The 121,896-nt window shown below is 42.8% G+C and overlaps 1 protein-coding gene and 1 non-coding gene across 3 annotated transcripts; both read left to right on the top strand.

Annotated features, from left to right (window-relative positions):
* The first annotated feature begins 17,692 nt into the window (after positions 1-17,692).
* Positions 17,693-82,029, top strand: ETV5 (ETS variant transcription factor 5). 2 transcript variants are annotated; one of them, XM_054713810.1, is made up of 13 exons: positions 17,693-17,813; positions 26,838-26,956; positions 27,095-27,182; positions 27,306-27,353; positions 27,447-27,497; positions 52,198-52,327; positions 53,252-53,539; positions 66,264-66,523; positions 69,099-69,158; positions 73,446-73,514; positions 73,676-73,845; positions 78,093-78,194; positions 79,483-82,029. In XM_054713810.1, exons 2-13 carry the CDS (start codon positions 26,912-26,914, stop codon positions 79,702-79,704), a joined length of 1,533 nt encoding a protein of 510 aa, XP_054569785.1. In that variant the 5' UTR covers positions 17,693-17,813; positions 26,838-26,911; the 3' UTR covers positions 79,705-82,029. The 2 variants fall into 2 exon arrangements, with proteins under 2 accessions (XP_054569785.1, XP_008155786.1); XM_008157564.3 differs by lacking the exon at positions 17,693-17,813 and adding an exon at positions 23,581-23,711.
* A 31,791-nt stretch (positions 82,030-113,820) lies between these two features.
* Positions 113,821-113,984, top strand: LOC114228369 (U1 spliceosomal RNA). Its single transcript, XR_003614515.2, has one exon. It is a non-coding gene; the product is annotated as a U1 spliceosomal RNA (small nuclear RNA).
* Positions 113,985-121,896: the final 7,912 nt, after the last annotated feature.

The raw sequence follows: 121,896 nt of genomic DNA, 5'->3' as shown, positions 1-121,896 counted from the left end.
CTGACCCAGGAAGGCTACTGCCAACCCTCAGCCAAGATCTACCTTCCCTCTTGAGGATTGGTCATGCTCAGAAATCAACTGATTTGGGGGACCAACATGAAACAAAACACACTACAAGGAAACTCTTTGATAAGCCCTCCACCTAGGTTTATACACACACACACACACACACACACACACACACACACACATCTACAAACACACTCAATCCCTAAAGTGTAAGTATTTTCCCTTCTGTGTATCTAACTTATTTTACCCTTTCTAACTGCCAGTGTGTTAGGAGAGAATTCAATCCCACTAATGGAAAACACTGCTTCCTTTTAGGGAGCTTAGCTAAACCTCAGTGTTTGGGGGTGATCCTGGTTGAAGCTACAGGTCCCAACACACCTTAACTGCAGCCCAGAAATGTAGGCTCTACCAACCGAGACTGAGGCAGTAAATAGTTAGCACAGTGCCAGGGTCCAGATCCTTCCCTCCTTGCTTGTCCACCTCCACTGCCGCCCCCACCCACAGATATGTTGTTCTGTGATGGTGGTTGCCTGTTCCAGCCTGCCCGTCTGCCTGCATAGAGTGCCGTGGACTTGTTCTGTAATGTACTGTGTATATGTATGTCCTGACTGTGGTTTACTACAAATAAAAATGACAGAAGATTGCTGACCTCTGACTTCTTAGTGGTTCCATGCTATTGCTTAAGAAATCCAGATTGTCTGATCAGCCACAGGCACTGGAGACACACATGCTCCTCTAGACTACCCTGAAACCTTTCCACACTTGCCCACTGCCAGGGAGGTTCCACTGATATGCCAGGACTGGTAAGAATTGAAGGTCTCTGTTGCCACTTTCCAGGTGTTGAAGGAGGGGGAAAGGAAGCCAAAAATCCTATAAAATAAACGCTTGCTAAACATTATGTATCTATCATCTCACTGACATCTGAAAACTCTCCTATGAAGTGGTTAGCATTTTATAGGTGAGAAAACAAAGTCTCAGACATGGTAATTAACTTGCTCAACAAGTAACACAATAAGTAACTCAGTTCTGTCTCTCTCATACCCTAATATGCTCTCTTCTCTAAATTAGTGTTTCTCCAAGTGTGGCCCATGGACTGCTTACATCAGAAACCCCTGAGGTCCAGATGCCTAGGCCCCACTCAGAAGTCCTGAATCATGATATCTGAGAGTGGGACCCTGAATTCTGATTGTTTATGGTCCATGCTATAGATAAATCTGTGTGCTCATGAAAGTTTGGGAGCCACTGCACCATCCTACAATAAAGGGAACTCTGGAGGACAGAGTCAAGCCAGGGCTTTAGAACAACTCAGAATCTGGAGCCCGTAGATGAGCACCCTGAGACAGAAGAGACCTGGAGAGGAAGCAGGTTAGGAATGAAAGGGCAAATGGAAAGTGAAGGTGTGAACTTCACATCAGAGTTGCCCGGCTCCTCTCCCCTGAATTTAGACCCCCAGGAACAAGTCCATCATCTGGCCTGAGGCTGATGCTGTCCTGAGCCAAGGGTTCAAGGTCACACCTAGGTGGGGCTAGGCAAGGAGGTGGAGGAGATGTGGGTTCAACATCACTGCAGCAGGGACTGGGGCCTGCAATGGGGTAGCAGCCCCAGAGGATGAGGCCACGGATGCTTTGCAACTGCTTGCAGGCTCCTGTTGTCGGTTCAGCTCCTGCCTTTCTGCCCGGCTTGGCCTCACTGGCCAGTCCCTGGGATTTGAAGAGCCATTGCTGCTGTCTCTACAGCTCTTCCCACCTCAATTGACCCACTAGATTCCAAGAGCCCCAGAACTCACGCCCTGAACCCTTAGTCTTCTCCACATCCCCACTGTTATCCTCAGGGCTGGGCAAGGACTCCAGCCTCAGGGAACCTAACCAAAACGTTACTCACTCCTACCCAATCCCTCCTCCTTCCACCTGGACCTGCCGAGTTCTATTTTGTGCCTCTGCCTAGATGGAGGTTTCTGAAATAAGGGATGTTGGAATGTTGAGGTGGGGCACTGTGAGACAGATGCATAATTGCTACTCGGGCAGAACAAAATACTGGAAATAGCTCAGCTGCCCACTCCACTGGAGAGATTCAACTATTCTCTCACCTCCCAGCTGCAACACTAACTATGCGTGAACAATATTTTCCTGAAGAAAATGGCTTTTCTGGAGTCAAGAAATAAATAAAACATCTACACCAAATTTCATATAGCCAAGTCAGCAAAACACTTAAATTATGAATCCAGAAAGTAGTTTATGATATAGAATTCTTATAGGGAGAATTTTCTTGAAATCTGTAGCTAACAAAAGAATTGCATAAATAAGGAAGGTGCTGGTCCATTGGAGAACAAAGGCCTTTAGCAGTTGTGTTTGCATGTTAAACAATAGCAAAGAATAAGGCATTTGCTGTAGCATTTACAAGACTTTCTAACATACCAGACCAAGTTCCTGCTTATTCCCCAACTTAACAGGTTACTGTGTGTCCCTAAGAGTAATAAAACTGTCTTTGTTCTTAAATGTTCTCTCCTCCTACTTTTCATTAAACCAGACTATCAATCATTACAGAAATATTTCCAAATCTAAAACCCTAGTGCTGCTCACAGAGGAAATAGAAAGTCAAAGGCAGCCAAAATGGTGAGGGAAGTAGATCAGAAAGATCAGAGAGACCAGGAGATAATCATGATCTCTTGAGTTGGAGGGATCACAGAGAACAATTGGCCTAACCTCTCAGCCAAAGCAAGACTGCCCAGCACAGCATCTGTCCCATGCCCAGTCACCTTGCTTGAAGACTTCTGCTGATGGACAGCCCACTACCTTCCCAGGAGCCCAAATGGGATCAGTTCTCTGAGCCTTAGATAGGGTCCTATTGCACCGAAATCTGCCTGCCATTAACTCCTGTTATGGAGCCCTGGATTGGCCACTAGCAACACAAAATCTCTTCTGCGGGACAGCTTTTAGATATGTGGAAACAGCTACCCCATCCTAAGTCTTCATTTTTCCGCCAGACTAAACATCCTCTAAATCATTAAATCATTCTTTATATGTCATGACTCTTGGACCCTAACTTACTCTTGCAACTTTCTCTGGAAAAACATGTTTGCTAAGGTCCCTCTCAAAATGTGATTCCCAGAACTGAACACAGCACGGGTGCCCCAGAAACAGGTGGACAAGGCAGAGCTGCATCCTTTCCTCTGGATGTCACACTGGCTTTCTTTGGCAACTGTGTCACCCTGTTCCTTCATCCTGCTAACACAGCCAACATCTCCTAGCACCTACTGAATGCCAATAGCTACCATGGCTATGGTGCTTCATAGATCACAAAGTCCTTTCAGAAATGTGGTCTCATTTACTCATCACAACAATCCAGGGAGGTTAATAAAAATGAAGAAACTAAGGTTTTTCCAAGGCCAGATGCCCAGGCCTCAAGCCCTGAGCCTGTGAGTCCAAATCCATGTTCCTCCAAACACACACATATCGTCTTCTCACTTGAACCTCTGTTGAGGCCAAGAAAGTCTCCTGGCTCCATTTGTTAGTGGCTATTCAAACTCTTTTTTTTTTTAATGTTCCATTTTATCTTGTTAATTTCTACCCATCCTTTAGCCTGTCTAGATCTTTTTGACTCCCATTTCTACCACCCCTTATGTTAAAGGAAGGACACTGGGTCAGAGAGACAGGCAGAAGAGAATGAACTATCAAACTGTGGGTGGGAGGGGATTGCTTTGGGAGGGAAGAGCTGGGAAGAAAGCATCTCAGAGAAAAATGGGCAATGTGGTGTGACAGATGCATGTTGAAGAGGGGGATCAGGAGACCGGATTCCAGGCCCCATCCACCTTGGCTGGTCTGTTACCCTAGGCAAGACCGTTAGCCTCTCAGAGCCTCACTTTCTGAGGACAGGGCATCTGAATGGGACCATTCAATTCCCAAGACCTTTCCCAGTTTTATGAATCTAATTAGAAAAAACCTTATCATTAATCCAATGGTTTCTCTTCTCTTTCAATCCAATGAAGATATTATACATTATACTTCACTCAAAACATTTCACGTGGCTTTTTTTTTTTTTTTTCTGCAAAAGGAAAGAAAAACAAAGATGGCTGAGGGGCAATAAGCAACATTTATTTCATCTGATTGCCAGCCCTGAGTTGTTTTTTTGGATTTGGTTTTGTTTGTTTGTTTTTGTTTGTTTGTTTGTTTAGGGGGGAGGGTCAGGGGGACAATTACAACTATCTCTCAAGAAGCAGGACACAAAAACTAAGGAATCTTCAAGAGAGCTGAACAAGAGGCTCTGCAGCTGTCACCTGACACCCTCTCCATATTATCATAGGACCAAGGTTTCCACAGTGAACCCCCCTACAGTGGCCACTTAAATGATGCAGAAAGGGAGAGAAAGTACCTGTTAAGCAGCTCTTGTGTGACTTCCTGGGGAGGTCACATGATAAATATTCTCAGATCAAATTGCACGGAAATAGGAAATACCATCCTATGTTTTCATTCTTCTAGAGTGGAGCTACTCAATAGAAATATAATGTGTGCCACATTGGAAAGTTTAAATTTTCCTATTAGCCACTTGCTAATAGGCCTGCCCTCTCTCAGTCCTACCATTTTTTTTAAATGTAAAAAAGGAACACGTGAAAGTAAGCAAATGTTTTATTTAACCAACATATCTCAAATACTATCATTGCAAATGTAATCAATATAAAATTATTAATGAGATACTTAAAATTTTTTATACTAAGTCTTCAAAATCCAGATGAACATTTGCCAAGGAAGCAAGGAAGGGAAGAGCTTGGCTTTGAACTTCTGATAAAATGCATCATCATTTCACTATATCATCCTGCCTACCAAACTTCAGGAAGTATTATAAAAAAGAGCATGGTCTTTAGTGCCAAACAGACTTGGGTTCAAATTTCAGCTAAGTGACCAGTGATGGGGAGCTCACTACAGAGGTGAGCAGAGTGATCTTGTGCTGGTTACTTCACTTCTCTTAGACCCCATTTCCTCATCTGCTAAATGGAGATGATAATATTTACCTCTCAGGGGACTATGATGATGATATGTGACTTGCAAACATTACACTTTTTATAAATGTCAGTTTCCTTTCCTTGTCTAATAAAATGGGGAAAACAATCATGCTTATCTAGCCAAGGTTTAATCATGCAGCAGCTTTGACCCTATCTAGAGAGGGGAAAGTAATGAAAAGCAAACCAAAATTGAGACAGAGAGCCAGCTCCTACCATCGGCCTCTTTGTATGTTCTTTAAAAAGCTCCACAAAATCCAAATCTAGCCAGGGCAGCCCAAGAATGTTAGGGAGCTAGTGATCCCCTTGCTTTACTGGAAGGTAGATGCATGCACACTGCACTTTCTTCTGACCTTTGCCTCAGGGATTCTAGCATTTATACTTCCTTTGCCCCAAGCCCAGTAGAATCCACCTTGGCTCTTCTGAGAGCTTGGGAGGCTGCAAACTCTAAGAACCATTCTTAGTGTAGCAGCCCAGGTGGAAAAGGGGCCCAGAATACACTCAGTGGTTCTGTCATAAGGCCTAAGTCCTATCTGGGGTTTGATCCTTGGGAAAGAAAATGGCTCCTTTAACCCAAGATCCTCACATGAGCTTAGGAAAAGGGACAGCTGGGGGATGCAAAACTGCCATTGTCTTAATCAGAAAGGACTTAGCAAAATTAAACACTCCATCCTAGCTTATTTCCTATGCCTTGCCTTCCCCTCGTACATTCCCCTGGACTTCCTCATCTCCATGCCTTTACTGGTCCAGTTCCTCTGCCTGCTGGGCCCTCTTCCTGCCCTGTCCCCACTAGTCCTACTCCTCCCCATCGTCACTTGCCAATAGGCCTGCCCTCTCTCAGTCCTACCCCCACCATGACCAACATACTCTCTCTCTCACACACACACACACACACACACACCACCACCACCACCACCACCACCACCACCATCACCACCATGAATCAGCATACATATATTCCTTACCAATCTTCCTTTGCCTACCTCATTTCTACTACCACCATGATACACAATCACAGCATACATATACATACACACCACCATAACGTACATCCTACATACCACCACACACTCACACCCATATTCACCAATAGCATCACTTACTATATACATACACATACACACCACACTCCCCCCATACACATACACACCACATACATGTAACCCCCGCACACAGAAACACATACACACCACAGCCAACTGCACCACATACCTCCCACTAGTCCCCCCCCCCCCACCCATACACACACCCAGCACACAGAATAATTACCCACCTCAAAACATTTGATCTTCTGAACTCTGAAGACTTATCTTTTCTTACCTGGATTAGAGTCATTCATACACAAACATCTTTTATCTCCCCTAACTTGACTATGAGCCCCTTGAGGACAGAACCTGTTTCTCTTTTTATTTCTGTACCCTGCACAATGATCGGGGTACGGTTGGGGCTCAGGAGTTATTTCTGACTGAATAAATGACTCAATAAACTCAGATGGGTCTATAGGGCCTACAGAGGCAATCAGGGCATTAATCATGTAGGCCCTGAGCTGGCCTGGCCTGGGGGCTGGGGGCTGCCGCCTTTGGTGGCTGGTCCTGCCTGATCCTGCTCCACTGCCTCGGTTTCATTCCAAGGGAAATATTTGTTCTGTGAGCAAATAAAATGAGAATATGTTCTAATCTGCTGCAAAGATACACAGAGCTGCCTTCAGCCTGATGCTTAGCTCTCCGAGGGCACTTCAAAGAACTGGGAGAATAAAATGTTCACATGGGGGCAGGAAGAGTGTAACCCTTTCCTTCCCGGAGAGAAGCAAATGAAGACTGGATGACAAGTTCCCCCTTGAACATTTCTAAATAAAAACCCCTGTAGGCCTGTCAGAATCCCAGATGTGACAGGTGATCACAAGATTCTCTTCCCTACCGTTCCACAGATTCAGAAGTGCCATACCTGTGATTTGAAAGCACACTGACACACACTGGCACCAGAACCCTTTACTTAGTGTCCAGGGTTAACTAACTAATGGAGAAGTCTATCGCTCAGAAATGTGTGTGTGTGTTGAACCAAACCTTCTTATCTCCAGTCCCACAGAAGCTGGCCTCCTGCCACCCAAGCATCCCAGGCCATGGATCTGTGTGCCAACATCTTAACAAAAGGGCTAAGTGATTGGAGAAGTCAGCAGGACAAAAGTTCCCAGTGGCAGAAAATTAGGAAGGGATCTTTGTATTTTGTTTGCTTCCTCCTGAGGAATTCTTAGAAGTTCAGAACCTTCCATAATAAGCTGACATCGGATACAGTTGTTTCCGAATACAGTCTCAAGTCTGATTGCAGGTTTCAAAACGTCTGACCGAGAAATGCAATGTTTCAGCATTCCCTTAGCCCAGCCCTGTCCCTACTTACAGTCTGGGACAAAAAAACAACACAACAGCCCTAGCTGGTTTGGCTCAGTGGACAACGTCAGCCTGTGGACTGAAGGGTCCCAGGTTCAATTCCAGTCAAAAGTACATATCTCAGTTGCAGGTTCAATCCCTGGTCAGGGCATGTGAGAGAGGCAACCAATGATGTGTCTTACATGGATGTTTCTCTCTCTCTCTCTCTGTCTCTCCCCCTCCCTTCCACTCTCTCTAAATTCAATGGGAAAATATCCTTGTTTGAGGATTAACAAAAACAGCAACACACACACAAGATTGAACTACCAGATATGGGAACCCAGTGCAAATTAAACCACTTATTAAATGCCCGAAGAGAGATCACTTAGGATCCCCACAGTGGATTCTGAAAATATAACCCCGGACTTCCCCTTCATTTCCATGCTCTGTTAAGCTTGGGTCTTCTGGGTTGAGCTGTCCTGAGCACAGGCATACTTGTCTAGAATTCTGGGCCAAGAGTAAGTCTTTATTACTTCCTAGGGCAATCTTAGCTGCCATTTGCCCTCTTTCTTGGTGCTTGAATCCTCTCAACAAACCGCAGGTAAAAAATATTAGTGTCATCATCTACCTCATTTTGTAAGTCAGGATTCTGAGGCTCAGAGAGGCCAAGCAACTTGCCCAAGATAGCCCAGCTAGAGTCAGAAGTCTGATTTATTGACTTTAAGGCTTTTTTCTGGTGACTGCTTCACCAGTTGAGCCAGCCTCACTGTCTGAATAAGAAGCCACTGTCTGCTTATTCCTACTCATTTGTTATTCAAAGCAACTGCTATTCTCTACCTCATTAGATCCTACTTTTTAACACATGCAATGTAATTTTAAAGCCACACAAAATTAACCCAATCAATCCAAAAGACATTTTGAAAACCTGTTTCCTTTGAAAATGAATTGTCTTTTAGATTCCCCCATTACAAAGTAGAATCACAAGCCCTCTGTGATGTGTTTACAACACCCCTGTGCTCAGTGTTATTGCCTCTCCCAGGAGCTAGATGGATGCCATGGTATAATCCTCCCTTTGTCTGACAGCTGTCATTCACAATGGGAAGGGGGCAGTTGACTCGACCCTCATCTGAAATAGACAACAAAGTCTGGCCAGATCTCCAACAATCATACCTATATTAAAACACACAAAGGTATACACGTGCACACAAAAAGATGTTGATGATGGCGTTGCTTTTAACCTCAAAAGAAAATGGAAACAACCTAATACCCAACAGAAGGAAAACAATGAAACAAATAAATGATGTTATAGCCATAAGAAGGCATATCAGTCAAACCTTAAAAATTTAGTTTATTAAAAAATGTAGTTTATGAAGACAGTTTAATGCCCTGGGAACAAGCCTGTAATATACAGGTAGGCACAATGTGAACTCACACATTAAAAAATATATCTCCATTACATATCTCCATTACTAGAGGCCCAGTGCACAAAATTTGTGCACTCGGGGGGGGGGTCCCTCAGCCTGGCCTGCACCCTCTCACAGTCTGGCAGTCAGACATCCTTAGTGCTGCTGTGGAGGCAGGAGAGGCTCCCACCACCACCACTGCGCTTGCCAGCCATGAGCCCAGCTCAGGGCTTCTGGCTGAGCGGTGCTCCCCCGTGGGAGTGCACTGACCACCAAGGAGCAGCTCCTGCATTGAGTATCTGCCCCTTGGTGGTCAGTGCGTGTCATAGCGACTGGTTGTTCCACCATTCAGTTGATTTGCATATTAGCCTTTTATTATATAGGATAGATAGATAGATAGATATAGATATAGATATAGATATATAGATATATAGATATATAGATATATAGATATATACATATATACATATATACATATATACATATATACATATATACATATATACATATATAGATATATAGATATGGATAGATAGATATAGATATATAGATATATAGATATATAGATATATAGATATCTCCGTTATGTAAAAAAGCAAAGAATAAAGACAGAGAAGAAATATGTCTAAATGTTAACAGTAATTATTTCTAGAATTATAGGTGCTTGTTAGTTTATTTTCAATGGTTTTTTGTTTCGTATTTTCCTAATTGCACACGATGTGTATATAATGATTTTATGATTTGAAATATTTTTAAAACTTTGCAAAAACAAAATTCCCAGTTTGGGTGAATTAAGAATAATTTTTAAAATTAACAAAACAATTTTGGGAAAATTATTAAAAAGTGATACTATTACATATCTGGAAACTCTCTGGAATTAGGCAAAAATTAAAATTTATTTTTTGAAGTATCATAATAGATATGCACGCCTGCCAGTGGAAAGAACAATTCCTACTTCTGATCCTGCTCCCTTACAAGTAATAATGTACCAAGTCTTTTAAAATAATAAATGTAACAGCCTGCAGGATTCTGTTACTTGTCAACCCTTGGACTCAAATGCCTTGAACTAACCTCTACCATTCATGGTCAAGTCTGAGGAAGGGCTCTTGGAAGAAATCCCAGGTGTGAAGGTGGGAAAGGAGGCAGGGGGAGGAGCAAGCATGAGCCTCCTCCCCAGCCTGGAGTGAACTTAGCCACTGACTCACTGAAGGCACTTAGAACTCTGTTCTCCCTCCTCTCTGCAAGTTCTCAGAGGCAAAAACCAGAATTTGCCGGGTTGATTCCAATCATTCTGAGGCCCTCAGAGTCCCAGTAGCCCATAGGCAGCCTTCCACATTTTTTTCTGTAGACCCAACCCTGTTCATTTACACTTCGCAGTGCTGAAGCCAGGACAAGGAGGAGGCTAACAAATGCTTTCTTTGATACCCCCATCTCTTCATCCACAATCTACACTATTTTTCTCTCACCTCTCTACTCCAATGTACTTCAGGCCACCCTTCACACCCATGCGATTTGTCTTCCCCAAATTTCCCCTTTCCACTTGTCACTTCCCTACTCCAGAACTTACCTTGGCTCCCTCTTACCCAAGGAATCAGATCCAGATTCCTCAGATCCCCATGCACAGTTTACTCCCTCCAAACGCACCGTCCTCTGCCCTACACCACCCCTACGCCCCCGTCCTCCTTACCCTCCACTCCACCCCAGCATTCAGCCCAGCCTTCCCTTTCCTGCGAGCTACACTTTAGTGACACTCAGAAGCCCCATCAGTTGGAAAGAAGTGTTCCTTCACTAAAATAGAATAATGGAGCCTTGTCCAAATGGTGCTCAAAGGTACAATTTTTTCAGTGTTTAGTTTTCTCCCCTCAACTTTTGTCAAACCTTTGGTATCAGCAGCTCTGCCTATCTCTAGTGAGAGCCCACAGATGGCAAAGGGGGCAAACAAGCCCCTGGTGGAAAATGGTGGAAAAGCCTCAGCAACAGCCCATCACGTGTCTTCAACAGCTTGTTTATTTCACAGACACAGGCTCATGGTTGTAGCTTTATATGTACACATAAAATAAATTCCCATTTCCTACTAATAAAAGTGTCCTTGGTTCATGGATAGAATTATGTACCACATGCTTTTGTGATAGTCTTTTTAAAAACATCTTGGTGGTCTATTAAGAAAATTATTATTGCTGTGAGCCAGGACACCTGGGTGACTTTGGAAACCATTTTTTCAGACACATTACACCCCTCTTCCCCCAGTATACAATACTTGTGCCTTTATCTACATATGATCTCCACATCCCGTTTCCTGACAACGAATACCCCGGCACGCTCCCACTCACACCGCACATGAAGGCTTTCTGCCCTTCTGTCCTGAGATCCAACAGAATTCCTTTAGTCCCTTCAGAAATCAGTGAAGAAGAGAGAAACACTGGACATCAGAGAAAATTGGTTAAGAAGAAAACACTAAGTGAAATCTACAAGGGGGAAATATCACACCGAGAAGCAATATGTTGGGAATTCTTTAATTTATCCCAGGGAATACTGAAAAGGTCAGTAGTAGTCATGAAATGTTAGCACCTAGTGCCTCAATTCATACCGAGAAGAGGGGAGAGAGCAAAATGTATTCTGTTTCGACTCTATGCCAGACACTCTGCTCAATGCTTTTGGAATGTTCTATTTCTTCCTCTTCAGAAACCTTAAAGTTTGCATTATTATTCCTCTTTTACAAATGATAAAACTGAGGCCCAGGGAGATCAAATTTGCTCAAATTCACCCACTTAGAAATGGCAGAGCCATGATGGAAACCTAGTTCCACTGGGCACTGGAACAAACACACACACACACACACACACACACACACACACACACACACACACACTAGCCAACTCTGTGAGGCAGGAGTTATTATACCCATTTTTCGAATAGGAGACCGATGAGCAGAGAAGTGAAATGAGCAGGACCAGTGGTGAAATTGAGACATGAGATGGGCTTTCACACCCTTTTCTTGTTCTGTTCACAACACAACGGAGCACAGGTGTAATTTAGTAGCTGTGAGAGAAGGCGGTAAATCTGGAACGCAGGGGGGGGTGTAGGTCTGAAGATCTTTGAATAAATAAAGAGCTTCTTCCAGACATGAGTCTGTAAAGCTATTACCATATTACCATATGGGTTACCTCGTTACCATTTACATTTGTAAGGTGTACACATAGTTGTAAATGAATGCTACCTGCATTCCAGCCCGGAATGTGTGGGTTGGAAAGGGTAAAACATGGATCCTGTAATGAAAAATTACGTCTTGTCACTGAAGTCAGTTTTAACACATAAGGCGGAAGAGGAAGACCATATTTAGCTCTTACATTCTACTGTGGCTCAGACGGCCCTGTCAGAACAGGCCCTGAGGTCAGTTTCCAGGTTCAAGATGAACATTCCTAAGGTCCAAATGAAAGCCAGATAAATATACAAAGTAATTAGGTTTTGGAGAAAGGAGCAATGAAAGTGAGGAAAGATTTCAAAGTTGGTTCAAGTCAAAGGGCATGTGAAATTCTCCCAACCAGGAGACTACTTAATGAAGAAAACTTCTCAATGATCAAGCCAAAATGTTGATCTTTCTGAGCTGCCTAAAAAAAAAAAAAAAAAAAAAATCCTCCAGGGGCACTGGGGCCTATCCCAGGTTGCTGGCCACACTTAGGAGGACCAGGCAGGCTAGAGGAGAAATAGGAAGTGGTCCTTTCAACCTATTCAAGATCGCCAGCCCAGAGGATAAGGCAGCACCTATGGGGGAGGATATAAGATGAATGAGTTAGTGAGGAGGCTGATCCCTTCCTCCTGCACAGGCCTGGATTTCAGAAGTGGAGATGGGAGGTGTGGGCATTTTGGTGCAGGATGAATTCCTCTGAGATGAGGCTGTAAGATCCCACCAAGCTCCACGCCATCCCAAATCTGGCTGAAATGAAATTCAGTGTCCCCGGGCCCAGGTATGGCTGCTAAGGAAATGAAGCATTTCCTTTGGTGTGAACCCTGAGCAACTGCAAAGGCCAGGCAACCAACTCCTTATTCCTCTCCCACCCTGTGGGCAGGCAGGAGCTGGGCCTACATAAATACAATCCACAAAGAGAAGGTAACCCAGCCACCACCTCCCCCCCCCCTTTCTCAAGTACAATGCTTTGCTTGCTCATTCACATATTCATTCATCCTTTGGTGACCACCTGCTAAGTGCCAGGAGCTATGTTTGGGGCTGGGTAATAGAGATAAGCATCCAAGAGGGTCCCTATTAGAGGAAGTTGTCCTGTGGGCAACACAGACATGTGAACAATGTGATATATGCTGCAATTGAGGCCATCACAGGGCATATTATGTTGGAAGTCTTTCTATGTCCTTTGGTTGATGATTTTTAAGCACCTATGAGATGTATCCCATGATTCCAAAATATGAATGATCACTCCCCTAATGACTGTTTAAGACCCCAGACCTGTCACCCAAACTCCCTCTCAGTCATGTCTCCTCCTGGCCCTAATATTCTATAGTTTAGCCACACGTGAGTAATTTCCAGTCCCTGGACATGCCAATTACTGCCAAGCCTCCACATGTTTATGAGTGATGTTCCCTCTGCCTAGAAGGCCCTTCCCTCCTTTGCTCTACCCATCAACGTCTTAGTAATTAGCCATTCAAGAGCTGGTTCAAATGTCAACGCTTTCAGGTGCCTTGCTTGACCTAACAGAAAGTACTCATTGCTCCTTCATTTGTACTCCCAGAACCCATTTACAGGCCTCTATTCCGACACCTGTAAACACTGTACAAAGCTATTTGTTCCTGTGCCTTCACCTACCTCCCACCAGAGTGGGAGCTCTTCTGGGACAAGCCTCACCCTAAGGACACCAGCCAATCAACAAATGTTTATGAAGTGGAAATGAAATGTACTGCAGTGTAAACTCCCATGAGTCTCACCTTAATAAGGGCCAATTAAAAGTGATAGCCCTGCCTCATCTAACTGGAGGGAAGAGACATGGCCAAACCATGGCCAAACCTCTCATCCACCTGTTGCTAGGATTCTACAGTGCTAGTGGGCCAGGGATGAGGGGAGATAGGAGGGCAGAAATATAGTCTAAGACCGTGGTCGGCAAACTGCGGCTCGCGAGCCACATGCGGCTCTTTGGACCCTTGAGTGTGGCTCTTCCACAAAATACCACAGCCTGGGCGAGTCTATTTTGAAGAAGTGGCGTTAGAAGAAGTTTAAGTTTAAAAAAATTGGCTCTCAAAAAAAATTTCAATTGTTGTACTGTTGATATTTGGCTCTGTTGACTAATGAGTTTGCCGACCACTGGTCTAGGAAAACCCACTTTCTGGTTTTTTAAAGGCTATAATGCATATATACTTAGGTCTGGTTTTCTAGGCAATAGGAAATCTCTAGAATGATACACAAGAAACGGTTAATAGTGCATGATTCTGGAGACTGGGCATAGTCTAGACAGTGATGGGCAACCTTTTGAGCTTGGTGTTTCAAACTTTGCCAAAAAACTGAGCATAACTCGGGTAGTGTGTTCCTCTGAGGAAAAAACATTATTTCGTGATATTTATAGTTTAAATAACATAAATGTTTCATCCTCGACATGCGGCCGCCTCAGCGGCCGCGTGTCACCAGAAATGGCACTGACACGCGTGTCAGAGGTTCGCCATCACTGGTCTAGGAGGTGATATTGGGGCTTTTATTTTCCATTCTATGCCTTTCTGTGATATTGAGATTTTTGTCATGAGTCTATGTCACTTTTCAAAGAAATAAGACACACCTGTGGACACAGACAATGGGGTGGTGAGGGCCTTTTTTTTTTAGGGGGGGGGGGAGTGGGCTAGAACAGGTTAATGGGGGGAAAAGAAGGATCTATGTAATACTTTCAACAATAAAGATTAAAAGAAAAAAACACACCTGTAAAATAAAAAATAATTATTATAATTATTTTTTTAAAAATAAGTGAGATATGAAAATGAATCCTATAGCTATATCTTAAATGAACCAATCAAATTAGGTTGATGTTTTCCAAAAGATATATACTAGAGTCTCACTAGACTGTTCATAGCAATCCTATATAATAAAAGCCTAATATGTTAAGTGTCCAGTCATCTGGTCGGCCATTCAACCAATCAAAGCGTAATATGCTAATGAATGCTAAGGCCGCTCAACTGCTCACTATGACGTGCACTGACCACCAGGGGGCAGACACTCCGACCGGTAGGTTACCTTGCTTCTGGGTTCCGGCTGATCAGGACTGAACAAGATGGGCCAGACACGCCCTGGAGCCCTCCCGCAGTTCCTCCCCAGTTGGCCAACCTCCCACATCCCTCCCTGGCCCTGATCATTCACTGGTGGGGTCCCTCAGACTGGCCTATGCCCTCTCACAATCCAGGACCCCTTGGAGGATATCAGAGAGCTGGTTTCGGCCAGACAGCGGAACAACGGGTTGCTATGATGTGCACTGACTACCAGGGGGCAGACGCTCAACACAGGAGCTGCCCCCTGGTGGTTAGTGCGCTCCCACAGGGAGGCTCATGGCAGGAACCTCTCCTGTTCCAGCGGCAACACTAAGGATGTCCAACTGCCAGCTTAGGCTGGCTCCCTGTCATCATTTGGACATCCCCCGAGGGCTCCCGGACTGCTGAGCGCCCCCCCCCCCAGTGCATGAATTTCGTGCACCAGGCCTCTATTCTAGTATCATTAATAATAGCAAAAACTGGAAACTGCCCTAATGTCCATTAACAATAAAATGGATAAGTCAGTTGTAATATATTCATACAATTGGATACTACTAGTATACAGAAAAGAGAATGAATGGAAATACAACTACACAGTACAAATAGACGACTCTTCCAAACATAATGTTGAAAAGAAGCCAGACACCAAAGAGTTTTACTGTATGATTCCATGTATATAATGTACAAAAACAAGCAACATTTATCTGTGATGTTAGAAACCAAGATGGTGGCTACCCTTGTGGGGAATGGGGAAAGGAAATGAGTGACTAGAAGGGGGCATGAGAGGGTCTTTTGGAGGGGAGAGCTGGTAACGCTGTTTTGTAATTTGGATACTAGAAGTACAGAGGTGCTTGCTTTGTGAAAATTCATCAGATTCCACACTTACGATCTGTTGCTTTCCATTAGGTATGTTACATTTCAATAAAAAATAAACAACCCAGCCGGTGTGGCTCAGTGGTTGAGCATCGACCCATGAACCAAGAGATCCCCAGTTCAATTCCCAGTCAGGGCACATGCCCAGGTTTTGAGCTCAATCCCCATTGGAGAGTGCCCAGAGGCAGCTGATCGATAATGTTTCTCTCTCATCGATGTTTTTATCTCTCTCTCTCTCTAAAATCAATAAAAACTTATTATAAAAAATAAACAGCTGCAAAATAGACCACAATTGAGATGCCCAAGCATTTCCTTACATCAAACAGATAATTCCTCTTAAGAGTTAGATGCTAACCTAGCCTAGCCTCCTAAATCTCCAGCCCTGGGACAGTGGTGGGAGATGGGAGTAAACTGTAGTCCCTAATAGTTTGGAGCACCTGTTTCCTGCCCCGAGGCAGAAGCTAAGTGCAGAGAGAAACAGACAGAGGACCTGAGAACACCTCTGCTGTGCAGAGAAGTCAGAGCTTTCCCGGGATGGGATGCTATTCTCACAGTTTGCATTTTTAGCCCTGTAGTTTGACTTAATGGGAGAGAATTCAGAGAAGGGAGAGGAGCAGGGATGAGGAGAGGTTTTCAGGCGGACTCTGGTTTAAATGGAAGCTGAGCTATGCCCCAGAGATAAGGGCCCAGAGACAGGTGGTCAGTAAGAATCGTGGTGGGGGAGGGGCAGGAGAGGCCATCCTCTGCTTATAAACACCATTTGGCTTCACGGGGCAATAGGAGGAAAAACTGCCTCAGGTTGGAAGGACAGGCTAGATGCCCATGTGAAGCCTGAAGCCATGCGATGGAATCCACTGATGGGAGCATTTCACCTGGGAGCTCTATTACCAGTTGGCCAAGGTTTCGCTTTCCTTTGTCCAACTCAAGGCCCAACCCGTGTGGCTCAGTGGATGAGCATCAACCTATGAACCAGGAGGTCACGTTTCGATTCCTGGTCAGGGCACATACCCTGGTTAAAGGCTCGATCCTCAGTAGGGGGCATGCAGGAGGCAGCCTATCAATGATTTTCTCTCATCATTGATGTTTCTATATCTCCCTCTCCCTTCCTCTCTGAAATCAATTAAAAAATATATTTTTTTAAAAGATAAATACAGAGCCGGAGGAGGGTGGGTATTTACAAACCAAGCCAAGAGCTGAAAGAACCGCCCTCTTTACCTCAGGCTCTCCAGCTGCCATGTTGAAGCAGGCCCATGGGAGAATCCACCTTCCAGTCTCCCCTATCCCCAGCCCCTTAGTCTGCTCCTCCAGTGGGGCTGTCTGGCAATGCCAAAGTGACGCCTTTCACAGCCCCAAACAGGCAAGTTCTGAGGTAGCCTGATACTCTGACTTTGGGGGCCAAAGTCTGGGCACATTGCAGCAAGGGTTAACCATATGAGACTCTCCACTAAGGGCATAAAAGGAAGCAAAAGAAGGACTCTGAGTGGTCAAAATAGATTTTGCCAAGTCTACACATTCGAGTCCATTTACTTCCTCATTAGAGGGGGCCCTTTAGCTCTACACCCATTTCAAGCTCACTTGGTTTGCTGGTTTCCAAGCTTATGGCAGAGCAGAGGCAGAGAATTGCAGCAGACCTGAGGGGCTGCTGGAGAAGCATGTTCTTAATATATTGAGTTCTGATTGACAACTTCATGTGGAAAAGAAGCAAGAAAACTCTAAAAACCAGACATGGGGTCTCCCAAATCCCAGTAGCCTAAGGCTCCTTCATGTGGGGACAGGCAGTCTTTCATGGCCTTAGAGGTAGAGCAGGATGCTGGCATCTGACTGGCTTGAGGAACAGGCGACTCTGTCCTGCATGGCCAGACCCAAGGGCCACGGAGAGACTGCAGGGTTATCGGCTGCGGTGAAGATCCTGCTGCAGAGCTGGACTATCTTCTGAAGGTAATGGGAAACCAGGGGAAGTTCCCAAAGATTTCCACCCTACTGTTTTTGTAAGGTTTGGGGCTTAAGGAAGAAATCTCTCAAAACATCAGCAATCTAAATGTATTATGTGTCACTAGCTTTTCTTGATAGTGGATGTTTTATGAAATCTAAGAGTTGAAAATTAGGAGAAAGGATGTCCTCAAGCTCAGGAAAGGAGCCAGGAGAGGAATAAGGCCCCACTAGGCCAGAGGGTCAGAGGGTCAAGAAATGGCTTGCTCCTTCTTAATGGAGAGAACTCAGACATGATTTTTAACCTCACTTTGACCCTCAAATTATACATAATCAAAGTGGGTATTATTACTGTCTCCAAGAATAATTGGGAGTATTAAATAAGACAGTGTGTGTAGCCCTAGCTGGTGTGGCTCAGTGAATAGAACGTCAGCCTGTGGACTGAGGGTCCCAGGTTCGATTCGGGTCATGGGCACATGCTCGGGTTGCAGGCTCGATCCCCAGTGGGGCGTGCAGAAGGCAGCCAATCAGGGATTCTCTCTCATCGCTGATGTTTCTATCTTTCTCTCCCTCACCCTTCCTCTCTGAAATTAATAAAATACATTAATTTTTTAAAAAGACAGTGTATGTAAAGTGTCTAGCACAGAGCCTGGCATATAAAGGCATAGGGGATGCTCAGTAAAGGTAATTTCTCTTTCTAAAGTGGTTTTAATGAAGACAAATTGTAGCTGCCCTGGATAATAATTCAGAAATCTGGCTGGAGCTGCTGAAGCACATTCCCAAGGAAACACTGTGACTCTCATGGGAGTGGAAGATAAGCAACCAGGGCCCCAAAGGCAAGATGAGGGAAATGGATAGAGTGGGAGATCGCAGGAACTAAGACCACAGGGTACAGTGTTTCAGAGCAAGGTCTCTGTTCAAGGTCTGCACTGGACTCCAGCTCTGACTAGCTATGTGATCTTGGGCAGGTTACCTAATCTCTGTGCCTCCGTTCCCTCCGCGATAAAACAGAGATAATGATGGTATCTACATCACAGGGTTGTTAGGAGGATCAAGTAGGTTAATATTAGCAAGGCCCCTAATGGGCCTGACATGGTAAAGTGCTTTTTCAGTGTTGGCTGTTGTCACTACGCACACAGGGCTTCCCTGAGGCTGAGGCAGCCCAGCAGAGTGGTTACTGTCCAGACTTCGGAGGGGCCCCCTTGTGCACACGCGCTCTCTTACAGTGTGCTAGCGCTGTGACCCGGAGCGATTTATGTAGCCTTCCTGTACCTACATTTTTTTCACCTGGGAAAGGTGAAGGTGATCATAATCGTAGCTCCCTCAGAGGGCTGTTGTTGGGACGAAATGTGTTCATACTTCTGAAGTGTTTAGAAAAGAGTCTGGCTCGTATTAAGCACTGAGCAAATGTCAGTTATTATTATTCCTTGGTTCTAAGGAACCCTGAAGATGATATGGCCCTTCTTTGCTTAAAGAGATATTGAATCTAAAAGATTTTATTTTTCTCTCCTCAATTTGTAGGGTATTTATTTCTGACTTTTGGAAAGAAAGCTGTGCCGGCCAGATAGAATCCTTTTTCCCTTGAAGACAAGAAAAACATTTGGGTACTTTTTTGACACTGTCCTCAAGTCCTTTTCTCCTTATGATACAAGAGTGGGAGAGGACTCCTGGGATCATGTAGCCCACACCCAGCCTCCAGACAGGGCTGCACTAACCACAGACAGCATTGCTAAAGCAGGGACTCGAGGCATTTTCCTAATGTGTGGAACCAAGATCATGAGGCTGCCATTTTGATGATCATCAGCTCAAGGCAGGGTTGCTTGCTTTACATTTTAACTTGCTTTGGGGATTTTAAGGGAAAACTTTAGAAGTGGTCCCCTAAAGGGAGATAGAAGCTTTCGGGCTTGGGGCAAGAGACTTGTTTTTCTTTCCTTCTATGTTGTTTCTCTGTAGACACACTGCAAATTGAAGGACAAGGGGCTAGTTATCCTACTGTGATTAAGTGAGTTTTGCTACTGCCGGAGGACAAAGGCTAGATTGACTCTAGATGAACGTTCCAGAGGGCAGGTCTGTCTTTTTATCTTTTCCAGTCCTGTTCTCTCCTGGAGGAGGGGGTACATTAGAACACATGCTGGACAAAAACTCCAATGTAAGCAATGTTCTTAGGAGGAAAGACTCAATGTACTGGACAAAGAGCTTCTAACTACTGACACCTCTTACAAAGGTAACAAGAGAAGATGGGGAGGGGGGGGGGCGGCTGATAGGAGTAAGGAAGGTAAGTCCCTAAGAAGGGAAAACAGAAAGAAGAAGAAGGAGGAGGAGGAGGAGGAGGAGGAGGAGGAGGAGGAGGAGGAGGAGGAGGAGGAGGGGGAGGGGGAGGGGGAAGAGGAGAGAAAAGAGGCAGAAAAGAAGCAGCTTTGGTCCCAGAAGTCAGTCTGGCAAGGTTAGTCGTCACGAGATATACCCACACATTTCAACTCAGAGCCAAGGTGCCTGAGCCCAGGGCCTGAACTTCCTGTCCAATACAAGCTCCAAATTTTCAGAATCACAGATTGTTAGAGCTGGAGCAATCCTCTGAGTTCATCTCTCTTACCTAGTGCACTAGCCCCTGTGCAGTCTCCCTAAATCTTTCTGTGTAAATGCTTCCTGTGACAGGAGACTCATTATATTCATTCATTGGGGCACCCCAAACATTCTGAAATCCCTGCTAACCCTATACTGAGATAAAAACCTGCTTCCCTGTAACGCCAACCAGTTTTGTCCTCTACTGGGTAAATGGAGTTCAAACGACATTTTCTGAGTAACAGAGGCATATGCTAGATCTCCTGCCTTAGGGCTTTTCCAGGTTCAGCAACCTGCAAGCTGTGTGTCCATTAGCAAGTTACTTAATCTCTCTGTGCCTCCGTTTCTTGTCTAAAAAAATGCAGATAAATTGTAGAGACCACTTCAGTGCTGTTATTATGAGGATTAAATAAGGTAATCTGTAGAGAATTATATATGAATATGAACAGATCATATATTAGAAATAAGTGCTCAGTAAACTTCAGCTGCTGCTATTGTGCCATAGATTGTGGGCTCCTCCAAGACACAGACTGGATCATATTTATCTCTGTAACTTTATTGCCTAGCACAGGAGCTGGCTGAGTATTTGGTACAAAAAAAATTTTTTTACTGGATGACTAAATAATTAATTGGTAAGAGCTCTATTCTATGTAAATCCCTATATATGATCTTATGTCTGTAACAGTCTTCTCATAAGAACCCATCTCCCAACTCCTCCTGTGCCCTCAACTTAGCCACTATTTATTACTACTTAATCCAGAAATACCAAATTCTCTTCCCAAGATGGGATGGAGAACCTTGGCTTGAGGCAAAAGTCACAAGAGCCACACTCCAGGCATCAAGTCCCAACCTGTGGAGAAAGTCCTGCACTGTGTCCTTGCAGGTAGAGTTATAAAGTATGATTGAGCCTGGCCTGCATCAACCTATGAACCAGGAGGTCACAGTTCGGTTCCTGGTCAGGGCATATGCCCAGGTTGCAGGCTCGATCCCCAGTGTGGGGCGTGCAGAAGGCAGCCAATTGATGATTCTCTCTCATCACTGATGTTTCTATCTCTCTCTCTCCCTCTTCTTTTCTCCCTGGAATCAATTATATATATATATATATATATATATGATCAATGTGCCATGGCTTATACGTATGGTAAGGCCATGTGGCCCCATGGGCTGCAGGCCTTCCAGAGGGCTAGAGCCTCAGACAGATTTAAGCAAAGAGAAGTACAAAGCTCTTCTGGAGAAACTAGATCAGACAGCAGATAAGATGAGAAGAGGTGGGACAGGATTCTGGCAGACAAGCTGGGAAGGAGGGGGATCCAGGAGCTAACCTGGGCCCTGAGTCTAGTTGTAGAGACAGAAGCTTCAGGGATGTCAGCAACACCCTGGGAACACAACTGGGCTAGGGTAACACCTCTAGTCACCAAACGGAAATGGTGCTATCTGGGGAATGAAGAGAAGCATTAAGGGAAAACGTTACTGGAGCTGGGGCCAATAGCAAAATGCTCTACTAGGAAATTAGATATCATGGAACTGCTTGTTAAAAGTGCTGAGCACTTTCCCACCTATCAATTCATGCCCACCTCAGTGTCTCCCAAAATCAATAATATAGCTCATGCCTGGTCAGTGCTGAGCCCAGGATTCAATCAGGGTATTCCAGGTCCCTTAGGGGAACTCCCACCTTTCTTGAGCTTTAAACTACAGACCAAATGCCCGCTGGCTCTGTTTAAGATACACAAGAGTGGAAGCAGAAAAAAAAAAAAGGTGGGCAAATTTTGATTTAAAAAAATTTTTTTTTTCCCTCTAAAAATCCACACTGCATTCTTTATGGTGGGATCGAGGAGCAGCCCCAGAGTTCGCTACCCTGGGGACCCCTTTACTAGAGGCTCTCTCCTAACATTTGGTGTCTTTCCGCCCCACTGGGGATGAATGGCAGGGCAGAGCTCCCTCACAAGCCTCAGCATCCTAGGGTAGAGCAGAGCCTCCCCGCGGTTTTCACCGGAGAGGGTATGTGGGGGGGGGGGGGGGGGGGAGCTGGGAGAAGACTGTTTGTTTGTTTCCTGGAACGCCCTGTTAAGAATCTCGGCAATTGCAGTTAGTGCCCCATCGTTTGGCAAGCAGAGTAGCTTCTCCTCGCTCCCAGCTGCACGGGATCTAATTCGCAAATGCACCATCTTGCATTCAACACTTAAATGGAAAACAAGCAGCCCCCGGGAGGGAGGCAGGCGGTCTAACTCTGCAAGCCCTCTTCCAAGGGATTTATGTTGCTAGGTCGGTTGACTGGTTGGTGCCCTCCCCCGAGAGGATTTCGTTGAGCGCCGACCCTCTCTCATCTCGGATCCAAAACCCACTCTGGCGGGGGTTATAAACGGCAATTAAACATGGATAGAAAACGGGATTTGGTTCGGCCTTAGGCCTTGCCAGTATAAAATAGTAACTAAAATCTGTTCAAGAGCTCAGATTTTAAAGGGAGATGCTGCTTATTCTTCCCCACTGGAAACCTGGTTAAAGGAAATTAAGGCCTCTCTTAAAGGTAACTAAGATTAGAGGGCTCGGTTTCCGTTTTCTGTGTTTCTGTGGGCCGAACGCCCAGGTCGGTCAGCGAGTTTCTCTCTGGGTGGAATGACGAATTCCTCTCGCCTGAATTCTAAAATGATCATTTTGCTTGGTTCTGCAGCTGTGAACGTCTGTTGCCCATGGGGCCCAATGCTGGCGGTAGCGCGTTGCTAGTGGGAGAAATGGGTGAATGGAGAAGAGGGAAGAGCCGTGCCTCTGTGAAAAGTTGGGAGACCTGCGAGGAGACAAGTAACCGCAGTTCCTCCGGGCCTCGGCCCCTTTAAGTGCTTCACTGACTCAGCTAAGCTTCCCCCTCAGGTCGTGTTTTTTATGAATGAAAAACGTCCTTACATTCATTATATAAACAAGCCTGTGCTGATTGGTCAGCGGCCCCCGGTGCATAGATTATGTAAAACAGATCCCTGAGGGGTGGGGAGGGACGTCCCATTGACCAATGGGAGCCTGAGTTGATGGGGCGGCCTGGCTGGATTTGCCCGCAGACAGGGTAAACAAGAGGTGATGGACAGCTAAGGGAGCAACCTTAAGCCAATGGGAACGCGGCAGGGCTAGGGCTATGGGCCAATGGCGACGGGCGGAGCAGCGGGCCGCGGGGGGCCGGGCCAGTGCTCCAGCCTGGCTGGCAGCTGCGGCGCAGAGTCCAGCGGCTTGTGTGCGGAGCGGTTCCCTGTACCTAGAGCGGTTCGGCCCAGCCATTTGCTTAGGCGCCCAGGCCCGGTGCGCGCGTGCGTGAGCGCGCCTGCGCCCGGGGCCGCTGCAAGGGGAGAGCCGCCGCCTCAGGTGAGGGCGCGTTGCGGGGGCTTCAGAGGGGGAGTCCAGGAACGGGTCGGAAGGGCCCTAGAGTTTACGGGCTGCTTCATAATCTTCAAATCGGGGTGCACTTTTTATTTGGGATGAGTTCCCCCCCCCCGGGGGTCTGACCGCCCCCTCCTCTCGCGACCCGGTCCGGTTCGATTTCTGGGAGGCTTCGGGCGGGGGTGGCTAACGGTTCCGGAGCGCGTGGAGAGCGGGTTTCCGCACGTCTCGGGGGAGGCGCTCGGGAGCGCGAAGTGCGGGGGCTCCCGGGCGGGGATGGGTGCGCGGAGTCGCGGGGCTTTATAGTCTCCGGAGGTCTTAGAGCCCCGAGGGGACCTGGAGGCTCGCGAGAAGAGACGCTCGGCGGAGCTTTGCAGTGGGGAGGAGGGGGCCGAGAACAGCATGGGGGGGGGGGGAGTATTTGAGAGGTGATGCCCCAGAACCCCAGGAGCAGTTAAGTGACATTAGGCTTGTGCAGCCTGCGGGATTGGAGGTCGGCCCGGAACTTGCAGGCCTTGCAAGTTTCAGGGTGTGGAAAGTGGACACCCAAGCCCCCAGCGAACTGAGCGTCAAGCTGCACAGCGATTCCCGAGAAATCCGGGAGCATCCATACAGCGGCCTGGGGATGGTGGGGAGAAAAACGGGTGCGGTGGCGGGGGGGGGGGGGGGTGCTGGATGGAGCGATGCTGGAGCCTCGCGCAGGATTAGGGATCTAACCTCATTTTCAGAGGAGAGGGGACCTCTAGAACTCCTCGTTGAGAAGGGATGCCAAGGAGGGATGTTCGGAGGGTCTTTTTGGGGGAAGGGGAAGAATTGGGGGCGGTTGGTAGCTCCCCGCGCCGCAGCTCGTTTTTATGAATGTGAGTGACTTTATGAATGAAGCGGGTTTCTTTCGTTGGCTCCTGCTCCCTGCGGCTTTTTTTTTTTTCTTTCCCTTTTTGTGAATGAAGCATTGAGCTTGCTTCCTAAAACGCTGGGGTGAGGGGCCTGCGTCGGAGGCTGGGCGTGCGTTGGGAGTGGGGGCGGGGGCGCCTCTGAAGGAGTTTTCATGAATGGGGAAGGCTGGGAATTGGGTGGAAGTGTGTCTTGTTTTGTGAATGGGGCCCAGCGCGAGGGATCCAGTTACAGGCTTTACCTGATGTGGCTGCCGCGGCTCGCTCTCCCATTCATAAAACCGGGTCCGCTGTGCGCCGCGGGGGAGGGGCCTGGATCGCTCCGCTGCTCCGTGTTAAAGTTTTCCTGGGGGCACCGAGAAGGACGCGGGGGGCGGGGGGGCGGGCGCAAAGGAAGTAGTTTAAACTCCTGGATGAACTCAGCCTTCCCTTCAGGTTTAAATATATACATATATATATATATACTTTGAACACGATTTATCTAGCCCTTGAACTGCGAGGGCTGCTTTAAAGATCTTCAGTGCCTCTGGGATTCGCGTATGACATCCATCTTCCTTTTATTTAATTTTTAAAAATATATTTGCTCGTCATGGTGAAGTATTTTGCAACGTATTTTATCATGAGTCTCTGAATATATCTCCCCCTCCGGTTTCCCCCTCCGATCTCCTACCCGTTGTCCCCTTCCCCCAGTCGACATTTACAGAACTTCTAAGGCCAGGATTTAATCGGACAGGTTTTTGAAGGGCACAGAAGACTCATTTTCATGCCCCTCAACTCAGTGCTGGTGATTCTCAGATTTTGTATACGGGTTGGTGACATTTGATAAAGGGGGCTTTATTCTGAACGTTTTAGCGATGTTTGGAAGGCACGCAAGCAGGCCAGCAGGAGTGTTTTTTGTAGGAAATTGTGAACTGGGTGCAGCTTTGCTCCTCTCCCTCTTTCTCTTGGACTGAAAATATCTGATTACTTGTGCCAAAGTGCTGAGAGGAGGCTGGCGGTGAAGGGTTTCCTTGCATCCTGCTCACCAAAATTTGATATGCTCCACACAGTGTGAAAAACAAATTGGATGGAATTGCCCACTGAGAAAAAGTTCCCTATTTAAAGTTTATATACAAGTTAAACAAAAGAAGTATCCTTAAGCATTTTACATTGTTTAAAGTTCGAGAGGGTGAAATTGTTTTCCCCATTTTGTTGACTTAACTGTGTTTCCTTATTTGGAGAATAAAACAAATTGTTCAGGAAGATGGTACCTTACTAAAATTGTTGTTTTATTCCCCCCAAATTAGAAAAAGTTCCCTCCTCTCCATTTTAACCCCCAATTTCTCTTTCCAGCCCCAAGACTTGACAGTACTGAAACAAGTTAAATTTTATAATTTGGCATGTTTGGGAGGGGGGAGGAGAATGGACATCAGTATAAGGAAAATATTGAATTTTCATGCATCTTTTGCTTTCAATGCTTTTAAAAAAGATCTGTGGTAGATATGCATTTAAAATATGTACAATGGAATTTAGTTTCCTTTATCCATTACTTTTCATAGTTATTTTGTTCTTTTAGAAGTTAGAGATATCATAGATATCTCTGTAAGTTGCCATGGAGATTATTTGTGACATTACAGACACACACCTGTTTGGACAGAAGGTTTAAATTTTAGTAAAGAGCAATGTGAAGATAAATATACCTTTGGTGGATATATTCATGGAACTATATATAGTGTTTTGCCACTGACCTACAAAATACTTTTAGAAACACTATGTATGTCAGATTCTTAATTGCCAATAATTTAGAATGCTTAAACCCAGTTTTCTACTTCCTGTCACTGTAGTAGAAAAATTAGATTATATATATATATAACAATCCCTGCACTACAAATGCCTTGGAGAATCTTCTATTGAAGAGAACTTGAAATCACCCTTTTATAATGAAAACAAGGTGTCCCTCCTTTTTTAAAAAACAAGGGAAAGATAATAGCAAACCTATAGTCTAATGATAGAGAGAGAAAAAAGGATGAGTAAGTGGATTTAGCACTAAATACACGATGAACCTTTGATGCCCTTAAACCCAGCGTTAGTCTGTAAAGCTAACACCTTGCGTGGGCTTCACATACCTCAAAGAAAGGTAGTGATTTACATAGGGCCTAAAGAAAGGATGGAAAAAAATTATTTCATTTCTCTTCTCCCCCCTCCCCCTCAGTAAAAATCTCCCAAATTCATGTTACAGGAGGACCCCTTTCCCCCCAGAAATTACTCAATGCTGAAACCTTTCAAAGTGATATTAGAGACGTTGGAAGCACCATGGATGGGTTTTATGACCAGCAAGTCCCTTTTATGGTCCCAGGGGTAAGTTTATGTGGCTTTTGATTTGCTTTGTCCTCCCTCTTCAAATTCCAGTCTTCTCCTTATTGATTTAGTGATACCACGCCCTTTCAAGACCCCTTTTTTACACTTGAGTCTTCACTGTTTGTTTGCCTTTTTCAGAAATCTAGATCAGAGGAATGCAGAGGGCGGCCTGTGACTGACAGAAAGAGGAAGTTTTTGGACACAGATTTGGCCCATGATTCTGAAGGTAGTGAAGCTTTCCCCTCTGTTGTGGCTTCCTCAAATGGCTCCCTGGGAAAGCAACGTGTAGATTCTTCCCTTCTCCCCAACAGAGGAATTCTCATTCTGGTGTCTTCTGTTTTTATTCCAGAGTTGTTTCAGGATCTCAGTCAACTTCAAGAGGCTTGGTTAGCTGAAGGCAAGTTTCTTGGCTGTCCTGTTTTCCATATAAAACATTTTCCTGTGCTTCTTACTAAAACGTTAAGGTCTAAAATAAAAATCTCTTTTTCAGCACAAGTTCCTGATGATGAACAGTTTGTCCCAGATTTTCAGTCTGATAACTGTAAGTACCTTTCTGGTGGTGGCTGATTGGTTCTGAAATTGTTTGGTCTTGGATTATCCAAGATGTCTAGATTGCCTTTTTTCAGCTATATAGTCAGCATATTTGGACAGTGGAATGCATTTTGTTTCTTTTAATAAAGTTAACCCCCAAAACATTTGTTTCATTCCTTATTGAAATTATTTCTAAAGTGCTTTTATTCTATTACAGGTAAGGTTTACTGAATATAATTTAACCCTAAATTTCTTATTCCCTAAGAATATCGCACGGCTTCAAGCTCAAGATTATAAATTAATTGACGTTGTATATAAGATGTTGGACCAAACATCCATTAACCAGACATTATCTTACAATGCTTTTTGTTTGTTTTATGAATTAAGTCCTTGATGCAAATCATGAGCCTGACATTTTATTTTCTTTTAAAGGTGCAGAAAATAATTAATGGCAGGTTCAGTTAATTGTGGCTTCACCTAACATGTTGTCAATTTTGTTTTCTACTTCTAAGCTGAAAAGGGGTGGTCACAGGGTGACCTGATTTACTCCTAATTTTCACGTGTTGTCAGTACTTTATCATTCAGAGAAGAGTAAAACTACTTCAAGAACGGTCGTTAAGTGATCATGTCATTGAGATAAGAAATAAGGTGGCCAGCTAAAAAGACAGCTCTCCAAGCTGGCAGGGGTGTGGTTAGCTTTGCACTGATCGTTCAGAGCTGTCCTCAACAGGTTTGGGGAGCTTTTACGGTCCAGGCAGAGCTACCAAGGACAAAGCTGGCTGATGAAATTTGAGCAGCACAGGGCAGCTCTAGAGAGCATTAGTCACTGGCGAATGAGCAGGTTTAAGAGAGGCCTGGAGAAAATGCTGCCTCTCTTGAGAGTTGCATCATAGAGAAATTCATGTCTCTTAGTCATAGTTTATAATAGCAAGCACCTGAGCCAGGCAAGGATTCGATTTCTCATTTTGTACCAACAAATTCTTCCCAGCTTTGTTTTAGAGAGAGAGGGAAAGAGAGAAAATGAATGACATAAAGAGAGAGAGAAAATGCTTTGGGAGAGAGGGTGTCTTTGAGTCTGAGTAAAATCTGGGTGTTCTAAATCATTCAATGAAAGATCAGAGGCACCAGCTAAACATTCTTTAATGATAGGTCTCATATTCAAGGCATAATGCCATGGGACTTGAAAAGGGGATAAACTATAACCCACAGATGCATGGTTACCTTAGCTTTGTCACAGCTTGCTGTGGATATTTTCTTAGGAAAGTAAATGATGTTAATTTTTGCCCTTTGATTGCTTTTAAGTGATTGGGAAACTTGCCACTGAAAGACTAAGTAAAAATAACCCAAAGTGGGGTGTGTGTGTGTGTGTGTGTGTGTATGTGTGCGCACACGCATGCATGGATGCGTACATAGATAAAAGGCAGGATTTGTAATCCCACTCTGTTCTGTGTTGACAACTTGGCCCAGCCTTTCCAGTTCTTGCTCAGAGCAGCATAAATTGCAGTCTGTTTGGGAGGTGGCTTTCTTGGCAGAGGTTCGTTGAAATGCTTTTATGACACTTTTGTTTGTTTCACTATTACCCAAAAGAGTGAAAGGGAGGTGAGATGACTGCATTCAAATTGATTTCATGTGCTAGAGCAGAGGTACGTTCTTTAGAGAAAGATGTCAGCAAACAGGATTTATATTCGGAGAGATATTTATCTGCAGGAATAAGCTGAAAGGAAAGAATCAATAAATGGCTTTTGGCTCCTTAGAAGCGAATAGAATGTGCTAAATTCTTTCATTAAATTGTCATACCTAAAATGGAGGTGCTTTGGGAGATATTTCGGCTTACCAAGTGTGCTATGTTTTTTACCTTGTTTGCTTTTTGCTTTAACTTCTTACGGTTGAGCTTTGCTGTCTTTTAAGGATAAAACAGATGGTTGGGTAGCCTTGAAAGGTATTTTAATAATTCTTTCCCCTTCTCTGTTATTCCTGGAGAGGGACCTTCAAGAAGAATAGATTTTAATAGATCCACTTGCTTTAGAGGTTAGTGAAGAACACAAATTTGGAGTGGTGTGTCCTTCATCCATCCGTCCTTGCTGGTAGTGAGACTGGTTTGACGTCTGTTGAAACTGACAATGTAGAGGCATGGATGCTGGCAGAGCCCAGGACTGGGCCCACTCTTCTCTGTGAGTGCATCTCACAGCCTTGGGCTGAGGATCAGCTTCTACTCCTGTCTCTTCTCCTTCTGGAAGAGCCTATGATTATTTCAGGGGAGTGGGAGAAACTCATTCATTCAGATTTAATGAAACTTTGTAAGTTGGTTTAAATCAACTAGTTCATGAACCATAAAACAAACCTGCACCTGCTTGTAAAGCAAACCTTTCCCTACTCTAGCAGATCATTTGAAACAAGCACTCTCCTGTGGCCTGCCACTTGGAATGGTCTGCCTTTGCTGGTAATGCTGATTTGGTTAATTTTCTGTTGTGCATGTGTGAGACTGTTGGAGAGACAGAAAGAAATATCATGTGGGTAATTGTCTTTATTTTAGAATTCAGTTTTGAAAATTATGGTGTACTTTCTTCAGTAAGACCTTACAAGGTCAACTTCTAAAGAGATGATATTTTGTTAAGTATTCTAGCTTTAGGTTCCTACCCATAGGCATCCATCCACAAGTGTGATTTGAATAAATGAAACCATTGTTCTTATAAGTCTTATATAAATGCCCAGCTTATTTCTAGCTGTATAGATTTTACCTTACTTCACAAATACAAACATTAGTAAAGTATCTCCCATCTGGAAACTCTTAAAGGTCAAATTCAAGGGAATAAAAAGTGCGACCTATAGCCTATAGGGGTTCTGCCAAGTTCTCCCCATTGTCCCTTGGTCCTGAGAAGTAACCCTGAAAACCCCAGATTGTTTGAGCTGGAGGTTTCTTGCAAAGATAAGTCTTGACCAATCCCAGGGCTCCCCCTCATTATTTCCAATACCTCCAGACGGCCCTCAGGAGAGCCTTAGAGAGACTGCTGGCTGCCTGGTTCAAAACTTCAGTTCTCTTTATTCTGTGATCCTGAGAAACTTACTAAATATCTCAGTGCTTTGAGTTTTTTCCATCCAGGACTACAAGAGAAAGAGAAATTATAAAACAGAAAAATTATAAAATGGACATGTTTTCTAGAAGATATATTAGCATGTGTATAGATAAAACTGTGTGTGTTATATATCCTGTATATTATAAATGCGTGTGGCTAAATATGTGAATTAACACATAGAGCTACCAAACCAGGGAATCTGGGTCAGTAGATAGATGTATACACATTTTTACTATACATTTTCACAGAATTAACTACAAACCAAAACCATAGACAAGAGTGGGACTCAAAATCCATAAATTTGGGGTGGGGTGGGGGTTATATTGATTTTTCTGAACTGAGTGCTTGAGCATTTAAGGGTATTATTGGATTTTAGCATGTACAAATCGTTTTTTAATGCAGATTTCAATTTTTATATCTTATTTATTTCATTTGTGATATTGTGGATATTTACCAACATCTCAAATAACAAATATTTTATGCTGGGGAGAAGGCATGATAAAAATCTTATTTTAAAATCATGGCCTCCATACTAAGTATAATTTAGAGAATTGTTTTAAAATCTAAGTGACCTTATTTCCCCCTGAACTGTTATTTTTAAATATGTGTTTCAAAAAGAATGGCTGGACTGGAGGAAGTATGAGTAATTTTCAAAGGACTGTCTAATTAACCAATGAAATGGACTTTTCATAAATACTTTTCAAAGATGGCTGGGGAAATAGGATTAACTATTATGACAGCCCTTGAGCCAAAAACACATTGATCTTAGTCCTGTTTCAATATGAGATTACTCAGTGGGATTTTTTCCTTTTTTACTATGTCTGAGGTTTATATCGTCTACTATATCAGTGCCTTCCTTTTGGAGAGGACATACCATTGGACCCAGAGGTGGTGTAGCAAAACTCTAGGTTTACTTGCTCTCTGGTCCTGGACCATTTCCATTTGAAAGGACCCTCCTAAAGTCTTTTTTGTTATAGAAAGTAAGAAAGAAAACCGTAGGCACTTTAAAAATGAGAATGTTGCCTGGCCGGTGTCGCTCAGTGGTTGAGCGTCAACCTATGAACCAGGAGGTCACTGTTGGATTCCCAGTCAGGGCACATGCCCACCTTGCAGGCTCCATCCCCAGTAGGGGGCGTGCAGGAGGCAGCCTATCAATGATTCTTTTTCATCATTGATGTTTCTATCTCTCTCTCCCTCTCTTTTCCTCTCTAGAATCAATAAAAATATATATATTTTTTTTCAATGAGAATGTTGAAGAAGCAAGGCTATCAATTTATCATCTTTGAAGCCAGTAGTTGGAAGGTAGGGAGAAGAAGGAAGAGTGCTGAAGAAAGCCGGAGGAAAATGTGGGGTTGAGGGAGATTATTTCACTCCAAGGTTACAGTGTGTTTCCAAAGTCTTTGTGAGCTAGTTCTGACCCCTGAGAGGGTGCTAAATGATTGGATATCCTCCCCGTTTTGATAGCGTCCAAAATCCTTAGACCCAAGTCTCTTAAGGAACCAAGACCTAGAGTTCCCATTTAACTTTAAGAGCCATATGCTTATACAAATCTGTTTTCCTCTAACTTTACTTCAGTTAGGCTTATTAAAAACAATGGATTTTTCTCTGCCTCTTAGATGTCTTTCTGCTTTTAGTCCTCTGATAAAACCTAGTAACCTTTCCAGTCCTTTGTGTTTGGTGAGAAAGACTTGGGATGGGGGATTACATCAGGTCTGCCTGGTAGATCACTTAGGTAGATTCCAGGTAACAAAATCCTGTCATCCCTCAAGAAATTACCACGTATCCCCTATCTTTCATGTTTCTTCACTTTTATAAGATGAAGACAGGTAGCGCGATAAAGCTGAGAATTTGTACTATCGGCCATTTCTACCTTCTAGTAGTGTCATTGGTGGTGGAGTCAGGTGGGGTGTGTGGTTCTCTACCAAGAGTCTGTTCCCTCTACATGTTTCTCGGGTTTTAACGATGGTAAAGTACATCCAGGCTCAGAGGCGGACAGCCCCTGTTGGGCACATGGCTGCCCTTGAGGCAGCTCAGGCCCCATCTGCGCCCTGGCACACAGTGCTTCTCCACTTGCAATCCGAGGAGTGCGGAGTCTCGTCATGTTGCAGCTCCCAGCTCTTGGACAAGTGCCAGGCATGCTGATGCCAGTACCGGATTAGGTTGCTTTTTAAAAATTTATTTTGTGAACTCATCAAGCTCATTTAACAGAGGCTTTGGTCGTCAGTTTCTATCATTGTCCCATTCCTCTTAGGGGCTCAGCTTGAAGGAGGGGCAAAATAGTAGGCCCTAATATGTGTGTGTGTGTGTGTGTGTGTGTGTGTGTGTGTGTGTGTAGCCATAATATAAGTACACCTTTGGGCTTGGCAGGTAGATCATGGACTAGCAGCTCTCCTCAGGGAAAAGAGCTCTCAGCTCCCCGTCTCTCCCACCCACCCCCACCCTCATCCCCCCTCCCCCCAGGAAAGGACCCTGCATAGCAAATACAGGAGTCTCCCATGCCTAGAAGGGGAACGCATCCAGGGGAAAAGTTAAGGCAGAGGCTGCAAGATGCCAGGGAGCAGGATAAGATCTAGCCTTTAAAAGGCCAGGTGTTTGAGGCAGATCTGCAGAACAGCCCAGGCACTGATCCTGATTCTGTGGTCAGAAGGACTTGAGAGAAATGCTTCTCGAGTCACCTCCCCAGTTCACTATCGAGTGGGGGTGGCAGCAGCAGAGAAAAGAGGTCTAAGCATAGGACATTTGAAAATAGGCAGATATTTTATAAAAAGAGGAAACAACTAAAATTTGTTTCCTGGCTTTAATTTTCACAACGTAGTATGTTTCTCCTTGAAATCAAGTCAGATCGGCAGACTGGCTTCGTTAGATCTCTCTCAGGGTGATTATTTTTTTTAAATATATTTTTATTGATTTTTTACAGAGAGGAAGGGAGAGGGATAGAGAGCTAGAAACATCGATGAGAGAGAAACATCGACCAGCTGCCTCCTGCACACACCCTACCGGGGATGTGCCCGCAACCAAGGTACATGCCCTTGACCGGAATCGAACCTGGGACCTTTCAGTCCGCAGGCCGACGCTCTATTCATTGAGCCAAACCGGTTTCAGCTCAAAGTGATTATTGAAGGTTTGAAAAAAATATATCGAAGAAACCCAACCAGTTTTTAGCCTTCTACTTTCTTTTACCTTGTCCTTGGAGTAGCCCCAAATCTCCACTGCTCTTCCCTTTGGATGTCTCCTGGGTATTCAGAGGGGATTCTAAACCTTACAGGCTGGACGAAGAGCCAGGAAAAGAAACTGGGAGTGAATGTGTTAATGGTAGGTAGCTTGCCGCCTGCCCCTCTGCAGCCCGAGAATCTAGTGGAGTCTCCAGAGACCCTCTCCCTTGGGGGAAAAGCCAGGTGGCTCCCGATGTAGCAGTTGGCAATGAATGCAAAAGCAAGGAGTCTGGAAAGGCCAGCTTCCAGAGAAAGCTGTCCTCTAATGCAAACCAGCTCTCCCCCGGGGGCAGGGGAAATACCGCTGAAGTCTGTTTCTCTCGGCTAGTAGCGACAGTCGGATTCTGAACCGGGCAGCGCAGGATAGTTTCCTTTTGCCCCGCCCCCTTTGCCAGAGGGCACTTGCCGACCCCACTTGGAGCGGACTTGCACACCCTTGCAGATTTCAGCCCCAGTCTGAGCCATCTGAATCCGAGGGAGGGTGCGGAGCGGGCAGGCGCCTGCAGCGTCTGAATTTCTTACATAAACACAACTCGCTGGGCGAGCCAGCGTCCCTGCGGCGACAGCTGGGCTCTGCTCCGACTGCCCCAGTGAGCCGAGCTGCGAGTCCCCCTCTTGCTGAATGGAGCATTCCAAATTGGTTGTGAATGGAGGGCGGGGCTCCCTTGCAGACTTTTTCAATGAATAACCAGACCCCATTGTGTAGCTTGTGGAAAAACAACCAACTCAAACAACACTGGGACTGTTAGAAATATGCTTGTGATTGGCAGCTTGGAGAACCTCCAAAATTAGTTTCCTTTGGCTTCCCTGCTGCTCCCTGTTCTCCGAGCCTGGGCTTAATGGGGTTTGAGTTTTCTTTCAAGTGCTGACTTTAACCCTTCAACTGCCAGGCTGCTGGCCTGGGTTTATGGGGGAAGGGCTGCTCCTGACCAATCTGCCCCCCCCCCCCCCTTTCCTGGTCTCCCATTATACTGGCAGACTGTAGCTGTCTAAAAGGAGTGACAATAGGAGTGGGTGGTTTAGCTTCCCCGGAGGGAGAGGTGTTGAGACTTGATCTGAGGATATTACCCTTTTATCTCCTGCTTCCCCCTGGGGCTGGGTCTCTAGCTTCCTAGTGAAGGTTCCCCGCGCATTCTCCTGCTGCAGGCTGCAGTCTTCCCTCCTGGCCTGAAGAACGGCTGTTTGCCTGCCCCCCGCGCAGGTATTTCTTGTTCAGGCTTACACTTCAACCTGGGAGCGACAAAGCTGTAGTTTCTCTACTCTTCGGCCTGCCTTCTTCTAATTAATTTCCCGTTGTGGTCAGATACGTGTCATCTTAAAATGGCACTTCCCAGAGTAGTACTCAGCTACAGGGGAGCCCTACTACTCTGGCTGCAATCCTTCCAGTTGGGTGCTCCTCAAATGCCTTGCTTCTTCAAATGAACATCCCGGCAAGTACCAGAAAGAGCCCAGCCTCTGAGCAGCAACCCCAAAGCCAGGGTAGCCTCACCCCAGAATGAGACCAGGTCCTAGGGGTACACTAGCCTCAGTAGCACTCCCTAAACATCCTCCAGTACCTTGGCTAACACCTCACAGACTACCCCGTGAGCTGTGTGAGGCGCATAAAAAGGGCAACCAGTTAAAAAGCAAAACAAAACTTAATAGTAACCCAGTGCCATTTCCTCGGGGGTTTTTTAAAGAGCTCTTCTTAGTCCCTAATCCTTATCCTCACAACCAAAATGAGGCTGTTTGCATCTGTGTTTTGCTGTAAGGAGTTTCTTTCTGAAATAGTTCCCTTGGCATAAGTTGGTCCTTCTCTATTAAAAAAAGGAACAGGCCTGGGCAGATTGTCCTTTTGTGAGAGAGTTTGAAACCTCTCAGGAGGTAACCCTAGATATCAGCTGTGTGAGAGGATGCTGATGTTTGTGCTTGCTGAGGAGGACTTCAGCTTACATAAACACTTTTCAGCCCGGTGCCTGGAAATGCTTTGTAATTGCCTGAAAGGGCACTTAATGAGGGTCTTTTATACTTTTCCCATAGAAAGGGTAGAATAGAAGGGGGGCGGGGGGGGGGGGTCTCTTCTATGTGACCGCCCACTATAAAGACCAGATCCTGGAATGCCTACCCTTAAATTTCCTAATCTGAATTTTGGTAAAGAATAATTTAGTGTGGAGGGATACCTCGCGTCAGAACATTTCTGCCCCTCCTCAAGTCCCTTTTAATTCCTTTCCTTCCCCACCAGCCTGGAATCCTATTTCAAACTTTAAACGGTTGCCTCTTAGAATAGAAATCTTGAGGAATAGGGAGAAAGCAGCATAGGGTGCTAATGTGCAGTATTTGGTATCTTGATGAATATTAAACGTAGTCCCTGCTTCCCAATTTCCATTCAGTTGAAACAGGAAACAAATTCTCTTTGGCTCTAAGTGTCTCCAATAGCAGAGAACCCCAGCCTTGTGTTTCCTCATGCCTGTCTCAGCCATTGCACCTGCTCTGTACACAGCCAGTACTTGGTGAATGTATTTTGCACCCTACCACATTCTCTATTATGTTCCCTTTCCACCCCATCTTTCAACAGCCCCCAAGTCCAGCCTCTAGCTGGTAGGGAAGTAACTCTGTAGAGGGTAGGGTCTCAAGACCGGAGTTCTGAGAGTCCTTGGGATGACCTTAGAGATAAATAGAAAAGAACTCCTTAGGGCTACTTCTCCTTTTCTGATTCCCCTTTTAAACACACACACTAGCCAAGTCTTCCTAGGCTGCATTTAGACTTTGTGCAGCTAATGCTGTGTTTCCCAGAAAGAGCATGTGCGAGAGAACAGCCACAGTTTAGGCACCCTGGACATCCTTGCTGAGTTGCTGCTTTGGGAGGAGGGCTATAGATAGAAGGAATGGCAAGAGGCGCTGATTCCTCTCGCTGGGATTTTTTCTCCTGTCAGATTTTAAAGATGAATTTTAAATTGGAAGATAAATTTTTTCCACAGTGCTCAGATCCTATTTCAAGTATTCCCTTTACTGCCAATTTAAATGAGAATTATATAAACTGGAAATAAATTATAGAAGGGATGTTAGAGAAGGTTTCGTTTTTGCATTTTTTTCTCCTTTCAGGAAAAATGCCCTGTTTCCCCTTTACCTGGTGGTGTATTCCACAGTGAGCAGCCTCCGTGGTAAAAGCTAAGGTTAGCCAAAGGCCCACGGTAGGGGAAGCCCTCCTGTCATCGCTAATAAAACTCCAGTTGGGAGGACAGAGCTCTCTTCAGGCCTCTTTCTCAACTGTGAAAATTAAACGAATAGTTGTCTATCATATTGGTAAAGACTGAATATTAAAATTTTTTGAACATCTGCCCCAGGAAAGGAGATGGTATGAATCATATTTGGCCCCTCCTTTTGGCTTAATCAGGCCAGTCAGTCACCTTCTCGTCCCAGCAGTCTCTTAAGCTTGAGGGTAACCAAACACCCCAGGTGGAAGCAAGGTCTCGAAGCTGCAGGTCTAAAAAGATCCAGCCTGTGGCAGTGGAAAGGGGCTGTGCATTCAAAACCAGAGGAACCACTTCCTTCTATCTTGACTCTCCTCGTGGTCAGCTCTGTACACTCGGACAAGCCTTTTATTTGACTATCAAATGCTTTGGTGTCTGCATAACCCACAAGTTTGGGGATGTGACATCTCACACAATTAGAAATATTCATCCTGTACACAATATTTTTGTGAAAGAGCCCCATATCCATTAATACACAAGCTCTACCTCCATCAAAGTTGGGCCCGGTCTTTTCTAAGCTCCTTTTCCTCCCTTTAATTTCTGACTCTCACATTCCAGGCCTCTGGGTTTCCTTTTTCAGAATTCTAAAGTAGCAAACCTAAATTATTAGGATAAATGAGTTCTTTGAAGAAAAGGAACTGCACAAATCCAACCTATACTTCAAAAATAATTCTGAAGTGTGGAGACAGTGTGCACTTAAAGGAAGTAAATCTGAATCTAGTTTATCTGAGTTAAAAAAAAAAAAAACCCTCTCTACGACCATTGGTATTAAATTATCTTTTTTAATTGATAGCAGAGAATTTTCTGTTTGGAAATGACTATTTGAAAGATTTGCAGTTTTGTGCCAAGAATGAGATGCAGCTATTCCGTGATAGACACTCGTTTTTAACCAGTTCCCCATCTGTGAGTCAGGACATTCCTGGTTTGGTACATACATTCCTTGTTGGGCTCCTCTTACTAGCACAACCACTTCTTTTGGGAGGAGGAGAGAAGAAGCATTAATACAAAGAATCTCTTTCCTTCTATTTTAGCCAGACTTAGAATAGAAATCTTTAAAAATCACTTATGTCATTATTGTTAGTACTGATAGAGGTGAAGAGAGGACAAGGCCAGTATCCCAAATTCCATTTAGCAACTGGTCCTCCTAGGTGATGACCAAGGACGTGACCAGCCAAATCCTTTACCCTGATAGACTTGTCCTTGGACCATTGGTCAGCCTTGAGGACTGCCCTTCTCAGAAGGCCCATTGTCACCCCCACTTCTTCCCAGGCCGAAAAGCAGCTTCCAAGCTCCTTGCAGCTGAAGAGGGGGATCGCCTTGAGGGCCACTTTTGCTCTTCTTAGCCAAAGCTATCCCATCACTGTCCTCTAGGACCTGGGTGTCATCCTTGAATTGGATCACATGTTTTCCTCTCTGGAGGGGAAGTGAACAGGTAGGGGAAGCCTCGAGCTCCCATGAAGGGTAAGATACCCTCCCACCCCCCACATTTCAAGTGGTCAGCCTGAGTGGTACTATTCCAACTTTTGGGTTGCAGTTGTACATTGTACAGTGACTCCCAAACTGACTTTCATGGGGGAAATTTGATTTTGAGATACCATGTGCTGGCCTGCCGACCAGCTGCTACTATTGTTGAAAGGGGCAATGGGAGGAGGAGCGAAGGAGGGAGGAAATTTTGGGGGAATGTTCTAATCATTGAGCTGGGACTAGTAGAAGCAAACCTCTAAATCACCTCCTCTCCTCCCCATTCTATCAAGCCACTAGATAATATAAACATACTGTAGTTTAAATCATATGATCCCAGCAGTGTAAAGAATGCCCCCAATAAGGCCCTGTAAAGTATAATCCCCTTGTTAGGTCAACCCCCACCCCTTCCCACAGAGGAATTAAAGTCTCTTTATACATGTAAAACCATTATTTTCATCTTTTACTCTAGCCAGAAGGACTTTGTTTTGGGGTCTAATGGAAGCTGCAATCTGGGGGGCCCTTACGCTGAAACCGCTAATGTGCTTTGCCATCTTTGGAGCTGGGCTTCTCCATTGTTGAGTCTGTCTTGTAGCACATATTCCACATTCCAGAGAGCAGTGAGGGCATAAAATAACACCAGCCCTATGCAAACAAAATTTCCAAACACTTCCCTCTCCACGCCAATGTGAGCACTGCAGCATCTTGTCATCCAAGCACCAATCCTACGTACTGCCAGCATTTCCCCAGAGAAAGGAAAGTTCTACAAGCCCAATACATTTATCTGTGGCTCCACTTAGACCCATGTTGCTGTTGTCAGCTCGAGTCCATAGCAGAGATTTAGGGTTATCCGAGATAAACAGAAAATGGAAGAGAGGCTTACAGAGAACAGCCTTGTGGTTTTAACTTCTCCGTGGTATCAATTCTGTTGTCTAATTTAAAACCCAGGTGGGAGAAACTCTATCAGTAACTCTAATTCCTATATTCTGGGAGAAATTCGACTGCCTTTGCAAGTGGCCTCTTAGAGTTGTTTCGGATACTCTCTACTAATGCTATTTATACAGAGGTTGTCAAAAGTAGGTTTACAGTTGTCAGTATGCAAAACACAGTTTATACTTGTGTTATATATTTATTACTTACTGTATTACTTGTATTCTTTGCCATATTATTATTATTTTATATTCTTACTTACAATTTATCTTTTAGGTAATGATGGCTGGTAATTTAACCTACTTTTGCCCATCCCTGTGTATTTTTTAAATTGGACTATTTTTCTAAGGTTCCTTTACTTTTATTTTTTTTAATCCTTACCCGAGGGTATTTTTCCATTGATTTTTAGAGAGTGGGAGAGAGAGGGAAAGACAGAGAGAAATATCAATGTGGAAACACATCAGTTGGTTGCCTCTTGCATAAGCCCTGACCAGGATCAGACCAGGAAGGAGCCTGCAACCGAGGTACATGCCCTTGACCAGAATTGAACTTGGGACCCTTCAGTCCGCAGGCCATCGCTCTATCCACTGAGCCATACCTGCTAGGACTAAGCTCCCTTTTCTTTCTAATGCTATATTCAAGGCTTCGGGATTTCCATTATCAGAATTCTGAAATAACTAGAGCCTCTGTGCACGGATTTGTGCACTGGTGGGGTCCTTCAGCCTGGCCTGCAGGGATCGGGCCGAAACCGGCTCTCCAACATCCCACAAAGGGTCCCGGATTGCGAGAGGGCGCAGGCCAGGCCAAGGGACCCCACCGATGCATGATCGGGGCAGGGGAGGAACTGCAGGAGGGCTCCAGGGGTATTCGACCCATCTTGCCCAGTCCCGATGGCTGGACCCCAGTAGCAAGCTAACCTACTGGTCAGAGTGTCTGCCCCCTGGTGGTCAGTGTGCATCATAGCGACTGGTCAAATGGTCGAACAAACCATTGGACACTTAGCATATTAGGCTTTTATTATATAGGATCTTCTCATGACCCTGCTAAGCCTGTTTTTCCACCATCCCCATTGTGAGTTGAGAGATAATCTGGAGACAGTCTCCACACGATCAGGCCAGGAGGGGAGGGCAGTTGGAGGTGATCAGGCTGGCGGGGGGCGGGGGAGGCACGGGCAGTTGGGGGCGAGCAGGCCAGCAGGGGAGGGTCAGCCAGTTGGGGGTGAGCAGGCCGGTGGGGGAAGTAGTTGGGGGTGAGCAGGCCGGCATGCAGAGTGGTTAGGGGTAATCAGGCAGGCAGGCAGGTGAGCAGTTAGGAGCCAGTGGTCCCGGATTGTGAGAGGGATGTCCAAGATTGGAGAGGGTGCAGGACCCACTGAAGGACACCCACACACACACACAAGCATGAATTTCGTGCACCGGGCCACTAGTTTTTTAATAAGAGCTCACCAACACAGTATTCCTGCCTTGTGTCCCAAAACAGGTTCCAGCTCTTGAATTTCCAAATACTTGGTATAAATTTCCATCTACTCTGATGGGCAAGAAAGGTGTCTTCCTCCTTCACCTCTTTTCCCACTGGACCAAGACCTGGCTATTCTTTCACTCTGGTATTCCCCAGCCATTTTTATGCAGGATCATCAAGACTTAAGTCTCGCTCTTGGGTTGGTCCTGTTTCTATATCAATGTAACCCTAACCCTATTTGTTTGCTCTATCATATTTTCCCATAGGTTATGTCAGAAGTTCAAAGCCTTTTTTCTTTTTTTCTTTTTTTTTTTTGAGCTGATTTTATTATCCCAAGTTTCTAGCTCTAAATCATGAAAAATAGAGTGGGTTTTTTTGTTGTTGTTGTTCACACATCAACTCCTGAAGCCTCTCTCCTGCTGACTGTAGGTTTTTGCCACTGCATAAGAGAAATCTGATTCCTGGAACCAAATGTTCCAGGAACTAGCTTTATCAGTTGCTAATTTGACTCTTTTGTTATTTCTTGTACAGATGATATTGGACCATATAGGAAGGCCTTCTACAATTGTTAATTAATGAATTCTGCTTCCTCATGTTGATCCTGACCCCTAGGGCCCTAAAATAAACCATTAGCATGATAGTCTTTGGGTCCTTACTGAGAAAACAGGACTAGTAGGAAATTACCTGGAGTAATCAACACCATAACCCCACCCACCCCTCACCACCACCATGATTAATCACCAACCTAAAATTCTGAATTCTATTGCCTCGCGTCAGTCCTGAAGAGGTTTCCTATACTTACTGATACCAAATTCTACCCCAGAGCAGAAGCCTTGCTTTCTTCTTGTAGGACTTTGTCCAGGACAAATTCAGCTTTTCTTGTAGTTTGAGATTGTAGAATGAGCCTGCCTGGAATCTCAGCCCCTGTATGTGGTATGCTTACCTAGATGTTGGCTGTACCAGATGTTTGTCATAGTTACCACGAGTTGCACGGAAAGCCTTGATTCCACATGAGAGTCCTACATCCATCCTTGATTCCCAGAATATAAATGTACAGAGGATTCTCCAACATACTTTCTTTAACACAATGTAGGTCTTCAGCTCCACATTCCTTTCTGATCTCCTAGGCCCGTGGTCGGCAAACTGCGGCTCGCGAGCCACATGCGGCTCTTTAGCCCCTTGAGTGTGGCTCTTCCACAAAATACCACCGCCTGGGCGAGTCTATTTTGAAGAAGTGGTGTTAGAAGAAATTTAAGTTTAAAAAATTTGGCTCTCAAAAGAAATTTCAATCCTTGTACTGTCGATATTTGGCTCTGCTGACTAATGAGTTTGCCGACCACTATCCTAGGCTGACAAGCTAGGTTGGACCAGTTGGAGCCCCCAGAAACACGTGTGTCATTTTTCCTTAAGGCTCAGAACACCATAAGCCCAGGCCACGAGACTTGGGGAAGCGCACGAGACTTGTTTGGAAAGGTCAAGGAATAATTAGGGGCGTTGCCTTCGGCTCTCCCCTAATTCGGGATTCCGATAAACAGGGCAGGCCGCCTTCAGCACACTTCCCTTTTCTCAGAATGTCCTCCTTACAAACTTTCCAACCAAGTCTCGTGTGCTCACCAACAGCCACCCATTTCGAACTTCTGGCCCTGGCCCTGCTCAGCCTTTATGGGCAGAAGGAGCCAAACCAGCTGCTTTGGAGGGAAGAGCATACAGGAGAACCTCAAGGAAGAAAACTTTAATTATTTTTAATTTTGTCAACCTTCACAGGTTGGTGATGGTTGCACTATTCCCTCTTTTTTTTTTTTTTTTTTTCTTTTTTGTTAATCCTCACCTGAGGATATTTTCCCCATTGATTTCTAGAGAGAATGGGAGAGGGTGAGAGAGGGAGAGAAAGAGAGAAAGAAACATCAATGTGAGAGGGACACATCGATTGGTCGCCTCCCACACTCACCCCGACCGGATTTGGGGATTGAACTTGCAACCCATGTACATTTCCTTGACTGGGAATTGAACCTGTGACCCTTGGGTGCTCGTGCCAAGGCTCTAACCACTTAGGAAAACTGGCCAGGGTTGCACTATATCCTCTTGAATACTCTGGGATGAAATCTAATGAGTTGTCTAGCTGTTTTGGTAATGTTCTAAACCTCTTGGGCATATATATTCAAAAAGAATGGGTGTTCTCCATTTTTCCCCCCAAGAATGCTTTGTGGTCTTGAGTTGGATGTATGTTTTAGTTTATGTATATTAATATCTATATGGAATTGCTAATAGATTTCAGTTTTGTTAATATTTGTACTTATATAATTGATGTCGTTTTACAACATCAGTTGGAAGAGGGGGCAATGGGCGATAGTCATGTTGACAGGAGTAGCAGTTTTCATTTTGTCCGCTCCTGGGTGTTCCCTTCTCTTTTCTAAGTGGGCCAGGGCCACACACAAAATTTGAGAACCACTCAGAAATTAGAAATTAGGGTATGACCAACATTTGTTCTTGTGTAATTTTAGATTCCTGGGGCTATGTTAGCCAAACATAGTAAAGGTACAAACAAACAGGTCAGTATCCTTTCATTTTGGCAATAGGCCTGGGTGACTTTCCTCATGGGTGAATGCATGGTTTTGAAGTTCTTCCGCACATCTACTTGTGACCTTTGTAGTCAACCATAAGATAAAGGGATTTTTTTCCTCTAAGTATCTCGGAGATGTGATATTATACCTGTTGTACTGATTTCTTTTTAAAACATTGCTACATTTGTTTCATTTCTCTATATATAGTTTTTTTTTAATTTCTGGGTCATTTGAAGTAAGTTGCAGACATTTTGATATTTTTCCTCCAAATACTTTAGTGTACATCTCCAAAGATTAAGGACATTCTTCTACACAGAAATTAACTTTTATTCACTGATATTCAGAATTCCCCAGTTGTCCCCAAATGTCTTTTATAGCTGATATTGATACTGTTTTTTATCTAGGATTCCATTAAGAACCATATATTGCATTTATTGTTATGCCTCTTCCATCTTCAATCTTTAACAATCGGCCTACCTTTTCCCGTCTCCCCCCCCCCCCCCCCCCCCAATAACACTGAGGTTTTTTAAGAGGCCTGGTCAGTTGTTTTGTAGTTTTGACATTTTTAGGATACATTTTTAAAGGATATATAGAAATGCAAACATACAGGAATGCTAATCTTAAATCTGGAGTCTCCTCTCCTGTTTAAGTCTGGAAATCTCCTATTGTCTATTCTCATATCTGATATCCTTGTTATTGTGTTGACTTTAAAACACTGGTAAAGCCCAGCCTGTGTGGCTCAGTGGTTAAGTGTTGACCTATGAGCCTGGAGGTCATGGTTCGATTCCCCATCAGGGCACATGCCCAGATTGTGGGCTCGATCCCCTGTGTGGGGCATGCAGGAGGCAGCCAATCAATGATCCTCTCTCATCATTGATGTTTCTATCTCTCTCTCCTTCTCCCTTTCTCTCTGAAATCAATAAAAATATGTAAAATAAGTAAATAAAATAAAACACTGGTAAAAACAGTGAGTCAGATGGAGATACCTGGGTCAGAGATAGCTTGTGCATGTTCAGGAGAGGACGTTTGAGGGACTCATTTAAAAAAATTTAGCATAGCTTACTAAATAATTGATTTATGGTGATTTTTCACTATATTCAACTTTTAAATCTATGCTTTCAAATCTTAGCTGTGTCAGATATTAAAGAAAATGGCATACCTCCTCCCCTATACCTCCTCCAATTCTTCATTTAGAATCTGTGCCCCCTAACTAAATTTGATAACACTTAAAGTTTTTATTTTTGGAAACTATTTCCAGGCAGAATAGGTGTTAACCATTAAACGAGTTTGAGCATGTCTCTTATTTGGTTTGGAAATCCAAAAGGCCTCTCCTTTTCCAGATGTTCTTTGTTAAGTGCCAGAACCACTTACTTTATCTCCCTTGAACCTCTTGTTTCCCAGAACAGGGTGCCATATCCTTGTCATTCACTAGTGCTGCTATAGCAATTACAAAGAATATTGAGCTATTAATAATATATTTTATGCTTGAAATGAATTTCTAATCTTCTCAGCCCTAGAATAAAAACATTTCTGACCTCTTCTGGTAATATTGGGACAACTTAAAAAAATAAGCCTCATACTGTCTACCTCTTTTTTTCTTACTAATTAGCTATTTGAGCTTTGTCTCAAATTGGGTCCTAAAAAGGGCCAGAGCTAAGGAAAGGCAGCCTTGTGCTGAGAAGTAAGCCTTTTGCTTTGTTGTACTCCTCAAATCGAAGAAACCAAGGGATGCTGCGTTTGGTGGCTTAAGCCCTTTGATCTTTGGCAATGGGTACTCTGACAAGTTAGGGGTAAGTCAGGGGAGAAGAAGCCACACCTGCCTTCCAGGTGGCTTCTTCAGTTCTGTTTTGCCAGTGTCACTTTATGTTCACATGTCCATCTGCTTGATAGTCTTTCCCTTTGCCTGCCTTCCCCGTGTTCCACTCACTGTCCTATCCAAAGAATAGTATGGGCAAATGCCTCAGGCTCCTTCATCCCCACATTCTTGAACTACACAGCACATATTTCCTAATGTGGCGGGAAATGAGGATGGGTGGTGATGGTTTAAGAGAGGAACAGTGAGCTAAAGCTGGTGGCAAAGAGAGTAATAAGCTTAGGAATAGACCTTCACTTCAGGATTACGCTCTGGAATCCTGAGACGTCTCTGACCGAGACTATGTGTGTTCCACATCATGTTTGTTCAGAAGTGCTGTGAGAGGCTCTGCAGACTGAGGCTGGCCACCTGAGACATAGCCTCATGGACATGCCGTTCTAGTCAACTTCCGCATGAGACACAACTTTCCATGTAAAGTAAGAAGATCATGGCTGTCGAGTGTGACCAAATAAGGTCCTCCCTGAGGTCAGTCTTGCACAGCTGATGTGGGAAAGATGAGTCTGCCCCAGATGCAGGTAATGAAACTGCAGAAGAGAAGAGGGAAACCCCCCAAAACAAGATCTGAACGACAACCAGTGGAAGGCAGGCAACGCCTGTGTGTGAAGAAGGAGAAGTAAGGACTGGCTTGGTCTTTCTACCGCCCAGACTGCAGTATAACCGATTGGCAATTTCTTTAACACTTGACAACTGCATCCATGTTGTATGTATTCACAACAGTGTGCGACATGTTACAACTTTGATGATTATGAAACACCAAAGTAAAGGTTTATTGGACAAGGTGTTTTTTGTATTTCTAAGAAAAGAAACAAATTTCTTGTGACTTAAATTGTTGTTCATCATAACATTCGACAAAAGTGTTTTCCTTTGTTTTGATCCTTGAGGCTGTAACAGTGAAGTTCACAGCCAGCACTGGCATGGGGTGGCTTCCTTGGATAGATTCCATAGGCCTGTACTTGTGGGCAGGAAACAGATTTTAGCAGCAAAGGGAATTATTATTTCTCTTGAATGGGCCAATTTGTCTGTTTTTTTCTATTTTAAAACAAGTGGGGTATTTCTTTGAAAGACTGCTTCTATACCATCACAGAAGAATTGATAAAATTTTAGACATCTTAAATCGATGATGGATAGGGCTCCTTAACAAAACAAAAAAAATAGAAACCTTGTTGAAATAACACATAGCAATCATAAGAGTACAGTTTGATAGATTTTTTCACCAACTGTATACACATTTAGATCAAGACCTAGAACTTACCAGAAAACAAGAAGATTCCTTGTGCCCCCTAAACTGGCACTACCCCCAGACTCAAGAATAACCTTCACCCTGACTTTAAACACTATGAATTAGTTTTGTCTCCTTTTGAATGTTATACAAATGGATCCATGTAATATGTACCCTTTTGTGTCTAGCTTCTTTTGCTCAACATGTTTATGAAATTCCATGTTGAGTGTAATTTACATTTCATTCTCATTCCTGTGTAGTGCTGAGATTTTGTTTGGGGTTACCTTGAGCCTATACATAAATTTGGGGAGAATTGATATCCTTATAATAAGCTTTTCAGCTCATAAATATGCCATATCCTTCTTTTTATTGAGAGTTCTTTAATTTTTCTTAGTGTTTTGTGGTTTTTAGTTGAGGTTTTTTTTATTAGATATGTTCCTAGGTATTTGATGTTATTTGTTGCTATTGTAGATGCATTTTTTTCAATTTCACATTATTTTAGTTACAGTGTATGGAAATAGTTCTTTTTTATATATTGGCCTAATGATTGTGGTAAATTAGCTTATTTATATTTTGTGGATACTTTTATATTTTCCATGTACCCAACCAGGCCATCTGTAAATAATGACCTTATATTTCTTCCATTCTAATCCTCCTGCCTTTTATTTATTTTACTTGACTTATTGCATTGGCTAGCATCAGGCGTGACTTTTGATCAATTTGTCAGAGAGAAAATTCTTTCATGGACTTCCCTAGTAAAAAAAGCAATTATGAAGTTAAGTTGGTTGATTTGTGAACATCATATCTAAATTTAAAATGGTGTTATAATGGCCTACAAAGCCACCATAACTGTTCTTTGTTGTGCATACCCACAGATGTGGGTTTAAAATCTTGTCAGCCAGCCACCCTTGTCTTTCCTACCCCAGACAAGCAAAGCATCTCAATTATATTTGTGCATGGGTCCTTAACAGAGTCTCGTAGTCCAATAGGGGTCCAGACAGCTCACTGGAAATGTTCTTGCCTCAGAGGTGGAATTAAGAGAGAATTGTCAAGAAGCCATTTCAGGAGGGCAGGGCTTGTGGAGAGATGGTATTCATGGCAATGGTGCCGTGTCTGGCAAGCCATTGGCTGTCTGTAGAAGATACCAAGTCTTCCAAAGTGCCTGCAGTTGTCTAAAAGAGCAGACAGTTTTGGTCAGCTAGCATATAGAAGGGAGAATGATACCTTTTAGATGGAACTGGAGGCAAGGATTGTAAGAAGTAAAAGCCACTGGAGTCAAGAGATGCCAGCTGCCAGTAGGAGCCGGGGAGGGATCCTGGGCCTAGCGATAGGAGAAAATATTAAGTCCTTGTATGAATTCAGGTGTATCAGGTGTACCTCCAGCTGGAGGATACAGACCCTGAGAGCTGGCAAAATGTATTCTTCCCCTCTCTTCTTTGGAGTTGTCTTCCTTTCCCATCTCTTTCCCCTATTTCCTTTAATCCCTTTATGATATAGTCTTTATCTGTCAGATTTCGTCTGGGAGGCAATGTGACGGGATGACTAAGAACTATTTAGGTGGGAATCCTGACCACTTACAGCTATGCAACCAGAACGGATTACTTACCTTTTTTAAGCCTTGGTTTTATCATCTATAAAATGGAGACAGTGGAAGTAACTTTTTATTGGGTTGGGAAGATGAAATAAAATAATGTATGTAAGAGTAACTTGGCACAAAGTAGATGCTAAAGGGCCTGTCTTGCTGCCTCTGCCTCTCTCTTGGTCTGTCCACCTTGTTCTTTTCCAGAGGTATTAGTTCTTATGCATGTTTCCCTTGAACTAAGTATAATGTGTTTTTCTTGTTTTGGTTGAAAAAAAGCTTTATGTCCTCTATTTTTTAATGTACAAATGGGGTGAGTGAAATGTCTCCCATTTCTCCCCTGTGGTTGATTACCAAAATGACAGTGGGGAATGCTTGCCTCCTCTCCCTTCTATTAGCAGCAGCTCCAAGACCTTGAGCAATTCCTTTAACTCCTTTGGGCCCCAGGGTCCTTACCTATTAATGTAAGGGACTAGATTAAGTGGACTGTGAGGCCCTAATCTAACTCTAGTCGTATCTATGAGAAGATGCTAAAAGTCAGATTCTTCACTAAATTATACATGCCATGAAGCATCATGTCTGTTAGGCTTATCATCATATCCCAGCGCCTCCAGGATGCCTGGCCCATAGAAGATGCTCAGCAAATGAATGATGGACATCTTTACAGTAGGGAATGTGGCTCATATTCACCAGGAGTTGTTGTCAGAGCAGCATTGGCTTTATGGGCCCATCTCCTACAACTCTGAGAAACATTTCCAATTGTAGGAAATGCTTATCAACTCACGTGGTCAACTTTTGTGGCATTTATTTTCAAACTTATGAATTCAAACTTCATAAACATTTTTAGAGTTCATGATCCTTTCTCAATTTCAATTTGTGGCCATGCTTTATAGCCCTAGGTCTCGTCACCGTTCAGTAAGTCGCCTGTATGAAGGTAAAGACTCTATTTTTGAAAGCACAGTGTATAATTACACAATATCATAGCACCATCTGCAAGGTGCTGTGCCATTTTCTTTATTTCTCAAGGCAGCGTCACATATCTCATTTACCAAAGGAAGGAACAGACTCAAGGCCAAGGAGCATTCCTTGGGCTTCTTCATTCCTGCTTTAAATATACATCACTATCTCTGACTAACGAGTGCTATAATCAGAATCCTTTATACATCCTCTGGCTCAGCAGTTCCTTTGGAGAGGTGAGCTTTCTTTCTTACTGCTTACAGGGCCCCTAATGGCTTTCCTATCAGTGGTCTGTGAAACTTCCAATTCTCATTCCTGCTGTGTTCCACTCTCTTCTTTCTCCTTTAAATGGTTGATTCCTGGGGAAGAAATATTCATGACTATCATTGTGTCTAGCTTTGTAGGCTAGATGTGGTTAAGAATTAATTGGAAATTTAATCCATTCAGTCACTCATTGTCTTAATCCATTCAGGCTGCTATAACAAAATACCATAAACTGGGTAGCTTATTAAAAAAAAAAAAAAAAAAAACAAGTTTACTTCTCACAGTTTTAGAGGCTGGAAGTCTGAGATCAGGGTGCCCACATGGTTGGGTGAGGGCTCTCTTCAGAGTCTAGAAAGTTGGCATCCTCACATGGCTCTGCCCTCATTACCCAATTATCTCCCAAAGTTCCCTCACCTTTTAATACCATCACATTGGACATTAGGATTTCAACATATGAATTTGAGAGGGACACAAGCATTCAGACCATAGCACTCACCAGATATTACTTGAATTACTCCTTTGTGTAGAGAACATAGGATCCCAGGTATAAGACAATTTGGGGGTCATAGAAGGTAAATAATTTAGAGCTAAAATGGTGTGGTCCACACTAGGAGTACTCTGTAAATTTAAAGAAATCAAGACTTGGAATTATCTGGCAGTTTATATTCTCTTGCAAAGTAGATATACACTGTTCCTGAAGCCATATAAATTTTTTTTCTTTTCGGGCAGCTTTGGTTTACCCGCTGGTGTTAGTCTTATCAGCAGAACTGATAATATTTATAATAATATCGTGAAAATGTCAAGACATTTCTAAGACCTGACATGAGAAAATTGAATGGTACCATAATCATTTACTTTCTAAACTTAGGTAAAGCAGGGATTGCAAATTCTTTTCTTTAGATAAAGTAAGAAAAGGAGACACAGAACCTTTGTTCACATTGGGACATCATCACCTTTCCTCATTGTGTTCCCAAAACTTTTATGGCAGAAGGCGAGTAGGAGAAGAGGCCATGACGAAGGGGCAGTGCTGCCTTGGAGAAATGGTTTCTGTGTCCAGTTGTCTGACTCTCCCTTCTCGTTTACTAACAAGATGCTAACAATAACAAGCCTAGCCATTTTCTGTATCTGAATGCCTGAAAACATTGGATAACAATTGAGAATTGGCTGCCATGATGTCACCATCAAAAAATCATGGGAGAGACTCTAATGGCTTCTAAATATAATCTTCCAGTTCTGAACTCATTTCATGCACTCAAGAATAGCAGTTAGCATTATATAGGGAAGAAATTATGAAAACCTGTCCTTTCCAGTCAGTCACTGGCAGGACTTTGCTTTATAAACTTGTCATCAGTGATAGACTCACCTGTCTCATTTGTTCACTTCTGAGACCAGAATTCATGGTTGGAGGAGGCACTGAAAAACCAGTTGGCCTGAAGATTGTTCAGTCTTATCAGACAGAAAAGGGATGATTGTTTAGCTCTACATCTACCTCCTTTAATCACAAAGAATTTACCAATCTCCTGAAAATATTTTAGGAGTAAACACTTAAGTCAAACAAAATTTTCATGGGTTACCAGGGCACTGACTGTGGTTAGCTATTTAATGAGACCTTTGATACACTGGAAAGTGGCTAACACAAATGCTTAACTCATTCGGGCCTCCCCCACCCTCCAGGATAGCTGGACAAAGTAGCAATTCTGACCTATAACGAGAAGAAAACAGCCTTCATAGTGCAGCATCTTTAAAGTTTGTCCTACTTTGGGTAAAATGCTCCCTCTAAAATGAGTAGCACCTAGATAAGACAGAAAAGGCAAACCTGGTTTGATTTAGTTCAGCTTGGGTTTGGCTACTATATGTAAGTCACCTTGACTTGAAAAACTCTTGTTACTTTGGCTTCTCAAAATCACATATGGAATATGCAGTTGACTTCCAAATGGAAAGCAGCAGCTCTGTGCGCTGTTTCATTAACTTAGGAAAAGTAATTGGCACCACCCATGAAAGGATGAGTTATAAAAACCTGCCCTGGTGGGTCACTAGGAAAATCAGACATAAGCACAAAGGTTTCCAGGACATTTCCTGTACACAATTAGCTTTTCCTAGGTTGTGGTCTGGTCTGTTGTTGTACTCCTTTGCTTTTAAAATGCTTGAAATGCCCCTAAAGTTGAATATCTCCTATTCAGATCTGATATTTAGAGTTGCTTGTGGAGGGACTTTTCAAAAGTCACGAATTTAATTTATAAATATGCCTCCAAATATGAAATGTATTTGCCAGGGGAATTTCAAGTCTTTGATGAGTTAATGTGTAATGTCTACCAATATCTTTTCGGCTGTTTTGTCCTTTTGGGGTACAAAATTCTTCATGCCTGCAACTCTTGGTTTTCTATCACACCTGCATTGGGGAGGAAGGGGGAGCATCACCTGCAGAATTTTTTAAGTGTTTCAGAGCCTCTGGGAAGCAGACCCAACACCAAAGAAATTTGGAAAAGACACTTGGCCCTGGCTGGGTGGCTCAGCTGGTTGCAGGTTCCCCATCAGGGCACACACCCAGGTTGTGGGTTCAATCCCCAGTCTGGAGGCAACCGATCTCTCTCTCTCTCTCTCTCTCTCTCTCTGTCTCTCTCTCTCTCTCTCTCTGAAAATCAATAAAAATATATATCCCCGGGTGAGGGTTAAAAAAAATAATAATTTTTTTTCAAATGTCATATGATGGATCATTTCTGAGTTTAAAGAACTTTTCAATGGTTTTAGATGGAAGACTCTATATTTAAGCACTTGGCTTTCTCTGGCATGTGACTTGACATGAGTTCCGAGAACAATCAGCTCATTTCAGGGTTTGCAGAAGGAAGCACTGTGCTCCCTGTTAATCGGCTGTCCTCCCTCTTCTCATTTCAGTGGTGCTTCATGCCCCACCTCCAACCAAGATCAAACGGGAGCTGCACAGCCCCTCCTCCGAGCTGTCATCCTGCAGCCATGAGCAGGCTCTCGGTGCTAACTATGGAGAAAAGTGCCTCTACAACTATTGGTAAGTGGAGCCAGAGAAGGCTGGCCAGAAAGTAGCCTTCAAGCTGACTGTTTCAAATGTTATTCAGCAGACACTCAGGATAGCACACCCCATCTTTCCCCGCAGTGTAATCCTCTAGGTGTAGGCCAGCTTAGATGGGCCTTTCTTTGAAAGTGCTGAGCATGAAATGCAAAACTGTTAAACTGGCTGGGGTGGTGGGAGGACTCAGTTCTTGGGGTACTAAGCCCCCCTGAAGGGAAAAATCCTTGAATACTGGGATATTTGATCTGTGGCTTCCAGGGAGGGAATATATACTCCTTCGTGTCTATCATATGTTAATGTGAACTTTAAGCACCAAAGAAGTAATCTTCAAATCAGAATATATGAAAAAGCCCTGATGCTTGTGCCCTTTACTTAAGAATATCCAGGCTCAGGAATGAAGCTTTATTTTTAAATCATTCTTTGCTCTAGGAGATAAACATAGATCTACTTGAGAGGGGGAGGAGAAGAGTTGTTAATTCAAGTGATGTTGCAGCAGAAATTCGTCTTCAACAAAGATTCTGACTAATTTCTGGGAACCCTGGAATACTTGGGAGAGGGTCTGGGGAACTGGGGAACTCCTCCCGACACACAAATTCTGCCCCCATCCGGCCACCTTACACACACATACATGGAGAGCTCGGTTGGAAAGGGGGAGAAAGGAAACCGGAAGCAGAGGCTAAAATTATCTTTGAGAAGAATCACTAGAAGTGTTAAATAGTCCCTGTGACGCAGTGTGTTTGTCACTTTTCAGAGGTACAAATACTCCCTCAGGGCTGCCAGCAATTTAACTATGTTAATGCTGTCATTTCCTGGCAACCAGGGCTGCAACATTCTGCTGGACCTGGTGACCAAGCTAATGGCTTCATTGTAGCTTACTGGTTCCTTCTCTTTTTCTGTTTGCAGTGCCTATGATAGGAAGCCTCCCTCTGGGTTCAAGCCATTAACCCCTCCTACCACCCCCCTGTCACCCACGCATCAGAATTCCCTATTTCCCCCACCTCAGGCAACTCTGCCCACCTCCGTGCACCCTGCTGCAGCGGGCCCCGTACAAGGTGTGGGCCCAGCCCCCAACCCCCATTCGCTTCCAGACCCTGGACCACAGCAGCAAACCTTTGCGGTCCCCCGGCCACCACATCAGCCCCTGCAGATGCCAAAGATGATGCCTGAAAACCAGTATCCATCAGAACAGAGGTGGGTGCTGATCCGGGCTTCCTTCGATGCCTCTATTCCCCTCCCCTTTTCCTCATTGGGAGACCGGGAGCCGTTAGTCATATTTACCAGGTGTCTATAAAGCTCTCATTCCACTGTAGCATCTTGTGAGGTAAGACTAATAATAACATGAATATGACCTGTTTACATGTCAGCCTGTTCCTGAGGTATTCCAAGTGATTTATAAACATTACAACATCCTTTTGAAGCAGGAATGGGGAGATAATTAGTACTGTCCCCCCATTACAGAGCTCGGGGAAGAGTGACTTTCCCAGGACACACTATCCATTGACCCTCACTCAGGGCAGCTCTCCTGGCTGCTCACTGGATACTAGAATTGAACCTTGACTTATGCTACCCATGCATCCTTTATTAACACTTACCTATTGGGGAAGCTTGCTGATAGGGGGCATTATTACTCATCTGATTTTCACAGATTTTAGCAGTAGGAGATTAACTAAAGACTTTATTTATAATTACCTACTTTTGAGATAGAAACCTCCTGGTTTCACTCCAGGTAGTTCTACATTTCAAATAAGGAAACTAACGCAACAGGAGGAACTCGCCCAGAGTCGTGTATTCATCCAACAAACCAACGTGCAAAGGGAACCTGCTCTGCAAACCTGAAACTTAGGTCCCGGCCTTCCCAGCCTGTTATCTGCCGTGTTCTAGAATTTTGGATGCTTGTGGCCTGCCTTTGTGTAGGGTGTCTTGGGGGGTCTGGGTTTTTCATTTCAAGTCTCTCTGGGATAAGGAGGTAATGTAGGTGGCAGGTTGTCAGTGATGTTACCAAGGGCCATTGTATTTCCTTTCTGTCTGTCTTGCTCTGCACTGGGTGGGTAAGAGGGTGAGAGGCAGGGGAGGAGGGAGGATGTATGAGTACACCTCCCCCAGGCCTGGTCCAACCCAAATGCCGACCCGTGTTTACTCAGAGGTCACTTTCTTTATTTCTAAATGAAATGCAGAAAAACATTAGCACTCATATCTGGTTCTAATCCCCTTACCCCCTTGCTGTGAAACTCGCCATAAAGAACTACATCATTTGGCTGGTAGTGTTCACTCCCCTGGGGAGGCCAAATGCCACAAACACCAGTGATACATAGGGCCCAAGCAGTGAGCATTGACTGGAGGCTGGCTCAGTAGTGGGCCTCCGTTTAAACAGAACTCATCTAAAGGAGGCAGCCACCACTAAGCTCTGCCAGTTATTACCTTGTTAACAGCCTTGCACTTTTCCAGGAGAATTTGGATTTTTATGTAAAAATTCCAGGTTGCCTTTCTTAAAGTTGGCAACTAATTCAAATGAAAAACAACAGCAACACTTCGCAGACTAAACAAAATCTCTCTGTGGGCAAAATTACCCTGCAAGCCTGCCAGTTTGTGAACTCAGGCCTGGATACCATTTTTTTATCCCAATAGTTTTTTTGTGTGTGTTTTTAAATAGTATCCTCCTGGTTTTCTGCAGGGATTATTAATTGAGGGGAAGGGATGGAGTTGGACATATATATTCAGTATTTCAAATACTTCGTAAACTTTGTATTTGTCATACCATGTATAAAAGAAAATCTCTTTTATTTATACAGCCGTGCAGTGCTTACCAACAGATAACATGCTGAGAAATTCATTGTTGGGCGATTTTGTCATGTGCGAACATCATAGAGTGAGTGCACTTACACAAACCTAAATGGTCTAGCCTACTACACACCTAGGCTGTATGGTGTAGCCTGTGGCTCCTAGGCTACAAACCTGTACTGCATGTTACTGAATATCGTAGGCAATCGTAACACAATGGTATCTGTGTATATGAACGTCTACACATAGAAAAGGGATAGAAAAAAATGTATATAAGATAAATAATGGTCCGCCTGTCTGGGTACCTACCATGATTGGAGGACCAGGAGTTGCTCTGGGTGAGTCCGTGAGTGAGCGGTGAGTGAATGCGAAGGCCTGGGACATGACTGTGCACTACTGTAGACTCTATAAACCCTGTGCACTTAGGCTCCGCTCAATTTATAAAACAACACGAGATTAAATCAAGCACAAGAGAAATGATGTAATCAAGCAGCGGGGTAAACACGAGACGTGTGAAGCTGCTGCTGGCGTAACACAGCATGCTATTTTTGTGCACTCTAAAATGAGGATCAGAAGTATGGTAAAGCATAAACCGGTAACTCATAGTCACTTTTTGTTATCAAATCGAACGCACTGCACCTGATTGTATGCTCTGCACTTTAATATGATTTGCACCTCAGTAGGTTTGTTTACACCAGCATCACACACAGACACTCGAGTAATGTGTTGCACTGTGACGATACAGTGGCTATGACATCACCAGCTGATAGGACCTTTTCAGCCTTATTATAATCTTACAGGATCACCACCTTTTTGGGGTCACTTACATTGTTGACTGAAATCACTAAGCAGCTCATACCGTAGTTCTCTCTCAATCCCTATTCCTTATCAGATTGTGTTCAAGGTTAGCTGAGCCAGGGAAAGAAATACCCTAATTCGGCTGGAGGTTATTTGTCCTCAGGCAGGCCTGGCAGAGAGGGGGCCTAGTCTCCAGGCTGCCCAGCCTCCTCCCAAAAGGAGGAAATTTGATCCCTGATAGTTAAAAGTTTCTGACCTCAAGTGTCCAAAGGGAAAGAGGTAGGAACCAGAAAGTAAGCATTTCTTTTATAGGGTGATTCCTTCCTGAATTTTGTCTGTTCGTCTTGGACTTACTTCCCCTTCCCCTTCCCCTCTGCCATTAGGAATGATGAGTCTAAAATAAAAAGACCTCACATTCCCTGGGTGATACCAAGATCCTTGAGAGAAATGGGGTGAAGGGTGAAGTTCTGAATCGATAAATAAAAAAACACTGGGGCACTCAGGCTTATACACCAGAGCACTGTAGTCTCAAAGTTGAGGGTACACAGGAGTTCCCACGGGGGCTTATTAGAAATGCAGATTCCCGCTGCACCCCAGAGATTGAGTTGGTGGGTCTGGAGCAAGGCCTGGATATATTATTGTCACACTTTGACACATCACGATCCAGCCCTCTCTTTTATCCCCATCTCTACTCCAATCCCTCCCTTTCTTTCAGCATCAAGTACTCAGTACTCTGAATTTTTTTCTTATTGCCCTGGTCTATGACTAATGAGATAAAGTGATATCTGTGTGATGCAAAATGCATTTTAAAAACGACAAACAATTTTGCTTATAGATCCTGGGTAGCACATGGAAAATGAGACAAACTGAAATCCCTGGTCTGATTTTGTAACGGTAACAGTAATTGCAGGCATGTACGATAACAAGCTTAATAATCACATATTTAATAACTTTTATGCATGCCTGAAAGTGGGGCAGATTACTCTTGTTAGTAATTGTAGTTTGTTCTCTGCTAACTCTTTATTTAAATCAGAGGGACTATTACTTCAAAAACTAACCCCCTTAACAAAAAGATACGGTATTTTGTAGGATAGAAGGAAATACAGTCTTATTGGAGCCCTGTAACAGCTCTGTAAACAAGGCAGAGTAAAAAAAAATCTATTTTACAGTAAGAAAATCAGGCTCAGCAACTAAAGGACTTCCTAAATATCACATAGCCAACCAAATGCAGGGTCCCCCATTTAGAAACCAAAGTGTTAACTTACAGCTACGCCATATGTTTTGGTTATGATTTGGGTGTTGGGGGGCAGGTTGCTAACATTTACTAATGTCTATTAAAAACTGAGTAAGTGACCTTGAGAAATTTGTTCTAGCCTTGAACTTTATCCATCTATTTATCTTTTAAACTATCAGAACATAAGCCATCTCTTAAACTATCAAATCCTACTAAATTCCTTCATCACTTACAGACGTGTTGTAATATGTATCTGTTTTGTTTTGCTCATTCTGTGCCTTACTGCTTCAGTTGAATAGAGTAAGCCCGTTGAGGTTTAAAACCATGATTTAGACCCCATTTTTTAGACCACATTTAACCCAGTATCTTACTTGTCTTCAGTATGTCTCTTGATGAAGTGATAATAGTTTGCTAAGATTACACTTTAAACAACTAAAATATAATCTAGTCAAAAGTACATTCTTAATGTTTTATGCAATCTTAGCATATAATTCTTCAAAACTCAAAATTTATTTTTAGAAGATAAATACTTGCTTGGAAGGGTGATTTATATTCACTATTTCCTCCCCTCAAGGAGGAAAAACCCTTGTAATTTGGAATGTTCAGACCTGTTCCATTTATCCTTAAAGACCACAGCTCCTCTTGAAGAGGAGAGGAGAGTGCTTTTCATTCATCTATTGCAATCTCACACGGCTTCTCATCGTGCTGTTTACCATGTTTACATGGCTAGGTGCTGGAACTTAGAAAATATTCTTACGTTATGCCCATAGTACTGGCCAAATATGGTTTTGCCTTTCACTGTACCATTTTCTCATTACATCTTGAGTTGAGACTCCACAATTCAGTTTAGGCTCAACTAAAAAATTGGTCATCTGCCCTGACCGGTTTGGCTCAGTGGATAGAGCGTCGGCCTGTGGATTCAAGGGTCCCAGGTTCGATTCTGGTCAAGGGCATGTACCTTGGTTGCGTGCACATACCAAGTAGGGAGTGTGCAAGAGTCAGCTGATCGATGTTTCTCTCTCATCGATGTTTCTAACTCTCTATCCCTCTCCCTTCCTCTCTGTAAAAAAATCAATAAAATATACATATATATTTTAAAAATTTATCATCTTAAGAATTTTAGAATACACTGCTCTCTCATTTGACATCAAGAAGCAAAAACTCAAGAAAAGACAAAATTTTAAAAAATATTGCTGCTGTTGGAAAAATCCTCTGCTTCTTGGATGAGACCCGAGGGCATCAGAATTGTAATAGGCTATTCTGCTGATATTGATAGAATACAGTGCCCCAGAGTCACCTAGAAAGGATCAGTCACGTGTGGCATCTTCTGAAGGACCAATGGCCTACCCTGCTAAGTTCTCTCCCTCAGTGGTTATGACCAAAGCTTCAGAGCTCGAAAGGATGAGCCTAAGTGTCCTGGAATTGTGATTTACTAGATACTACTCATTCTCTAAAGATGCTAGATAGTAAGAGAGTTAATATATGCAAGTTTTTCTCTTGTTTCTACTTTCTCTTTGAAAGCCCATCCCTAGTAAATTGCTGTTCGTTTTTGACCGTCATACTTTGTAGCTTTTAGAGAGGGAAGAACTTGACTGAGTCACATTTGTTAGCCTGGACTGGAACGAAGTGAGTGTGTCTGATGCATCTTCTCTCCATGCACTCCTGTTAATAGCATGTTACGAATGGCAGCACAAACTCACTTTGGGATCCGAAACTGTGTTTCATAGATGCTTAATGGAACCTTCTTTAACAGACTCAGTAATCTATTTCTAATGGTTACAGTGTGGCTGTTTTTAGTTCTGAATCTTAAGAGAGTTTGTTTTCAGCAATTCACCATGTTTACTATAGGGTTTTTGTTACCTTTTAATTAGGCTAAAGGAAATTTCCTAGTATCCCTAGTTTACTGAGAGTTTTTAATGGCATGGATATTGACTCTTATCAAACACTTCTCCCTCTGTTGAGATGATCAAAGGAAATTTTTCTTTTAATTTCCCACTGTAGAGAGTTACACTGATTTATATGGAACCAACCTTATATTCTTGTGATAAACCTAACTTACCTGTTATGTATCATCTTTTGTACGTTGCTGGACTTGATTTTCCAATATCCATTTAGGACTTTTGCATCACTATGAGTGAGATAAATATATCCTTTTTCGTATATTGTCCTTGTTGGGTTTTAGCATTGAGATTATACTCATCAAATGAGTAGGGGGTATCCTCCTTTTTACATATTCTGGAATAGTTTGTGTGAAATTGGCATTCTTTATTCCATGAATTCTTGGAAGAACTTGTCAGTAAAGTCATGTGGGTCTGATACTATCTTTTGTGGAAGACGTTTAGTTACTGATTCAGCATCTTTGCCTTTTCATAGTTTTGCTCTGGGATTTCTATTTAGTTGAGTGAATTTAATAAATTATTTTTTCTAGGAATTTTTCATTTTGTGTGAATTTTTAAATTAACTGCCATAAAGTTGTTTATAATGCGTTTTTTTAATAAAACCTCTATAGCATCTGTAGGTATCCCTTTTTCATGTTTGATATTTATCTAGATCTTTTTTTTTTTCTTTCATAGACTTAGCAGACAATTTCATTTGTCTTTATAACAAATCAACTTTGGCTTTACTCATCCTCTCTATTGGGTGTTTTCTATATCACTGATTTCTGCTTTTACTAAAATATCTCATTTTTATTTATTTCTGTTTATTAGGTTTTTCTAACTTCTTTGGTTGGATGATTACCTCATTAATGTGTAGCTTTTTTTCTTTATAATATAAACATATATCCAAATAAAATGCCTCCTAAGGCTCAGTGACCATACATTTATTTAGTTTTTCCCAGGTTGTGTATGGTTCATGTCTTGTCTGGATGTAGTTGCTAATAGCCTCCGCTTTAATTCCCCAAAATATCCTGGTTGGGACAATCAATTATTTTATCTCCATGCCCAAATCCTGCTTAAGCTGTCCCCACAAGTTCTAATGTGTAGTATTTTAAAAATTCAGTTCCAACTGTTTGCTATTATTTCTTTTAGTCTTGAAGTTCTTTAAAAAATATATTTCTTAATTTCCAAACCTATGAGAGTTTTCCAGTTGCCTGGACTATATTTTTATTTTTATTTAAATGTCATAAGATAGTATTTAAAAACAATTGTAAAAACAATATAGTCCAGTAGCTCTGGAGTTGGACATACAGACCTGGTTTTGAATCTGTATGACCTCAGGCAAGCAGTTAACTGCTCTAAGTGTTGGTTTCTTCATCTGAAAACGGAGAATAGTAGATACCACATGTAAAATGAAAAATCATATTGACACAGAGAAGGTACTTATTAAATGTTAACTTTTATGACAATTTCACTGCTTATAAATCACTCTTATATTTCATAAAGGAAACTATACTTAAGGCGTCTTCCTAAAATTATGTAGATAACACAGTTTTAGAAATTGCAAGTTTTGAAAATGTAAAAATCCCTCTTTATCCCTAATCTTTTCTGTTTATCATCAGACTTATTAATGATGTACATATAAAACTAATACTTTCACTATTTTATATTGGGGACATCTCCTGTTTACATCACCTTCTTCCACATTTGATCTTGAGAAATCAGATAAGCTTCTAAGCCTTTAAAGTTTTATCACTCAATGTTTTATCGCTGTTTAGATGGGCCAACTTGAGTCTAAGCAGAGCTGACAGGCCTCGCAGAGCTCTGAGAGCTGTTTCAGAATTCTCTGGTTTGCTTTTAGGGACCGTGTTTGGGTTTTGTTTTGCAACAGTGTCTGGCTTGGTATACGGCAGGAAAAATAAACATTAGTGTGAAGTTGGGTAGCACATTGCCACCCAGAATATAAATCAGCATTCTCTTTCTGAGAAGGCCAACTAGATATTGGGTAGGCAACTAGTGGGCTCTTATATTTGGTGTGTGTGATAGTACTCTCTCCCAATTCCTTAAGGTCTTTCCTTACATTTGCATAACTGCTGAATTTGGTTTGTTGTGGGCTAGGGAGGGCTGGTACAGATGATAGTAATGTTTAAACGTAATGTATATCAAGAACCTAGCAGAGTGTGGGGCCCTGTTTCATATTACCTTATATAATCTTTACAACAGACTTTTGGGGCAGATCCCCTGGTTGTCCTTATTTTACTGAAGAGGAAACTGAGGCTCAGAGCAGTTATATAACTCACCCAAGGTCACACAGCTAATAAGGGTAGAGATTGGATTTCAACCTAGGATGTTCTGACTTCACAGCCAGAGCCTCTTACCCAGCTATGCTGCTTCTCTATTTTCTATCTGCTCTTAGCCTTAACGGAAATATTAAGTACTCAGTGTTGGTGTCTTGGCTGATCTTACGTGTCATCTCTCAATGGCCTCTGAACATCACTGCTTCACCTGGCACCCAGGGCCACTGTGTGGCCTTCATTGAATCCACACTTTTCTCCTTTTTTTTCCTCTAAGCATTGTGTTTACTCTGAGTGTTGGCAGCAGAAACCGAAAAGGAAATGCAGAAAAAGCATCTAACGGTTTTCATAACGTAAACCAAATGTTGGTAGCGTGGGTGAGCTCTTGGGAGGAAAGGCGCTATATAAATCTGACAGATAAATAAATAACTGGTTCTGTAAATAAACTGGCACTGAAAAAGCCTTAATAATCTGTAACCTATTGAATTTAGAATCCCTCGGTAGTCGGAAGTCTCCTTTTGCTCACCAACTGTGACTTCACTACCACCTGGGCCCTGTGGGGATATGAGTTTGGGGGTGCGGGTCAGAAGGGATGGGGGTCAGGGGGCAGAGGTTTGTTGGGAACCAGGCCCCTCTTCCACTGAAAATGCTTGCCTGCCTCAGTAAACACGAGGCATCTTTGTCACAGCTGTATTATGTATACAACACATTCTTAGGTACTTCAAAGGATTGCGAACAGGGAAAAGGGTTCAAATGAAGGTCAGTGAGTTAAGTTCACAGAATGTATTTAGGGGAGAAGAACTGAATTACTTTACTAATCTCAGCAAATAAAAGCCGTTATCAGCAGCAAGCTCTGAGAGACTCTTTCTTCCAAATATGTTGGTTTTGTGAACTACCCTTAAGATCCCCTTTGCTGCTTCCACTCCCTCAAAACAAATCAAGAACAATCCCAATGTCAGAATCTATCTGCAGATCCCAGGCCCCCAAGTTTCACAAATCCTTCAAGTTATGCTGCCTGATGCCCATATGGAAGTCCCTTTTCCTGAATGGGGCTGTACCAGGACAGCTCTAGAGTTTCATTCTGAAAGGTGAGAAGATGAGCGGAAGTGGAGTGGTTGGGCCTGCCAGCTGCAGAGGCTCTGGTTACAGAACTGAGTGGTTCCTGCCATCCCGGAGCCATCAAAGGAAGTGATTTGTGCAGGTCACCTTTGAAGGTGCTGAGATGGTGGCAGAGGGAAAAGATAGAGAACAGTGCCTTTATTACTGTTCCTTCCCGCTAGCCTAAGGGTTGGGTACTTTATAAAAATAAGGCCTGGAGAATATCCTCATCTTTCTTTTGGGTTCCCTTCTTCAAAATTCAGGTTTGCAGTGCGCTACTGGTGCCTATATTCTATTTTTTTTTTTTTTTTTTTTTTTTTTTTTGGTGGTTAAATTCTAAATGTCAGGTCGAACCCCGAGTTTCAAATTTACACTTCTTCAAAGACTCTGCAAGGGTTTCCTTAAATAACAGCCTGCTAGAAAATCTCATTCCTGATGAAGTTCCACTGTAATGCATTCAGTCCCTCCGGGAAAGGCTCTCAACCCACTGGGCCTTATAGAGTTTTAAAACTAATTCAGTACATTGGCCAGGCGGATTCTGATGCTTTTAGTTCTGGAATAAAAGGGCAAGTATATGTAAAATTGTTGGTGATCTTTATGTTGTAAAATTATCTCAGGCTGCTGCTTTTTTTTAAATCCTCAGGATATTTTTCCCATTGATTTCTATAGAGAATGGAAGGGAGGGCGGAGGGGGAGAGTCAGAGAAACATCGATGTCTCTCACATGGATTGGCTGCCTCCTGCATGCTCCCCCCTTGACTGGGAATCGAACCGACCCTCTGGTGTGCAGGCTGACCACAGTTATGCCGGCCAGGGCATAGGGTGCTGCTTTTGATAGGGTACGAAAGACTCAGAGCCATGCTGCACCCTGATCTAAAAAGTACTTTATCTGCACCCAATCTTTTCAGTTTAAGATTTTAAAGCTTGATGCCCTAGAAATCTGTTGGCCACCTGTTGCCACAGACTGATTCAAATCAAATTCAAATGATTTGATTAAAGCTATTAATAGGATCCAAGCTAACAGGAGAGAGTAAGACCTTAATTTTACAGGTTTATATGTTGATTTTTTAAAAAACGTATTGCAATTAGTTGTTCTAATATCTTTTCTTTTCCCCCCCTGAACCTTGGCTCGTATTTTTTACCTGAGGATATATATTCACAAATGCTTTTCTTTATACACATAAATTATGCGTATTTCATGGATTGAGGCCTCACATTGAGGGTTCCCATCTCTAACTTCTGCACCCACCCTCCTGATGTCTACCCCAGTCCCGCAGTGATTACAGCTGTGCCAGAAACCATGCTTTTGTAGACATGACTTTATTTCATCTCTCCAGTAGCATTTGGTCGGATAATATATCCCCATGTTACAGATGAGGAAACTGAAACCAAGAAAATGTGGCCCCCATCACTTCCCTAGTAAGTGGCTTCACTTCAGGACCCCAGGCTTTCCCTTTTACTGCTCCGCCTTCGCAACAGGGCAAGGGCAGTTGGCACTCCTCTGGGTTTCTCTGACGGCTAAAGAATGTTAATGATACTCATTAAATAACAATAACAGAGGCTCTTATTGTTCTGTCTTACTATAAAACTAGAGGCACGGTGCACAAATTCGTGCACTGGTGGGGTCCCTCTGGGTGGCCTGCAGGGACCAAGTCGAAACCTGCAGTCCAACACTGCCTGCAGCTCCTACCTGCCACTCCTGCTCATCCCGCCAGCCATGAGCCCTGTGTCTGGCCCCTTCTCAAGGGGAGTGGCCTGTGGGATCGGGCTGAAACCGGCTCTCCGACATCCCCCGAGGGGTCCCGGATTGTGAGAGGGCACAGGCCAGGCTGAGGGACCCCACCAGGGCACAATCAGGCTGGGGAGGGACTGCAGGAGGGCTCCAGGGCATGTCTGGCCCATCTTGCTCCGCCCAGTCGGCCGGACCCCAGCAGCAAGCTAACCTACCAGTCAGAGCATCTGCTCCCTGGTGGTCAGTGCACATCATAGCAACTGGTCAACCAGTTGACTGACTGTCCCCTGGTGGTCAGTGCACGTCATAGTGAGTGGTTGAGCAGCCGTAGCATATCATTAGCATATTATGCTTTGATTGGTTGTTCGATTGTTCTACCATTTGGTCTATTTGCATATTAACCTTTTATTATATAGGACTAGTGGCCCAGTGCACAAAATTCGTGCACATTAAAAGGGAATTAATTAGAGGAAATATTTTAATATTGCTATTTGCCCTTTCTCTATAATAGAAGTGTCAGAGATGAAGGAAAATTAGTAAAATTTATATGAAAATCTTCCACCTGTCAGAGTCTAGGTGCGCCGCGGGACCCAGAGTCAAGTCCCTGCCCACCCGCACCTCGAAATCGCGCAAGACCCAGACCTGGCTGGCCCCACCCCTGTCAAGCCCCGCTGGGTGGGAGGCACAGCCTCAGGTTCCCAGTCAAGCCCCGCTGGGCCGGGGGGGGGGGTGCAGCCTCAGGTCCCTACTGATCACTTGTTATGGGAACCCTGCCTCCGCTGTGGGTGCAGCCATCTTGTGATGGCATGATGGTTAATTTGCATATTACCTCTTTATTATAAAGGGTAATGCATATTTATTCAACTATAGATGAGCAAAAAAAGAAAATCACCTAAAATCATTACCACCCAAAATAAGCAATATGAACATTTAGGTATAAATCCAGGATTTTATACAACACCATACACACTTCTTTCCTTATGTTTGCGAAAATGTGATGCTCTTTGTACTCTTTCACAGCCTGCCTTATAATATTCAAAATACCTTTGCAGGTCCTCATATATTTGTATACTGCATCATTTTTTATGATTCCTTTCAACTAAATGGCTATATTACCACATCCTTAGCCAGTTCCTTTATTAGACATTTGTATTGGTGACCATCTTTGTAGCTAATATCTAACTATATGATTTCAATGTGTGTTTTTTATGTGTCAGACACAGATTTATTAACTGCCTTCTTATCCTCTAAGTAATCAGGAAAACTGTCTCTCCTTATGATTATTAATGAAGTTAAACTTTTTGTTTACTTATGAGTGCTAGTATTCCTTCTTTAGTGATTTTTCATGATTTATGTCATTTATCCATTTTTTTCAATTGGGGTGTTCATGTTTTATTGATTTTTAAAAGCCCTTTATGTCAACAATATTAACATTGCTATATTTGTTAGAGAATTTTCCTCCAATTAGTTTAATTTGGGAGTTTGATTCTGGTATTTTCTGACTGTCACAGATTTTTTTCCCCCCAGTTTGTTGTTTCTTTGTTGGTGTTGTTTCTGATGTTTTTTTGACTTGTAGAAACTTATACAATGAGGTGTGTTCATACTTATTTTGGTGATTTCTGCTGTTGGTATAATGTATAAAAAGGTGTTTTTCTCCAAGATTTTATGTTTTCATATATGTTTACTTTACTATTATGTTTTTACATTAAATCTTTATTCTATATTAAATTCATTTAAGCATATGGTATAAAATAGAAGTTCAACCTTTTCCCTCACTAATTTGAAATGCCTATCTTAACAAATTTTGGAATATAATTGACAGTTTCTGACTTTCCATTCAATTCCTTTGACATGCCTATCTTTCATTTCTTCTATTCCTGTATTATTATGGCTTTATAATATTTGTCAATGTGGAATAGATCATTATCTCTTTTCAAAATTATTTAATCTTTTAAATAAAGTTTAGGAACATTTTGTCAAGTTGGTTGGAGAGGCGTTGCTTTGCAAATAATTTCCTTAACCTGAACATCTAATCCTCAAAGCTAAATTACAGTAGGTATCCATGATGTTCTTAATTAAACAATATAACTACTTTCTTCTTGCAGATTTCAGAGACAACTGTCTGAACCCTGCCACCCCTTCCCTCCTCAGTCAGGAGTTCCTGGAGATAATCGCCCCAGTTACCACCGGCAAATGTCAGAACCTATTGTCCCTGCAGCTCCCCCACCACCTCAGGGATTCAAACAGGAATACCATGACCCACTCTATGAACATGGGGTCCCAGGCATGCCAGGCCCCCCAGCACATGGGTTCCAGTCACCAATGGGAATCAAGCAGGAGCCCCGGGATTACTGCGTTGATTCAGGTTAGTATGAAGTCATGCACTTCTTTCTTCATTCTCTCATCTGTCTTTCTGGGCATTATTGAATGTCTTCCTCCTGTAGGGCTTTGGGAAATAGTTTCATAAACTTAGCTCTGAAAGAACTTAGGAGCTAGTAAAGCAGGCGTGTTTATGCAATAACTGAATAAAAAACAAAAGACAAAAGCCATACAAATGGTAGGAAGTGCAGGAGGCAGTCAAAAGTGGTGCAGGGAGATTTCAAGATGGTGGTGAGTAGGTGGAAGCTATACTCACCTCCTCCAGGACCAAACCTGAATTACATCTCAATTAAAAGTGGTGCAGAGTACACCTCTGAGGCCAAGCCTGAAGATTGCTGGGGTCCAATCTTTTTTCTTTTTCTTTTTTTTTTTTTTTTATTTCAGAGAGGGAGATAGAAACATCAATGATGAGAAAAAATCATTGATCGGCTGCCTCCTGCACACCCCACACTAGGGATCCAGCCTGCAACTGGGGCATGTGCCCTGACTGAGAATCGAACCATGATCTCCTGGTTTCTAGGTTGATGCCCAACCACTGAGCCACGCTGGCCAGGCCTGGGGTCCAATCTTGATGATGCCCTTTTTAAGACCTATTATCTTAGAGGCACTGGACACAGGAAATATTATTTCTGCATCTTAGTCCTGTCCTTAGTTCTGTGACTTTCTTTCTTAATACAAGACTCATAAACTTTCAATATAAGAATATGGAAGAGAGCCCACATGTGGGACGAGATTCTTTCTATTCTTGAAATGAATGGTGTTCCAAGAAAGCACCTGGTGTGTCATAGCTCTGTGGGGTGCTGGGTGCGCCATGGAAAAGGTGTCTCTTTGATTGCTTCATGGGATTCACTGCTCTATTGCAGTGCTTTCATCTGGAAAAGTTTCTGTGTCCTTCAGTGATTGCTGGTGTACCCGAGGAGAAATACATTAGGACTCCTATTATTTGGTTACTAGAGGCCCAGTGCACAAATTCGTGCACGGGTGTGGTCTGGCCGGCCCACCCCAATGGGGGCCGATCAGGGCCAGGCCAGCTGCGGGGAGGGGCTGCAGGAGGTTGGGGGGGGGGAGCTCATCAGGCCCCCATCAGGCCAGTTGACCACCTCAGTGCACATCATAGTGACTGGTTGTTCCAGTCGTTCCATCATTCTGATTGCTTGGCTTTTATATATATAGATAGGTTACTCTTGTCTGGAACCTTAAGCATATCAAGAGTTTAAGCTGTACTTGGGGGCCCTGCTGTCCCCCTCCCCTCCACACACACTCATTCACTAACTACATATCTTAGAGGTCAGGCTTATTAAATGAGATCATCAGGGAAAAGAAGGGTTGGATTGTAGCTTGCACATTTAGAAACTGTTTCTTCCACTTCGTTTTTCCTTCTTTCAGAAATGACTTAAGTTTTTCACTCTTTTTTTGCAGTTGGTGCTAAAGGAATTTGAGGGTTGGTGGGTAGGTTTTCAGCCTTCCCCAGGCATGCTTTCCTTGAAGACCCTAGGGAAGGGCGGGTGGGGCAGTATATACTTGAATGGCTTTTGCAAATGGAATAGGTTATAGCATTTACTCAATGGCCTTTTGTGAGATAATACATAGGTTGCTAAATTCAGGCAGAAATTGGTTATGGAAAAGGCTGGGGAGGTAAGCAGAAGGGAGACATCTGTTGCTTTATGATAGAAAAATTACCAAGTGTAGGTATCAATAACTTGTAAAATTCCCACTGGCGTTCCTCCTGAAGGCTTTGATGTATTTATTCTCAGGAGTAGGCATGAATAGCAACATTTTTCTTTGAGGTTGACATTTTAATCTGTCCTAACCAGTTTTTTACCCCATCCCACTCCCTTAAAGCAAGACACTCAGCAGATGTTTTACCATATCTGTAATTCTTTGATCTGAGTGGTGTCTTGATATGCAGGCAGGCTTGTCCTGCATAGACACAACTCAACTCACTGTCTTGAAAACATGATGCCCGAAGAAGAGATGGCTGTGCTGGGGTTCCATTCTGACAGGTACAGGATGGTGCAAATATACTTGCCAAATCCACTCCTGCCAGTTCTAGTCCTAGCTTCATAGCCCCTAATCTCTTAGGCCTAAAAATACCTTCACCTCTTACAGCAGAACTGGATGTGACCATCAGCTATAAAGAGTAAATTGGGAAGATCTTAGTGACCCTCCTCCCCGTCCAAAACCCCAAAGCCGCAAAGTCATTATAGGCATAAGTCCAACCTTGGCCTTTTAAAAGCCAGCTTCTTCTACCATTAACTCTCTCATCAAGTTTGGTGTTAAACTAACTTCTAAATGAGCAAGTTGTGAGAACGAGGCATTTTTTTCTCTCAGTTCTCGATTTAGGAGTCAAGAGTCCTACTTTCAGATGGTGGGTTATATCGTGTTTTCCATGTTGATTATTAGGGTGGTACCTCTTTCCCAAGACAAGACCAAAAATGACATGACCTTGGATCAGGAGAAGGTTAGGGCTTTACTGCAGAGCTGCAGTTCAGTTCGATTGTTGTGATGACTCACCACAGAAATGATTGATGAGAGTGTGTATGTCTGTGTTTCTCTTTCAGAAGTGCCTAACTGCCAGTCAACCTACATGAGAGGGGGCTATTTCTCCAACAGCCATGAAGGTAAGTAACTTAAAAAAAAAAAAAGTGTTCAAGGAAGCTTACAATTGCTCAGTTTCCAGGCTAAGATTTGATATCATAGTTTAAACCATCCTTAGCTCATGAATATGAATCCTAGTTGATCATATTCTCGTTATTTTGCACACAGGGTCTGAGGCATGCTCCTGAGCACAGTGAGGGCTGCCAGCATTTTCAATAGCAATGACCCTAACCTTAGGAGTTCAGGGGAGAACGTGAAGAAAAGGTGAACCAACCAGGTTTCCACATTTCCATACAAGGAGATTACACAGCTGTATATAAGACATTCGGCCTAAACTGGAATTTAGGAATTAAGTCATGACTTGAGATGGTAGGTTCAGGACTTCTCTTCTGAACATTGAAACACGGGAGAGTTTTTTTCCTTGGAACAGCTTCCCCAGAAGTATGTTTTATTTTCTGCCAAATTAATCACTCCATAAATATCTAGAGCAGTGATTCGTCAAACCCAGGGCATCACCTTCATCTGGAACTTGTTTGAAATGCAAATTCTCAGGACCCACCCAGACCTGGTGAATAAGAAACTCCCAGCAATCCGTGTTTTAACAAGCCAGGTGGTCTGATGCACATTCAAGTCTGAGAACTACTATAGAGCAGAGAGTCTCAGCTTTGGCTCCACATTAGAATCACCTGAGGAGCTTTTAAAACATTTGATATCCAGGCTTCACCCAGAGCCGTGGTCGGCAAACTGCGGCTCGCAAGCCACATGCAGCTCTTTGGCCCCTTGAGTGTGGCTCTTCCACAAAATACCACGGCCTGGGCGAGTCTATTTTGAAGAAGTGGCGTTAGAAGAAGTTTAAGTTTAAAAAATTTGGCTCTCAAAAGAAATTTCAATCGTTGTACTGTTGATATTTGGCTCTGTTGACTAATGAGTTTGCCCATCACTGACCCAGAGCATTAAAGCAGAAATTCTGGGGTGGAACCCAGGGGTTAGTAGCCGCTAAAACTCCCCAGGTGATTCTAATGTGCATCCAAAATTGACAACCACTGTTCTCTAGAGTTTTAGAGGAAGGTTGAAAGAACTAATAAAACAGCACTATGAAACACTGGCTGGTTTTTGTAAGTGATTGGTTCACAAGAGTGGCTTCAATGAGAAATTATTTCCCACTGGCTTGTTTGGAGGGGAGACCAGGTGTTGCACTGGGATATTCAGAGTGAGTGTCCAGCCCTGGGAAGGAAGGGCTTCTATTGGACCTCTGACTGTGATCGGCACAGCTGTGTGGGGCTCTCTTCCAGGTTCCCAAATGTTTCTACGGATTCAATTGATGTCTGCAGCAGGCAAAATAAGAGGGAGTAGGGTGGGGAGCGGCGGGGAGAGAGGGAGAAAAACATTTTGCATAATTACAACATTTAGAAAGGAGCATGCTCTTAAAGGAAATATTTTTAGTAAGGCATTGGGCTGCTTACTGCACACAAAAATACCTGGTGAGTTTGTGTTCCTTTCCCTGCCCCCACACAGTGAAGAAGTTCGTTGCAAAGAGACCTGCATTCTTAATTGCTCAAAATTATTCTGACATGGTTTTTCTCTCCGTATACAGGCTTGACCACAGATGCCTGTGAAACAGTTAGTGGAACAAGTGTTTCTGATTGCATCTGTGATTACTAAGATAGCCATCTTGCCTTAGGGTTCACCTGGAATCTTTGCATGCTGTTTTGAATCTCTCATTTCTACTTTGCTCCTCAAACAGGTCCTTCCTTCCTGCCACCTTTATTTGAGTGATTAGATAGTTGTAGCCACAACTGATGTAATTGCTGGCGCAAATTCAACTGACTTACATTTCACTTAAACCAACAGCATCTTCCAGATGTTTTAGAGAATCACATGTGGTGATAACTAGAAACCACAAAATACATCAAAACGATACTCACAGGCAGGCCTTCATCTGATTAGTTTGAAAAACAAACCTAGAAAGTAATCTAGCTTTACATTTTCTCCCGGTATATTATAACTGCATTATCTTTACGTTAGAGGAAGAAAAGCTCTAAAAATAACACAGCAAGTGTAACAGGTGTGTGAACTTTGAAGTAGTATACTTATAATGACTATAATAAGGCCATTCAAACACCACTGGAGTTATCAAAATCCATATGGAAAATCAGGAATCTATAGTTTCCTGGCAAACAAGGCAAAAAGCATGATGTAACTCTTGTTGATGATATAAAGTATTACAGTTTGTCATAAAAGTTTTCTAATCAAATTGAAAAATAAATGTATCATAGGAGTCACTGAATTCCTGATTTAAAAGTTAGCATTGTATTCCTAAGTCTTTTTTAATGGAGACTATAGATTCTCTCATTTATTCAAATACTTATTGAGCACTTATTATGTATCAGATGTCATGAAGATATGAAGATATTCAGAACATGATCCTTATCCTCAAGGAATTTAGAATCTATGAGAGAGAATAGAAGATAAAGCTCTCACATTATTCAGTTAATTTCTTAATAGTACTTATCACAATGTGCAATTAACTATCTTAACTTTTTTTAATTATCATTTATTACACACTTATCTACCAGGAGCTATTCTTGGCACTCTGGTATAAAGATAAATAGATCCATGGAACAGAATGTATATTAACTCATTAAATTCTCACAACCCTATAAGGTAGGAATTATTATCTTCCCTAGTCTTCATATGAGGAAACTGGAGCACAGAGAAATTAATTAACTTATTCAAGGTCACACAGCTAATCTAGGTCCATCAGTCTGGCTGTAGGTCCTACACTCTTTAAATGTTCCATACTAAACCATGTCTCATTTATTTATTTTTTTCCTACTTAATTGTCTGTCTCCACCAATTGGAATGCGAGCTCCATGAGGACAAGCACAAGTCCGTAGTCTTCTCATGGTCTACCTCCTTCCAGCACAGTGCCTGGCAAAAATATTTATTGAATTAAATAATAAATAAATGACAATAAAATTATACATCCTTTGAGGTAGTTAAGCAAACAGAGAAATAGTGCTTGGAGCTGAGGAAACAAAAATTAATAATTCAAACCTCAGAAAAAGTCTCAGTTTCCTTTAAGTTGGGCAGCGTTTTCCCAGTTCCAGGCCTCTTAAAAATGGTGCTGGTCCTGCCAAGAACTTGGTCTGGACTGATCATGAAGAAAGAACAGCAGATTGTTTCTTGGCACCTTTATCTGTGGATTTTTCAAGTTATAGCAAATCCCTCTCAAAATGTAAGATAGCCCTTCACTGCAGAGTGCCTCCCCCTGCCTGTCCCCACTGCAGACCTGGCACGCATACACCTGTACTACACAGCCAGGAGAGTGGACCCGAGAACTGAGCACAGGGAGCATCATTTACCAGACAGGAGCTCCTGGTGCTTTCTCCTGAGAAGTGTGCTGGTGGAGGAGAGTACACTGGAGTGCTCACACCCGGAAGCAGGCCAGACCACGGGGAGAGATGTGGTCCCCATCAAGCCTGTCTATTAAGTGGCTTTGATTTGAACCGCTGATCTTGTCAGGATGCCTGGTGACATGGTGGTCAGCATGGAATGCATATTAAGGGTTTTTGTGAATTGCGAATACAGGACACTCCTTCCTTCTTCTTGACCCCTTTCACTTTCTGCCCTGGCTTTCTTTCATTTCCACGTACATGTGTTGTTGGGCCAGTCAGTTCCCCCTTCTTGATCTCTGTTTTGTTATCTATAAAATGACTAAGTTTTATTGCTAGAACATCTCTTCAGATTCCTTCCATGTGCCTGGTAATAACTGCAACCTGCTTTTAAAGTTATTACTCTGTGAAATCCTCCACAGGCCCAAGTCTTTACTCAATTTGGTGACCTTCTCTCCCCTCCAAACTCTTCCATAATTGAATGAGGTATATGGGCAGCCTCGACAAAGAAAGGTTGAAAATGGTGAGACTATGCACAGATCAACCAAATCCATGTAGCTAGGCCGACTGAAATAGATGAGATGTCTTTTCAGATATAAAGGCTTAGTCACAGCAACACTGATCCATACAGACATCAGAAGCAAGATGTGAAGAAACTTCTGGTGACTCAGTGCTTCCCTGCAGTCTTAGCTCTCAGAGCAGGGCCGCTCTGAAGCTCTGGTGATTACATCAGAACGCAAAGGCCTAAGTCCTTTTGAAGTCCCCCAAAATTCAGTCTGGCATCGATATTTCCATTAATAGGGCTTAGGACCCAAAAGGATAGAATCCCATTTTAGTTCTTAGATCCAGAATTTTAATAAAACACACAGAGAATTTGTTAAGCAACGTGGTCTTTCTTTTTAACTTCTCCTTCAGGTTTTTCATACGAAAAAGATCCCCGGTTGTACTTCGATGACACTTGTGTTGTTCCTGAGAGACTGGAAGGTGAGTAGCCCTATCCGGTTTGTTGCTAAGCTGGAGGCTCAGGGATGTCAGAGCACTTCCCTCAGTCGTATTAACAGCAGATTAGAGTTAACTCTTTTTTGCCCAAATCACCCGAAATACTTAAGATTAAAGTATTGCATGTGTATCTTTGTCCCAAACAGGCAAAGTCAAACAAGAGCCCACCATGTATCGTGAGGGGCCCCCTTACCAGAGGCGAGGCTCCCTTCAGCTGTGGCAGTTCCTGGTTACCCTTCTGGATGACCCAGCCAATGCCCACTTCATTGCCTGGACAGGCCGAGGCATGGAGTTCAAGCTGATAGAACCTGAGGAGGTGAGCATTGGATGCTGGACTCGAATGATTTTTTATTTGCTGATGGTGATGATGTTTGCTCTTGTTTAGTTCTCCATTGAAGCTGTTACTATGTTAAATATGCCCTTGTCATTCAGATCTGGCCTGGTCAATGGGCTTGGCGGTGCCCTTCCTATTATTCAGAGGTCAGTTTACAATTCACGGACAGGCAGAGTTCGCCACTGTAAAATACATTACAAAGCATTAGTATCACTTCTACAAAGTCTGGGGAGGGAGGCCATAAAGATCTAAATGGGGCCTGTTTTTCGCCTTGGAAAGTTGTTTACAAGTGTTGTTTCAGTGGTAAACTTGTTTTGGTGTCGGCCCTTATGTGTCATAGCCTATATGTGGAGCTACAGAATATTTGTATGACGCTTTGGTAATATATTACAGGATGCAGCTACCCCAGTACATATTTCAAATGGCTCTAACCTAAAGAAATGAAATCATCAAAGATCAGTCAATCTTATGAGCTTTAGGGTTGTTGGTTTTTTTAGTATATTATGTGACATCACAATAGTTGAAAGATGACAAAACCTTCATTATTTTGTTAATAGAAAAAGAAATGTTGTTAACATTATTACTGTCTGTTGCTCAGAACTATTGACAAAAAGGCCTATGGACAGAACCAGTACCATTTCTTCAGTGGGGAAGACATATTGCAGAACCCCTTACCTGAATATCACATAACAAAGTAAATTAAATTAGACTCTCAGTTTGGCATATTCCAAAGGGATTGATTTTTAATTTCTATTTGACTTAGATTCTAGAGAGATTATAAATGAGAAGAAATAACAGCCCTGGAAATTTTGCATGTGCTTCGTAGAGTAGCATGTACTTAGGTGTTATGTATTAAATCAGCAGAGCATAAGTATCTTTGGGTATGTGTAATTGAAATGAAAGCAATGTTCTTAGAAAACATTTGAGCAAGAACTGCAGTTTTAAATGTTGTTCCATTAATTCCAGGGCTCATGTTAGCACACTAAAGGGTTAAGTTGGTGTGAGGGCTAACAGCAGAAGGTAACAACCTGGCACTTGATTTGGAAGAAGACAATGGTCCAAAAGTTAAGAGGAGAATATGTGGATTGGAGGCAGTTATAAAAGGAGATGCACATATGGTGTCCCTTACCTTGTATCACTCACGAAAATGGAAAGGTCTCAACATTCCATGTTATAAACGGTTTCCGTCAGGACTCAATCTACCTTCAAAGCCAGAGTCCCGTACTGTTGTGTTTGTAAGCGTTTCTTCATGGCTAAGTCATGTGGACATGGAGCCCTGTTTTCGCCGTCCAGCCATACTGGGGAGCCCCGGGCCCACATTCTGTTCCTCATAACGCGGCCTGGTTTATGTGAGGCTTGAGGAAAGCATGTCGCCTAGACTCTCTGAGGCTTTGTGACAGTAAATCTGTCCTGCGGCAGCCCTTATTGATTTATCCTGCTTCACAAACAGGAGCTTTTATTACTTTATTGCCACTGCCTCGGGCCTAAGCACAGGCTGTACAGCTGCAGGTGAACCTGGTTATGACCCTTTGTAAAGCTGTTATTGAATCTTCTGCTCTCCTACCAGTGGTAAAGAAAATGATGAACAGATGGCAAAGGGCCCCTGCTTTCTCAATAAAGCAACTAATATTAATCCAGAATGCTCATAAATGCCAAGCGGCCAAGTCACGTGAGAGGCCTGTGGTGGCCTTGAGTCAGTCCCCCTCGGCTGATTGGACAGCTTCGTTTCTTCAGGAAGTGCTTCAATCAAAGTGCTTCGTTTCTTCAGGAAGTGCCCCACCTTGCAATCCCAGGCATTCCATGAACCCTGAGTGTTCCTGTGTCTTTACCCAGGACGGTTCTGTTCCATCTCTGCACTTTACCTCAGGACAGGCAGCACTTGTGGTGTGTTTTTCCCACTGTACTCTTTGTGGGCCCTTCTCTTGTTAATGTCAGGAAGATACCAACTCCTCGGAAAAGCTGTGAGAAGTCGTCATGTGGGGAGCTTGGAGGGTGAAGTGGAGGAGGAAGCTGTTTGGGACGTAATTGTAGGCAGCTGTGTGGCTGAGTAGTGCACTCTGGGTAATTATCCATAATATCCATTACACTGTGCATGGAAATTGTGGTTTTAGAACTGCGTTTTGGCAGGCCCCCTAATCAAATGTCTTTTGATAGTCGTCCAGCTTAGCACCCTCTCAATTATGACTGACTCGGCTTTAATCTGGAGCCATTTTAACTGTGAATCTGCATTAATGAATATTTTGGGGGTAGGGTTGTTTGTTGAACATGTGGCAGATAACTGATGCCATGGGAGGTGTAAAAGGATGGGCTGCAGAAAGAACCGCTCCCTGTGCTGTGGCTGCTCTCTCTTGAAAAGGGAGGAAAAGATATGTGGATTTTTTTTTTAACTCCTTCAGCCTCCATCCTCAAGATGCCTGCTATCAAAGTAATGGTTGGGAAAGATGAAAGGCAGAAAGAGCTGGTAACAAACCATTCCCTGCTCCCCTCACCCCAGAAATGAGGCAGCCCTAATTCCCAGCTGCTCTGCAGTTGTGCCGCATTATGCATTACTGCAGAAGGAGCAGCCCTGGTGAAGGCTACTGAATCATAGGGCCCTGGCCCAGGAGGATGAGTCAGTAACTATGGCTACCACAGATGCTTTGAAGTCTGTGCATATACAAAACCTCTCTCCAGCAAGCTATTGCATAAGCAAGTGACTGCAAAGAGAGGTTGTGGCAGAAGCGGAGGAATATTCAAGAATGTTTTCCACCACTAAATATACTAAAGTGATGAGGCTGGGCTTCTTTTAAGGGTCCCTGCGTCACTTGTGGCTGACAGTAGTTGAAGTACGGTTTCATAGTGTCATTTCTATTGAGCCAGGGTAGAAGAACATATATTAGGTTAGCAGGTTTCCCTTTACACTACTATTTCCAGATGTAATTTTTGGTTTATTTTGCCCTTTTGGCTATTTCAAAGATAGAGCTGAATGGATGCATTATGGAGAAAGGAGGAGAGCCAGGACATCGTGTGTGCATAGGGGCAGGAAGTAAACGAGTGGAAATTTAACTTTCACAGTTTCTTGCAAGGCAGAGTGGAATCATGGCTATTAAATTATTCTAATGTAATTAGGACAGATGCATTCCTCCTTACTTATCAGATCATTTCTGGTCATTTTAGAATCCTGAATTCAGATGTTGTTTTCATTCTGCCCAAATACTTTAAGCAAAATGCTGTCTTATGATTTACTTTTCCACTTGCAATCTCCCTACTTCCCATTCCATATTTAACATTTAGTGTTTTAATATAGTTATTTTGCTTTTTAAAAAAAGTTTCCAAAACTGACTTAAAATGTTCAAAACATGACCCCTGGTTTGCATATATTTAGAGACCTCTGAGAAAACTCACATTTCTAGGGTTGTTCTTTTCCTGCCTTGACAGTCATCTTTATAGGCAGGATTTGGGCTCTTGAGATACTTGAGAACAGAAATTGCTTGGCTGTCCTGAGAATTGGGTAAACTCTACTAGGAAGTTTTCTGGCTGTAAGACTTTTTTGCCCAGAGCTCCAATTACTTCTCCCCATCACTGCACCTCAGGTGGACTGGGTGGGTATAATGCACTTCAGAACTGTTTGGGAAACCCTGTTAATTTTTCATTAAGTGGATAATGGTGCTACATGTTTTAATGTCCATTCTGCAAGTCCTCTGGGAGCAGGGGATTGGATGGCAGCAGGCTGAAATGATCTGATTCCCCCTTATTCCATGAGCTGCAATAAGTAAACATCTCCCAGCCCCTCTCCAATCTTATTAGAATTGAACTTTTGCTCTGCTGGCCCATTAGCAACTCACTAGTGTGTTTCTAATGTTTCAGGAATGACCATTCTAATTATTCCTTATTGACTGCTACAGAAACTATAGCACTTAATGGCAACATGTTAATGGCCTACGGGTATTGGTCAATAATTCATATGTGGAGACACAGTAGAAGGCCTGCTTCCTCTGGGACATTAGCCAAGCCCTCTGTAATCTACAGTACTAGCATTCTTCCACCTCTAGGTCTCACCTCTTAGCCGTTGTGACCGAATCATCACCTGTGTGGAATGTTTAGTCTTAAGGGAAGGAAATGCTCTTCCTTCCAGGTCAGGGAAATGGAGCATTGACCAGAGCAGTCAGGGTATAGAACTGGCTCTCCTGGGTCGGGAGAAAACCACTAGGCCCAGGGAATGAGTTTCCATTGCTTCCCTGTCTCTTCAGGTTGCTCGGCGTTGGGGTATCCAGAAGAACCGGCCAGCCATGAACTACGACAAGCTCAGCCGTTCTCTACGCTATTACTATGAGAAGGGCATCATGCAAAAGGTGAGAAGTTATGAGAGACACAAACCGCTCTGACCACATTCAAAGAGAATGTCAAGGGCTTCTGCAATAAGGCTGTTTATAATGGCTGGCTGGAGAAAATTAGAAAATAAATGGTCTTCTCAAGTTCTTACTGGAGAAAATGCCAGCCTCATAAGTGATTCTGTGGTAGGAGAAAGTCTTGGAAAAGCAAACTTAAGACAAGAGTCAAGTGAGATATAAAGAGTACCTTTATTGCTCTTGAGTGTACACGAAAACCAGAGGTTGTGTGTGGAACAAATCATAGGAAAATTAGGCTCCTCTGCTTTACTTAAAACTGCCTCTAATTACGAAAATGTCCAGACACTTAGGCCCATTATTGTGTCCATGTGTGGGAATTGACTTGAAGGTCTCCACTCTCACAAGAGTTTCATTGAAGTCTTCAATTGTTAAAACATCTAGACCTTCAAATATGTTGGTTTAATGTTCTCAAAAGTGTTAGAGAAGTAACCAACTCTTGAGGTGGGGAACCAGAGATTTAATGTAAAACTGTGGCTTAGAAAAACTAAATAGGGATGGTTAAGTGTATGTCTGCATTACCTGAGCGAAGCTGATTTTCAGGTTTGATTTTTGGAGGTATGTGATGCTAAACAACCAGCAGAGAATCGCTCCCAGTGACCTAGATTGCTCGTCAGCTACATCATGAGGCCTTTGGATAATCAAGACTTTTTGGTGCTACTTAGTGTTATGATGCCTAAATCTATATAAAGTAGTTATCAGTCCCTCAGTGTAGCAGAACCATGGAATGAGCAATTTAAAACTGCAGGTAAGCCAAGAAGCAATTCTTTTTGGCTTTGGAACAAACTTAAAATTTCCACATAGGCCGTCTGATCAAACTCCTAGCCTTTCAAAATAACAAAGCTTATTGTGGAGACTGAACTTTGGAAGTGACTGAAATCATGGCCCTTTCAATGCCGAAGCCATAGTACCTCCTCGTAACACCAAGCACCAACCTCAGATACCCATTCTTTCTAAGCTGTGACTGTAAGACAGTGAGCCTATCTAGTGTGAATTTGAAATTCAGATATCTCAACTGCTGTGCTGTGGTGTCAACCCAACATTTGGCAGGTAGCAGGTCCCCAAGATTTATCAAAATAAATCTGAATGATTTGGATAATCGGTTACTAATGAGCCTCCTTTGGTCCCTGGCTTCCTGAGAGCTTGGTAACTTACAAATATCTCATTATTCTTCCCTTGGTCCCCACTATGCCCTGTTCCAGCTGGGCCTTATTAGGTATGTTTTCTCTCTCAGGTGGCCGGGGAGCGATACGTCTACAAGTTTGTCTGTGACCCGGATGCCCTTTTCTCCATGGCCTTCCCTGACAACCAGCGCCCGTTCCTGAAAGCAGAGTCCGAGTGCCACCTCAACGAGGAGGATACCCTGCCGCTGACACACTTTGAAGACAACCCCGCTTACCTCCTGGACATGGATCGCTGCAGCAGCCTCCCCTACGCTGAAGGCTTCGCTTACTAAGTTTCTGAGTGGCTGAGCGGCCAAACGCTAGAGCTAGCAGTTCTCATTCAGGCAAATGAGGGCAGTGGTTTTGTTTGTGTTTTTGGCTGTTCCTAAAACTTGCCCTTTGAGTATTATCTGGAGAACCCAAGCTGTCTCTGGATTGGCACCCTTAAAGACAGATACCTTGGCTGGGGAGTGGGAACAGGGAGGGGCAGAGAAACCTCCAAAAGGCTGGTGCCTCAGCTCTGATCCTGACAGGGTTTCTGGGAAGAGATTGCAATGGAGCCTCCTTCCCATGGACAATATATGCAAAGCAATACCTTGTTCAGGTTAGTACCCACAAACTGGGGGAGAGTGTGACAATCTGCATCGATCATGGACTACAAAATGCCTTTACATAGAAGGGCTCTGATTTGCACAATTTATTGAAAATGAAACCACAACCCCATAGGATAGTAGGTAGGCTAAGTTGGGGAGGCTCAAACCATGAAGGGTTAAAAATATACCATAAAATTCAGAGAGCTCATCTAGCTCAATCTGAAATGTTTCCCCTTGGTCTAGAAAGACGGGGGAAAGTCAGAACAGCTGTTACCCACTCCATGGTTCTCAAATAATTAGCATTGCTACTCCTGGGAACCTCCTGGCCATGTGGTCACCAAGTAGAACAAGCCCCCTTTCCTCTTCCCAGTCACATGGCTGTGTGCGGGCGGCTTTAATTTCAGGAGAAGGGTGATTAACACTTTGACAGTATTTTGCTTTGCTTTGATTTGGGGGATTGTTTTGTTTTGGTGGTTGTTTTGGAAAAACAGTTTATAAACTGATTTTTGTAGTTTTGGTATTTAAAGCAAAAAAAAAAAAAACCAAACCTTTTGGTAACTGCACTGCATCCCTTAGATGGGGCAGTGCCGACTTATGAAGACGCTGCAGCTTGAAAGGGGCTTTGTGGGGGCTTCCCCTTAGCCGTGTACAAGCCCACTTTACTGCCCGCTTTGTGCTTTCTGCACCAGACAGCCTGACGGAACACTTGCACCCGAGTTGTACATTTTCGAGGTGTGCAGGGCAGCCTGAACACACCGCTTAGATTCTAAGTGTATAGTTCCCCACCGTCTCTAACACGCCCTCTCTGGAAAGCAAATGTACATAATACATGTCATGTCCATTTGGAACCTGGTCACCTGGTGGGAACCCAGGGGACTCGTCCCTGGGTATGACTGATGACAATTTCCGTTTCATCAGTTTGTTTTGTTTTTCCTTTTTCTTTCATTCTTGGACTTTAAACCCTGCATATGATTCCATAGGGTTTGAGACTTACATGTGACACTGACAGGTAAACAGTGCTAGCATTTTAGTTTCCTGCCACCTTAAAAAAAGTAAATAAAATAAAAAGCTTATCTGATTGCTGTATTATATTGATAACGTTTTAAACAACCCAGCTAAAGCTATGTGGAAGTCGAGCTCAAAGTAGAGGAAAAGTCCATTGGGAAGGAAGTGGTAACACCTTGCTGCCGGCCTGCTCTGTTGACAGCGCCCTGTGCTCCCGTGGCACTTAGCGCTGAGAACAACTGTGCTGCTCCACACGTGAAGGACAGCGTGGGCTCCGCGAGGGTGACACCTGCCATGAATTGTTTTCCTGTGGATGGAGCGCTCCATAGTCTCAAAATGGTCCCCCCTGTGACCGGCAGCACGTTTGTGAAGACGGTCACTGGGGTGAGGGGTGTATTTTATAGCTATGGAAACGTAAGGTTTTCCTCTGTTGGAAGCTACGCAAGCCCACAAAGGTGTTGAACCTATAGCTTGGGCCTTCATTAGCATTGTACTCTAATCAAAGGACTCTTTTTCAAACCATATTTATAGCTTTCTAGCCTACACATAGTCTATATACATAGATGCATATTTTATCCCCAGCTGGCTAGAGATTTATTTGTTGTAAATGCTGTATAGGATTTGTTTTTCCTTTCTTTGCTTATCCTGGTTTGGGTTTTTTGGGTTGGTTTGGTGTTTTTAATGGGTTTATGCTATCTTAGCAAGAATGAAAATAATCGCGTAGCCTGAGCTCCCCCCTCCCTGCTGTAACCGCGTGGCCTGTGCTGTCAGGGGCGTAGGATGGAGGCATCACCGTTGCATTCCCATCGGACTCATGCACCTCCCGGAGGGTTTTATTTTTTTGTTTGTTTGGTTTGGTTTGGTTTGCTTCTTTTCCAGAGTGTGGAAAGTCTCCAGTGCAGAAAGGCTTGAACCTGCCAGTTGATTTGAAATACTTCCCCCTGCGCAGGGCCGTATGCATCCTGCCAAGCTGCGTTATATTCTGTACTGTGTACAATAAAGAAGTTTGCTTTCAGTTTACCAAGTGCCTGAAACCCGCCTCTTTCTTGTATTCAGTGTCCAATTTTAAAGCAAGCGGAAGCCACCTGGCTATGTCTCTCTTTTTCTCTCCCCCGACCCCCTCCCTCTCTTACTGTCTCTCAACTGTTGAGCATTACCCAGGATTGTGGAGGTGACAGTAGTCTAGGGAACTGTTACCTAGAAATAGAGAACACAGCTGCTCTTTGGCCTCACCTCTTAAACTCTGGCTGAAAATGTGATCCAAAGGAGAGGAGGCAGAGGTCCTCTCCCCAGCCAGTGATGAGCTGAGGCCACCCCATCCCCTTGAGCCCATCTGCTCACCCACACTTTAGTGTTTTTTTAAGATATTTTTATTGATTTCATAGAGGAAGGTAGAGGGAGAGAGAGAGAAACGTCAATGATGAGAGATAATCATTGATTGCCTGCCTCCTGCACGCCCCACACTGGGGATTGAGCCCACAACCCGGGCATGTGCCCTTACTGGGAATCGAACCATGATTTGGTTAACAGGTCGACGCTCAACCACTGAGCCATGCCAGCCAGGCAACACTTAGTATTTTTTAAAACATAGCTCATGTTTGGGCTCTGAGTTGTGTGAAAAGATTACTAACTAGCCAGGACTTAAGAGTTCCTGAATGATTCTAGCTCAGCCTGTTACACAGATACTTTTGAAAACCAGTAAAAACTTGAGAAGACATTTATTTCCTAATTTTCCCGAAATAAGTTTTGATCTTAAAAGTAAAACTTTTACTAATAGTTGGTCCCTCGAGAACAACAACAGCAAAAACTTAGGGAAATCTTGCCTGCTTTGTTTTTTTCTAACCCTGCAGCAGTGCAGAACTCTTCCAAATTTGTCTTTTTCTCATGGGTTCACTTGGGCAAAGTCCGGAACAAAATAAAGTTTGCAGGGTTGTGTGCAGTATTATGCCTGTTAGTGTTCCTATTTCATCCTTTTTCCGCAGCTTACCTTGGGCTTTTCAGGACTCCTATTACAGTAGAGAAATAAGTAGAGCCTTCTTTCAAGCCTATAACAGAGGGCTTTCTGTACGTTTATCTACTTTCTCTCTTTGACCATTTTACAAGCCCTTAAGTGTAAAAACATCTGAGACCGAACGGGTGCACAGCCGCTTGAATGGGAGCTTGTGAGGGATGAATGTCTGCCACATAAACCCATTAGCTCAGACAGATTAAGATGCTTGGGGAGAAGGCAGGGGAGCCCAGGACAAAGCCGCTCTGCCTCTCAGCTTCACCATGATAAGGCTTTGACAATCAGCGTCCCATTATTCACGGGCTCATTATCCAAGCTGGGCCCAGACCCAGATCGTTAACCTAACGCGGGAGGTCACCAAACACGGGGCCGCCCTTTTCACGCTGGGCGCTAGGATAAGGAAGCCCAGAAAATGTGAAGTTTACTCTTCATCGAGGTCCCTTTTCACCAGCCAAGCCAAGGAAACAATGCTTATTCAGTTGTTCAATGACAAAGAGGTAGTGTGAGGGCAAAAGAATGTGCTTTTGAAAGCCAGAGTATGTGTAGAATCTAAATTCTAATGCAGCTGGGACACATGTAAACGAATGTGGGAGAAAAACACTCATGGTTCCAGTTGGTTGGAAACCTTGGACAGTTTGTTGCCCAGGGGTACAGGTGGCTGGAGCTCAGTGTGTGGCCTCTCAAACACAAGCAAAAGGGGAGTCGGAGTAGAGAGAAAATCATCAGTTCTAACACATGAGAGCATTAATTTTATTCAGCATCTATATTGTACTTAAAATAGGGGCTGGGGATGAGACTACCACACAGATAAGCCACTGAGTCCTTTTGATCTCAGCAAATAACGCTGGTGTCCCATTCAGGAGGGGCCCCTTGCATGGCCAGCCTTCCCGTAGCTCTTCCAATTTAAGAGCTGGCTCTACACCCGCCTGGGTTTGTTGACCTTGGCAGTGAACCTCAGATAGCTAACCTTTGGATAGCACTTTACAGTTTACAGAGCACTTTTTCATTCCCATTATCTTTTTGGCAGACTTTCTTAAATGGTAACACTTTGTTGAAATTGAAAATACTCACGGCTGTTAGCCTCCAAAATTACTTTCTTGAAGTGTTCACAGCGGCTACACTGGAAAGAGGACTAGACCCTGGGAGGCAGGACACCGATTCTGGCCCCAGCTCTGAGGTTGATTGGATTAACTAGATGATTGCTGAGCCATCCTGGCCAAAGCTCCTGAATTGAAAATAGATTGTAGGGGAGCAAGACCAAGTAGTAGGCTATTATAGTAATCCTGGTGAAGTGAGACGGTGGCTTTATCCAGGGCATAAGGAGGTCATAATCTGGATATATTGTTATGGTAGAGCCAATAGGTTTTGGATGTGGAGAGACAAGGAAGTCAGTTGTGGCTCCAAGGTTTTTGGCCTGAGCACAAGTGTTGATGTTTCCATTTACTGAGAAGAAAAAGACTGAGGAGAAAAAATTGGGGGTGGGAGTGGAGAATGAACAGGCAATCTGTTTGGGACATAATGACTTTGAGGTTCCTCTTGTAAATCCAAATGCGAATGGCGATTTGGATATGCAAGTCTAGAGTTGAGGGGAGAGATCCAGGCCAGAAATAGAAATTAAGAGTCATCAATGTGTAAAGAGTATTTAAAGCTGAGACTGGATGAGATCACTAAGGAATAAGAATAGATTGAAAAAAAAATTTCCAGGACTGAGCCCTGAGGCACTCCAAGATTAAGGATAGGAGAGATGAAGAACCATCAGAGGAGAATGAAAAAGAATGGCTAATGAAATAGGAATAACCAGGAGGCTATTTCCAGGAGAACGGAGACACCTACTATGACAGACGCTTCTGATGTGTAAAGTAGGGTGAGGACTGGGACTAAATTAGTAACATGGACGTCATAGATTACTTGCACAAGCCATTTCCATAAAGGGAGAGAGATAATATACAGAACTAATCAATACTACTTGGACCCAAAGGAGGTTTGAGTTTACTCTCAGTTTGGGACAGGGATCAGAGAAGGCTCATTGTTCCAAAATCCTGGGTTTGAATTCATCCCAGCCTCGTACTAGCCCTTCCATTTTCATTCTCTTAAAATCTGAAAGAGGCCCAGGAATCCCTGCCAGGTATTCTGTCCAGAAGGTATACAGAGAGTTGGGGTTTTTTTAGGATAAATGAGCAATTAAGATGCTGTTATCACCACCTTTCCCATCTCTATGGGACTCTATTCTTGTTTTATGCTCAAATTTCTTTTTTGGAAATGTTGTGTTTTTTAAATAACTTTCTTTTTCATGTTACACAATTGGCATTATGTTTTTTATAGAAAAACATAAAAGAAAACATAGCCAAGTTTTAAACTATTCTAAAAATTCAACTAGAGATCATAGTTAACACTTTACTGCACATCTCTCCAGATGGCTTTTTTCTATATTGTTATTTAAATTGTAAAATGTGGTCATATTTATATCATACATAAGTTTGTAAATTACTTTTTAAATAATATATTTGAACATCTTTCCATACTAAGAAATATTCTCCTACAAAACCTAACTGCATGCTATTCCGAAATACATATATAATATATTTAAGCAGTTCTCTTTACTAAAGATTTAAGGAACTACAAATATATATTCAAAACCAAACCAAGTGATCTCCATCCAAAATCAAACAAACAAACAAATAATAATTTGAGACTTTCCTAATGTTCCTCTATTAATTTTACCTTCTAAATGTCTCTTGAATCCGTCTCCACCATCACCACCATCCTCTCTCACCTGGACTATTGCCATCACCATCGAGCAGGTCTCACCACACCCACTCCAACCCCTCTCCATATTGTAGTTAGAGTGACTTATTAAAAGCCCAAGTCATTCCCACGCCTGAGACTTTTCATGATACCCACGGGAATACCTAAAATTAAAAAAAAGACTAACAATACTAAATGTTGGCAAAGATACAACTCTGGGGGCGTATAAAATGGAACAACCACTTTGGAAAACTGTTTGGCAGTTTCTTATTAAGGTAAACATACATCTACTCTATGATCCAACAATTTCAATCTGAAATATTTACCCAAGACAGATATAAACCTGTGTTCACAGAGAGACCTCTGCAAGAATATGTTTAGAAGCTTTATTCACAATTGCCACCAAAAACAACCTAAATGTCCATCAACAGGAGATCAGCTAGACAAGTTGTGGTATCCACATAGGAGAATACTGTACTACTCAGCAACAAGAAAGGAACAAACTATGGTGATAGAATCAGAAAGTGGTAGCAGGGGATCGGTGGCAGGAACTATTTGGAAAGGGGTGGAGGGAGGTTCTTCAGCGATAGAAATATTCTACATCTTGGCTTACGTGATTGGTATATGTATGTTTGGCAACACTTGGCAAACTGAACACCTGAACTCTGTGCATTTTATTTTATGTTAATTATTATTCCTCCAAATAATATTTGTAGTCATTTCTTGGGATAAAACCAAATTCCTTACCTTGGCCTTACAGGGTGAGTCCTTGCCTATCTCTCCAGCTTCATCTTGCTACATTCTTTCCTTTATGTTATACCAGAGGCCCAGTGCATGAATTCGTGCACCAGTGGGGTCCCTCAGCCTGGCCTGCAGGATCAGGTCGAAAACGGCTCTCCAACATCCCCTGAGGGGTCCCAGATTGTGAGAGGGCACAGGCCAAGCTGAGGGACCCCACTGGTGCATGATTAGGGCCGGGGAGGGATGCTGGAGGTTGGCTAGCCAGGGAGGGACCGCAGGAGGGCTCCAGGCTGGACCCCAAAAGCAAGCTAACCTACCGGTCAGAGCGTCTGCCCCCTGGTGGTCAGTGCATGCCATAGCGAGCAGTTGAGCAGCCTTAGCATATCATTAGCATATTATGCTTTGATTGGTTGAACAGATGACCAGATGACCGGATACTTAGCATATTAGGCTTTCCTATATAATAAAGAGGTAATATGCAAATTGACCATCACTCTAACACACAAGATGGCCACCCCCATGTGGTCAAAGATGGCTGCCCCCATGTGGACACAAGATGGCTGCCACAAGATGGCCAGCAGGGGAGGGCAGTTGTGGGCAATCAGGCCAGTAGGGGAGGGCAGTTGGGAGGGACCAGGCCTGCAAGGGAGGGCAGTTGGGGGCAATCAGGCCTGCAGGGAAGGGCAGTTAGGGGTGACTGGGCTGGCAGAGGAGGGCAGTTGGAGGCGACCAGGCCTGCAGGGGAAGGCAGTTTGGGGGACCAGGCCAACAGGGGAGGGCAGTTGGGGGGGACCCAGGCTGGCAGGGGAGGGCAGTTAGGGGCAATCGGGCTGGCAGGCGAGCAGTTAGGTGTCAATCAGGCTTGCAGGGGAGTGGTTAGGGGTGATCAGGCTTGCAGGCAGAAGCGGTTAGGGGCAATCAGGCAGGCAGGCAGGCAAGCAGTTGGGATCCAGCAGTCCTGGATTGTGAGAGGGGATGTCAGACATCCCTTGAGGGGTCCCAGATTGGAGAGGGTGCAGGCTGGGCTGAGGGACACACCCTCCCCCCCGTGCACAAATTTCATGCACGGGGCCTCTAGTTATTATATAGGATGTTTAGCACTCTGCCTTCTTCTGGTGTCTCAACTATACCTTGCTCCCTCCTTGACACAAACTGTTCCCTAGACCTGAAACTTTACACTGCCTCTAAGTCTATCCCTAATTCAATCCAGCTCAACCCTCACACATTCTTTTAAACTCAATTTGAAAGCCACCCCAGGGAAAACAATCAACTAATCTTGCAAGTAAATGAATAATTTTAATTTCCTGGCCTTCCTAGATATGATCTTGTCTCCCAATATATAGTGCTCTTCTTCAGCACTCTCTAGTTTTGTGTGTTTTTTTTCATAGCCCATCTCACAATTCTTAATTATTCACATATTTGAAAAGTTAGTTGATTGTCTTCTCCAATAGACTGTAAATTTCATGAAGACAGGACCATGCCCCTTATGCTAACTGCTTTATCTCTCAAGTAAGTAATTAAGAAATATCTATTGGATGAATAAACATAATAATGAACATCTTTATTTATTTATGACTTTCAGGATAAATTCCAGGAAGATAGATTGTTTGGGCAAAAGGTAGACACATTTCAAGACTATTTATATGAACTGCAAAAGGCCCACCAATAAGTCTGTATTAATTTGTACTTGTTTCAGCAGGAGACTACTGGTTCTCACAACCTTTGTCTACACTGGGCATTATTTATGTTTATACATCTATTTGCCATTCCTTTCTTCTCTTCTTTACTTAATTCAAATATTATTTACTATGTACTTATTAATACTATGTACCAAGCCAGATGTTGAGAATTCAATAATGAATTAGACCAGTAGTTTTCACATTTTTGGCTTACATACCCTATAAAAGAATTTTGAAAAGCTAGGTATCCTTTATCACTATTTTAAGTTGACATTAAAAACTTCCCATCATATTTTTTAAAGTTGAAAAGGATAGCCCCAGCCAGGTGGCTCAGTTGGTTGCAGCGTCATCTCATACATCAAAAAGTTTTTGGGTTCAATTCCCGGTCAGGACACATACCTAGGTTGCAGGTTCAATCCCCAGTTGGAGCACATATAGGAAGCAACCTATCAATGTTTTTCTCATATTGATGTTTCTCTCTCTCTTTTTCTTTCTCTCTCATCCTTCTTCTCACTCTAAAATCAATGAACATATCCTCAGGTGAGGATTTTTTTAAAGTTGAAAATGGTATAATTTTCAATTTATTGTAAATTCTGTCTTTTAAAATATAATTATTCCAATTTAACAATGGATTCTATTTACATTAGCAATTTAATTACCACCATCACTAAATTATCACCATTAATTATCACCAATACACAACCTCTTCTTTTTTAAATGTTTTACTTTTTTTCACAATCTCTTTAACAGACTTTTGTCACTCCTTTTTATCCTTAAACCCGTATTTTCATGTATGTCCCCAAAAGAATATTATCCTAATACAACAATACATTTTTGTGTTTGAAAGTCTTTATCCTACTTTTTTATCTTGCTCTAACATAGTTTTATACAACAAATTATTTTAAATCATTTCCTTTGATGATGACTTTACAAATTAAAAATTAATTTGCATTGAATGATTATTAAAATTATCAGTTCATAATTGATCAAAACAGCATAAATATATAACCAAATCTGATATGTAATTATTAAACATAAAAAGTAGAAATTTGACAGAAATGAATCTCTCAGTGATCTCATTGGGATGGGTATGTTATTGGTTTTTTCCATACATTCACTACAAGAATGAGATAGGACTTAGCACTAGTTCTATTTCTAATTTCAATTTTAAGTAAGTGCTAAGTTATACCATGTGACAGAGAAAGCTAGTTGTTGACCAAAATCATTTTTCTTTTCTCCCTTGGTAATAAGATTGTAGCCAAATGTGTGACTGGCTATTATCCCCAGCATCCCTTGTAGTGTAGCTGTACTGGTTATTAATATGTTGCCTCTCAACTCAAATTCACCCTTTTTGTTTGCTCTGTGAAATGGATCTGGGCCCTTTAAACATTTTTCCTTTGCTAGCTGGCACTGAAGCTTTGCCAGTAGAGGGCATTAGAGTGACTTTGAAGGAGAAGAGGGTTTTACTAGTTCCTGTGTGCAGGTTCCTGAAGTGATAGCAGCTTCTTCAGTGTCCAGCTCCTGTAGTGCCCAGCAGGCAGCAGCTTCCCTCCCAGATAGTTTGGTAGCAAAGTGCCTTGAGCAGCTTAGATTTCCAGCAAGTTCCACCAGCCAGGCATTTCTCTTCCCTCCAGTGAGCCATAGCCCTACCATCTAGTATAATAAAGGGTTAACTTAGCAGGCTCACATTGTCCAAATCCTGCACATTCCAAAAGAATTTGGCCTTTGCCTGGCTCCTGGGAGATAACTGTTAAGCCCTTGGAATATCCTACCTGGGAATAGTGTATTGGGCCTATGCCATGTTAATCTATGCTAACAATGTGGATTATGGTAGGGGGCCTGGGGCCACGTGGTATCAGTTGACTTCTGGAAGGGCTGGAGACTAAGTAACTAAGGTCATCCATGTGGACCAGCCCTCAGGAGAAACCCTAAACACCAAGGCATGGTGAGATTCCCTAGTTGGCAATACTTCATGGATGTTTTCACACATCATTGCTGGGAGAATAAATGCTGTCCATATGATTCCACTGGGAGGGGACAATGGAAGCTGCAACTGACTCCACCCTATGTGCCATTTGCTTTGCTCATTTTAATCTATCTGTATCCTTTCATTGTAAAAAAACAAACAAACAAAAAACATGCTTTTCTGAGTTTGTGCCCTTCTCACAAATCATTGAATCTGCAGGTGATACACCTCTCTCTAAAGTTTGCATCTCAGCCTTGAGAGGAGAGGAAAGGAGAAAGTAGAGACTCTTCCTTAGGCACTCTGTCCCAGCCCTGAGTCAATATCCATTCTTTATATCTGCCATCCCTTTATTTCTGAGCTGCCAATTCCTGGTCATACCAATCTCCCATTACAGTTAGTAATTCTTCATATTAAACTTTCCCTATTCAAATTACTTTGTGGTTTTCCTCTCCTGATTGGACCCAGATAGACACAGGGGTCATGTTACCTGTTCTCTCTAAACAGAAATAATGTGTGCTATTTCTGGGCTATTAAGAAAGCAGGTACACCACCACTGTGCACCCTTCCAGTTGGATATAGATGACGACAAGACCTGAGGGATGGTGGAAGCACAAGCCTGGGCCTCTGATTCACCACCTGCTGGAGAGCACCTGCCGATTAAGAAATAAACTTGGATTATGTTTGAACCATTTTTTAGTCTATTTGTAATACCCATGTAACCTACCCTAACTAACATACCTTTTTCACGTAAACAGTGCTTAGGGATGGAAGGAGTGGTGTATGTGTGTTTCTAAATACAAATGCCACTCCATTCTTGGAAGTCCTTCTAAGTTCTATGCCAAAATTTACATACTGATTTTTCATTGGAAACTAGAGGCCTGGTGCATGAAATTCATGCACAGGGGGTGGGGTGCCTCAGCCGGGCCTGCACCCTCTCGCAATCCAGGACCCTTAGGAGGATGTCTGACTGCCACAGTCGGACATCCCTCTCAAAATCTGGGACCTCTGGCTCCTAACAGCTCACCTGCTGCCTCATTGCCCCTAACCACTCTGCCTGCCTGCCTCATCACCCCTAACCACTCGCCTGTCTGCTTGATCACCCCTAACTGCTCTGCCTGCCTGCCTGATCGCCCCTAACTGCTCACCTTTCTGCCTGATTACCCCTAACTGCTCTGCCTGCCTGCCTGATCACCCCTAACCACCTCTGCCTCGGCCCCCGCTGCCATGGCTTAGTCCAGAATGACACCCGGAAGGTCATTGAGCTGTCCAGTCTAATTAGAATATTACACTTTTATTATTATAGATTATCTTAAATGACCTATCAATTGACAACTCTATTAGGTGCCCCTTCAATTTTGTTGGAAAAAAAAAAGATTAGAAATTATTTAATTTACAAAAATAGAAGTTACCAGTCACTAGAATTTAATCATTTTTCAATTTTTGAGAAGTATACCAAAAAGATTTTAACACATCTTAGCTACCAAATGACTTTTATGTCAGTGGTTCTCAAAGTGTGGATTCCAGGCAAGCCGACAGTATCATCTAGCAACGTGTTAGAGATAAAAATTCTCAGGCCCTACCTCAGACCTACTGAATCAGAAATTCTGGGAACCAGCAATCTGTTTTATGAACAAGCCCTCTAGGTGATTCCAATGCATTGCTCAAGTTTGAGAAGCACTGCTGTATACTCTGCCTGTAATTCTTTCCCTTGGATTTGTATTTAATCTGATAGTTTCCAAAAGTGTTAACATAATTACATACATCCCATGATTTTTCCATATTCTCTTACTTAAAGTAACTCCTAGATTTCACCCACACTCAGGGCAAGGGGATAACACAAAAGTGAGAATACCAGGAAGCGAGAATCATTGGTACCCTCTTAGACCTTGTCTGCCACATTACTAAGTAGTTTTTGTTTAAATGCCTTTGTTTTATCACATGATTTCATTATGTTTGTTTCATTCTTGAGCTACACATGGTGGTGGTCCCTGGAAGCCCAAGCTTACACTCTTATAACTTCAAGTCCAATAGAAAAAAACTATCTCTTTTGAAATAATACCAAGTTTTATCAAAACTTCAGAGATTCCATTTAGAACATTCAATAATAAGCATTCTGGAAAATGTTTACTAGATTTGGCTAAGTTGGGCCTCATGTTCAAACCAATCATCCAAAACAGACCACGACCTACTTTCCATCAGAAAGAGTCTGATGTTATTTTTTAATTCAAATAAATATTTTAGTATAAAGAATAATATACAAAACTTAAAATAATAAATTTGCAGCATATTATATAAGAAAGATTATTTCAAGCAGTCAGGTCAAGATCAAACTGATGCAGATCTAATATAACTCATCATATTCTAGTTACCAAAACAAGATGATAGTGGTAGGCTTCATTACTTTAAAATTATGTGTGGCTAAAGTTATCAATTATTATTAATGTGATGAGTATTACTGAAGGCAAGGTACTCCTTCAGTAAATGGGTGTCCATGTGGGTATTGAACTCTGGTGGACAGCTTTGAGGATAATGCATTTAAAAAGCCAAAATAGCTCCATTAATTTCATTAGACTTTATGATTAAATTTCCCATGTATTTAATGAAAAAGAAAGGTATATACTGCTAAAACTAATTGGTCCAGCAGCTAGCATATAATTTTATTTTTTGTTAATAGGAACTGGAAAATCTTATTATAAGCTGAAATAAGATGAGTATTGACCATAATTGTAATGCACATTTCATAATATGATTTGACAGAATAGGTTTGAACTATTTTATTGAACGATGCACAACAACTTCAAAAGCACATGAGATTTTTATATAGTGTATATTCTGTGTGCTTGTGTGAAGGATAGTTTATTTTGTTTACAGATTTATTTATTTTTTATTTCAAGTCTATGAAAGGTCAAACGAATAATATAATGAACACATGCAAACATTTCCCTTAAATTCATCTATCCTCCTATCTATTTATATACTTTTTAATAAAAAGTATATAAAATGCAAGTTCCTAAGTGTAATGACATTTCTCCAAGCCTATTGTCTCGTAGAATATCTCACAAGCTGGATTTGTCTGATATTTTCTCATGATTGGATTCAGATAAACTGTTTTGGCAGGAATATGACTTAAGAGTTATTGTGTACTTCCTAGCACATCACTTCAAGAGGAGCATATCAGTTTGCCCAGTATTACTGATGCTGAGTTTGATCACTTATTAAGTGGTGATGCCAGTTCTTTCTATTATAAAAGTACTTTTCCCCCCATGACATTAATAAGTAACCTGTTCCTCAACTAAATTTTACCCAATGTTTTTATCCTCTGATGATCTTGCCTGAATAAATAAATATACACATTGGTGGTTGCCCAATGTTGATTTTCTGGTATGTCTTGAAAGGTGAGTTGATCCAAAAAAACTTTGCAGGTACAGTTAAAAGAATCAACCCCTGAAGTCTGCATTGCTTCAGTTGTTAGGAGAGGCCCCTCCTTCCAGTGAGTGACAACTCCTGGGGATGAGTGATGAGACTAGATGAAAAGAATTCTTTCCCTCTTAGGTGAGATTCCCCAGAAGCAGAGTCTGAGATTGGGGTTCTGCTCAACCTATTCATGGGAAAATATCCTCAGAAAAGAGGGAAATAAAGGTAGTAGGGAAGGGCAAGGAGGAAAAGTTAAGCAAGAAGGCTCTAGAATACGGTCCCACTTTGAGAAAAGTGGATTGGCCTTTTTTCATTCCATGCCAGCCAGACACTGGCAGAGTATGGGTTGGTCAGAGTCATAGCCTCCCTTGTAGTAAGGTTCCTGTATGGGCAACACCGATTCCCTAAAGAAGAGGACAGCTAAGAACTGTTATCAGCCAACGCTCACAGCAACATTCAAATTCAAATGTTTTTAAACACCAAGTTAACTAAACAAAAGGTATCTGAAAACCAAGTTTCTCTAATGTATGACTCTTGGAATAAATAAATAAGTCAATGGAACAGATTTAGAGGAATAAGTTTAAAAATAATTTTCCATATAATAAAAACATTTCAAGTCATTGGATTATTTTTTCAGTTGGGGGTCTTTTAATAAGTCAAAAACCCCAGTTGTGTGTGTGTGTGTGTGTGTGTGTGTGTGTGTGTATGTGTGTATACAGAAGTGGACAAAAATAGGTTTACAGTTGTTTGTATGGAAAAAGACATGCAAATTATGATTTTTAACTCAAAAGAATGTCACAATGGCACAGTGCACTTAGGTACAATCTCATAAGTGCTCAAATTGCCAGCCTTCGTTATTTATACACTAGAGGCCCAGTGCACGAATTCGTGCACAGGTGGGGTCCAGCCTGCCCACCCCAATGGGAGCCAATCGGGGCAGGCAGGGGGGAGGGGCCACATGACTATGGCCAAAGTTTATTTATTTACTCAACCCTGGAGCAGGAGCTACTAGTATCAATTCCAAGAAACCATATGGACAGAGAGGTGGCTACTCAAGAAAAATAAAGGGACTGTTATTAAGAGAAGAGGCAAAGGATTCTGGTCAGGAGGTGAAAATAACAGATGTCTCCTGTAACTGATTATTCAATAAAGATGTTTAGACATCTGATAAGCCAACTGAAAAGACCAAGGTTGGACAATTGGGAGTGAAGCTAGGCACTTACTCACTCTTTACATCACAATAGATTCCAGATGATTTAAACATTTTTATGTAAAAAACAAAACCACAAAAGTACTGGAAGAAAGCATGACTAAATAGTTTTAAAAGGTAGAAGCAGAGATAGCCTCATTAAGCATGACACATGACACAGAAACCATAAAGGATAATATTGATAAAATTTGACCACATAAAGTCTTAAAAGCTTTCTACATAAAAAATACCACACTGAATGAGATAAGGAAGATCTACAATGAAGATATAATAGTTATGAAAATCTATACACCAAGTAATGTAACAATGACCATCATATATAGCATAAATTATAAAAGACACAAGAAGAAAGAGACACAAACACATTAGTAGGAGACTTTAATTCATCCTTTTAGTCAGTGACAGATAAAGTGGATAAATGATGAGAGAGATTTTATAAAGATAATTATTAATAAGGAAGTTCTGATAGATAAAATCCCAACTCTTTACCCTGAAAATAAAATAAAAAACAGTACATTCCCCTTTCCTCCAAGGGCCCATGAAACATTCATAAAACATTACTATGTATTGGGCCATAGAAGACATTCTCAGATCATTGTACAATAAAACCAGTAATAATAAGAAAATAAAAAGAATTTTAAAATTCTGTCTCAAACACTTCTTGGACTTAAGGGAAAATAACTAAAGTTGTAGTCAATCTAGAAATTATAATAATGAAAGCAACTTATTAAAACCTATGAACATTGTTTAAAGAAATTTCATATCTTTATAAGCATTTGGCTCCAAAATCAGAAAAAAAAAACACAAAATAAACTATAGGAGAATAGGAAAAAATAATAAATCAATGTTTTATAAAACAGAAAAATAGTAGGAATAAGAATAAATAAGAGCAATGAATAAATTAAGGAAAAATAATCCTATATAATAAAAAGGTAATATGCAAATTGACCATCACACCCTCACACAAGATGGCCACCCCCATGTGGTCACAAGATGGCCACCACAAGATGGCTGGCAGGGGAGGGAAGTTGTGGGCAATCAGGCCAGCAGGGGAGGGTAGTTGGGGGGGACCAGGCCTGCAGGGGAGGACAGTTGGGGGTGACCAGGCCAGCAGAGGAGGGCAGTTGGGGGCAACCAGGCTGGCAAGAGAGGGCAGTTAGTGGTGACCGGGCTGACAGGGAAGGACAGTTAGGCGTCAATCAGGCTGGCAGGCAGAAGCAGTTAGGGGTAATCAGGCAGGCAGGCAGGTGAGCGGTTGGGAGCCAGCAGTCCCGTATTGTGAGAGGGATGTCCAACTTCTGATTTAGGTCCGATCCCTTGGGATTGGGCCTAAACCATCAGTCAGACATCCCCCAAGGGGTCCCAGATTGGGGAGGATGCAGGCTGGGCTGAGGGACACCTCCTCCACTAGTGCACAAATTTCATGCACTGGGCCTCTAGTAAAATATAAAATATATATTTATAAATTTTTATTAAATTAAATAAGAGAGTGCATGAGCATAAATGTGGTAAAATGTAAACATTTGAGAAAACTGTGTGAAAATTAGGTGGAAATTCTTTACACTATTCTTTTAATTTCTTAAACAGCTTTTCTTGTGATGAGGAAGGCCTTTTTGATTATTACAGGACAAGGGGATGCTATTGTCCTTGAGTGGATGGGGAGCAAAGATGTTAAACTTTCTACAGTGATCCAGGAAGTTCTGTACACTGAAAACTGTAGGATCCAAAAGACCAACTGCACCTATGTTAGGAACCCTTACAGGAGCTTCTGGGGTCAGGTCCAGCCCACTGTTATTGCGCTATGTGACTGGGCAAGTCACCAATCCTCCTCATTCATTTTGAAAATCAGCATTTTATACCAGATGGGAACTCACATCCTTCAGCCTCTGACTTGCCCAGATTCTGTCATCACATTTGGTTGGCCCCTCAAAGGAGGCCAACAGTGGTCAGCAGCAGATGCTGCAATGACACACAGGTGCATGCAGAGTAAATCCCCAAGCCCTTCACTTTGTCAGTCCCTTGGGCTCAGTGGCTTCACAGCTTAGCTAGATACCTAGCATCTTAGATGATAACTATGCTCTTATTTGTAGAACTCTATATAGTGTTATAAAGCATTTTCGCCTGCATTATTTCATTGTTCTCCCATTAGCCCTGTGAAGTAGTTATTACAACTCCAATTTTATAAATGAGAGAAACTAGATTCAGAGTACAAATGACTTGTCTCAGATAACTGGGTCAGTAATTGAAAGATAGAGCTGAGATAAAGGCCTGTCTTCTGAGGCCAAATCCAAAGCACTTTCAGCCCCTTTCCATGCCCTAAGGGCAAATGCTGGATTTTTTTTTTTTTATCTGCTCCTTTGGTCCAGGCTTTGCAATGATTTCCACTTCCCCATCCTCCTTCTCTCAGGCCACTATTTTCACTTGGATTAGAAATTAACTGGAGAGCAAGCAAGAGAACCACAAGCTTGCTCTTAGCTTCCTTAGGAAACAGCTTTCTAATACTAACAATAGGTGGTTAATCTATAATAATAAAAGTATGATATGCTAATTAGACCAGACAGCCGAACGACCTTCTGGACATCCTTCCAGACGACCTTCCAGAAGAAGCCAGGGCTGCAAGGGCCGAGGCAAGCCACCGGCTGCAAGGACTGAGCCCCTTGCACAAATTTCGTGCATTGGGCCTCTAGTTGTTTATAAGGTAGTGAGCTCTCTGTCACTAGGGTGTTTAAGAAGACAGTGGGTGACTATCTGGCAAAGACGTGGTAGAGAAGATTCCTGATTTGCAAACTCAAAAGATCTCTGGAGTCCCTTCCAAATTTGAGAGCAGAGGACTCTGCGCTTAGGGAGACAGCATGGTTCAGAAGCTGACTGGGCAGAGGACCAGGCTGTGGAACAGAATCAAGTCTGGAGAAGGAAAGAAAGAAAAAAACTCTTAAAGTGATTGTGAAGCAGATTCTTTTCTTCCAAGAAAAAGACTGGAGCCCCAACAGGGATGGAGAGACAAGCTGGGTTGATGCCTAAAGAGGAAGTTAGGGGAAATGTCAGTATTTCTCAAATAGCCTTGTACAGAAAATGTGTCAACAAACACCCAGCCAAACTTCCCCAACTACAACGCAGGCATCACAGACGAGAAACAGAGGAGCAGTCTCTTGAGAGAAAAGCACTTGAATTGAGTTAAAAATATATTAAATTCACAATCAGTCAAAAATGCTAAAGGCCCACAGAATATCTTTAGACCAGACTTCTTCCATTTCCCTGAAAGTGGGATTCTTTTTAAAACATTATCTGAATCAACATTTGGGGGTGGAGGGTGGGAAGAACAGAACTTGCAGTGGGAAATCGGCATTTCATCATTTAGCCGGAGCAGTATTTTGAATGCAATTCCAGAGGGAATTCTGGGGACTACTGCTGTTCTTACAATGGAAACTGGGTCCTGAATTATCTTTGCAGCCTGGCAGCCTAATGTAATAAATAGTTTCAGGTGAAAAAGGGATTTACATTTACAATAACCAACAGAATGCCTTTTTTCCCCAAAATTCTTTAGAAATCTCGTTCAACCCCTTTCAACCATGGGTACACTTGAATATGTTTAGAAAAAAACAGGTTTTAAAATAACTCCTTCTCTTATATATGTAAAACATAGAGAAAATACACATGCACCCAAAACAGGAAATAAATATTATCTGTTTATCCACCACCCCAAAATAAGCATTTTAGTATGTCTACTAGATTTTTTTTAAATATATGTTTATTGATTTCAGAGAGGAAGGGAGAGGGAGAGAGAGAGATAGCAACATCAATAATGAGAATCATTGATTGGCTGCCTCTTACACACTCCCCACTGGGTATCAAGTGACATCCCTGGCATGTATGCCCTGCCCGGGAATCAAACCATGAACTCCTGGTTCATAGGTTGACACTCAACCACTGAGTCACGACTATATTTTTTAAAGTTTCATTTTAAGTTTTCGAATGGTTCAAAATCAAAGTGGCATTAAGAAGATATTCTTTGACAAGTGTTGTCTCCTCTTGACCCCCATCTATCATGTTTCCCACCCACTCCCAGGCGTCCTCTTTTGAGTTGTATGTAACCTTCTAGTACAAACATAAATTCTGATTTTATACCTTTCTTACTATGAAAGGTTGCATACCACATATACTACACCTAGCTTTTTGCACTTGAAAATATATCCTCGTTCACATTAAAATGGGATCATACTTTTTGTAACTTGCTTATTTGCTTAAGAATTTTTTATGGACATGTTTGCATATCATCAAATATTTTTCTAGAGTATAACTTTTAAAGGATACAATGCCAGGAAAAAGCCCTGGGATACTACTATGGCTGGGTTGTGTTTTGGGGTTTGTTTTGTTTTTTTTGTTTTTGCCTCCCTCGGGATAATTTCTAGAAAAGGAAAGAAGAATGCTCTGGCCCCTGGAGCCCAGGCCTGTGAATGAGTTTCAGCTCAGCCAGTTACCAGCTATGTGCACATAATGACTAAGCAAAACAAGCTGAGAGCCTCAGTTCCCAGGATTTACACTTTCTCACCCACAGTAATGCCAGCTTGGCCTCTAATCGAGACTGTATGAGAATTAAATGAGACAATGGTTAGGAAAAGACCATTCAATGTGAGGCAACAAGGAGTTAAAATATTAACATACCTACACCATGCTCACAAAAATATTAACATACCTATACCATGCTCACAAAAATATTAACATACCTACACCATGCTCTCACAAAAATGTTAACGTACTTACACCATGCTCACAAGCATACACCCTTGCATGCATGCACCAATGCATACACAAGTATTTACATTTCAGTAGGGAACTCTTTTTGGTTACTGTTTGATGGCTTTTCAGTAAATAATTTTTCTCAAAACTTGAGTCTTCTAAAAACATTTTTCTTGTTACATATTTAATGTAAACATATTATAGATAAATTAGGATGAGTAAATAAACAAAAAGGAGAAAACTGAAATAACCTATAATTTATTTGCAAAATCCTCCCTAAATTTCCATATTTATGTGTATATGGGTGTACACGTGCATGTGTTTATGTGTCTATATACACACATATATAATTTATAAAACTGAGCTCATATTGTATATTGTTTGTGCAACCTCCTATTTCCACAAAGCACATTACATATATTGTTCCATATTCATAAACATCTTTATTGTCATCAATAGTTACATAGAATTATATTGTATTAATAAATGTACTATACTTTGTCCAATCAATTCACTTTTGTTGGGAATTTAAGTTCCTTTGAGATTTTCATTATTATATATAATGCTATACTGGACATCTTTATAGCCAAATGTTCATATACATTGAAGAAATCTATGCAAAAGGAGTGTTGCATGTCTTATTTTACTCATTCAACAACTGCTCTGGAGCACCTACCATTCACTGTAAACTGTCTAGGTCAGTGGTTCCCAACCATTTTTTGTCCATGCCTCACCTAAGTATCTCTAAAATCCTGATGCCTCCCCTGTGACATATAATTCTTATTATTCAAAAGTGATCCCTAGCTGGTTTGGCTCAGTGGATAGAGTGTCAGCCTGTGGACTGAAGGGTCCCGGGTTCTATTCCAGTCAAGGGCATGTACCTGGGTTGCGGGCACATCCCCAGTAGGAGGTGAGGAGGTGTGCAGGAGGCAGCTGATCGATGTTTCTCTATCATCGATGTTTATAACTCTCTATCCCTCTCCCTTCCTCTGTGTAAAAAGTCAATAATTTTTTTTTTAAAGTGAACTCCTATTCACTTAGAAGAAGCCTAAAAGGCCATTAACTTGGTCTAAACAAGCTTCCAAAGAACATGGCATCTATGAAAGAGAAAAATAAAAGAACCAAAGGACAGTTAAAGTACTGAGGAAGAAATCACTAAGAAATTGTTAGAATAATAATAATAATATGAAGTGATATGAAAAAATAGCAAATAAAGTTTCAAAACATAATAGAGAACTGAAATGCATAAATATGTCACAATATATATTTATATACTGTATATGAGGCCCCTAGAACCATAAGAAATGCAAAAAAAAAATTCACTGTTAATAACTCATTCTCGAATTGCCCCCCTTAAACAACAAATTACCCCCTGTGGGGCATGTGCCCCACGTTCGGAACCACTGGTCATGTTGCCAGAGTTACAAAGATGAATCTGCTTCAGGAACTGTTAATTTAGGAAAGAATACTGAAAGAATTACGATTACATTTTGGGTTTGCTGAACTCCTTAGGGTTCCTGGTGTGCCTAAAAGTCCCTTTCAAAACACTACATCTACTCCCTAACCTAATTGAACCTTTCTCTGCCTGGAAAACTTCTACTCATCTGTCAAGACCCAATCCAAATCTCCCCTGCTCTGTGGAGCCTTCCCTGATCCCGCAGGAAAGAATAAGTCTTTCCTGGAGAACCTTATGGCCCCAGAACACCTGTCCATATACCCTCCTATCTTTATCTCTCTCTGCAATGTAGGTTCCTTGAGGTTGGGGATTTATTATCTCCAGCTGTGCCCAGCAAGATCCCTAACACATAAATGTTCTCACTGAATAAATCACTAATACCATGTGCTTAGTAAAATTGGCAAAGAAAGGCTGTTAGCAAAGGCCCATGGCCAGCAACAGGTTTATGGAAAGGCTCAGCTGTCCTGGCCCATGCAGTGAGCCAGCTTTTTCCTATGCCCTTATTTTGTCACTCTCTCTTGACCCTGACTATATATATATATATTATTGATTTCAGAGAGGAAGGGAGAGGGAGAGAGAAATAGAAACATCAATGATTAGAGAGAATTATTGATTGGCTGCCTCCTGCATGCTCCCCACTGGGGATTGAGCCTGAAACCCCGGCATGTGCCCTTGACCAGAATGGAAACTGGGACCCTTCAGTCCCCATGCCGACGCTCTATCCACTAAGCCAAACCAGCTAGGGAGACCCTGATTATTAAAGACTTCACTCCTAAGTGTTTGGGCTCACTTAGGCACCTAAGAGGCAGCAGGGGCTCCCCAGGAATTAAAATTTTTATAATTAGGAGGAGTTTTTTTAAGTGTAATATACAAAATCATGAATATGTACTTAGGGATAAAATAATAATTATTTCAACCAAGAAAAGAAATCAGCAAAACACTAATTTTAAAAGCTGACCAACATCACAAAATCCCTAAATGCCTGATGCACTTCTCTAATACTTTTTAAATGTTTCAATTATTCTGAGAAAAATATACATTAGCCTTAAATTAAGAAATACACAAGGACAATTCAAATACACTTTTTTAAAAAATATATTTTATTGATTTTTTTTACAGAGAGGAAGGGAGAGGGATAGATGAGAGAGAAACATCAATCAGCTGCCTCCTGCACACCCCCCACTGGGGATATGCCCGCAACCAAGGTATATGCCCCCGACCGGAATCGAACCTGGTACCCTTCAGTCCGAAGGCCAATGCTCTAGCCACTGAGCCAAACCAGTTTCGGCTCAAATACACTTTTATTTGTTTACTAGTGACCCAGTGCACAAAATTCGTGCACATTAAAAAGGAATTAATTAGAGGAAATAATTTAATATTGCTATTTGCCCTTTCTCTATAATAGAAGTGTCAGAGATGAAAGAAAATTAGTAAAATGTATATGAAAACCTTCCTCCTGTCAGAGTCTGAGGCATACCACGGGACCCAGAGTCAAGTCCCCGCCCACCCACATGCACCTCAAAATCGCGTGAGACCCAGACCCAGCCAGACACCCCCCCCCCCCAATTGGGCTAGATTCAGACCCGGCCAGTCCCCCCCTTGTCAAGCCCCACCAGGCAGGGGCATAGCCTCAGGTCCCCTGGCCCAGCGTCAGAATGGAGGGCATGGCCTGAGGTCCCCCAGCCCAGACCAGGGCTGGGGACATGCCTTGAGGTCCTCCATCAAGCCTGCCAGGTGGGGGACACAGCCTGAGATCCCCTGTCAAGCCCCGCCAGATGGAGGGGCTCAGCCTCAGGTCCCCCCTCCCAGCACCAGGAGGGCAGTGCAGCCTCAGGTCCCCCGTCAAGCCCCGCTGGGCGGGGGCATGGCCTGAGTTCCCCCAACCCAGCACTGGGGGTGCACCTTGAGGTCCCCCGTCAAACCCCGCTGGGGCGGGGGGCGCGGCCTGAGGTCCCCTGTCAAGCCCCACCTGGTGGGGGGGGTGCGGCCTGAGGTCCCCCGGCCTGGTGCTGGGGCGGGTGGGAGCAGCCTGAGGTCCCCTAGCCCAGCACCAGGACAGGAAGCGCACCTTGAGGTACCCCGTCACGCCCCGCTGGGCAGGGGGCATGGCCTCAGGTCCCCTGGCCTGGCACTGGGGCGGGGGCCGAGGCCTGAGGTCCCCTGTCAAGCGCCATGGGGGTGGGGGAGGGTGTAGCATCAGGTCCCTGCTGATTGCTCGTTAAGGCTCCTTATGGGAACTTGGCCTCAGCTGTGGGTGCAGCCATTTTTGTGATGGAGTGATGGTCAATTACCATATTCCCTCTTTATTAGATAGGATTTTATATTTTTTTATTGATTTTTTAGAGAGAGAGGAAGGGAGAGGGATAGAGAGATAGAAACATCAATAAGAGATAAACATCATCGATCAGCTGCCTCCTGCATGCGCCCGCACCCCTCTCCCCCACACCGTAACCCAGGGGATTGGGCCACAGCCCAGCCAGGAATCAAATCAGGGGCCTCTTGGTTCCTGGGTCGATGCTCAATCACTAAGCTACATCAGCCAGGCCAAATACACTTTTAAATGGCTACAATCTGGGGCAGGAAATATGCACCATGAGCCTCAGCATGCTGCAGGGCCAGAAAGCAAGGAAGTGCTAAAAACCCATGGCCAGATGTCAGAGGAACACAGGAGCTAACTGAGAGTTCCCAATGGCCAAATGTGGAACAATCTGAGGAACAAAATAAATAAAGAAGTATTGGGTTATAACCCACAGTATAAAATAAATATCCAGACTCCATATTCATAGAAATAAATGACTGAATAAGAGAGAGAGAGTGAGAGAGAGAGAGAATGTGAGAGAGAGAGAGAGAGAGAGAGAGAAAAGAGATCTTTCAAGTAGAATTTCAAATAATTTATGTAGATACTGCCCCCTCAAGGGAGGTTATATAACTCCCATCCTTTAACTGTGGGCTGCACACAGTGATTTCCTTCCAAAGATTACAGTAGAGAAAGAGTGGGGTGGGAACAGTAATTGTATGGTGGAGAAACCTGACAAGCACTACCTCAGCCAGGTGATCAAGGTCATCATCCACAGTGATGTCACATTGATAGCACATGCCTTTGACATGACGTGATGAAAATGGCACTTTACCTCTGTGGCCTTTCTCCCCCAGACGCATAACCCCAATCTAACCATAAGAAAAACAGACAAATTTCAATAGAGGGGTATTCTGTAAACCTGACACATTCTCCTCAAAGCCGCAAAGTATTCAATAAAATGAAAATTTGAGAAACTATCACAACCAAGAAAAGTGTAAGACAACTAAGTGTAATGTGCTATCCTGGATAGAGTCCTGAAACAGAAAAGGGACATAAGGTAAAAACTTAGGAAATATGAATAAATATGCAGTTTAGTTCATGATAATGTAGCAATATTGATCCATGAATTGTAACAAATGCACCTGACTAATGTAAAATATTAATAATAGGGGGAAACTGGATACTGGCTATATGGGAACTCTGTACTATCTTCACAACTTTTCTGCAAATCTAAAACCATTCTAAGAAAGAAAGCCTACTAGGAAAAATGGCTACAATGTTATATTGAATTCCATAAATGTATAGTGAAATTATTCCTTAACTACAAATTTTAACTTTTTAATGAACATGTATTGAGGACACTGGTTCTCGGGCCATTGGGCTGCATCAGGAGAAATCTTCCGTGTCCTTTTGTCTAGAACAACCAGACTTTATCAGTAAATTTGGGGTTTCCATATCTTACCTGGAAGTATTTATTTAAAAATTAATGGATAAAAGTGAGTGCTTGGAGTTGAAATATGGATGGGCCTGGAGCCCAGTAAAGTGGCTCTCCTCTCCCAAACCTCCATAGCATCGGGGGAACTGCTCAGGGCTCTGAGAAATTAGTTTGACCAAGTATTGAACAAATGCTTGTGTTGCTAGAAGACAAGATCTCTGTCTTCAGCTCTGAAAAGCCTGGATTAATTCTCAGTTCTGCCTGGACTTTAGAATCACCTGTGGGACTTCTCTTTGTATATAGGGAGAGAGATTTCAGAGGTGGAGGAGAGAGGGAGAGAGAGATAGAAACATCAATGAGGACAAAGAATCATTGATTGGCTACCTCGTGCACGCCCCACACTGGGGATCAAGCCCACAAACCAGGCATGTGCCCCCACCGGGATTCTAACTGCGACCTCCTGGCTCATAGGTCTATGCTCAACCACTCGGCCACACCAGGCATGCTGGAACTTGTCTTAAAAATACCAAAGCCTGGGCTTCTCTCCAGAATCGCCGAGGGCGGGGCCCAGGAGTGTGTACGCTTTAAAGGCTCCCTCAGAGATTCTGAAGAATAGGCAAGATTGGGGAACATTGACTAAACGGTCTAAGAACGACCCGCTCTAAAAGGGGTGTTCTGTGATCTCTGTCATCATGGGAAAGGACTGAAGTCAAGAGCCTGGGGTGTCCCCTCGCCCGGGGGAATCTGGGAGGAAGGAGCAGGGGTGGCAAGACTCCTCAGCAGAAGGCAAGGCTGGCGTTGGCGTTGGCAAAAGAGGGGACGAGGGGCGGCGCTGGGGAGCAATGGTGCAGAGCAACCCACGCACTTGCTCGTTTTAGCACAAATCAGCTCTTCTCAGACATATGTACTGAAGAAGCCTCCTCCTGGAATTTTCCAGAGAGCTGAGAACTACTCCCAGCATAAAAGCATCAAGCGCAAATTCTGCTTATCTTGACACAAAGAATCTCAAGACTGGAAGGCCCTTAAGGGGTCACCAACCTCTCTCTTCTCTCTCTCTCTCTCTCTCTCACTCACACACACACACACACACACACACACACACACACACACACACAGCTCAACACTGTCAGTGCCACAAGCTGTATGTTTCGGAGCAAGTTTTGGTGGTGCATCTGAACAAACCATAGAGCTATTTGATTTGCCTTTTGTCGTTTTTACAACCGCAAACAAGAACTCAGTTTAAGGAGAGCCTGGGAAACATGGCTGAGGGATAAAGAAAGGGAAGAACAATGACACGATGGCCTACAATTGGACCACTTCCCATCCCCATATAACCTTATAGGGAAGGTGAGACTCTCCCCACTTTACAGAGGAGGAAGCGGTGCCTTAAAGAGTCAAATGCCTTCCCCTGAGTCATTCAGCCAGCATTCGACAGAGCTAGGATTTACTTCATCTTCCCAACAATTCCAGAAGGTAGGTGTTATCATCCCGGTTTTCAGGTGAGGAACCATTTATGGGAAGATGGTGGGTAGCAGGATTATACTTTAAGTTTGGTCTCCTACTCCAAGGTCAGTTCTCCCTTCAAGGTTATTACAGCTACCTGCTGATCTGGGAGGCATTGTCTGTCCCTCTCCCTCCCCCATCCACACCAGGAAAGGCTCTGGAGAACTTTCTGTGCTAACTTTGCAACTTTTCTGTAAACATAAAAAGTTTATTTAAGAACAGCAAATATTCAATATCATTGCTCTCGGATTTTTCGCACACTATAAGTAAATGAGATACAATAATTATTTAAACATTGGCTTTTTCATCTCTACACATTTTTCAATATCTATTTCTGTGTGTGCTTTATAATGTGCATAATATATCAATACAGTAGCACAGCCCTAACCGGTTTGGCTCAGTGGATAGAGCGTCGGTCTGCGGACTGGAAGGTCCCAGGTTCGATTCCGATCAAGGGCATGTACATTGGTTGCGGGCACATCCCCCGGTGGGGGGTGTGCAGGAGGCAGCTGGTCGATGTCTCTCTCTCATCGATGTTTCTAGCTCTCTATCCATCTCCCTTCCTCTCTGTGAAAAATCAATAAAATATATTTTTTTAAAAAAATACAGTAGCACATATACAAGTTGTAATACTTTGTTAGGGCTGCTGTGACCAAGCACCACAACTTCATGGCTTAAAACAACAGAAATGTATGTTCCCATGGTTCTGAAGGCTGGGAGCCTGAAGTTGAGGTGTCCTCAGGGTCTTGCTCTCTCTGAAGTCTCTAGGGGAGAATCTATCCCATGCCTTTCTCTTTGCTTCTGGTATTACTGGCAATCCTTGGTGTTCCTTGGCTTCTAGACACATCACCTCAATCTCTGCTGTGTTTATCTAATGGTTGTTTCCCTGTGTGTCTCTGTGTATCTTCTCTTCTTATAGACAGCAGTCACATTGGATTACCGACCCACCCTACTCCAATACAATCTTATCTTAACTATACGTGGAATGACCCTATTTCCAAATAAGGTCAAATTCTGAGGTTCCAGGAAGGATATGAATTTTGCAGGAACACTAACTAACCTAGCATAGAATACCTTTTGGTCCCCCCAAATTCACCTCTGTCCCATCTACAAAACATATTCACCTGATCCCAATATCCTCAAAAGTTTTAAGTCATTCCATCATCAACTCTAAATCTAAAATCTCACTTAAATATCATCAAGTCAAAAAGGTCCACATTTCATCATCTAAGTCATTTATGGTTGAAACTTAGGGTCTGGTACAACTTGGAGCCAAATTCCTCTTTATCTATGGACCTGTGAAACCAAAAAACAAGTTATCTGCTTCCGAAATACAATGGTAGGACAGGCATGGGCCAGGTACTCCCAGTCCAAATGGGAGAAAGAAGGGAAAAGGGGTCATGGATGCCAAGCAAGTCTGAAACCCAGTGCAAATGTCTAGGTGACAGTCTAGGACTGTACTGGTCTAGTCTTGCTATTTTTATATTTAAATTTTCCCCAAAAAAATTAAATAAAAGGAAAAATAGCTCCTATTTACCTGCTATAAGAAGGGTAGGCTTATTGCAGAAAAAAATACAAACAATAAATAAATATCACTCCTAATTCCATGACCCTCTTTACATTTGGTGTAATTCTACATACACATTGAATTTATTTTTCATGTTTTATCACTTTCTACATTATATCTGGACCACACATGTGAAAAAAAGGAAAACAATGTATGTGACATCTATAGGATTGTGACGTCTTTGTCCGAGCAGTGTGTGTCCTGTGCCATATGTTTCCCAGCCATTGTTACAAATAGCATTGTTGAAAGAGGCAGTTGCAATTTCCAGTGACACCCGGCCACCAGCCACGGATCACCACTAATGAGATCTAATGGGATGAGGAAGATTTATAAGAATAGAATGAAATGTTATCTTTTTTAGATGAAAGTCCTAGGGTTCTTTTAGGCTTTCAGTGCAACCACTTGTATCCTTTTCTTCCTTCTTCATCTGACTAGAAAGGAGGCTCTAAAGAAATTAAAATGTGAAATATATTACCACAGTAGATTGTGAAGGAACATGATCACAGAAATCATTCTTTGAGGTATACACAGCTGTCAGAGTCTGTAGAATTGTTTATTTTTGTTTTTAAGTATTAAAATTTTAGAACTGTGCATCAATCCTGAAAGGAATATTAATACTCCAACAAATAAATGTAAATTAAAAAGAAGCATCCCTCATTCTGACTAGGGACAAACAAGATTGGATTACTAGTAAAATGGCTGACAATACAATGTTGAAAACTATTCAAGATACCTCATCAAATACCATCTACGTATTTATACCACCAAAAACTTGCTCAATAAATTCACTTTTTTGAGTTAGAGTTTAGTAATAATGTATAAGTTCAATTACTTAATAAAATGTTTTATTTCTATTTAAAAATAATACCACATTTAAATGCAACAATCCAGCAACGCAGCATCAATCAGCTCCCCTTCCGACAGACCATGCATCCTCCACCCACGACTGTTTTTATTAACTGGGATTCCATCCATCTCTGTGTAAGTTTATGAAATGTGTTTTGGCTTGGAGCACAGAAAATCCATTTAGACATTAATAGTCTAGTTGCAAGTTATGTTACTCATTCACAAGAGTAACAACAGTGTGCTGTGATTTTTTTCCCCAGCATTTTTCCCTTAATTTTATTGGCTAATAAAATCCAAACACTGGAACCTTTTGCCCAGAAAGTGGCGCCAAAGGAAAGCAGCTGCCCACCCAGACCCCCAAGGGCTCTCCAAGTAGGATCTGAGTCTTGGGGGAGGCTCCAGGGCAGAGAGGAGGGCCTGCTCTTCAACTGCTGAACCTCTCTGCACAGGGTCAGCCAGAGGTTTTCCTTATGTCTTCCTAACTGAAGGAAGAGAACTCAGGTCTCTCTCTAATTCTAGAAATTCAAAATGGTGGTATCACTGTGGCGTGTTCCCTAACTTAATTCTTTCCCTCAAACGTTCTTTTTCTAACAAACCTTAACAAGCAATTTTGTGCAAATATTATGTATCAGATTCTACATAAGGAGTTGGTCATATAGAAAGGAGCTCATAGCTTAATAGGAAAGAGAGAAACATGCAAACCAATCATTGTAGGCCAACCTGATGAGTATCATAATGAGATAGGAACAAAGTACATAGAAGCCCAGGGCAAAATTGGCACAAACTCAGCTAATATAAATAATAGCTCTTTGGGAATTACTTTTACTAATATACTGGTCAGTTTCTTGTCTGACCAGTATATTAGTAAAAGTTATTCCCAAAGAGCTATTATTTATCTATAATAATAAAAGCATAATATGCTAATTAGACCGGAAATCCTTCCGAACAACCTTCCAGAAGAAGCTGGGGCTATGTGCCAGAGGGAAGCTGGTGCCAGCAGCCAGGGGAAGGAAGGCCTACTCTTGCACGAATTTCATGCATTGGGCCTCTAGTATTGTATAAAAGTGGGTAAAGTATATATAATAAGAACATTACCTCAACCTCTTTAGACAAATGGTGAAAAATATCAGCAGGTAATTAACAAAAGAATAAACAATAAACAAGCAGTTTTAAGAGACCCCCTATTTTATTGGTCTTCAAAGACACAAAATTAAAACAATAAAAACAAAAACATATGAAATCTAGTTCTCAGAATTATTACAGAATAATTGAAACTCCATTTAATCTAGTCTCAAGGCAAATTCATGCAAACCTCTAGGAAGACAATTGCACAATATGACAAAATAATAATTGTCTTTTTAAACCCAATACTCCTAATTCCACAGAATTTACCCTAAGGAAATAATTGTAATAAAGAAAAAAAACTATATATATATAAAGATACTTGTCACTGTTATTTATATTATTATTTCACTGTTATTTATCATAGTGATAGACTATATATCACACATACTAATGTAAGGGTAATGTTTCAGTAGATTTGTTGTTCTACTTATCTATGCATTCATTGGTTGATTTTTATATGTGCCCTGACCTGGGATTGAATCCATAACTTTAGTGTATTGGGATAACACTCTAACCAACTGAGCTACCTGGCCAGAGTCAGTTTACTTCTTAATATAAAATTTAATAAAAGGAAAACACAAACTGTCCATAGTAATAAATATAACTCTATCCCCCAGATTCAATAGGGACCTCAGCATCAGAAACCCTCTGCTAAAATGGGTTTCAAAGTGACTTAGGAATTTTAAGCGAGATAATACCACAGTCAGAGTTAATCAGCCCTTCTCTTTTACTTCCTTTTCCCTAGCCGCCTCCCATTCAAGTCATCCTATACTTTATTCCATTTTAGGATTCTTCTTTACCTCTCTGTCTACCCCACCTTTGAATGTAGAAACTGTCCTACTCATTTTTGTAACCACCTACCCCTTCGCCAGCTGCTAACAAATTCAATGAAATCATGAGTATTTAATTTACTTAATAGTGTACAAATATATTTGAGAGGAATGCAAAGTAATGACAATGATTTTGCTAAGCTGGGAGAACTGAGACAATATTTAAATTTTTTTTAAAATTTTACAACATTTTTTAATTATTTTTATTTTTGTATAGTTGCCTGGAGAGGATCTCACCATGGTATCTGAAATCAGGCTTTGGACATTCATGAGTAAGCAAGTTTATCTGGAAAAAAAACAAATTTATAAACTTGAAAGACAAGCCAAGACATTCTTGAAAAAAAGTAAGGAAGGAGGCCTTATTCTATAGATATTATAACTTCTTTTAAAGCTATGGTAATCATGTGAGTAAGAAGCCAACAATCCAGACACCTATCTGAGTGTGAATGTGTTGTTTTATTGTCACTGGAACATCTGCCTTTAAGAGCTAGTACATCAAGTATTCAGTAGTGCTGGGCAGCCACACAGTTTTCATTGTGAGCCGTGATGAGTCTGCAAGGCCACATTGGCAGAATAACATAGAACCTACCTTGGACATGACTCAAGTTCATAGTGAAGCATCATTTATTTCCTTTTTCCTCTTGTCAGTAATTCTCCAAAATGCTCCAGTTTTATGATATGACTTTTAAAGGAATTAAACTTGAATAGCACAAAATTGTATAATTATGTTACAATTCAGTTGCAATTATTAATGGATCCAAGTCTGCCACAGCATTATGAGGTAATAATGATGATGATAATAATAATGATAGCTAACATCCACAGTCTGTTTACCATGAGCCAGATACGGTGCTAAACAATTAGCAAGATGATTCAGCCTACCAGCCTGCTAGTTCATGTGTGCTAGTTATTTAGCACTGAAAAAAATTCTAAGAATTTCAGGTGAGCCACAGTCTGTCTGCAGGCAGATGAGTCACACTGAGCTCCCTGAATACATATTGGATGCACAGGCCCTAGAGCAGGGCCTACATCCCCACATGGCAACAAGGGCAGGAGCTGAATTTCTAAGGTTCCCTGTAGACATGGGGAGCACTTCCATATTCATCGCAGTCCTCACTGCTCCCTGCTAGGCTTACACCCAGCCTCTACATTTCGATAACTTGCTTGCCTCCTAGACAATATGACTGCAAGCCAGGCATCTGCCACTAATTGTACAGTGCCAATAACCAAACAAAAACTAAAGGGGACTTTGGCAATCATATAGCCTGATAGTTTTTCCAACCTTTTTATAGCAATGAAGTATTTCTTCTAATAAAATCTTACACAAAGGCCTGATCTCTAAAGACAAAAGAGGAATTGTTCTGGTTGAGGGTGTCCCCAAGAAGTACACAACCTACTTGGCTCCTTCTACTCCCCATCCTTCTGCTTTCCACCCCCTGTGGGATCCCTTGACAATCTAAGGGTACTGGCAACAGTCCATTCTCCTCATTACGTAGTGGAGGGCACAAACAAGTGAAGTCATCTGTCCTCAGTGACACAGCCAGGTAGTGGTGAGAACCAGGTCTCTGAAAGATGAGTCAGTGTTGATAGTTTCTTCCATTAAAGTTGGTGGGTTTGTGGAAATGAGAGAGAGAGAGAGAGACAGAGAGAGAGAGAGAGAGAGACAGAGAGACAGAGAGACAGAGAGAGACAGAGAGAGAAGAAGAAGAAGAAGAAGAAGAAGAAGAAGAAGAAGAAGAAGAAGAAGGAGGAGGAGGAGGAGGAGGAGGAGGAGGAGGAGGAGGAGGAGGAGGAGGAGGAGGAGGAGGAGGAGGAGGAGGAGGAGGAGGAAGAGGAGGAGGAGGAGGAGGAGGAGGAGGAGAAGAAGAAGGAGAAGAAGGTGGAGGTGGAGGAGGAGGAGGAGGAGGAGGAGGAGGAGGAAAAGGAAGGAAGGAAGGAAGGAAGGAAGGAAGGAAGGAAGGAAGGAAGGAAGGAAGGAAGGAAGGAAGGAAGGAAGGGAAAGAATCTTTTTTCAATCCCTCCTGTTTCTCCATGTCACATACCAGCAATTGTCTTTATTAGAAAAGTTCTAAACTAAATAGTCAAGCATAGAATTATGAAAGCGCACGGTATTAGAGCTGAAAGGGACATTGAAAGTCTTTTTTTTTTTCTTCCCACCCCTTCATTTTGCAGACCAGGAAAGTAAAGACTTGCTTGAAACCAATCCCCCCTCTTAAGTGTTCCAAATTACCATCCCCTCCAATATGTCAAGTACTGTTACATCTTGACTTGATGGTCAGAAGCCAGAACTTCCTGTTTTAACTAGTTTCTTTATGAAAATCATGAAATTAAGATATAAATAAAAGTTGTGATTTCTTTCTCTCTGTGATTTTCCTTAAATCTTTGAAAGGCACCCTTCTAGCCGGGCATTCAAACATCTCCTTACTCCAGAAAGTGCACTTACAAATTTATGAGAAGATTGTTTGTTTCAGACTGAACTTTTCCAAGAGAATGCATGTCAAACTATCTGTGGTCAAAGAGCTTTTATTTTAAAATTTTCAATTCATTGCAGTGTAGACCAATAATTTATATAATGCAATGAAATCCATTAATAGACAAATGAAATTTTAAAGAGACTCGCAAAATAGAAACTCATTTCTCATGTTTTATTATTAGATTCTAAACAAAACAAAAAAAATTACGACCAAATTGCTCCAACAGTTTCTAAATGCCTTCTTTCTATTCCTGTACTCACCCCATCATGAATCAGTAATAAACATTTTGTGAACCAAACTTGGAGCTACATTGAGTAGCTCCAGGGTAAAGCACTGTTGAGCTGGTTGGATATAGATTATGTCAGTAAGACTGCTCATGTGAACCAGGTAATGTTTCCCCTTCCCCTCCAGTCCACTACTTTGGGAATATAGCTATGGTCCTCAAAGGTCTGGGGCAGGATCCCTTCACAGCTCAGGAGAAAGAGAACTATTCAACCTCCTGACTGCACCACCTCAAAACAAGCTGGGCTGGGTTTAGATCACGGAGGGTTTGCAAAATAGACTAAAGGAATTTGGGGACTTCATCCTGAAAGTAAAGGGAAGTTGTTAAAGCCCTTGAGTCCTATTAGGGTATGGAAAGGATAGGAATGCCTACAGTGTGGAGCAGGGCTTAGAGGGAAACAAGACCCATTAGGAGGTTTCTGTAATAGTGTTGGAAACAGATGATATGGCCTGAACTCAGGTAGTAGCAGTACGGTATCAAGAGCAATTTAGGGATACTTACCTGGCAGGGAAGAAGCCATGATCATGAAGGTGGATTTACCAGGGCAAGGCTTATCCATTGCACTCGGGATGTGCTGACCCCTGCGATTTCCCCAAATGTGGGAAACTTGGCTGCATAATTTGTGGTAGTGGGGGACTGTGTTCACGCTCTCCCGTTATTTAAAAAAAAAAAAAAAACACCACACACACAAAAAAAAACAACAACACAGGAATTTAGGGGACCTGATTATTGATTGAATGGAGGTGATGAAGCACAGGGAGAAGTCAACAATGATGCCCAGACTTCGGCTTGAATGACTAGATGTCTGGTGATGCTATTCAATAAGATGGGAGCCCAGAAGAAGGATACTGAAAACAATGAATTCCATTTCTGACAGGCTGTGTTTGACCTTTCCTGGCCCTGCACTATGGCTCATGGTGGTCTCTAAACTAGAATGCACCTACCTTTATATTCACTCATTAAATCCCAACCATGAAAAGGTTTTGCAATCATAAAAGAGCTTTTTAAGAACATCAAAGCAACATGGGAAAATATTTATTAAGTAATGTTAGGTAAAGTAATAAAAATGCAAATTAAAACAAGGTAAAGTTCTTCCCCTGTTAAATTGGCAAAAAGAAATTTTTTTTGTTTAATTAAAATGCCCCAACTGCCAAGGATGTGGAAAAAACTGGCATTCACACACGTTGCTGGTGGTAATATAAATTGGTATAAAACTTTTGGAAGAAATTTGGCATAAGGCATCAAAAACCATAAAAAGAGTTTGTATCCTGTGACCTTGTAATTCCACTTCTGGAAATCTATTCTAAGGAAATAACTCAAAATGTAAGAGAAAGCACTTTATACGCAAAGATGTTTATTATAGCAGAAACTGGAAACAACCAAAACATCCCCTAATGGATTGGTTTAATAAGTTAAAATAAATTTATTTGCTCTCCTCTTGTGCATAATTAAACTATTCAGTAATAAACAGTAATGTTTGTGCTATATCTACTATTGTTCTAATATGTATTTAACTTCCACAGAAAAAAAGACTAGAAAGAAATGATCATGATTGGGTTAGGGCGGTGAATCTAGAGATAGCCTCTAAAATTTTTAAAAATAAATTTCCCCAAAGTCATTGTAAATGTTCAAAATGCTTTAATAGAAGCCATCGTGTATAGGAAGAAAACTGGTAAGTGAAAAAAGTAAAATAGAAAAGTCAATCTGTGTTAGTTACCAAAAAATATATATGTTTTTTTCATGGACCAAGAATGGGAAAGACCATAGGTAAAAGCAAACAGTTGACTTGAGTGAAGGATTTTTAAAATTCTTTATTTTAACTATAACATTATATGTGACTTTATATTCATTTGAAGCAATCTACCCAATTTTATAAACCATCTCTAAGACCTTCTTTCTTACGGCTTTCCTCATCCCCTGATCAAACATTATTGCTACCTTTTTTTAAACCACCCTGGCACTCGCTGTTAGTTCTTGTATAATTGTGGCCTGTAGTTCTCATTGGCCTGCATCAGAAAACCTGGTGCTCATTGCTGGGCCTCACGCCGAGTTTCTGCTTCCGGAGACCTGAGGTGGGGTCTAAGAATTTGCATTTCTGACAATTTCCCCGGGACGCTCATACTGGGAGTCTGGGGACCACACTGAAAACCTTGGTAGGAGTATATGCAGATGCAATAGGATACCCATTCCCCGGAGCAACATTTATTCTGTTCCTCCCTCAACCCCTTCCTGCCAAAGGCTGATTAATCCAAGATTATAGACAAGTAACCCAAGCTGTGCCATTCAGAATATATCCCATCCCTGGGCACATAATTGGTCCAAAGTGCAGGCCATCTGTTCATGCCAGATCCGTCAGAGCCCTTCCCTATGGTTTTTCAAACACAGAACCATTCAGATGTACGGGTGTAGCCCTCCTGCAGTGGAATACAGCCAGCATTAGAGAGAAGCCCAGATGAAACGCAGAGCCCTGATGGTGTTTGTTTGAACTTGTACAGATTTGGATGCTTTTTGGTGAAAGTAGTAGACGAATTCAAACCATGAACAAAATGAAAAGAGAAATGTAAAAACCTGCCTCACATAAGATGAGATAAGATGGGCCCTATATCTGGCTGCTAACAGCGGCTGAGCAATGTCACCAAAGACCTGGGTTTTCCCCATCACTCTGCTCTTACCACTTGGGTATCATAACGGGCCTAGCCTAATCATTGAGGTCGAACATTAGCAAAGGAGTTAGACAAGCAAAGGCAGTGAGTATAACCTACACAGCCTCAAGCTATGTCATGGAGTCACTCACAGAGATCTCCACCGAATCTAAGAGCTAACCTTTGAGAAAATGTGTTGTTCAACGCTTTATTTGATCCTGTGACCCCTACCTTATATTACCATTATTATTATCATCATCATCATTATTATTATTAATTTTTTAATCCTTACCTGAGGATATTTTTTCCATTGATTTTCAGAGAGTAAAAAGGAGGGAGGAGGAGGGGCGAGAGAGAGATAGAGAGAGATAGAGACAGAGAGAGAGGGACATCGATTGGTTGCCTCCCGTACCCAGCTCTACCAGAGCCAGGGATGAAACTGCAACCAAGATATGTGCCCTTGACCAGGAATTGAACCCGAGTTCCTTTGGTGTGTGAACCAATGCTCTGACCATTGAGCAACTGTCCAGGGCTATTATTACTGTTTTTGCTTTACTTGCTTTGGGTTGCTGTACACAGAGCCCTAACTGTTATTTTAATTGGCCTTAAAGGATCTCATTTTTGTCATCAGTTCTCATTCAACCCTCAGGTAACCACAACCCTACTCCCCTCTCTAACCTTCAGCTTATGGCTTTGGCTGGGGTCCCCCACCCTTGGCTCAAAGATGAAGCATGAAACCTAGATATGAGCTCCTCAGTGCTTCATCTCTTCTCCCCTACCTACAATGGGCTGAGAAATGGGCCTGTGACCTGTTTACAGCCAGTGATACATTATGAGGCTTTTGCTAATAATCCTGGGAAAGAAATTTTTCTCTATTTCCCGTTAGACATGAGCCAGATAGGTAGCCCCAGTAGCTGTTAAGAATCATCTTGCAACAACAAAAGTCAAGCCGGTCTGAGAATGGAGTCAACCCAGAAAGCAAAAAAGCTGCATGTTGAGCCCTGGCCACTGTTGTGCCTGTTCTCTTTCTTTGCTTAAGTCAGATGGAAGCAGCACTGTCATCATTGCAAACAAAAGGGTCCTAACTGATTCCCCACTCCTCCTGCTGCAATTAGTGTGAAAGCACAGACTGGGTCTTATCTGCCGCTGTGTCCCTAGCAGCCATATTAGTGTCTGGCACACAGTAGGTACCAAAGCAGAGTTTCTTGCATGAGCTTGAGGCTGCCTTCACAAGACATTTCTAATAGCTCCAGGTAGCTAGGAGAACCTTTGTTCCTTCCCCAGGCAGTTACTAATGTAAGGCCAGGACCCCTCCTGAGTCATCAGCAGAGATGCCCAGCTTTTGGTCAAGAGGGAAGCTGCCATGTGGGTTATGACTGAATGGTCAGCTTGGAGTTTCCACTTGGAACCATTTCATTGCCCATTCCCACCCAGAGGCAGCAGTTTGCACAAGAGCTGTTTATTTTGCAACTAAGCAGAAGGCCCTTCTTGTATGAGGGCTGAATATTAAACCTGAGGTCAAGGACCTGAGGACTGCCAGGCACCTAAAGAAAGTAGTTTCTTCCATTTAGCCTCTCCTGTTGTTTCCCAGAACTTGTCAGGATTCTCATGTTCCAACAGACCCACCTTCCTGGCAGAGCCTGGGGCTAAGAGCAGAGAAATTATTGGAGCAGGTTAAATCTCTCTCAGAGGCTGATAAACAATATCACAGCCCACTCCTTTGGGCTCTGACCTAAGGCTCCTTCAGCTGTTTGCAGGAGGCTAGGGGCCTCTCAATTTCCCTATTCCCTGACCTATCTGAAATGCTCAATGCCTGGAAAACCCGAAGTTCTGAGAATACACTACCCCAGAAGGAGTGCTCAGGCTCTTCTTTCAGGGGAGGGGTGTGTAGGTGGTTGTCTCCAGAGAGAGGTGTATGCTTTGCTCTCAGCACTGTGGGGCCCTACGTAGCTTCAATTTCTAACCCTGCTGCTAGAAGGAAGGTCAGCTGAGTGGAAACGGAGAAGATGAAAGCAGAAGTGAGGAACCTCCTGCAGTTTTGCTAGTTGATAATTGACATTAGAGCTGACTGAGTCCCAGGTCCCCATCCCCTATTTTGCAAACTCCACTGTTAATAGGAGATAATCAGAATATACAAGCGTCACCATTTTTAAAAAATATATTTTTACTAGAGGCCCAGTGCACGGATTCATGTACTGGTGGGGTCCCTTGGCCTGGCCTGCGGACATCCCCTAAGGGGTCCCAGATTGCAAGAGGGAGCAGGCCAGGCGGAGGGACCCCACAGGTACACAATCGGGGCCAGGGAGGGACTGTGGGAGGGCTCCAGGGCATGTCTGGCCCATCTCACCCAGGCCCCATTGGTCAGACCCCAGCAGCAAGCTAACCTACTGGTTGGAGCATCTGCCCCCTGGTGATCAGTGTGTGTCATAGCTACTGGTCAAACAGTTGAACAGTCACTTAGGCTTTTATATATATAGATTTATTTCAGAGAGGAAGGAAAAGAGAGAAACATCAATGATGAGAGAGAATCATTGATTGGCTGCCTCCTGCCCACTCCCACTGGGGATCTGGTCCCCAATCCAAGCATATGCCCTGACCAGGAATCAAACCATGACCTCCTGGTTTATAGGTCAACACTCAACCACTGAGCCACGCCAGCTGGGCACAAGTGTCACCATTTAGACCCTCCATGACTGGACCCTTGCCTCCCTCCAGGACCCACCTCTTAAGTAAAACTCATGATAATCTTCTTGAAGTGGATCACTTAAAACAAGCTGCTCTATGCTTTGCTCATGCTTTTTTTCTGCCCAGATTGTCCTCCAAACTCTACCCTATTCTCGTCTATATCATCCAAAACTCATCTTTCAAAGTCCAGCTCAAATGCCATCATCTTCTTTCTTGATAGCTCTATCTTCATCTCACCTTCTTCCCCACACCACCAATAATCTTTCAGTCCTGCATGATCCTGGTCACTTGATGCTGTGTTGGTTAAGTGCACTGCCTTTGCCTGTCTACCTCCTGTATATCCTCTGACGTTCAGTTTAGGTACCACCTCCTCCAAGAAGCCTACCCTGATATTCCCAGACTTGACTGAGCAACCCATCAAGCTTCATGCCTTGCCTTAAAATGGCATGTGTCTCTCCCTGACTAAATGGCATGTGTCTCTCCCTGCTGCATGGCAGGACAGAGTCACAGTAGGGTGCATGTCCTCAGAGTCCAACACAGGGACTGCCACATAATGGGGATCTATGTCGGGAGCCTAATTGGACTAACGTGCCTACCAGTTGGGACACCTTCTAAAAAACAAACACATTCTCAGGGAGCAGTTTCCCGTGGTAAACAGGAAGGCATTCACCCAGTCCACTAAACTTTCCTGGAGATCAGGAAAGGCCAAACCAGTGAGCCTGACACAGCCAGAAGTGCAGTCTATTGCTCTGGCTCCTCCCTGGCATCCCGGGAGTTTGTCCCACCAGCTTTCAAAAATTCAAGTGGTTACATATGCTGAACAAGTCACTAGGTGGGGGTGGAGAAGACATAAATAAGGCTTAGTCTGTCCCCAGGCTCACCTAGTGGCACACACAAACTAGTGCAACCCAGAGTGCCATAGAGTAGAAATGAGGGGCATCCGCTTTGCCTGGAGGAGTTGAGAAAGGCTTTGCCGAAGGAGCCACATTGAACTGGCTCCTCGAGGGTGAGGAGTCCACCAGGCAACGATGAGAATTAGGGGAGAACAAGCAGGCAGAGGGGCAGCCGGGCAAAGGCTCTCAGGCTAAGATGAACGGGCACACCAGCGGGCCAGCATATGTAGAGGGATGAGATGAGGACAGAGGATGGTTTGGGGCCTGCTTGTCAGGGCCTTGAGCACTGTGCTAAAGGTGAGGCTTTTATCTGAGGAGCACCAGAAAGCCCTGAATGGGTTTAAGCAGAGAAATAAAAACTGGCAGCAGTCCGGCCAGTGTGGCTCAGTGGTGGAATGTTGACCAGGACCCAAGAGGTCACCGGCTTGATTCCCAGTCAGGGCACATGCCCAGGTTGTGGATTGATCCCCAGTGGGGGCCATGCAGGAGGCAGCTGATTGATGATATCCCTCTTTCATCGATGTTTCTGTTTCTCTATCCTCTCCCTTCTTCTCTCTCTCTAAAAATCAATAAACATATTTATATTTAAAAAAAAAAAACTGACAGCAGTGTTTAGGAAGAAAAGGGACAAGGAGACTTATCAGAAAGTATTGCTGTCATCGGTGAGGGTAATGAGGACCAGGGCAGGGGCTGTACCAGAGGCGGAGAGGAAGGGATGGCTTGAGACTCGAGAGATGTTGTGGGGGTGGAACCACAAGGAGCCAAGCCTGTTCAGCATCCTGACTCCTTCCAAGTCCTTTTTACACACCTCCCCCACCGCTCCCCACTTCCCAGCTCCACAGCACATCCTTCTCCCCTCCTTGGCTGTTAAATTCTAGGCAAGTAGATTCCAAATGCTGACTACATCTTCCTTGGCCCATCCCAGCTTTTGGCAAATAAGTTAGTGCCATTCCCCAGAAAGCTTTTCTTGAACTTCATAAAGTTAGCAAAGAGGAGAAGTGTTAACAGTATGATCTGTTGAGTCTCAAATTCTAATCCCAGCCCTAACACTAACCCAGCTTTTTCGCTCCCTGAAGTCCTGCCAAAATCAAAAGAGAAGGTCTGTGCCAGACACAAGCAATTTCAGCTGAACAAGCACGCCCGGGTCACAGAGAGCCGCTGTGCTCGCAGAAGGTTCTGCCGATTTAGCACAGGCATCGGGCGGCTGGTGTGCGTGTGGGTGACACAGTCAAAAGGAACATGGAAAGTATTTTTCTTTGCTAAGTCAATATTCCACTGTTAATACTGAATTAAATCAGAAGCTCCAAGAAGACAGGTGCCATTTATTTGTTAAAAAATGAAGAGAGAAGGCACGACTCAGGACTGCCTTCTAGTGAAAGACAAAGATGATTTGTTCCTGGCACCTTGAGAAAAGTCAAGGTTTGGGAAGCATGCAAGACATTTTTTAGTGTCTATTCTGTGTCTAATTCTTTAAACACACGATTGCATATAATCCCCGCAATCGCCCTATGGAACAGATGGTAATGTGCCCATTTCACAGATGAGGGAGCTGGGGCTTAGAAAGGTGAAGCCATGTGTCCAAGGGAATATACAAGCAAACTTTGTTATAGTGAAGTACAGGCTGTATAAAAATATTGTTACATTGGGAAATAAGAGGAAAAATAATGTTGATTCCCTTACGTTTGTATAGGACCCTAGAGTTTGCAAGGCACACTCACATACATTATTCTCACATCATAGTCACCAAGGCCCTGTGAGAAGAACAGTAAAGTTCCCATTGTAGAGATGGGGGAACTGAGAGTCAGGGAGAAGAAGGGGTTTGACAGCTGGTACCTGGGACTGGAACATAGAACTTGAGTCCAGACCCAGCTTCTTTTCCGTAGAGGGAGGCTCTGGGAAAGACACAGGGTTTCCTAGGAAAGAGAAGAGCATTCCTAGGAGAGAGAGAGAAAACCAGAGAAAAGGGCCCTCAGGGAGGATTTAGGGTGTATGGTAGAGAGTCTCGAGTCACACACCCAAGTTATACCGATGTCATGGTCATATGTATCAGGCCTGGTCACACCACTGGGATTTGAATCCAGATTCTGCTATGTAACCTACCTGTGCCCCAGTTTCCTCATATTTAAGTGGTGATAGTAATAGTACCTCCTTTATAGAGAATGCTATGAAGAGTGAACATTGAGAGTGCTTGGAAGAGGGCCTGGGGCATAAGTAATCTAACAAAGGTTTGCTATTATTACTATTACTAGAGGACCCAGTGCACAAAATTCGTGCACGGGGGGTGGGGGGGGGGTTGTCCCTTCAGCCCAGCCTGCACCCTCTCCAATCTGGGACCCCTCGAGGGATGTC

The sequence above is a fragment of the Eptesicus fuscus genome, chromosome 3 (assembly GCF_027574615.1).
Source record: "Eptesicus fuscus isolate TK198812 chromosome 3, DD_ASM_mEF_20220401, whole genome shotgun sequence".
Taxonomy (NCBI): Eukaryota; Metazoa; Chordata; class Mammalia; order Chiroptera; family Vespertilionidae; genus Eptesicus; species Eptesicus fuscus.
Note: the sequence above shows the minus strand (reverse complement) of the source record. Positions and strands in the feature narration are given on the sequence as shown.

Coding starts and splice junctions, on each gene's coding strand:
- ETV5 (XM_054713810.1), top strand. CDS start 26,912: ATGGATGGGTTTTATGACCAGCAAGTCCCTTTTATGGTCCCAGGG. Junction 52,328..53,251: donor AAGTGCCTCTACAACTATTG/GTAAGTGGAGCC, acceptor TTCTGTTTGCAG/TGCCTATGATAGGAAGCCTC. Junction 69,159..73,445: donor TTTCTCCAACAGCCATGAAG/GTAAGTAACTTA, acceptor CTTCTCCTTCAG/GTTTTTCATACGAAAAAGAT.